Below are 144,179 nucleotides of genomic sequence, written 5' to 3' on the forward strand. Positions count from 1 at the left end.
CAGATTAACGTGTGTCACTGCATGTTGGCACACTTCTCCCGACTGTGTTATACAAGTAAGTTGGTTAAACCAAACCGCCCTCTACAGCAACTCAGATTAAAGTATTATGGTGGAAATATGTTTTGATTTGATTTGATTCACTCAGACGCCACGGTGCAGTCTTCACATTATACATGAAAGATTCCTTAATAGAATAGATAACTTAATAGATAACTCAAAAACGTGGTGACCCTGTGGGAGATACGGTAGCGACTGGAAGTGCTTTTGGATTTGATAAAAATAATACTGCTTTTTAATACTTTATTAGAGTCACCTTGAACCAGCCTTTGGACTGAGATAAGCTAGTTAGGCCTCACCAGTGCTGAACCAATAAAGACTTTAGTGTATCTCACACATCTGGATTAGACATTTATAGAAGTGTGCATTTGTATGGTTTGATCATGACCACACTTAAAAAGATAGTGAATATTGCTAAAGTGGAGCATCATTCATTTCAGAGCCAAATCATGACACCAGATGCCTAAAGGTACTTTGTATCATAAAGACCCTACAACAATAGAGAAAACCCCAACAATCAGACGACGTGTTCTGAGTAAACAAAGCAATATTAAGACCTTTTTTCCTTTTCCTAAATATTTGCTAACTTGACAGTCCTGTGCTGCAGCTCTATTTCTACCCACCCCCCCTAAAATTCTTCGACTTACCTTCAGCTCTTGCTAACCTGCACTGACTCTGAATTAAAATGTAAAGTGTCACACATATAAACAATCTCCCCCCAAAGGCCAGTTTTACAAACTGCAGTGTGTGAGCTGTAAATTTCTTCCACCTATTAGTTCATGTGAAGCAGCTCTCTGATCCAACGTACAGAGTGTTTGACATCTGTATGTAGAGCAAATACCATTGACCTTTCCTTCGCTCTTTCCTGCGTTTAAATGAGAGTAAATTAGGTGCCATAATGTTGCGGCTGTTTTTAGTGGCTGCTGAGAAAACACCCAGACAGACGCAGGCACAAAGACAAACACACATATTTGTACACATGTGTGCTATTACTATTAGTGCAGACAGTTTATTCAGCACTCCAACTGTTCATCAGTCAGTTCAAGGGGAAGCAGGCTATGCATGCGCACAACTACATGACTGCCTAACAACGTCACGTTTAGATATCTGGATTTTTTTTCTTTTGCCAAGTATGACTTTAACCTTTTAGCCAACTGCTGATGCTTGTGTCTGTTAGTTTCACACCTTTCCTAAATAACGTCATTTAAACGTGGTTATATTGCACAAACAAAGAGATGTATTTTAAATGGCTGACATGGGGGGGGGGGGTTGCACACAGAGGGGCATCCCACTGACAAATGATGCAATTTAACTCCATGTTGTGAAGGAAGGAAAAGATGACAAAAAGCCGAGGCATCTGATTTTGGGATCAGTCTTGAGGAATTACACTGCCGGGAAAACAAGGAACTGTCATTTAAATTGACTTTGTCTGCCTGAGTTGCATTTTCTTGGTGGGCTGTTTTGAAAAAATGGGGAGGGGGGTCATATCCAAAGAAACCATCATTATTTTTCACTTCATACGGAATAAATGAGCGCTGTCAGACTGACTAATGACTGGGTCTCTGCTGCGGTGGAATCAAGAGAAGATCTCATCGTACCGGTGTCAGTCATTCTGTGATCAAGTCCAGCACTGATGGATTGTAGGATCTGGCTCTGATTTTATGCTACACTGGCATCCACTCATCCCCTGATCCCTTTGTTATTTTGGAAACGGGTAATAAACACACATGGAAGTAGACACTGTGTGCCAACTCACACTCGTGCACTCGTTCCTGCTCTGCACTCTACATCATTTTTTTATATTTTCCTATGATCTCAGCCCAGTCAGACTCTTCGAAACTCAAAAACAATAAATAAATAATAACATCAAGAAGGGCTAAAAGGACATGAAGTATGAATGCATTTGTGCTCTGCCTCCTGAAATGGTCACTGTTCAGACCGAGCAGATGCTCTTTGTTGTGACTTTTATTTTGTGCGACTTGGCTATGATCACTTTTAATGGAAGGAAGATCTTCCATATGAGAGGAAGCAAATCCCATATGGGAAATGTGGCTATAATTCTGAGAAGCATTTATAAAAGCACTCGTGGGAGATTTGTTTTATTCAGCAGTGTCAACTATTTATTTATCAGTTGATTGATAAATACCAAATTCTGCTTTTTCATGGTTGAAAATTTCAAAAAATAAACACCTGATGTGGCAAATATTTTATTTTATTTTTCCTGCAAAATAAGGAGTAAAGATGTCCAAATAATAATAATAATAATGATGATGATGATGATGATGATGATAATAATAATAATGATAATAATGATAATAATAATAATAATAATAATAATAATAATAATAATAATAACAAGTACACTTGTAGTATTTGCCTCAAATCAGAAGTAGCAAGAAACTAAAATAAAGTATAGGTACCTCAACTTTTTTTTCTTTATTTTTTAATGGACACCTTATGCTCAATTTTTTCAACACAATTTTATCCATGGATATGACTGGAGTCACCTTGCATGATACACAATTAAGTATATTTTATCGCAAACTGAGCTTGAGCTGCTGTCTGAAACTAGATGTTTTCAGCCCCTGCCTCTTCTGACTGGATGCCCCTTTGCAATCACAAGGTTTGAGCTTTACAGCACAGAACTTTAAATGTATTTACTTTTCATCACTGTCTTACAGAGTTGTCTGTTTACAGAGTGTTGCTTTCAATATATTGCAGTTTATGTATACTCCAACACGTACTCTAAAATTTACAATTCAATAAGTAATTAACACTAACTCTATGTCAGCAAACGTTTACCATCAGCTTAGGTATAAGAGCAAATTAAAACTCACACATGAAAATGGTCAAGATTAGTTTCAGGTGTGATTCACTCAAGTGAAAGACTTGTTTAGGGTATTTAGATTTTGACAAACAAACAAAAAACTCTAAAAATACCTCTGATAATATTCAGATCATTGCCAGCCTTCCCCTCTGTCTTACTTGCGGACTTTACTGAGGCGCCCTTTGATCTCATTCAGTTCTGTGTTTCACCCTGTCTGCCCCCCTGCTCCTGTCCTGTCAGCACTACAATAGGCAGCGAGAAAAGGTGCTGAAACAGACTGCCTCCCTGTGGGACCTCGACACCCCTACTACTGACACACACACACACACACACACACACACACACACACACACACACACACACACACACCTAATTGTACAATTAACAAGGATGACAGTAAAATTATTCAACACATATATTTTGTCATTTATTTTGATGGTGATCCACAATTCCCTCATATGTGACTTAGTGGTTTCTCTGTACAGCTTTTAAGATAATAAATAAGATAGTAAATAGACAGACTTTTATCTCAGTCTCAGTCTCGGTGCATGTGAGTGATCAGAACATTTTATTCTGCTTTCTAGTTTATCGTGTGTGTTTTCTTCGTCTGTGGGATTTGCCAGTTTTTAAGTTTTGAAAAGTTCCTTATCTTTGCTTCTTCCCTTGCATCTCCTTTGCACTGACATCACGTGAGCATTTCGGACACCTGGACTCTTTCTCCACTGTGTGCTGTTATTCAAGAATGTTCAGAACAGGTTTTTTTTCCTTCGAACAAGCTGAATTAAATCAGGTCTGACAGTCAAAACTACTTTTTTATAGTGATTATGAAGGGTTACTATAAATACTTTTTTTTGAGTGACAAGATTGTGTTAAATAATCTTATCAACCACATGGAAAAGTGCTGATAGTTTACTGTCCACATTTTTTTCCAGGGGGAGGGTGGGTCACTGTATAGAGAAAGAGAAAGAAAATGCAAAGAGCTGACAAATGCTCCCTCTTTCTCATATGCACAGTCACACAGAATGGTAATGAAATCCAGATCCTCCTTAGGGAAGCAAACATTGCTTTACACAAAATACTTTGTCCTGAATGTTTATTATGCTTGCCGAGGCTTCCCACTCGGAGCCGGTGAGGGAAGGACGCTGCAGGCTGTGTGCGGTCAGGCCGACATTTCAATCACTGACACATTCTCTGTGCTTCTTATTATTGTGCTTAGTTATTATTATTATTATAATCCCTCCAGCCAAATTCTATCATTCCAGTGTTCAGCCAGTGCTGTAGCTGATTCTTTGCCTGCTCTTTTCTTCTTCTTTTTCTAAGTTTGTATTTCTGCCCAATAGTCATCTGTCCCTAAAGTGTCAGCCTGCTCAACTTCTGTTTGTCATTTTGTCTTCCATTTCTCTAGTTGTCTATCCATCCATCCATTCTTCCACCCACTTGGGTGGTGGACATCCTGTGGACTCTAAATACCTATAATGTCAGAGGGGAGATCCTGTCTTTCAGCATCAGGTTCACGAGCCCAAGGAACACACACACACACACACACACACACACACACACACACACACACATCTTGTGCTGCTCACTCAGCAGCCCACCACCCTCCAATCACGCCTTGCCCTGCTGTATTATTACAGGTGGAGTGTCGCCACCAGCTGGACTTTCCTACCGACATCTCTCCTCAGCTAAGGGTGGCTGCTGCTGAGAGGGAGTGTGTGTGTGTGTGATAGACATTGTACCATTTATGAGTGTTTACATGTTCAGTAATGAATAGATGCCGTATGTATCCCAAAGAGTCTCCTTACAAGCGTGGCCTTTCTTTAACGAGAGACGAGTATAAAAGATGGAGAATTCAAGAAGGTGAGGGGAGATAGGGAGCAAGAGGAGAAGGGATAGTGAGATAAAAAAAAGTGAAGAGGATGTGTGCACAACATTAACAAAAAAAAAAAAAGATTTAAGATGTGAAGTTAAGGTGGCAGAAGACCAGCAACAGTAGGAGGTGCAGAGAACCAGGCAAGAATGAAAAATGAATTGGGATGATTTGTGATGAAAGCACAAAGTCTTCACTCGTCACCTGGACAGCTTCCCTTCTGAAGATCAGACTGCAGATTTACGTCCCCCCCCCCCCTCCCCCTCTGCTTTGATGTAAGTACCACATACCAGAGGTGTGGACTCGAGTCACATGACTTGGACTCGAGTCAGACTCGAGTCATTAATTTTATGACTTTAGACTTGACTTGAAAAAATGTTCTAAGACTTGTGACTTGACTTGGACTTTTACACCAATGACTTGGGACTTGAATTGGACTTGAACCGGTTTACTTGAAAAGACTTGATATTTTACCCAAAATATAAAATTTAACATGCATATTATATAGAGATTGAAAATGTGACGTCATTCACGGGTAGAACCGCAAAGGATTCTGGGAACTCGTGGCAAGCGGTACTAGCGCACGCAGGCTTTCAATTGAAATCAGTCACACAGCGATAAAAAGAAACACAAAAATGTCAAGAAGCTGTTGTATTATTAACTGCAATAGCCGGTCGAATGACAGCCACGGGAAGCCGACGGGTAAAGAGATCGGTTGTTATCGGATTACGTCGTTGAAGAGAAATTGTTCGAGCCATGTTTCCGAAGTAACAAAGACGCGACTGGATTGCAGCCATTCAAAGACCAATTATAACGTCCCAGAACACTCCAGCTCACAGGTTAGTCTGCTCCAAGCATTTACACGAAGGTCAGTGTTTTTTAGTAGTTAATACGTCATTTTCATAACATAATTGGTGATATAGGTTACAAGCAAGTCTGGTGCTGAACAGAAATTGTTGCGCTATGCTCCTTTATTTATTGTGCATAAATAGTGAATTGTCCTGACACAATATTGCGTTTCGCTTCTGTTATTATGGTACATTGACAAAAACATACTTTTATTCACAGGATAAAACAGGTTTTTTGTATCACTAATTGCCCAGTACGATTACAGCATACAATATTATTGTCACTGCTACATTTCTGTGATGCTACCAGAAATTATTTCCACTACTAATTAATTACCGTTGAGCTCAAAGGTCCTATTAATAAACGGTTAAGGAATGTGTATTTATGACGACAATTTGTGAGACTGGTAAACTTATGATATGTACGATGGTCTTTACTTTCTACACGGTGCATTTCAAGGTCCTGCACCCATCCGTCGGTAAACTGTACCTGGGCTTGTTGCAGTGACCTGAAGTTACTAAACTTCATGAGTGTATGCACTCACTCCAAGAACCGTGTAATTATAAATATGCATATAAATATGCTACGATGAGATAGCTGACTTCATCTAACTAGCAAATGTTTTCCAGGCTACGTTGGTGATACAGTTTTTTTTAATATGTATGATATTTTTGTCATGCGATTTTAAAGCCGGTCCTACAACCGCATCCAAGAATAACATGCAGCTTATCTCAGAACTGTCGGTGAAAATTATTCTTGGAGCTAGGTTTAATTGAGCTGCATTTTAAAGAGGTGCAATTTCACAATTTGTGTATATTTTCTAAGTTCACTATTTTGTATGTGTTGAGAAAAACACAGATTTTAAAATTACATGGTCTAATATTTACATTTAGCATAACTGCAACATTATTTTTTCGTTGTTTTTTTTTTTTAAAGACTCGAAAGGACTTGAAATTCAAAGTTTCAGACTTGTGACTTGACTCGGACTTTTACACCAGTGACTTGAGACTCGACTCTGACTTGCCTGACATTACTTGAGACTTGCAAAACAATGACTTGGTCCCACCTCTGCCACATACACACTAAACACAGTATGAAGTGATTAATATTTATGGGTTGTGTGATTAATGCTCAAGCCTCAAAAAATGTGTTATTGTCAAACAAATGCTACAGATTCAGGTTGTCTGATACCAGGCTGAAGCAGTAACTCTAGCTGCAGGAACACAATGTGTCTCTAGCCTCTATTCACACAGTTTTTATTTTTTAAATATGAATACAAATAATTAAAAAGACAATATAAACAAAATTAGAAAATGAGAGATTATCTATAGGTTGAAAGTGCAGCTCACTCCGATCATTGCATTTCGTTTCAGGCAAAAACTATTTGCTAGAAAAAAAATGTAAACAACTGAATAAAAACCTAGAGTGGCTTTAAATTGTCATTTTACATTCATAAATATTTTTGTCTCACTTGTATGATGTTAATTTTTTAAAATTAAAATTACTTCCATAACTCCATTTGTTTTAATTTAAATCAGGGGTATCAAACATAAGGCCTGGGGGCCATTTTGGTCTGGCAAAGACTCCAATCTGTCCCACTAGGGGGCTTTGCGAAATGTGGTAGATGGCATAAATTTTGGACTAATTTCATGTGTTTTACAGCTTTTCCCCACTGATAAAGACCTCCCCTTTATCCATTCATACCACAACAAAGTAATTAAGTAAAGTAACAGGGTCATTTAATTGTTTATCTGTCTACAAGTGCAATTTCTTTATTTGCAGTAGCAAGGAGAAAGATATTTTCGATGAGTTAACAAAAACTTTCTGTTTTATAATTACAGGACAGTCTGGGTAATGATGCCAAGTGTCGTGCTGACAGATTTTTCTTGTCACTTACTGCTGTATAAAAACATTATTATGTAGAAAAACTGATTCTCACTGTAAATGTGTAGTTAAGCTGCTTCACACTGACAGAAATGAGAGATTTGCTGGTCTGGCCAAGTTAAGATCACGGTGGGCTGCATGTGCTGTAAAACTAGTTTGACATCCCTGATTTAAACTGTTGAATGAAATGTAATTCATATAATTAAATGCAATTTAGTTTTCGTCGTATTACACGTACAATGTCTTTGTGCTACAGAAAGCAACAGTTTATTAGTTGATGATTTAGTCCAAAGTGCAAAGCAGACCACAGATTGGCTACCTGAGTCAGCATGTGACCTGAGGAGGGTCTTAATGCACTGTCAGTCCAGCTTTAGTGTCCAGTCTGCACGCACTGTTGCTTTATCCAGTTTTATGACTTATGCTATTTCAATTTTCTACTTACATGCTAAACGATAAAATTAAAACACAGCAAATGTGGATCCATTTTTTTTCTTACCCCCAAGGGCCCCAGATTAGGCTAATCTGGCCTTCAAAGACTATGCTGCTAGGATTTATTATTATTGACTTCTGCAGGCATTAAATGTGTGTCAGTTTATCTCTGCCATGCTGATTAGAGCTACATGTGGTTTTACCCAGATAATTTATTTATGAGAGTCAAAGAAGCAAAAAAACCCCAAAAAACAGAGGAACTCCCTTTTAAAGAGAAAAAAGTGGAGGAGGCAGAGAGAAGGAAGAGAGGATAGACCTCTACTGGGTGGCCATGAAACAGGAGCTGAAGTTTTCTGCACAAATACACACACACACACACACACACACACACACACACACACACACACACACACACACACACACACACACACACACACACACACCAGCAGGCATGCAAACCCATCTCACTGTTTGCTGTAAAGATCTTCCATCGCCTAGGTATGAGAGAAAACAAAGACCCATGTCCGTAAATCTGATGCACCAAAGAGCTCGGCCTCAGCGCCTCGGGAAATAATAATGAATATGGAATGATAGTCTGTATTTTGTACTGCAAATGCAACCAGATGCAAAAGGTGGATGGGAAAAAAATCAAGAGCAGATGTTTGAGATATAAGAGGTCTCAGCGACTGTGAGCAGCCAGTGTGCCCTGCAAACATAATGTAACCTTAGCCAGCGTGCAGAATAATCACTTACAGTATGTGTATCACCACTTTGTAATGAGGGAAGCTATAGAGGAGTTCTGCAGCTGCTCCCTGCAGTTGTTAAAGAAGCAGGCAGACACAACAGCACCCAATTAACATAGAGATGTCAGACAATGAGGAAAGCACACATGTCTGTCACATTTCTATAGTCTACTGTATATGTGGTGGTGGGAAAGGGTGTAATTGCATATCTTTCTCTTCCATAAGCTGCACAGGCACAGACATGCATATACTGTAGCTCTGCACAGGCAGCTGGTGCACACGGGCAGGAAGGTCTTGTGTTGTTTTCAGTTGGAAGACTCAGTGATGAACTTTTCTCATATATTGTACAGTTTGGTGTTTTTTTTTTTTAATTTCCATTAGATCTCTGTTTTATTGGAGCTAAGAGCGAATTAGCTTTTTCATTCAAAAACCTGGCCTCAAGTGAAAAAGCATAAACTCTGATGATATGGTTATACCTCTCAGTGATACAGTCTTATTTCTGAAATGAAACGGGTTGATAGTAACAACAAAATTTGTTTTTTTTCTAAGGGAAGGAAAGACAAAAAAGTGAGCAGACTGAAACAAAACTGTAGGTTTTTTTTAATAAGTAAGAGATTCCTGATATGTTGAGTAACTGGATGCAGACTTACTCCCATCAAACCAACAGCTTATTACATGAAATTCTCTTTCGTTGCTTTGTTGGCTGTCAGACAAACATTTAGTAATGAGAAGTAGTGTTAAGAAATGAAAGTGTTTTTGAGAAAAAAAAAACAATATAAATTTAAAACAGATGGTGGAAAGATGATGCTTTAAAATTAAAAACTGCTGGAATTTAAATGAAAAGCATAAAAAAGGCAGCAAGAAATAACATCATAATGAACTGCACTTACATATTTCACTATTCTTTTTTAGGTAACACTTTAGAAAACAGCCTACATCTTGGGGCAGAGCTCCCCTGCAATTAAATCGAAGTTTATTTGAAGTTACAATTTAACTTTATTTACCTGCTCATAGTTAAAGGTAACTACACTAGAATAAGGGGTTAACCAACAAAGAAATAATTATACTGCAAGTATCTTTAAGTAGTGTGTAAATGATTTTAGGTAGTGCACTTTTAATTGTGTAATTTTAAATGTAAAAAAAAAATAATGTAAAGACTTCATAACATGGCCCACACTCCGAGAAGTACTCTATACATAAAATGCAAGATGGGAAATATTGTTTATGTTTCCACAAAATTACCACGAAATTTTGCATAATTAAAATGACTTGAGCAGTACTTGAAATGACTAACAGTATCATTTCTGTCTCGTCTCCTGTGAAATACCCAGAAGTTGGGCACTACGCAAATTACTTGTGCACTAGTTAAATTTACATACGCTGCTACTTAAAATGACTAATGCTATACCTAAAATTGCTTACAGAAAAATTAGTGTTACATTGCAGTTATTTCATTGTTATAATGGTTTCATTTTACCGACCTTTTTAGGTTCAATGAAACAGTACATAGTAATAAAAAATAATAATTAGGGGAATTACAACCTTAGATATCGGCCATATTATAACATGTTACCATTTATTTAATAGTGAAAATTTTGGATTCTACTAACTTGGCCACTGTTGTGTGTTGTGTGGCCAAGCAGTACTCAGTAATGGAAATATGCACATGCACTTTCCCCACTGGTATCACTGGACAAGAGTCTTATTTTCCTTAAAATGCCCAATATCACAGGATCAGACTATGGATGCAGTATAACCAGTGACTAAACTCAGTTGGGTACATTTGCTCAAGTAATTGGTAAAGTGTAGTTTAAATTTAGTATACTTTATTTGAGCATTTCTATGTTATGCTGGTTTCTTCTTCTATGCCCCTATGTATTATTTTTGTTTTTGCTGTTTTTACTTAATAAGGTATTATAAATATATTTTGATGATAAAACCTCTGCAAGCTTACTATTACTGAAGTAGTACAATTATGGCTTTTACCACAAATGCTTGCAGCAGATGGCTGCCCTCTCTGAACCTGGTTCTGTTGGAGGTTGCTTTTTGGTGAAATGACATTTTTCCTTCCCACTGTTGACAATTGCTTGCTCACAGGGGGGTGTGGGATTGTTGGGGTTTCTTTCTAATTTTTAGGGTCCTTACCTTACCATAGAAAGTGTCTTAAGGCAACTGTTGTGATTTGGCAACATACAAATTAAAGTAACACATCCTAAAACGTTGCTTGGTGCAAAATGAAGTTTAATTTCTTGCTGGTGCCACTTTTTGTATAATACAGTGAGGGCAAAGGATTGCATATAAACCTTAGGCTGTGTTGAGTGTTTGCCAAACCAGTTCTGATCTCTGTTTACTTCTGATTAAATATTAGATAAATATGGCTCCACCTCCCTCCGTAGGCCGCCCGTCCTGCCACCACATTTCAAAACGCTCTGACTCTGAATTGCCGCTGTCCTTTTTGTCCTTTCACAGCCGCCGTAGTTGGAAGCTATAATCAAAGATGGCGCTCCCCATGCGGAATAACTTGAAACATTTCCCCAGATTCATTCAGAAGTTAAACTCGCCTGTAAGGTTGCTTTGCGCAGGACTTCGTCCGGAAAACAAGGTATGCTTTGCAAGAAAGCTTTTGTAGTTATTCACGAGCTTCGTGGGTGAAAAATTCATACGCAATAAACGCTGTTCTGATAAGAGTTTCGTTGAAAGCGATGCTTTCGGTGTTTATTTCGTGTTGAGAACTCAAAGAAGGTCAGCTAATAAACGACCAATGCACATTAACAGGTGCATTACCCTTTGAAGCAGTTTAGATGGCTTCTAAGTGTTGTGTCCGTTTCTAATAAACTCACACTAAACATGCTCTGTGTGCTGCAGCAACACCTTGACGTGTAGTTCTTCTTTACAAGGAAGGTGGAAAAACTCAATAGAGGTGTATTATGGCAGGGGCGAGAATTTGCAGATTAGTCAGCCTCGCATATGTCCTATTTCGATCCAGTCCGTCTCATGCATGTGCACCATGAAGTGCTGTTTTGCAGACAAGGATGTATTCACAAATCTAACTGACATAATGTATCGAACAGGCGACACAACCTATGTTGGGTCACATTATCACCATATTTCCGTCATCACAGATATTTCTGTGACGTTAGTCAGGTGCTTGTTATTTCTTCTTTTACTCCCATTAAAAACACTTTCTCATTAGGTAAACTACCATAAGCTAATTAGAACCTAAACATCACTCTGACTCATTGTTTTTATTATTTTTTCCTGTAACCATGTGACTGATTTCTAAAAACTAAAAGAGAAGTATCAAAATCTGGCAATAAAACGCCAGATTCTTTATTGTGTTTACTTTATGATTTGATGTTTGCCTATATTAAGAATTTTCTTTAGACAGGGTTCTTTTCAGGGCTTGGCCAATTTATCTTTCTAAGAGTGGAGTTCTCAGAGACTGCTGATCATCCTGTGGTCAAAGCTTATTTCATAAGGAGCTGATGCCTGTGCTGTTGTTGCAGCAAAACTGAATAATAATCTCATAAGGGACCTGAGATCAGCCTCAGTGTGGTTGTTTTCAAATTTGAAATTAATTTGGGTTATTTCATGTAAACTGTGAGTGAATGTAGTGTCAGATTTTTGTTTATTCTGTTTTATATTAATGTAAAGCTCTTTGGCTTTAAATCTGGTTTAGGAATAAAAATTTCTTACTTATTTAAACAATTGAAAACAATGTGTTCAGCTACTGACAGAAGGTACAAAAAATTACCTGTAGATGAGTTACACCCACCTGATGTATTACCGAACAAAAGAAGGTGCAGCAGACTTGTGTAACAAAGCTAATGTCAGTAATTACATCATCTTCTAGGATGTTTAGAACTTCACTAGATGACAGGACATCAACCCATTTCTCTTTTTCACTCATCTCAATAATCTTCCTGTAGCCACTTTGATCTTTTGCTTATACCGAGGCTGCTGGCTTGCGGCTGGCTCTGAGCTCTGGTTAGCTTTAGCCACCTTTCCTTTGTTAGCTTTTTTAAAATATCCACGTTCAGCTGGGTCAGGGTGATATGAGTATATGGTTAGGTTTGTTGTTAGCAATGTTTTTGTGGTGGATAGGGTTGCCAACCGTCCCTTAAAATACGGAATCGTCCCGTATTTCGAAACAAAAGTACACGTCCCGTATTGAGCTAATAAGGGACGCACTTTGTCCCGTAATACAGTGAGAATCAAAAGTAGTCTATAAATGTTTATGGAATTAACGCTTTGTTTGAAAACATAATTCCCAGCCCCTCTCCTGCTTTGTGACCAATGAGCTGACAGCACACTTACGAGTATGACAATTCAGATTACCGCTCATCTCATTGGTCAAGGAAAGGTCGCTTACGGAGAAAATACCGGAAGACAACAGATGACCACAACAAGAAGCATGGCCAACAGGGAAACAAACGCCGACACTGCGGTGCAAGTCTCGGACGACAGTACACCTAAAGCTGGGCAAACACTGTGCGATTTTTTTCAGTCGCGTTATTCAGCTCCTGCTCAAACTGCACGATTGACTCGCAGTTGGTAGGTCACGATGCAGGGTCTCACACTATACCGCCCGATGCTCTGATGCGACCTGAGTGCTCACACTGTGCGTCCATAAAATGAAGGTTATAACAGAAAATCTGTCGCGCTCTCTCTCTCCGTCTTACACTCACACAGACACGCACACCACCACCATCAACTTTGCTAAATTGCTAATGAAAAACATTGATCAGGCAGCTGTGATTGAGCAGCAGTGTAGATCCAACTATTTTCACGGTTGTTGTGTCATGATAATTTCTGAGGCCACATCGAAAAGGCTCGGATGAGCTTTCCAAAGTTCTACAAGTTGTACCTCCATCGCTTGTGTCCAGATCACACGCTGCACAGCCGTGCTGCTCCGTCTTTTTCGCCGACATTTGTGTTTGTGCGTGAGCAGTGTGACAAACTGCGGTGACACCCTCACGGCCAAGCCATTGATGATCGGGAGCTGGTCGTGAGGTGTTAATCGCGTCTCGTTACCCCACGTATACTACACGATACACGATGCACGATGAAGGCCAAAATCGGGCCGATCGCCAAAACGGTCGCACGACTCAAAAATCGGCTCAAAATGGGCCAAAAATCGCACAGTGTAAGCCCAGCATTACACTCACACAGACACACACACCACCACCATCAACTTTGCTAAATTGCTAATGAAAAACATTGATCGGGCAGCTGTGACTGAGCAGCAATGTAAATCCCACTATTTTCACGGTTGTGTGCCTCCATCGCTTGTGTCCAGATCACACGCTGCACAGCCGTGCTGCGCCGTCTTTTACACCAACGTTTACGTGTTTGCGCGCGAGCAGTGTGAGCGGCTGTGGTGAGACCCTCACGAGCGATTGATGATCGGGAGCTGGTCGTGAGGTGTTAATCACTTCTCGTTACCCCACGTATACTACACGATGCACGATGAAGGCCAAAATCGGTCCGATCACTCAAAAATCGGCTCAAAATGGGCCTAAAACCGCACAGTGTGAGCCCAGCATTAGAGCAGCAATGTTTGTTCAGAGAAAGGGAAAAATGGGAAAAGGAAAACACCTGGCTGGAAAAAGTTAATATGGGCATGTGCAGTGAATATCAGTGCTATGTGGCCAGAAGTGTGATAATATAATTTATTTTGTGTAATAAACAACTGTAAGGATAGATGATTACAACAAATAGATGACTAATACATAAAAGTAATACATAGATGAATAATGATGATGAGTTAAGATCCGTAATCATGGGAACAAGCGGGTTTACAAACAGGAGCAGCTGATTAGCATTAAGCCAATTGTACTAAATGCACTAAATGTGCACTGTTACAAGAATGTTTTTCTTTCTATTGTTTTCTATTATTTTAAGTTAAGCAGGACAGAGTTCTTTTAAAGAAAGATTTACTTATATTCTCAAAAGTTAAGCATGACAGGCTTCTGTTTAAGAAAGAGACCTGTTTTATTGTGTTAATGTTGTCATTTTGAGCTAAAAATAAATGGCTAAATGATCATTTGTTTCACATGTGTTCATATCACAAAGAATACACATCTACTTAAATCAAATTCAAGTCAAATGGTTAAAAAAATAATTTCACACACAAAAAAAGAGCTACCACACTGGGAAGGGTGAAGACAACTGGGTCGCCCGGCCCTGGCCACGAGGTGTCCCTTATTTATTTTTCAGGGAGTTGGCAACCCTAGTGGTGGATTACTTTACCAACCTGTGTGTCTTTACTTACAGCGGAGAGCTTTCACGCTAATGACATGCTACTGTGTCACTGTACACAGTATGAAGTATGAAAAGTACTGACACTCCTTTTGGCGCAATGATTAAATTACACTCTTTAGTCGCAGCTGTTAGATTTCTTCTTGTTCAAAAGAAGAAAAAAAACTTGTACTTTTTGTTGCACTCTGGATGAAAATAAAGACAGATGATATTAAATTCAGGTTCCACATCCTGGAAATGAATATTCTCACTGAAACCTCATAAATACATTTTTTTAAAAAACTGTTCTTTAAATTGCTGAAATGTACTGAAACGTAATAAGTTTAGCATTATTATTGTTGTTGTTGTTGTGTTTTGTTTTTTTAAGTTTGATTAATTCAACTACGGGCAGCACGGTGGCACGGTGGTTAGCACTGTTGCCGCACAGCAAGAAGGTCCTGAGTTCAATTCCACCATCAGGCCGGGGTCTTTCTGTGTGGAGTTTGCATGTTCTCCCCGTGTTTGCGTGGGTTCTCTCCGGGTACTCCGGCTTCCTCCCACCGTCCAAAGACATGCAACTTGTGGGGATAGGTTAATTGGATAATCCAAATTGCCACTAGGTGTGAATGTGCGAGTGAATGTGAGTGCGAATGGTTGTCTGTCCCTGTGTGTTGGCCCTGCGACAGACTGGCGACCTGTCCAGGGTGTACCCCGCCTCTCGCCCTATGACAGCTGGGATAGGCTCCAGCGCCCCCCGCGACCCTGAAAAGGATAAGCGGAAGCGAATGGATGGATGGATGGATAATTCAACTACTTTTAGAATTTCCAAATTCATAATTAGACCCATTCTGGAAAAATTACAGGAATTCTGGAAATCAATCTAAAGTGATTAAAATGATGTGCAGTGTGGCTATAACTGGCTGGGATGAAGCTAAGTTGTGGATCTGGACAACTGCTGACAATTTGGGAAAATGTTCTGATCTGTTTTGAACCTGGAACGCCTCATTACACTTTATGTTTATTTTTATTCTGTGCAAGAATTCAATCATCCAATATTCTTCCTTTGGCTGGAGGAATATTGGAGGCTGGGGCCGTAGTTTGGACTAGAACAAAACATAGTTTCACCCAGTCCCTGTTGGAAAGGGATTCTGGGAAATGGAGGAAGTAAACTGAGATTGAATTAAGCAAGCAAGACATGGTTGTCTCAGTTATATAAACTAGTGGTGTCACAGTTCATTTTCTTTTTTCTTATCAAGAGTCATTTAGTGTGTTTTTGGTTTCTGCATGAGTTTGAAGATTTATTCCGTGATGTAACACGTTGTATTTGTTCACTATTTTAGTAGTTTTCATTTGCTCGTCTGGCTTGAGTTTGTTTTGTGGAGTTTATTTTCCTAGTCTGGCATGTGACATCACATCCTCAGTAGCACTCCTTAAGTGTACCTTTTTGACTTCAGTGGATTCGAGAAACACGCCTAATATAAGTCAGCTTAGGGCTTTTTATCATTGTGCAGCTGCCCTTGCGAAGCAAATGATGTGTTAAGGCAAACGATGAGTCCCTTGGCACACGTAAAAACAACCAGTTTGTTTCAGAGTAACAACAATCCTAAATATTGAGTTGTTCTGGCATGACTGTGCACCTCCAAACTTCACCCATCTGCTCAAAACTCCACTGCTGGTTGATGTACGAGCTGTAACACAGAATCCGCGTTCACTGCCATCTCGTCTGTATTTTGTTAAGCCAAAGTCTCTGGAGGGGCCGGAGAAGGTGTGCGACGAGAGGGGAGGAAGGGGTGGAAAGCTGGGGGGGACTCTGAAAGCATCACAGCGGTGCTTCATTACCAGCAATAACATCAGAAATGAAGTGTTGGTTTTCATTTGTTTTAATTTTCTCCAAATGTGGACGGCCGAGTGCAAACACGAGCGTGCTCACAATGCTCCGAGGTGTGATGTGCGTCAAACAAGATGCTCTTTTAGAGGTTTTTCTGCACTGTAAAAAGTCAGTGAGCCTCAACGGACTGACACAAAGATGAAGTGCGACCGTTTGTCAGATGCTTTTGATTTGGAGAGAAATGTTTGTCGGCTGTGGTTTGCTTTTAAATATTGGTCTCCTTGATGCCTGTTTGGGAAAGCAAATATCAGCGAGGAAACATCAACTTGCCAAGGCCTAAAATTAAAATGTGTTTTTGTTTTGCTTTGTTTTTTGCAGTCCTGGCTGGATGAACGGGTTAGAAACGCATGTTTTTCCCAGCTTTTTTTGGTGGTGAGAGACATTGCAGCTGAAAGGTATAAAATGTCTTAGAATGCAGTTGTGGTGCTGATTAGTGCATCAATTCCAAAATTATTTCAGGAATTATGCAGATGAACGTCTTTTTTTGTTTTAAGTCTTGAGATCAAAACTCTAGTTGTTGTCATTGCTTTGGAGGCCCGGAGCCTACACACCAGTCTTCAGAGGGAAGAGGAAACTACACAGCCTGTGTCTGGGACGGCATGGTGATGAATTGGATGCGCAACACAGAGGCTGCGTACAAAAAGGGGGAGAGCAGGCTGCAGTTTCTAAAGAAGTTGAGATCCTTCAGTATGTGCAACAGCCAGTACTAGGCTGCGGACTGCTGGCAGAGCAGCATTGGAGCTGTGCGATGACTGAACTGAATAAACTCATCGGGAAGGCTGGCCCTGTGATTGGCTGCAAATTGGACTCTTTGGGAGGTCACTTAACAAACTGTAATCCATCCATCCATCCATCCGCTTCTCCTTTTCAGGGTCGCGGCGGGCGCTGGAGCCTATCCCAGCTGACATAGGGCGAGAGGCGGGGTACACCCTGGACAGGTCACCAGTCTGTCGCAGGGCCAACACACAGGGACAGACGACCATTTGCACTCACATTCACTGCCGCATTCACACCTATGAGCAATTTGGATTAATCAATTAACCCAGTGGTTCCCAAACTTTCCCCCCTTTGTTTTACAAGAAAAATGTTCACGCCCCCCGCCCCACACACACACACACAACCTCCAACCACACACACACATATTTTGCTCCATTGCGGTTTATTTCACACCTCAAACATTTAGTAAACAATTAAGCAAATACAAGTAAACTGCAATAAATTACAGGTAGTAATAAAATAAACTACTAACTCTTTTACGCTGCGTCCGCACCTACACGGGTATTTTTGAAAACGCAGCTGTTTCGTCCACATGTAAACGGTGTTTACAACTGAAAACTGAGATTTTTAAAACTCCTTTTTTGCGTTTCCGTGTGGACGAGGAATACAGGGTTCGTCACGCAGCGTCAAAGGGATGTGCCTTTTTTCACGTCACGCTGTGCGCCACGTTATTGTTTACATGAGAGGAATTGCAGAAACAAAATACTGTTAATCTGACTATCTGCAGGTTTTACACGCTTACATACACACACAGTTACTGACCCTCCGTTTACAAAGGCAGAGGCATCACGGTGTGATTATTTTACATGTAGTTGTTTTTTCCTGTGTAATAATATTCAACATTGCTATCAATACATTTTTCAAAAAATGCCTCCCTGTGCAAAATGGGTTTAAAAACATAAACGGCTGTGGGATCCTGTTTGTCCGTGATTTAGACAGGGGGAATAAATCGTGGCAGGATCAGCCTGATATTATTTGTATCCCACTATAACTTTACTGTATAAAGAGCTAATATCTCCAAAGTATTTAGTCATTACAACAAGTGTTTGTGAACTAAAAATCAAGAATGTGGGATCCTGTTTGTCCATGATTTGAAGAGCCCAGCGCTGCTCCCTACGAAGGGGAAAACCAATTCTGTAGGGAAGATTTGCTTCACCATATTTTCTAGTCTTTGGCTTAGAATGAAGTTGGTTTGGAAACATATTCAGCGATGCTTCATCTCCTGCTTTGCGTTTGTGTGGGCGCCCGTGATAGCAGTGTCCAAGCGTTGTTGTTGTTGTTGTTTTTTTGTTTTGTTTTTTCCCCCCTTTTCATACCGAGCCTCCCCTGCAATGGCTCTGCGCCTCCCCAGTCCTCAACAGTCATAACATCAATAAATAGTTTTCGTCCTGTGTCTTTAGTTTTTAATTACATTTTTTCTGTTATAGGCTGTTTTAAAAATTCAATATCGTTAATATCGGATAGCTGGTACATCAGTGGAGCTCTGTCTAACTCGATATATTTACTGTTAAGTTTTTATGTGTCTAAATTAAATGAAAAAGAGGCATTAAGTAATTTTTAATACAGTATATATTGTCTTACACTAGCTTTTAGAGGTACTGTGATAGCTTTTTATTTTTTTTGTCCTCAACAAAAAAAAAACAGTTCTCAGTTAAAAATAAGCAAATCTTTATATATAAATCTTTGTATCTTTGCACTTGAGAAACTGCAGATTTGTTTGGATAGCACTGAAATATTTCTACTGTAACTCTACAGCAGGGGTCCCTAATCCCAGTCCGCGAGGGCCAGTGTCCCTGCAGGTTTTAACTCTCACCCTGGGTCAATACACCTGAATCACATGATTAGTTCATTACCAGGCGTCTGAAGAACTTCAAGACATGTTGAGGAGGTAGTTTATCCATTTAAATCAGCTGTGATGGATCAAGGACACATCTAAAACCTGCAGGGACACCGGCCCTCGTGGACTGGGATTGGGGACCCCTGCTCTACAGTGGAGTTACCTCCAGCCTCACATCACTTGTAAATATGTTCCTCCCCTGTCCAGGCATCCCCGGCCTGTGCTCCTGTTATTGGTTGATATCAGTCATGTCAGCCCCCAGCTCCAGGAAAGAGGAAGTGACTTCTAATTTTTCTCTCCGTTCTCCTTGACTCCACGTTCACTTACTCGAGTGTCAGTTAAAACCATTAGAGCTGTTCCCACACCACACGGGAGGGGCCTGCGAGAGCGCGGAAACACAGTCTCTCCTTTGAGGATGTTCATTAACTGCCCTATTTATTTTCAACTGTCAGAAAAGCCCGCTAATTCTCAGCAGTCCCTCCTGTGTAATTAGGTCTGTCGTAATCATTCTGCAGCCGGGGCCCTCACTCAGATGCCGCGCACATTACCCGTCTCTTAAAGCAATCCCATATGTCAGCGTATTCGTTTGGATAATTTCATATAGCTAAGTCGAATTACAGAGTCGCTCCACAGACGTGCCCACAGTGGTACCTGACAAATCTTACTAGTTCTTCCATGCTTCAGCTTGTGCTGTCTGCAGCACTTTTTCCCAAGCTTCTGACAGTTTTAATTAAAACCAAACGAGTATCTGATATTGTGTCTTTTGAGTCGCACTCAAATCGAGAGACACTGCCTTTGGAGACGGAAATGACTGCACTCTTCAGAGGTGGAGGTTCACCCTGAGTGTTACTTTAATTACATATTGTCAAATTTATGACGTGTGCGCTGGCTAGGTTTTTGCTGTCTTGTGACGCTTACTTGTTTTTCTTTTTGAGTTCCTGTCAGTCATTTGTTTCCAGCAAGTGAAATGAAATTAAACATATCCATTGTCAACATTGAAAGGGAAGGAAATGGTTTAATGAAGCTATTTCAAATGGCTTGAACAGAGCCAAAGCATGGAAGTAAGTAGCTCTGGTATAAATGTGTTTATGTAAGAGTGAAAAAATTGCAATATAAATGAAGTTTCCCAGCTGTGCACAGCTGCTGCTCATGGGATCGTTTTTGTAGGCAAACTGGTTTGGCTCTAGCAAAGCTGAACTTGAGCTGGGTTGTAGTCAGTGATCCTGCTTTTGGATTGATTCATCTTTTGTGAGAATGATAACCTTTATTATATTAAAATTAGGATGCTAAATAGTTTGCTGTGAATGGTTAGCGATCTTATTCTGTCTAGAAGCATTTAAAGTGAAAGGTGAGCTGAACTTCCCCCTCCAAAAAACTGCATTGGTGTGTTTGTCTGATGCTGCCATGCTACCTCATTATTTGATAAATACAAATGCAAAGCTGCTCTGCATTTTTAGTATTTGATTGGTCCATGAAGTTCATGCGCCCACTGTTTAGTCTGAAAGATTTGTGAACACTGTTGCATGAAAAACGGTGCTTTATGTCTTTACAACAGGTTCAATTTCATCTTACTCTGATCATAGTTTATTTAGTATATGTGTGTGTGTGTGTGTGTGTGTGCTTTCTCTTTAATTATGGGGTGAACAGTCTGAATGAAACTTTTTTTTTTTTCCAACATCATCACACATAAAATGATTATTAACGTCTATTTTTTTTTTTTTTTTTTTTTTTAGAAAAGATGTATTATAAATGATACATTTTTGATTTTTGTATATATTATGCTCATTTCCTCATCCACAGGCTTGGCTAGTTGAAATTACTATCTGCAGTGGAGATTTGGTTTCTAACCCAAGTTACCCCTTGGTCATATAGCTGTAGATGTTACATACATCCAAGAGATGGGAAGGTTGGCAATGCAGTGGTTAGCACCATCATGTCAGAGAAAGAAGTTCTTGGGTTCAGATTTAATGGCTAGCCAGTAAATTTTGAGTTTGCGTATTCTCCCAGCTGCTTCCCACAGTCCAAAGACATACACTTAAGGTTAATTGGTGTTAATAAATTGCGCCCCCTCCACGATCCTGAATTGTATAAACAGAAGGAACAGTTGCCCAATGACTAGTTTTCATCACAAATTATCATCCCTTCAATCTTAATTTCAATTACTGCTAATCAGCTATCCCCAACGCTTCCCATTTTTTTGAGTTTCAGTGAAGTAGACGTTGTTCTGCTCTAGGGCTGCCACAAACGATTATTTTGATAGTCGACTAGTCACCGATTATTTTTGCGATTAGTCGACTAATCAAATCCATTGGACGTAAAACGTACAGCTTATTGCACCAGCAGTATCTGCTCTTATATAACTATCATTAGCTTACAGCTTTAAGTGTTTACGGTCTGTGCTAACTAAAAATAAAGACAAGATGATAGTTTATTAAATTTTAATGAAATTTGCAGATTGTTTCGGTGAAGTTTAATAAACTCCTTGCTATCTAAAATATAACAGGACACCGGAGTAGATTCTCCAGCATCTCACACTTCTGATAATCAGCTGTCTGCTTGACGTTTATTCAGCTGTGTAAAAACTATAACTTTAATCTCAGCCAAACCGATTTACTCAGGAACAAATAAAATACTAAAAAAGCCAAACTATAACATTTTTAAGTTATCTAAGTGACTTATATATCATGTTTAACCTGAGTAGCGAAAGACGCGATTTGCCGGGAGTCCGGTGTTCTCACGGCTCTAGTGACCTTGCCCCCGGCTCGCTATCGAGCTAGTGGGTAACAGACGTCTCCGAAAACTTCGGAGCACTTTTGAAAATATGTGGTGTCTGGATAAACTGAGCAGATATTTGAGGTTTCCACAGCTACATTCTCACCTGAAAATATGTTAAACGTTTATTTTGTGACCCAGAAAGAATAATAAGAGTAATATTAAAACTAACTAGCTGCCGCCATTGTTGGAAACTAAGCTGGGCCGCGCTATGAATTCTGGGACACAGCTTCTTCTTCTTCTTCTTCGGGGTTTAACGGCAGCTGGCATCCTTGTACATGCAGTGCTGCCATCTTCTGTTTCAGTCCGTTATTACACTCTTAAATCCTACTACTTATTCCTGCGTCTTTTGTGATCTTACAAAGCTTCAAAACACGTGTCGACTATTAAATTAGTCGTCGACGATTTTGATAGTCGACGTAATCGTGACTAGTCGACTAATCGTGGCAGCCCTATTCTGCTCTGCAGATGTGCTGTGAACTGGAGGGGAATCTAAACAGGACCTGCAGCAGCTGCAGGACTGGTTTATGTGCCATTGGTTCAAGTTCAATGAGGCAACGAGAGCTATTCACATATCCTAGCTAATTTCTAACCAAAACTGTGGGTTGGGCATCTCAATAAAGAGGCAGCTGATCATTTCTGTGTTGTTTATTTGTCACAAAATATCTGTACTTACATTTGCGAAAGAAAACTGTTTAATTCTTTTATTAATTATTTTAAGGAAGTGTGATGGTGCGCAAAAGATGCATCCACCTGTGCATGTATCCTTCCCTGCCCTGCTGCCAGGAAATCAAATGGAGGTTTGTGGGAAACACTGAGATGTGGAATGTTGTTAAAAATTTCTAAAGTATTCAAAAGTAGTCTTTTAAATCTGTGTTAGGAAGATGTTTTATTATGGGCCTTAATGTTAAATGGTGTGAAGTTTCTGCTTCTTTGGATTAACCATCTTTTACACGTGTTATGTATAATAACATCAGCACCTAATAGGACACTGTCATTGATACACTATCGGCTGTCAGTGTTTGTCACTTCCCATAAACTAGAAAAGTCATTAAATGTTTAGTTTCTAATGAGCCAGATCCAAGTTTCCTGTCTTAAGTAGGCAGCGCTCCTCTTGATGATCTCCCCCCAGGCTATACTGAAGTCTGGTTTCTTCAGAAGCTGCAGACATTTAGGACTGGAGGCCGGAGCTGCCTCTGCTGCTTGGTTATTTTTGGAGCACTGTTGAGCCCTGTCTGCGGGGAGTGCTGTTTTTGAAGGGCCTCCAGTCCCATTAATCAGCCAAGGGACCCCACGGCGCGAGCGGGCCCTGAGCCCTGGCCTGCCACACTGCAGTGTTCTGTTCCTGTAGCCCCGCTCTCTGCACAGTGTGAAGCTCAGAGGAACCTCATCAATCTCACCTGTCCCACACGTCAACCACAGATTTAATCAATTGCTCCTTTTGGGCCTTCTCTTCTGCTGCCCCTGCAACCCACTCAATGGGGGGAAAAAAGGAAAAAAATGCCTTTGACTGGACAGTCTGATTTAAAAAAAAAAAAAAAAAAATCATATTGCTTCCTCCTTTAACATTTTTTCCTGTTCTTCTGTCCCCTGCTTTATCCAGCACTTCATTTACTTTTCTTCAGTTAAATTCATTAATACACCTTTCATGGTGTGTGCACATTTTCTCTGTGGTCATATGGACTTTGTTTCAAATTTGAGTGTAGCCTCACATTGGCTAAACACACACATGCTTTCAAGAAAAAAGCGGTGAGGATGGTGGGAGTACAGTAAGCCCTATTTCCTGTTTGATACCTGACTGAAGTGCAGCTCTGTCGGTCGCCTGCTTTAACAGGTCCCTAAGTGAGTGGTAGACAGAGATGAAGAAAGATATGTGGGTAAGGAGGGGAGGGGCTCTGTGTCAAAGTGTATTTCAGCATGTTGGCGTTAATGGGGTGCCTGCAGTGCCCAGGACAGAATAAGAACACTGGATCCAATGTGCAAGACACTCAGCAGGAGCGCAGCGAAAATCCTCCATTCTTGGCCCCATCTCTGTGCTCCACAGACATGGTTAGATCTGGGGCACTTTGCTTGCCCACAAAGAGCTGATGGTAATTCACAGCAGGGAAAGCAGCGATGCTCCCAGAGGTGTTTTTTCTTTTTTTTTCCCTTCAGACGTGCTGAAATTGGTGTAGTTAAAAGGCGGTGACTGTCGTACCTCCTCCTCGGCTCCACGGTGAGAGAGATATCAGTGGACCACTCCAGGACACTGAGGCTCTGATATGATGTATGAGCTCTGAAAAGCAGTCTGGAGGAGATCTGAGAAGAGAAATGAGGTGTTATGCAAGTTTTAGCTCAACCAAAACCATGGCTATGATTAATAACATAGCTAGTTCGAGACTGTCAGGTCACACTAGCTGGAAGCTACAAATGCTTGATAGCAGCAGTTGTAGTGATAATAATAATGATGATGATGATGAACCTGTGGTCTGTTTTGGCTTGCTTTTTTTTCAGATTACGTAGCAGCTTTAGTGAACAAAAGTAACAAAAGCATAAATTCTGCGCAGTTGGCCATTCTCACATGTAGCACAAAAGGAAATGGTCTGCGTGAATTTCTCGCTACTGGAAATTGGTTTAGAAATTGAAGTTTGCACTCTTATGTGCGTCTGCAATGATTAATGTCTAGATTAAATAAAGGAGTGCCGGGGATGTGTAAAAAGGAGAATTAGGAAAACCCTGCTTGACATGATGTGTAAAAGAATGGGTGCTTTTCTCCGAGACTTCAGATGAGGTGTACATTTATTCTACGTTTCGAAGGCAAACAAAGTGTGATAGTATCAGCTGGAAATGTAAAAAACAAAACAAAAAACAACGTTGCAGTGCTCTCTAAGTAGGCAGCCATGAAGGAGAGACGTGGGTACGGTTTTCCACAGTGAAAACTTTTCGATCACGCTTTGTCCAATTCAGCCTACATGTGAGTTGGAAGCATCCATATGTATGGCCTTTAATCTAGCAGAGGAAAATCATATATGATTGTAGATTCAAGCCCAGAGTCTGTGTATCCACTTTTATGCATCTGCTCCCACTGCTATCTGTCATTTTACACATTCCTCGTTAAGGGTGTAATTTCATTGTAGCTCGCACTCAGTCAAATGATGAATCCAATATTTGTCATTTCCCAATATGCAGTTGTTCCAGTGCTGCGGGATACTTTGGAGAGAAGACGGAAATTTTCCTGGAATGAGACTTTCTATTAAACTGTGGGAAACCAATCACTGATTTCTCCTCGTCTTCAAATGATTGGAATGAAGTGGCGCCTGTGACAGTTGTTTTCCATTTAATAACGCAGCTTGTGGATGGGATCGAAGTCATGTTACTGTTTTGGATAGACTGGCTGATAGTGTTCTTTCCACTTGATGTGAGCTGTCAAATTCACATGGACAGACACCTTCACAGCTTCACTGATGTTGATGTAGGCATAGACTACACGTGTGGACATATGTCTGTTTGCACATGATCGCTATCCCTACGGATAATACCACACACGCGGACAAATGAACACACATTCCCGGAAAGGTAGTGCAAGTGTGAAAGCATGGCCTTTTTAGTGTATGTAACCTTCTAGCTGTTGGCGTTAATGTCACACACACATGGTGCGTAATGCATTTAGCATATGGCAGACGTGGATGAAGAAAGCTTTCGTCGCCTTTGCGACGGTGCGGTCTGAAAGCACCGCGCTCCTGTCGGTGTAAAAATATGAGACGAGAATGGCCAGCGTTTTCCGTGTCTGCTCCGTGTCATCAGCAGGTATCCAGCAACTATGAGAATGAGGCAGAAGGAGACAGAAGAAGACAGATAACACTGCTCAACAGAGGTTTGCTTGTATAAAACAGCAACTGGACAAGAAGGAAGTGTTTCATTTGTTAACTAAGAATTAACGTCTGCTGTTACTCAGGCTTTTGTCTCAATTATTTTTCTTTTTGATTTTTGTTTTTTCTTGGATTGACAATATGTGAGCCAGACACCATCTGCCATACTCCAGGGACGGCAGTGTTGTAAGGCCAGCTGGCCAGAGTTCCTTCACTTTGGTGGCTGAAAGTGTTTTTTTTTTTTTTTTTAGTTTAGTTTAGTTTTTGGAATATTTCAACCCACAGAGTGTCTGTTCCATTTTCAAATAAAGGAATAAACACAACATTTGGTCCAAAATATTATTTCCCTCAGAAAGAAATGATCAAAGAACACAACAAGAAGCGCCTCAAGACTTCAAAACCTCTGCCAAGGCAGCTCGCTCTCTGGTCTTTTAAATGTACTTTGAGAAGTTTGTAGTGTAGTAAAAACAATTGCAAATTGCAGCTTTTATTATTTTCCCTGTTGAAATATATTTTAACATGCACAATTTTGAATATAAATATTTTCTTTTATAATTTTTATCTTTGTAGATATAGTACGTGTATCTATTTTCAGTGTTTAGTGCAGTTCCTTGAATTATTTAATAATAAATATGTGAATAAGTAAAAAAAAAAAGGTTTTGATCACAAGTTTCATTTAATTAAAAAATTATTCAGGGAAGGCACATTGCACATGTATTCAAATTGTTGTGTATTTAAATGATTAAGACCTGTTACTGTAATGTACATAACAAAATGTATATTATTATTACAATCATAAGAATCATATTCTCATGAGGTGGGTATGTATCATTGTAGGGTCCACCTTATGCTATAAAGCGCCTTGAGGTGACTGTTGTTGTGATTTGGCGCTGTATAAATAGAACTGAACTGAATGAGCTTCAGATCAATCTATTGACTTTGTTGGAGGGGTAAAATGTGACATCATATTGTAAGAATCATAGTTTCTGAGTTTTAAGGCTTTTTCCAGTTTAGACCAGTAAAATATTAAACTGACCTTGAAGGCCTTTGGTGGATGTAAGATTGTAAACACGATCCCGCTCTACACCCCTACAAAGTTTTATCATAATTCATTCAAAACTTTTCGAGCGCTATACAAATGGCCTGCATTTGTATAGCGCTTTTCTAGTCCCTAAGGACCCCAAAGCGCTTCACACTACATTCAGTCATTCACCCATTCACACACACATTCACACACTGGCGATGGCAAGCTACGTTGTAGCCACAGCTGCCCTGGGGCGCACTGACAGAGGCGAGGCTGCCGGACACTGGCGCCACCGGCCCTCTGACCACTGTGATTACAGACAAATACATGCTGGTAAATGCTATGAAACACATAAGCTCTGTGGCAGAGGTGATATTGTAAAATAGAATAACTTGTGATTTCTAGCATTTTGTAAATGGCCAAACTTTAGCACTGTTTTATGATGGTTTCAGGTCTTTATTAACATGTTTAAATCTGGTTTAGAGTAAGAAATATATCTGATTTATCTTACTGGAAATTGTCTAACATACCACTGGGAGTCATTTAAAGATGTAAGGTCAAGCACTATACAAGTATTTCACAAGTTATTGAATTTAATATCGTGCGTGGCAAAAGTGTGCTTGTTGATAATATTTTATTGCTGTTGGCTTTGCAGCGCAGTATTCATTACAAACATTAATTGCTTTACAGCGTTTGCTGTCGCCTCTGTCATCGTGCTCTAGTTGATTTACTTACTTGCGTAGGTTACTTTCTCCTCCAAGAGCTATAGTGGCATGTGTTTAAAGACACTTTCCTCAGACCAAAAGTAACACAGAGGTGTCTGGCAAAGTGGCTTAAAGCGCGATAGCCCACGATTGCCCAGTGGCTAGTTAGCTGTGGCGTTGACTCTCATTTGACACTCGATTGGCTCAAATGACACCATTACCATGTCTGCATGGCTAATGGCCTCCCCTGGGGGCCGGAGCAGAAGGGGAGGGAACATGCGTTTGGCATGTCAGCTCGAGGTGAGAACACACATGAGCCAGACTCTGGGTCCCGTCCGCACCCAAATCAATCCTGACACCTCTTAAGAGGCTCTCAGCATCAATGGCACTCCAGCGCAATTACCCTGTCGGTAATGACATAAGCACCCAGTTCCTTCCTGCCTCTCTCTCGCTGGGTGGAAAGCTGCTCCCTCAGGCCAGTAGATGGAGACTTTGTGGACCAACGCTGGCCTCCCAGCAGTTGTTATTCGATCCCTCAGGGTTTAAAGATGTAGAACCTCTGGGCTACGCCGGTGAGAGAGCAACTGTTATCTGATCTCAGATGCTGTGGTGAGCCTGTCCCTCAGTCAGATTGAATGTGATTTAGTTCAGCAAGCTGTCAAGATAACTGATTTCTGAGCGGTGACTGAAGAGGATATCCTCTGAAAACTTCAGGTTTTAATGATTAGTTATAATAACCTTGAAAAGTGCAGCTGGGGAACATATGATCGCCAGTCAGATTTTGAGGCGATAACGCGGAGATCCTGTGGGCTTTGTGGGGTTGGGGGGAGTTTTAAAATGGGCTCTTCAGTCAAACGTCCAGGTGTTGCTGTTTACAACCCATCAGTGCTATCTCATATAAAGCTTAACATATTTTCTTTGAAAACGACTGCAAGGTTATTACATAAAATCTGACAGTTTAGCACAAGTTTCATTTTCAGAGGTTTTGGATAGACATAACTTGGAGCATACGGAGGTAGTAATAAGTGGGGAGAATCCAATCCGCGGTCCAGTACTGAAAACTATAGCACCTTCTAAATGGATCTTGTGGTAAGATTGATTTGTCTGCTGCTGAATCTCTTCCTTTGCTTCTTGCCAGCATATTCAGATCATATTTGTAGGACAATTTTTATCCTGAACACAGAAGTACAGCCTCCACTTTCCATCCAATAAGACCCCTATGTGTTGGTATAGTGGGGGGATCCTACAACAAAAACAATGCAGGTTCTTCAGGCATTAACAGTTAAACAATTAGAGATCATCTAGCAACTTTAATGCACAGACTGTTCATTAAACACACATTCCTAATATATTGCAGTGGTACTGTTACTAGCTTACAGTTACCTACTATTGGTGGATTGAGGTGCTTGAGCCATACACATCACCTTGTGTAAAGTCCTGTAGATTAAATTCATGGATCCATGTAGTTATTTAAAACTAGACTTCCAGATTTGCATTCCATTGTATTTTGGTACACAGGTAATAACACACCTGTAACAATGCAGCCCATGAACCTTCCTTTTTTTCTAAAGCAGGCAATTGGCAGGTATTTCTGGCCACGGAGTCATCCTGCAGACCTCAAAGGTCTAGTCCTCAGGCATGAGGTGGTTCTTTTTATCTACCTTGAGCATTCATCCAAGCCACTTCTGCCGGGAACTGAATCCTTGTCTCCACTGTGGGCTGTTATGTGTATTACCAAAGCGCCAAAGATTTTGTCTTTCTGCCAGACCAACAAAAACAGTTCCAGTCTGTGTTCATGTGTCTTTCTGCTCTGTTGAAGCCCTAATCTACTGTGTAACGGCTTTGGTCAAAAAGCCCTAGTTTTGGATGCCAGCGTGGTTTCATGTGTCATAACAGGTGCCACTCTGCTTGCCCTCTAATTGTATCGTGTGGTGGCACAAGCAGAGGTTAAGACTCTTGCCTAGCAAGGCTAATTGAAAGCCAAGGTTCAGTGAAGCCGACTGATGCCAGGAGAAATGAGGTGTTTGGCCCCAGTCAGACTCTGCAGGAAGAGAAATATAGTTTTAGTCCAGTGGTACAACCACAAATACTGATCTCCCTGTTTCAATTGGTGAGTGTTGAGACCCTGCTGCTGTCTCTAAAATAAGGTCCTTGTTTTAATTATAGAAAAAACCCTTACTCTATGGTGGGCTGCTGTTGTTATATGTGATGTATTTATGCTGTTTTTGTTTTTTTATCCCCCCCTTTTTGTGCAGCTTTCTGTTATGGTAATGAAAGGCTTTGAAGCTGGTTGGATGGTTGTAAGTGATATTGTTGGCCAATGAGGTGATGCATTCTTTGTGCTGGATGTGTTTGGGAGAGAACAGAGGTGCTAGCCATGGAGTTAGCATCTTAGTAATACAAGCATGACTGCTAATGGTCCCCAACCTGCCAACTGACACTTCGGTCTCTACAGGCTTCTTTCTAGTGGTAACTTTCTCCCTTTTCAAGGATTTTTTGTCTTGGCCTTAGCTTTGACTTTTAAAGTCAACCAACCATTGTTGCGCTAATCTGGAGACATTGGTGTTATAGGCACTGTTTTAAGAACAGAAGTTAATGTGCTAAAAAGGGATGATATTTCTGATATTTCTGGCTCTATTCCTTCCCCTCACCCCTCACTGGTCTCAGCCTCCCCCTGAGCCTGGTTCTGCCGGAGATTACTTCCTGCGATAAGGGAGTTTTTCCTTCCCATTGTCACCAAGTACTTGCTCATAGGTGGTCGTCTGATTGTTGAGGTTTTTTGCACCTTGCGGCCACTGTTGTTGTGATTTGGCAAAACTAAAATAAGAGAGACTAGTGTTCAGAGGTGTGATGAAGACAGTGGAACATCTTTGATCGCTCATGTGATTATACATGACATCATTTGTAATTACATTTCCGTGATGTTATTTCATTATCAAATCCAAAGTGCTATAGAGCCAACTCGAGCAAATTCCTTCTTCTTTTTCCCAGGAGGCTCCAAGAAGTGGCCGTGTATTCTCAGGGATTCAGCCTACTGGAGTGCCCCACCTGGGAAATTACCTGGGTGCTCTGGAGAACTGGGTGTCCCTGCAGGACCAGTACCCCTCAGTCCTCTACAGCATTGTGGATCTGCACTCCATCACCCAGCCCCAGGATCCAACGCAGCTCAAGAGTAACATACTGGACATGGCAGCCAGCTTGTTGGCCTGCGGTATCAACCCAGAGAAAGCGATACTCTTCCAGCAGTCTCAGGTGAGTTGGGCATGTTTGATTGATGCCGTTTATAAATATATATGATGTGTTATATTTGCTGTGTAGTTCCCTACATAGTGTGTTGGATGCATATACACTTCTGTCTATAAATGAATACTCACAGGTGGAGAAAGTACTATTTATATGTGATAAGTAATGCAACCCAACATGCGCTTTGCATGTATATATAATTTAGATTTCACACTCATGTCTGCAGATTATTTTTCACATTTCATGTGGTTATCAAGTAGAGAGCACATCAGTGTTTGTTTAAGAAAAGAAGTGCCCTTTTTTGTCTTTTTTGTTGTTGTTTTTTAAAGCTGGGCAGCTTCTTCTCTCATTGCTGGTTTTTCAAAGAAGAAAAACGGTTTATTTTCGTGATGTCGACTCTCATATTTACCTTCCTACATGCTGACAGACCCCAAAATGTTTATTTCCTTGCTCCTGATTCTTATCTCCAATGTGTGCTCAACCAATTCACAGAGCCTGTAAAAACACAAACTGACACAAACCACCGTTAAGTCCTTCTTTAGCCCACGTGAAAGAAACTGAGAAGGATAACGACAAGTCTTAACATTTGCAGCACTTCAGCACATCATCCCCGAATTTAGGCTTGAGCTCACACTGACGATGGAGAGAGAGAAATCAGAACAGCTGTTTGCTTCTCCCCTGACACCACATGTGTATTTTTCTTTTCTTACTCACAAGTTAAGTTGGGTGGGTGGGTGTGTGTGTATGTGTGGATAGTTCAGTCCATCTGTGTTTCTTTGCCACCCACTCCTCACACACACACACACAAACACAGAGTCCTATTTTTATTCTTGTTTAGCTTCATGCCACATAACTTGGCAGCAAGGCGACCCCCGTGTTGAACACGCCCGCTCCACATGTAAAAATACGATGGCCGCCCAAAGAAAATACTGGGCTTAATTGAAAAAATGCAAAGAGTTGGTGACGAGCTAAACTCGGAGGATTTGCGGATCTGCTGATTCATTGACTTCATTTTTTAATACCACTGAGTTTTATAAGTATTGACCAGAAAAGTGGATTTACTGTGTTGAGACAACTGTTAGCTGTTCTCTAAAATCCCTTCTTTGCAGCCTTAGGAGCTGCTGCCATGGCTGTTACTGTCAGTCTAATGCTGATATGATCCGTAACATTAGCATATCTCTCGTTGCGGGGCTTTCTTACGATACAGCATGAATGGAGGCTGTGTTTTTACTAAGCCTTTTAAATATCAGCGTTTTATTGCACTGTTCAAACCATATCCTTGCCCTCTCTTTGTTGTCATCGACATCTGTCCCATCTCTTGTCTGTCTGCAGTGTGTAATGCATACCGGCCCCCTACATGCTAGCCTGAAATCCTGCTTTATGTCCCTGCTGTCTGCTGTTGACATCATGCTCCCCAGAATGCTTTTCAAGCTGCAAGAGGCAGAGAGGATGGCAATATAGTCAGTGTCCATAAACTTTAATTTGCTGAAGCACAAGGATATTTCCTGCATCCCCAAACACTGGCTGTTAGACACAGAAGCTTTTTTTTTTTTTCACATCGGGTTAATTTACTGCTACCAGATGCATCAGCTACACTGCATTAACATTGTGGTTTATTTGTCCACATGTAAAAACCATTTCCTTAATCCTCTAATTGAATAACCAACCCACCTCCACTGAGAGTGAACGGTTGTCTGTGTGTATGTGTTAGCCTGGCGAGCTGTGCAGGGTGTACCCTGCCTCTGGCCCTACGGCAGCTTTGATAGATTTTGAATTAAAAGATTTCAGTTATGAGCTTCTGAGAGGGCGCTACTTTCCATATATACAAAGTTCTTTTCCCAGTAGCTAATTTGCTGCCAGGATTATTAAAATAAATGATCGATAAAGGTATAGAAATCCAGCATCGGTGTATGAAGTTTAGGCTGGGTCAGCTTTTAGTCTGCCAGTATTTATTTGTTAGTATCCCACTTATTAAACACATTAAAAAAACTGATACAATGAGTATAAGCCTACAGGTGAGAGTGGGTGCACCTGTGTGACAGGCAGAGGTGTAAAAAGGCAGTATTCTTCTCTTCCACTTAGAAGCGCCAGGGAGTTACCCTCCTTTTCCTCCACCCCAGCTGTCCCGTGGATGACTTTTTATCCATCCGTCTGTGTTTGTTTAATCTGCCTGCGTAATTTACTTCTTCTGTTTATCTCTTTGGTGCCTCCCTGAGGTTAGGCTCTCTTCTTTAATTAACCGGACTAAGCGGTGCAGTGAGTTCAACGTGCTTGGGAGTTTGCATGTATACAGCAGCAGGAGGTTGGCTCTTGTACACATGTAAAAAACAGTGTTGGTTTCTGTTAGACTTCGTGTAAAGAAATCTCTTCATGACTTCAGCTTATAAGGTACCGACTGGTGAGCCAACAAGTTCGTAGATATTTGTGATTCAGCCATATTAATCTGTAGTGGTAATATTATTAATATTGCAGCCTGGTGATAGATTGAAAGGTGTATGCTGACATTTGGATGTGTCCCCACTCGTCACTGCAGGTGTCCGAGCATGCTGAGCTCTCCTGGATCCTCGGCTGTCTCACCAGTATGCCTCGGCTCCGCCACCTACCACAGTGGAAGGTGAGATCTTCTCCAGCAGACACTTGTGTATAAAATGATCACGCACAAGTCTTTATTTTTGTTGTTTGTATCAGTGCTCATTTTAAAATAACAATTATAATTAAAAGAATTACTGTGGTGCAGATTTCACTCATGTAGCACCAGCATGTGGACATGAGTAAAGAAAACTATGTCTGAAACCAAACCGCATCACTTGCTGGTAAATATACTTGTATATGTATCCTTCTCTACCCATCTGTACTTCTCTGAGCCTGGGCCTTCTTAAATGGTCTTCCTGTTAAAAGGGAGTTCTTCCTCCCCATTGTGGTTGCTTAGTATGTATATGTATATAAGTATATGGCAAATGGGTCAGCTACATGTTAAAGATGGCTTGCATGTATCCACAATCAACAAAATTTCATAAAACATTCAGAATGATTAAAAAATAATAAAATACAATGCAAATGCAATCAACCAGTTAGCCTATTGGAACCTTTAGAGAAAAGTTGTTACTATGAGACATTCATGTCATTGTTGTTTAAGGACTGAGTAATATTTATGATGCATTATATTTTTACCGGTATATGTTTTCATAATCTTGTCTCTTTTGTCTTTTACTGTGCAAACTGAATTGATTTATTTAAATGTGGCCTGTTAAAAATGCAGTAATGCTTTACAAGTCACTACGAGCATCTGTCAAAATTTAAAGCAATTCATTCAAACATTTAAATGTTGAACGGCTGAGAAGGAGCAAGTGCCGCGGCGGTCGGGCGAGCTTGTGAACAATGACAGAAGAGCGTCGGTGAGAAGAAAATAATAAAACATTTTCTGATAGTTTCATGCTACGCTTCTGAACACAATTAAACGCAACCACACCCCCGCACAATGCAGGAAAAGGGCTTCTCGGTTGGATTTTGCATGGCCTCTCTGCTCTCTGTGTGTGGGTGTGTGTGCTAGCACTGCTATCGGTCAAACAGACAAACATCTGCAGCTCTTTACACATCAGTGACAGACGGAGAGCCAGAGTTGTAACCTGGTCAGTGTGATTTTAGAGACTCAGGAGCTATGCACAGCCAGCATGTAAAGGACATACAGGCACCCACATACACTAATACAAACTGGAAGTTTCTGGCAAAGCGATGACTCGGAGATATAACTTCTGTATATATTTATACAATATCTACAATATCTTTTAAAGCAAAAAATGGTTTATTTGCAAGGGCGTATTTTCAGTTAATTAATAATGATAAATAAAAACAAAAAACACAGTTATAATTATAAAAGCTGCAAAAGGAGTTTGTAATGTTATAGCTATTTTGTAACTGAAGTAATATTTCAAACATGAATCCCACCATATCAGTTCTTACCTTCAGTGGAACACTTACAAATTAAATTAATTCCTCTGTTTTCTCTTAAGTTTCATCATGTCTGTGCGTTTTTATTTTGTTTCTCTGCAGCATTTGCCGCATTTTTAATTCATATAATTTTTCTTCACACCTGGGTGCAGTTTTAATACACGACGAGCGAGGATCAACAGAGCTCACGTCTCTCTGTTCTTGTTTCTGTTGCTCTTTAGAAAACACCTTTCGTTTACCCAACAGATGAGTTGATTTCAAAAATGGTGGAAAATGCCGTGCAAACTCATCCGTACCTCGTTTGTTTCAGTCGATGAGTCATGAAAGTGAAAATGGCTCTTTATGGGGAAAAGGAAAAAAGTCAGCTTGAGTCCATCTTTCTCCTGTCTGGCTCTATTTCTGGTTGCTTTTAGTGTTTCTGCCTCATCGTTGTTCTTTTTCTGCTTCAACTTCCTTCCCTCTGTCTTTTCCTCCAGATGAAGAGCAAAGTGAAGAACGAAGGCAGCGTTGGTCTCTACACATATCCTGTCCTCCAGGCTGCTGATATTCTTCTCTACAAGTGAGATTTCCATTCAAGTAGCGTACAAGTTATATTGTGTGTGTGTGTGTGTGTGTGTCAGTCAGATAACTCATATTTCTTAGGCTGTGTACCCTAAGCATTCACAGCTTTTCGAAAAACACTTCCAAAAGCCCTTCCTTCTGTGAATAACTGATTTTTATATTCCAAACTCTGTTAAAAAATTTAAATAACTAATTTTCCCCCTATCATTTACAACTTCTTCCTGTAAAGACTGACTGTTACAGTGCTTTCTGTCAGGGTTCCTTATTTTACTTGATGAAGATGAAGCTGAGAAACCATGAAGGGGGATACATCCCTGCTGAAAGCATGGCTTGCAGCCTTTTGCAGACATGTGCGACCATCCTGTGCTCAGAAGTGCATTTATCCTAGCAGCTGGAGGACAAAACAAACAAACAAAGGAGCTGCAACAGAGGTCTTGCTTAAGTATCGGGCCATAAATGACAATATACAGTGTCTCTCACTGAGGTATTACTTTAACAGCAGTTTCCTCTTAATGTTGTAGTTTCTTGTGACTGTTAAGTTTTATATTGTTACTTATTGTGCTGATAATTTATCGGGATGGCTGTGGATCAGCAGGTAGAGCAAGGCAAGGCAAGTTTATTTGTATAGCACAATTCAACAACAAGGTGATTCAAAGTGCTTTACAGAGACATTAGAAACAAAAACAAATAAAAGCATGATTTAAAATTGATTAAAACAAGCAAACAAACAAACAAACTAATTAACAAACAAACAAAACAGTATATAAAATCAAAGCAGATAAAATCAGAACAGTAGATAAAATTAGTAGTTAAATGTAAGTTTTGAAATGTAAGCTTAAAAGTGTGGATTTGGTGCTTTATTCAAATGCAGCTGAGAACAGGTGAGTCTTCAACCTGGATTTAAATAAACTGAGTGTTTCAGCTGATCTGAGGCTTTCTGGGAGTTTGTTCCAGATATAAGGAGTGAGCAGGTCATCTACAGATCGGAACGTTGGTGGTTTGATGCCTGGCTGCTCCAATCTACTCCAGACTGCAAGATACTGAACGCTGAGTTGCTCCCGTTGCGTTCATCTGAGTGTGAATGTGTGTGAATGTTTGCTAGAAAGCACTTGTATGTAGTAAAAGGTTGTTGCATAAATGCGCGTGTGAGACATGCAGAAAGTAGAATTAAAAAGTGCTATTTAAGAACCACTGCAGTTTACAAACCCCAAACAAAGTCCCAAACTTTAAACGGACCCTTTGTGTTTTGCCTCAGAGAGGTTTGTGTTTTTAGCGTCAAACCCTGATGTAGTTTGTGTAAATATCTGGGTCATTATGTATCTTCATCACTGGTTGTCCAGCAGCGCCGAGCAAAGTAGCAAAAGCTAAGCTAATCTTTTCCCCAGTGTTTTTATCTTTAAAGTAACCAGTTAAACTTCTGCTTCATCTTTGCATTCTTCTGCAGTGTTGGGACAACACTGGTGTTTTTACATTTATTCAAAGATAGTGAAGTTTCCATGTTTTCCATTCCAGTCCATAATGTGTGCTCAATAAGAACCTGGAAGCTAAAATCGCCTCCACTAACATAAGAAAGAACGAAATGCGTGAATTAAAAGAGGAACTGCAATGAAAAAGGAGCAGAGCCAGTAATCCACATAACAAATACCAAACACTGTGAGTCTACTAACTTAAACTGATTGCGAGCAGTGTCCTAATTTAAATATTTTTATTATTTGATTTATTTTTGCAAGCTCTAGTTTGGCATCACCTGCCTGCACAAAGCCTACAAAATACTGTTTAGCAGAGAGGTTTACCCGGAGTACAAAAGAACAGCAACATTTTTGGATACTTTTGGTTTTATTTTTGAGATCTCTGCCTCTAAATTTTATACTTTTTTCCCCCTCATTATTCACAACACAGAAAATCAATTCCACAGCATCTTTTTTTCATTTTTATTTATTTTTATTACAGAGGCCATTTTCCTTTTAATCCACAGCACATGCCACCTGCTCTCAGAGGCCATTTCTCCAGCAGAAAATAATTCCAGTGCAAAGTGTTCACAGTGCGATCTGTAATTTATCACGAGTAACGGGGACAGCATGTCTGGCAACGAAGACTGCTGGTGAAAATGTGTTATTTTTTAATATCTCACCTCTGCTGCGCGGGGGTGGAAAGAGAAACATAACGTGCAGATATCTCCAAATAAAACCTCAAAGTAGAGATTATAAAGAGGAAAAAAATGCAATCTCTAATTTCTTTGCCTCTGACGTGTTCGTATAAATATCCGCGTCACACATTTCTGGTGGAAATTTGTCTGAGACAAAGAGTTTTGTGTGTGATCTGTGAGGTGCAGCCTGCTGATGAGGCGTCAGTGGGTTTTCACGTGAGATAAGTTGGTTGGGTTATTGTCTCGTAGCGTTTCCAAATTCACATTTAGAAGGCATCTCTTCAGCTGTTTCTGGTTCAGCAGCCATATATCCAAAAGCTCATTTCCTGTGGAGAAACTGAGTCTCATCTCTAAAGAGAAAATTAATGAACTGCTTCCTCCTCCAGTTACAGAGTTGCCAAACACTGCTGAAAAAGTCTCCTGCAGTGACTCCAAGTGTCTCCAATTTGTCCTTGCGTCTCGCTCTGTATTTTAAACTCTGTGCTGTCACTGTGCACAGTGCTGCACGGATCACGTCTCTAATGTGCTGCTGTGGAATCATCTCTCTCAGGTCCACTCACGTCCCTGTCGGAGAAGATCAGGTCCAACATTTGGAGCTGGCTCAGGATCTTGCTCGCATCTTCAACAACCGCTACGGAGAGCTGTTCCCTGAACCCTGCGCCCTGCTCAGTAAGAATACGTGGCATGATGGCGTGTACACACTCATGATTTAGGCTTTCTACGGTCAGCTTCTTAAAATCACGTAGCCCTCTGGTAGCAGCAGCTTTATCTTCTTATGTAGAGAATGTCATCATGTGACATTAAAGTCGCCTGTTTTAGTCTCTTTAGGCTTTAGCTGTGTAAGTGAGGCCTCACTTGTGCGATGGCCTTATGCTGTATATACCAAGTCATTATATTTTCAAATGTGCTTGTTGCATTTTATCAAAAAGTTTTTTTTATTTGCGAAGGGTTGCAGATTTTAGTTGATTTTTATTAAATCTCCATCTTTATGAAGTTTTCTGCTTGAATATTTTTTTTATAAAAAGTCTTCTAACTGCCTGAAACAAGCTGAGTGCTATAAGTGAAGTGAATGTTTTTGGAAACTAGATTTTTTTTTTCCTGCATTAGAAGTAAAGCTTTCTTTCTGCCTTTCCATCCTTTTTTTGTCTTGAATTATTGTCTCCTCTGTCGGGAAAGTTTGTGATTGATTGGTTCAATTTCTCTTTTTATTTAATTATTTTTTTGTTGTTCCTGATCTAGAGCCAGGAATCTTTGGAAGTGTATTTTGCATCACATACAGAGCAAAACTGGAAAATGAAACTTAACTTAAATAGCTGAAGAAAAGTCAGTAATAAGATGCTTCTGGGCCTAAAGCCTTCCCTAAAAGACGGTCATGGCTGGTTAATCTTCGTGGAGGATTAACATGAACAGACAGGGTTTCCTCATTGTGACCTTACTTCTTTTTTTGGTTGTTTTTTGTTTATCTGCATAAATAGATATCACATTGAAATGAGAAAACTGGGAGAAAGTGTCTCGGTTTTATCAACAAAAAAAAAAAATATCAGGAACTAATCCAAATCCACGTGTCCGTCTGTATCCAGGGAATTTTCAGCCTCGGAGGATGTGTGCCGTCTCTGGCCGCTCGTGTTAAACAAAGTCCCAACGTTTGAATGGACCCTTTGTGTTTTGCTTCAAAGAGATTTATATCACTGAAGTCATTTTAGCCCTGATGTAGTTCGTGTAAATATCTGGGTCATAATGTATCTTCATCACCGGCTGCCCAGCGGCGCCGAGCAAAGTAGCACAAAGCTAAGCTAAACTTTTTTCCCAGTGTTTTTGGTGCATCTTTAAAGTAACCGGTTAAACTTCTGCTTCATGCCTGCATTCTTCTGCAGTGTTGGGGAAACACTGATGTTTTAAAATTCATTCAAAGATATATTGCCTTTTCCATGTTTTGTAAACTAAGTCGGAGTGGGACGTGCTGTTTAGCTAAAGCTAAAAACCACCAACTGCAGGGCAGCCAATCAGAAATTAGAGCGAGGTTCAGGGGATTAAAACTGACAAGATTTGAAATACAATATGACGCCGTTATTATTAATATTTTCTTTTGAAACGTTTCCCAAAATGTACCAACCAAATGTTTTTATACACGAGGCCAACATTTTGAAAGATCCCACCCTCCTTCTACGTTCATTCCTCATGATTAGCGGTATGGTGGAAGCACGGGATGGAGTCAGTCATGTGTGCATTAGAGCTTTGATTAAAGAAATATTGTCTTCCTCTTGTATAATAATTAGGGAGGTAGATTTGGAGTGCATGTCATCAAGATGAGTTTAGAGATGTGTGTATGCGTATATGTATGTGCCGAGTGTGTATGCACTCTTGCGTGTAATCAGTCGGCAGTATATAGCTCATACCAGTGGACCCCACCCTCGTTTCTTGTCTTTGGCATAGCAGAGTTGGCAGTCAGTGGTCTTTCCTTTGAAATGAACCAGAGTGTTTTAATTTGCTTTAGATAAAGACATCTTGGCGTTGATGAACAGCCCACATGTGGCCTGCTTGTACAGGACCAAACAAAGAACTGGAGCTGGGGATGATTTTAAGAGTGAAAGAAAGAATGAAAGGAAATACCGGCTCCCGTCATCTGCTGATCACTTCACACTCGCATGCGTCTGTTTCACACCGGGATATTTTTACAAGCGCACACAAATGTGTCAGGCAATCCTATTTCAGCCATCTGAACATAGAGGAATAAATAGAAAATTACACCTAGCACCTGAAATCTCCCCAAAATGCAGATATTTTAATAATTAGACGTTTAAGTCATATTTAAAGTGGCCTGACTGAAACGCCTTTTTGACCATTTAAAAAAATAAAGAAGAAACAAAGTCAGATTCTCTCAAAAGGCTGGGGCTCGCTTACATTGCTTTTAGCTGTCAGCTTGGACTGAAATCTGCACTCCGGACCTTTTTTGACTTGGTTTTTCATCGTTTGGCTGACCTGCAGTTTGATTAGCAGAGGCTGTTAAAGTTAAACAGCCTGAGACGAGAATGTGTCGACACTGCTCAGGCTTCTGCATCCACCTTTTGTCTCGGTGTAGATTTAGTACAAACAAGTCTCAAAAGGCGTTATTTTTAAAGCAATAGATTTCTCACGTGTTTGGATCTTTACTGGTGAACCGCTGTGGAATTAAAGCGCTTTGAAGTCAAAATATTCTTTTTGGTACTCACCGGTATTTCCAAACAAAGGAAAAAAATCAGAGTCAGGCTTTAGTAAATATGTATTTGTGTTTTTTCTCCCTATATATATGTATATATAATATATATATTTTGTTGTTTTGCAGGCAAACCTTTACCCGTATTCCTTGGAGGTTATGTTTTTTGGTAGTGTTTGCATGCATATTATTGTGTCTGTAAACATGATTGGTTGAAAAGTTTTGAATGAATTCTTGTGAAACGTTGTAGGGGTGTAGAGAGGGGTCATACTAACGATCCATTAAAATTTGGCTCTCATCCACCAGGGTCCACTTAATGATTTCTTGATTAAACAATGAGAAAAATCCTCATGACTTCGAAATTATGATTCTTACAAATGTCATGTGTATTGTCAGCATATAGAAAATGCATTAAAAGTGTGTTTAAAAGATGACAAAAAGATTCTATATACGAGTAGATAGATTATAAATTCCCTTAAAAGTAAATACTGCCCAAAGATTGAGCTGCTTTGGTGGACGTTTGCACTTTGGTGCTTCTTGTCTTCCTCTGGGACCGGTGATGCTCAGCGTTGCCTCAAACATAATAGAAAGCAAATGCTTTCTGATTTAATCAGAACCTAAATTTCTTGACCTAATAATTTTGAATTTTGCCAAATTCCTCCACTCTTACGTGTCTCATTTAGAAATAAAAGTGTTTATTACACTGAGAGGTTTTCCTGATCCCTCTCGTTTCTCTCCGCAGGCTCAACACGAAAAGTCAAATCTCTCCGCGACGCCTCAGCCAAAATGTCCAAGTCAGACCCCCAAACGATGGCAACCATTTCCGTCACAGACACTCCTGACGACATCGCTCTCAAGATCCGACGAGCCGTCACAGACTTCACCTCTGAAGTTACCTTTGACCCGGAGACGCGTCCTGGTGTTTCCAACCTGGTAAACATTCACGCTGCCGTGGCGATGATAAGCGTGCAGGAGGCTGTGTCTCAGGCGAGAGGATTGGACACCGGAGCCTACAAGAAGCTTGTAAGCGAGGCTGTGATCCAGAGGTTGACGCCCATCAGAGAGGAAATCGAGAGGCTGAGGTCGGACCGGGCTTACGTGGAGCGAGTGCTGGCTCAGGGGACGTGCAGGGCGCGGGAACTTGCTGCACCTGTGCTCGCAGAGGTCCGACAGAGAGTGGGCTTCTGCTGAGAGACAAGAAAATGACCCCACATTTATACTGTGAGCCTCTCGGTAAATTACTGCTGCTGGTGGAAAAAGACTCAGCAGAGTGATGCTGGTCAGACTTTACAAGGGTGACTTCTTATTTTGCTCCGTGTATGTCCTCAGTGAAATCAAAGTGGAAGCTCGTCTTTCGATGCAGTTGTTGCATCTTATTTGCTTTTGCTCATGTTTTACATAATCATTCGCAGCCTGTTTATTGGCCTTCTGATTCAGGCTGAATGGGTTTCCTCACAAGCCATCGTTTTATTTTTGTCATTCTTATTATTATTTTTTTTAGAACATTTTATCTTCTTGTTTCGAGCGTGTCCAAATAAAGATTTAAAAGTTGTGAAAAATGCTTCTCATTTAAACCGTCTTCACTTACAAAAGTGAGCCAAGTGTGCTTTCACAATTAACCTCCTAGGACCTGGCGTCCACATATGTGGACATCACATTTTGGGTTATTTAGACCAAAATACTCAATTTTGCTCTACAAGGGCCTGATATCCACTTACGAGGACATTATACTGCTACTGTTCTATGGAAATTTTAAACGAATATCCTCAAATGTGGCTCTGATTTTTCATAAAAACAAAAATAAGGTAAAAAAAAATAAATCTGGTAATTCTTTGTTTTTACATTCATCGGGCCCCAATATGCCCAAATATCAAAGAAATTAAAAATGCATGCCATGGAAGAGTTCGGGTCTTAGGAGGTTAAAGCTGCAGGATTAAATACTTAAAAAATAAACAGTGACATAATAAAAGGATCCATTCTAGGTTCAACATGTGGAAGAGGTCCTGCTTCCTGACATTGAAAAGTTCTGTGTTTAGTTGGGAGAAAAAAGCTGAGTGAAAAAGATTTTTGAAATGTAAATATATTTGTCAGTATCATTTAAACATTTGCAGCTCAGCCGTTGTTTGTTCTTTTGCCCTGGGTGTCTTATTGACAGTTGTTCGTGCATGTGTGTTTCAAGATGCAATGTGATTGAACAAAATGAATGAATCTATTGTAACATTCCTTTTTGATTAGCAGCCACATGTAACGTGCACGTAATTACACATTCCCCACGCACACACACTTGTTTGAAGTCCCTTTATTCATTCATTTATTTCTTTTCTGCACTTTCCCATAAAGTGTCTCCTTACACAAACAAACACTGAGTTAGTCACTCAGGTTTTACACGCGGTCCGTTAAACGCATTTATCCAGTTTACTGTTAACGAGGCTGTCCAATAGGAGGAACCGTTATAGTCTTGTAATACTTCAGCAGGGGTGTGAGATGTACCTTGAATATTTCAGTAGGAGCAGTGACTTTAAACATTTTCGCCCCACGTCTCTCCCTTCTTTTCTTTCTTCTGTTTTCTTTCCCGTGCTCCCTCTGCTTTTATTTCTCCTCTTTCCTGTTTTCTATTCTGTCTACGAGTGGTTATTTCATCAATTCTGCTCACTCCCGCTGTTATTATTCCTTCTTCCTACATTATACCCACTATTTTATTTTATTTTCTACTCTCTGTAATCAGCTTTCTGTTCCTCTGCAGGGGCATCCCCGGGGCCTGCACAAACACACACACGCACATTATGAAGCTGGACTGCGCTGTCGTTTTTCCATCCCGGTGTTTACCTGGGAACAGACCACATCCCTGCATGGTTTACTTCCCTTTTGCTGCCCCCCCCCCCCCCCCCCCCCAATGTTGGCATAAGGAGCTGATGGAATATAAATAATATATAGGCTGCATTTATACGGAGGAGCGGGCTGTAAATCCCGGCGACCTGCTATGGGACCGCAGCACTGTGACAAATACCTGTTTTTGTTTCAGAAGACACGGCGGCAGTGATATAGTTGCGCTGTAATAAGTAGTGCGTTTCAATGTGAAGGCGACACAGCAGCTCACCCGTTTTATGCGTGGGGGGTAAAAACTTTAACAGAGTCGTAGTAAATGCGCCTTTCTTTCTTTCTTTCTTTCTTTCTTTCTTGAAGAAATCACCGTAAATCGACCGGGATCCACGTGTCGCGTGGAAACAGCCACAGACCTGAAGAATATAAAAAACGAGACATTTTTACTGATGTTGACCCAACAGGGTGTCCACGCAGTGAGCAAAAGAGGAAGCTGGTAAACCTTAAACCTCGGACATTATTGCCCCCCCCCCCCCTCTTAAATTAAATATGTTGCTCAGTGTTGTGTGCTGACACGTGATTAATTACCAAATAAAACACGTGACACTGTTTCTCTTGCGCTTTTACCCAACGCGAGGGCAATTAATTTAGCATGCAGGCTTAATGTTACACGTTTTGATTCTAATTTGATGAAAATTTGGATATACGCATGCGCTGTTCAACAAAGTTTAAAAGCGTGTACCTGAGAGAGGCAGATAGAGAGCTATTAGAGCTTTGGGCTAATTGTTGGAAGAGAGGATAAAGTGTGAGAGTCCAAATGTGCGTGTACGCATGTGCGTGCGCGCGCTAGCGACTACAATTGTGTTTTTTTGACTTTCTGCTGATCGTGGCTACACCGCCTCTTCTGTAAAGGCTTCAAATTATTTAAAAACTTTTTTAAATTTAAAAACAGAACAGAGAATTTGTCCCGATGCTATTAATTTTATTTAGCTGCTGATTAAAGTATTTTATCTATGAAGGTATGAAACTATAATAACACACACAGCTCCATTCACTATTCACATAGCCTCGTTCACTCAGGCTATGTTTTTGCCATTCATAAGTGCTTTATATCTAACAATCATACTCCGTTGGATGCATCGAAGAGCAACTTGGGGTTAATATTTGACATGCAGACTGTATGCCAAATATCCACCAAGCCTGTGATTAGTAGATGACCTTCTTTACCTCCCGAGCTGCCCCCCCCCCCTCCCCCCAATTTATATAATCGGCATTAGCATCACACTGGGGAAGTATTCCGCTTCACCAGATACATTCAGATTATGGACTTTTTACATTGAACATTACTGTAAATGAGCCCCCGAATTTTTTAACTTTTTAAAAATTTTCAACTAGTGTCCAGTTTTAATTATGACCTATATATCTTTATCAAAATACACTAAAGGCCAAGGCTGTGGGACCTAGAGGTGCTGGGGGTCGAAAAAGGCAGACCTCGTAAATAAATAAAGGTTTAAACACTTAGTGCTAATTGTGTCATTTTTGGAATTGTCTTAAATTAGTTACACTCCCCCTCCGCCCCTGACAAAATGACGTTACATACTAGTGAGAGGTAGAAGTGGTGGATTAAAATGTCTGTGAGTTAAATGTCCTCACAGATATCACAGATACACTTCGGAACAGCAAGTCACATTTGGACCATTATGACCTGCACCCAGATGAAGGTAACGCTTTGGTTTATTATGATGCGCAGTTTGACTTTATAATTATTCAGTAATTTCACAGTCCTGTCTTTGTTGCAGAAGGGTAGGCTACTTCACAATCCGTATAAATTTTGCATTAGGGCCGAGTATGAAAATATCCATATTTGGAAAGGTTCTGGTCAGCTATGCCAAAATATGTTATTTTATATATATATCATGACTTGTACCTGACCGACTTGTATACTGCTGTTTGTGCCTGACTTGTGTGTACGCGCGCACGCACGCGCGCACTTGAGCATCTTCAGCTTCAAGTCTTTAGCTCTGCTAAAGACAATCACCAAAATTAACTACTGGGTGATTTCGTCATGTAGCTTATCCAGAGTGTAATGGTTTGCATATATTCGCCTTAAAAACGGAAGGTTTCCGGGACATAATTCCCTCTGGGGTTGTGCAGGGCATCCGGATCGTGCCAAAAACTGATTTCCGGTTTTCATTATTAAAAACAAAAACTTGTCAAACCTATGTCATTAATGATATAAATTAATTTTAAGCCAGAAACGACATTTCAGTTAGAGGGCAGAAACTGAAATCGGCTTTTGGTAAAATGCCTAGATCCTCCGTGATCCAGGCAAAGGAGCGTCGCTGACATTAAAAAAGGATTTCTTTAGAGTGGTCTGGCCAAAAGTGCAGCAGAAATTGTGACATTTATCCCATAATAGTTCTATAAAGATATTTTATTAAGTATCCAAAAATGACTGGATTGTTTCTAATATAGGTACAGTAACACAGAGTCATAAATGTGCTTGTATTTCTTTATTTTACATATAACAATATAATAATATTGACTATGTAAAAACAATAAAATTCGCAGTCAATTTTTGGCAGATGATCACTCTTTGGACAAAAAAAGGAAAAATTAAATTTAAAAAAATCTGCAAAAAAAAGTCCGAGCGTGTGTGTGTGTGTGTGTGTGTGTGTGTGTGTGTGTGTGTGTGTGTGTGTGTGTGTGTGTGTGAGAGAGAGAGAGAGAGAGAGAGTCGGGGGGAATTTTACAGCTCAGGCGGAAGGTGCTTACAGAATCCGAGAGTTGCTGTCAGATTGCACGCTCCATTGCTCTCTTCGTCCCTCGAGGTCAGGCGGGGTCAAACCCTTCTTTTAGTTATTGAATATTAACTGCACGTTTGACCGTTTCCGCCCACCACCCTCCACGTGTCGATCTCGCGGGGCCACGCCGGATTTAATCGAAAACCTCACTGTGGTCGACGAGGTATACCCTAACTCCGATTACTAAAGGAATCTAAAAGGGAAAAGAATTTTTAAGGAAACGGATTTATTAATACTGCCCACTCATTTCATTTATTGATTTATAAAGCACATTTAATAACAACAGGGAGTTGACCAAAGTGCTGTACAAAATAACAATTAAACAATGGCATTAACAACAACAACAGGTACGAAAATTAAAAGAAAATTAGGATAAAAGAATTGGTAACTCTCATACAGTTTCGAAAGCCAGAATAAAAAAATATGTTTTAAGATGCAATTTAAAAAGAGTAACAGTTGGGGCCTTTCTGATGTGGAGAGGTAGATCATTCCACAATTTCGGTGCCACAACCGCAAATGCCCGATCTCCTCCATCCTAGACTTATGTAAGGTAAGGAGCAGGTGATCGCTTGATCGAAGGGCTCTAGAGGGCGTATAAAGCTGCAATAGGTCAGACAAATAGTCCGGTGCCTGCCAATTAGCACTTTATAAGTCAAAAGTAAGATTTTGAATTTAATTCTAAAACGCACTGGAAGCCAATGAAGGGAAGCAAGCACCGGAGTAATATGCTGGTGTTTCTTCACACGAGTCAAAAGGCGAGCTGCAGCATTCTGTACAAGTTGGAGCCGGGCCAAGCTGGACTGACTGACACCCACACATAGTGAACTGCAGTAATCCAGCTGAGATAAAACAAACGCATGAATTGCTCGTTCCAAGTTTCTAAAGGATAAAAAAAAGATCTCCGTCGCTTGCTTCACTTTTTGGGTGAATGAGATGCCATCAGGGCTATAATTGGGATCTAAATGGCAAACAGTTGGTTTTAGTGTTTAACGAGTTTCCTCCCACGGGGGATTCAACGTCCCCCACCCCACACCAGTGCGCACACAATATTTACTTGTTTACTTTTGGAAGAATTTTACGCACAAACATTTTTCTTCTTTCTTTTACAAAACATAAAGAATAAATAAAAAGAACCCGTGATATAGAGTCACACAGACTGCCACAGTTTGTTATAATATTCTAACACAGAAGTCCGTATTCCTCTTTTATCCAAGTAATTAGTTCAAATATGTCCGCAAACGTTTTGCGCGCATATTACCATAAAGACCGTAGCGCAAGTAATGTCCTTTTAAGCCGCCACAAGTTCACATATTAGTATACCTGCTGCGTTGATCTCTGTACAGGATAATGAAACTACCCACCTCTATTTCTTTTTTGCAATGTGCTCACCGTTTTTCTTCAGTGTCCTGCGAGCCATCCTCGTGTGCGCGCAGTATTTATTTCAAGATGACAGATGCACAGCAATAACCTCTGGAAAGCTCCTTTTTCAAGAACGGCACTCTGACTTGGGGCCTGCCCGGTTCCCACAGACGCGTTTGTGTTGACTGATCACACAGGCAGCGATCATCCGCGGCTCTTCCCCACCCCTGACACTTTTCGACCCGCAGCTGATGAAAAATGTGTAAATTATTTCCCCCCGCAGGAACTGATCGTCCCCGAACTGAGCGTCAGGCCTGCAGACTGATCACGTGCAGCTCAGCAGCTCAAAACAGTCTCAACAAAGGGCCGCCGATTTTTTTAAAACAGGGATTTGATCCCAAGAAACCGATCACCTTCCCGCTGTATTATATTATAACGCTGAGCGTCATTTTTGTATCAATATTTAATTTTTAATATTTGGTTGCAAAGGTGGGGCTAGTCTTCTATAAAAGCTTTTCTACCTGCCGGTAAAAAATGTCTCTAAGCCCTGGACGCGTATGTTTCTTGCGACTCTGTTTTTCTTTTACTGACCTGCAGATCTGTTAAAAACGACCCCTCAACGAGCTGAGCAGAGCACAAGAATTTCACTTGCTAATCGTCTCGTTCCGTTTGCTGTGTCCTGAGCGCACAGCTCTGAGATCAGCCCACCTGTCCTGCTGAAGCTCTGTTCCGGTTCCTCAGCTGTCGGGCTGACACAATGGAGCTGTAATTGAGCTTTTCCTGCAACGACTTTTAATGATGGAATCAGGTTCAAGCACTTTGTGAAAGTGTAAAATATCAGAATAATATTTTGTGGTGGTCTCCGTGAGGCCGAAGGCCTCGCCTCGGCCTCTGCAGTTCCAAAGCTGATGATCAACAGTCAGATTAGGACTTAAAGTGAAGTTGCAGGATCTGGGTATCAAAGACTAAAATAGGTGTGTTGCTGAGGTCTTTTTTTTTATTTTTTATTTTTTATATATTATTAAGCCCATAAAGTTCGAACTGATAATGATCTGATTGGTGTATTTACATGAGGCCCTGCCTTTAATGTCGATAAAAGCACAGTAAAAACACATATGTGTCTCCATATGATTCATTATGGAGTAAGTTCGTTAGGCTGTTGAAGTCGGAGAGATGGCTCCTTTTCCCGGACGCGCTCCTTCCTGCTGCTGCCATTGGACAAAACACTTTGTCTAGCTCTGTGTTCTTACTTCTCATTGGACACGCGGCTTTGCCAGAGCGCAGGAGAGCCGCCCTCTGCGCCTTTGAGAGAGAGAAAAAAAGACTCCTCCAGAAGTGATTATCAATCAGAGAGAAGTGAGGGGGACAGAGAGAGAAAAAGACACGGAGTGGAAGCACGGAGAAACGCGTGAAGCAGCACACCGCATCAAAAACACCGAGTCCTGCCGCGCTGCCAGGATGACACAGTCCTCCAAAAGTTTGTCGCTGCGTTTCTAGTCACAGTTGGGATTACTTTGGACACTTGGTGAGTTTGCGATCCGCTGTAAACACTGACGTGTGCATTTTTTCTTCTTCTTCTTTTTATTTTTTTGATTGTTTTGCTTCGCTGCGTTGGACGGACGGAGTGGGTTTTTCGCCGCTTCCCCCCACTTAGGGTGGATTTTGTGAGAAATGAGTGAAAGGAGGCGATCTGCCGCAGCTCTGAGCTCTAGAGCCCACGCTTTTTCCGTGGAAGCCCTGATCGGCTCCAACAAGAAGAGGAAGCTCCGGGGCTGGGAGGAGAAGGAGCTGGAGTTGTCCATGGAGAGCCTCGCCACGGACGGAGAGGATCCGGCGCACTGTCTGGATATGGATCCCGGTCAGTGCGCAGACACGCACAACATCGCTCAAATGTCACTGCAGAGCACCGCAAATCCACAAGTCCCGAGTCAAAACGTGGCTCTGTGTTCAATGACCCAACCCCGTGCAGAGCACACAGAGTCCACGCTCCACATTGTTCAGATCTTTACATTAAACAGACTGAGATGCAAGCCTGTGGAGTTATGCGTTTTGGTCTACAGGGATATTGTCTCATATATTCAGCATATGCGTTGATTTTCATCAGTAACAACAATAATAATAATAATGTTAGGACTTAGTTGATATTTGGTAGGTTTTTTGTGGGTTGGCCAAGTTTTGACTCTGGACTGGCGGATTACAATGTGAAGCTGCACCAGAAACACATAAAAACACATTTGAATCAGCTGTTTGCTCCTTGAGCCATTTTAGCCCAGCAATAATCTGCTTGAACTGCAGGGAGGCCTCAGTTTACTGCAGGAAGGTGCACTGGTTGAAACTAACCACTCAGTCTAACACGTTTCATCCTCGAAGAGGAGCAGCCTTTAAATAGTCACAATTACACTGTCCTCTGATGAGAGTTTAAAAAATAAGTTTCTGTGGAGAATTGCATTTTGCGCTTAAGGCGCACAAATTCGCAGAGCAGCCCGTCCATTCTCCATTCACGAGTGCGCACAGAGAACGCTTAAAGAAAAAGAAAGAAATCAAATGTTGTCACGTCATCTGCTTAAAACGGGTAAGCGCTTTAAATGTGTTGTATGAAACTAACAGTCACACAAGATGATTATGAAATATTTGAGTTCATAACTGCACTCAAGTAGTGGAAAGGCGGGTTGTGTAAAAGCAAAGGAAAACTAAATAATAATAATAACAATAACAACGGAGTGAAATAAATATCACAGTTTAGAAAGCGTGGCAAAAAATAATTATATTTTATTGTAAGTAGTTTTATACGTATCCTTAAAACAAGCATGCGCGATGAAGCAATTAAGAAAAATAAGTTTATATAGTTTGTTCTTTTTTTATTTTAATTTTTAAATCATAGCTTTTTTGCAGCTCAAAACAAACTTCATTGTAAGTTTTTTGCGCCAAGTCAGCATTTCTATATTTTCATTGCGCAATATAATTATTTTAAATAAAACATAATCTGTTTTGTCTCAGCAATCTTAAGGCGTAATGCGTGGAGATTAAGTAACCCTGCAAAATAACCCTGACTGTTTTTTTTGTTTGTTTTTTGTTTTAAATACCTTGAGGCTTCCCTTTGAGTTCACAATGTTCGTTTTTCGCTTCACGGGTTTCAGCTGCAATTCAATTTAGTTTTATCTTTAAAATCATTCACGAAAAAAGATTTTTGTTAAGTCGGTCACTTGAAAAGTAAAATTAATATAGAGGACTAAATGAGCCGTGTAGATAATGTGCGCTATGCACATGTGAATTCACATTAGTTCGCCGCGTGGGCCTGTGTGAATCAAGTTCTATCATAACCGCATCACTGCTCATTAAATGTTTGTATGAATGCGCAGAAAGGTAGAAGCTGAGCTTTGAGCCTTGAGCTAGCTCAGACGGTCTCAGGCCAACACTACCTCGCCGCCTGCAGCAGTCTGACCTTTGGGGTCGCACGGCTACTCTCCGGTCTTCAAACGGATCCAAACGCAAACCTTAAAGAGTAAAAGCAATAATAATAAAAATAACAAAAGCGAATAAACAAAACCAAACTATAGTTTTCTCGAGGGTTTGCCTCCCAGGAGCTCTCTTGGGAAGTTTGTTGTTATTGAAGGCCGTCCGTGGTGAAATGAGGAAGGTGGAACTAAACGCTGATTACAAGCAGCTCGTTTCTGTATGTGTTTGAAAGGGTAAACGCATCAAGAAAAAATAAAGCTTGATAGTCACTGAAAAAAAACCTTCAAGTCATTTACTAAAATGTTGTTTTTGGCTGCAGCGGGGAGCAGAAAGGTCTCTAAGTTCATCTCCTCATAGTTTTTGTATAGTTTCAGAATTTGTGGCTGAGTGGACCAGTTCCTGGTCCCTCTGTCCCGCTCATTAGCAGGCGGATTCCTGGCAGGTTCCGCGGGCCCTGCTTGAGTCCGAAAGCCTCCACTTTGGCGCGTCGGGCGGAGGTGACCGAGAACAGCGAGTCTCTGTGGTCAGATTATGTGGTTTAGAGGAATCCTTAACGGAGTGATTTTATTTTTACTCAACTCCAGGCGATGCTGGAAGCCGGCTGGTCGTATAACACGTTTATTAGCCTCAAAGACAAGGGCAGGACCGAGACAAGCACAGAACTGAACCAGGCTCGGATTTAACAGCCTGCCTGGAAGAGCTCAGCAGCTCAGTTAGCTCTGAAAAAACGTTGTTTTGTTAGACCTCACAGAACTACTTCCACCACACACTCATAATATTTATCCATTAAAACATCGATTAACAAGTTAAACTACATCTACTGTGAATTCAGAATTATGCGATTTGTATGGCGGTAATTTATAATAATTACTTTTTAATATGCAGAACTGAAGCCATGCAACAAACTGACATTTTGCTAAAAATCGGGTATTTATAACCTATTAAGGTCAATGTAAAATTATATATTAATGTCACTACACCGCTCCTTCTGTTTGCCATTTCTCCAAAAGCTCCCTCTCTGTGTAAGCATGCAAGCTGATAGAGAGAGATGGGCTTGAAGTTTGCTTACTTCCAGTCTGCATCAGTGTAGGAAACAGGTGCTCTCACGGTGTGGATGGTGTTACTCACTGGTTTCATGCTGGGCAAACCGCCGCTGTCCACTTCAGATGGCGTTTTTCCAGTTTTGCAACCTAAGACATGACATCTTTTATCAGTGCACCCCAACATCAAACGGATATTTGCAGATCATTTCAAAGGGATATATTTGGCATCTATTTTCAATTTTTTAAAAAGTTGCATGATTTGTAATATTACCTACTTGTGGAATTGTTTTGAAGTGTTGCAGCCCAAATCAGGTTAAAAAGGTCAGTACTGTTCATTAGAAGGAAATTAATAAGACATCTATACTCGATAATTTAAACCAGTATTTTACACTGATGATATAGATCCGATCTTGAAGTTTTAATTGGTGATAAAATAAATTCAAATAACAATAATCTACTTCCTCATTACTTCCAGCATTTTCCTTATTAACATATTAATAACTATCTATTTACAGTTCAACCCCGCTTGAGTTCTGCTGACAGTGTAGTGACAAAATGTGAACTGCAACACAAGAGACCACTGTAATGTACAGCACAGACGATTCAGTTCTGGCCAATTAGTGGCTTAGCATCAGTGTTAGTCTCAATGTAATAAGGCCTGGCATGAGCTTAAAGAACCACAAGATGCTGGCCCTATGTGATATTCTGTTTGTGTGTGTGTGTGTGTGTGTGTGTGTGTGTGTGTGTGTGTGTGTGTGTGTGTGTGTGTGTAGCTAACCACAGCAGATGTCATGACAGAATTCTGCTGAGTGGGCAAATTTTTGTCTATCAATAAATGTCAGTTTTTATTTGTTCAGCATAAAGTGGGAACTTAAGCTCTGAAACAAAAACCCAGGTCTTATAATCTTGGCGCTGTGCGACTCTGGACTAAAGGTTTTATGCTGTGTTTCCTGTTTTGCTCGATTTTGACACATTTGCTCTGAGTTCTTAAACTGTGACCTGACCTCAGACGTGCCATTTAAATCTACACATGGACATAACGCACACATTGAGCTCTACCTGCTGCTAGGTATGTTTGCCTGTTTGTCATTTAGGTTTAGAGCTCTGCGTTCGTGTGTGTGTGCAGCCGCCGAGTGGCAGAGGACAGGTCCTTCAGCCTAGTGTCAGGGCGGCCCGGCTCCAGCTTGGTCCTTTGGTTCGCCCCCTCTGCATCTTGAAGACATTCATACCAAAATTATCTCATTTAATCGAGCTGCTCATGCTGTCTGGAATGCATCTGTTTCCTCTGAGCGCCTCTGCTTCACACACCATCAACTAGCTTGAGATGCCAATAGTGGATTGCACAGGGTAGCTTTTCAGCCCATGTTTACTGCAAATATTCCAATCGAGCTTAATTTTGATGGCACAGAAGTTCGCATTCTTTATTTGTTTGGAACCTCGTTACTGTTAGAGTGAACTAGCAAATGTGTTTAGATTATTAGAAGACCCCAATTCAACACTGAAACCTGACAAATGATATTCTTGTAGATTTATACCCTTATTTGAGCTTCTTATTTTAATTTGGTGACAGACTTACAGTTGTGCCACACAGCTTGAAACAGAGTTAATCAAACTTCACTGCGGACATTATTGAGACTGATGGTGGTGCAAGGCTGAAAACACTCAACCCTAGGCCAAAACATTATATGAAAATTATATACCAATAAAAAAAAAGAATAAAAGCAAATGTCTAAAGCAGGTTAACAATAGAAGTCTGTTTATCTTAATAAAATAAGGTGTTTAATTTTCATTGAAAGCCCTGAGTTTGCTTGATCTAACCTTACAGGCCCCTTTAAAAATTAATTAGAGCAATACAGACGTGATTTTTTCTTCATTTCACTTAAGCCCTCCATCCTGTCCTCTTCCTTTGGCACCAGGAGCATGTGTTTATAAAGTGTGAGGGGGCAGCTGAATGACTGTGTGCATGAGTGTGAACAGTTAAAGGGAATCATGTGTGACAGTCCTCACTGGCTGCAGTGACACTGGAAGGATCTCCCAAGAAGATGATAGAAAGACTTTCTCCGTCTCTCTGTGGTCACTGCACCCCTCGCCCCCTGCTCTTCCTATCTCTCCCCTTCACTCTCTTGTTTCCAGCAGGGTTGGCTCGGCCTGCGCCTCGGTGTTTTTTTCGCCTGGGACTCTGTCCAGTCTCTCAGCAGCTCTGCATTTACATAACCATATTTGTGTGCCCTTAGTCTGCCAAGTCAACCTCCTTGTGTCAGGGCCCTCAATAAATAATACATTATTAGATTCTTTTATTTTTTACTTTCTGGGTGGTGGTGGTGGTGGTAGTGGTGGTGGTGTTGGAAAGTGTGTAGGATATTCGGCTATAAACTATTTCTGAGAAAAGTGAAACGAGAGAAAGCATGTGGTGATCTTGTGAAGGTTTCTATCTGGATAAAGTGCAGGTTCAAAGATTTGAGCAGTGAAGTTTTTGGCAACCCAGCTGGAAAAAAAAGATGATCTTTTTTTTTTATATTTAAGCCCTAAAGGTTGAAATTTTAAATCTAAAAGACATCACATGTGTTAAATCACATTACAGATTCAAGCAGAGAAAAGGGGGCAGAGCAACTGCTGGTTGTGTAAGTCTACATTCCTCTTTCGGTGGAAGGGATTTGGGGGTTTTACAGCGTTTTTTAAAATTAATTCTATTATTATTACAAGAAAGTAGCTTTTTTAGTGTAGAATGCAAACTTAAGTAACAAGTGTTTCTGATGTAAATAACACAGCTACAGCTTGGGCGACGTATTTCAACGGAGTAAATTGAACTTCTCACAGAAAGCCACTCGAATTTCTTCGGTGTGCTTTTTATTTTGTCCGCTGTATAGTAGCCTGCTAGTTTAAAGCACACTGAAATAGGGCGACGTGAAATAAAGTGAGGTCACTCTGGTTGTTTTTTGGGGGAATTAGAAGCTCAGAAAGATGGAAAAGCTCTCCTGTAGGTCTGGATTTGCTTCAAGATCGGAGCAACGTTTTATCTGGTCTAACGCTGTGACTGCGCTGATGACTTTGAACGGTCAGTCTGTAAAACTTGGTCCAGGAGGAACACTTGAGGGGAAATTTCATTTGCTAAATGTTTCCCAGTAGAATTCTTCATTGTGTGGCCCGACTTAAAATTTAATATTTTCTAAGTCGCTTTTCAAAGGCCTTTACGCAGCATTTATTCTGCTTTTGACACCGACCCAGAACTCCATGACGAGCCTGAGCCAGTAAGCCAAACGCTTCTCTCCGGCTGTAGCCGGCAGGTGATTTGGAGTCAGCCGAGAGAACCGCGCTGTACTTTCTGGCCGTGCCAAGTTTCCTGCATAAAGCTTAAAGCGCTTAATTCCACTGTTTCAGAGCTGCCTTCTCATCTTCCTCATTCCCCCCTCAGACTCAGAGGCGAGTCCCGGCTCGGACGGAGAAGGTCTAGCCGAGAGGACGTCGTGTTCTTTCGGCTCATCTGCCGATCTGGCCCCGGGCCCCTGCGACCCGTCTCCCCCGGCCTCCATGGATGAGATTCAGGTGGAGCTGCAGTGCGCGGACCTGTGGAAGCGCTTCCACGACATCGGCACGGAGATGATCATCACCAAAGCCGGCAGGTAAGGTTCATATACACCCCCTGCTCCATCCAAACTTATCACACACATCCACCCATCTTTTTTTTCCCTTTATTTTATTTAATTAGAGGTAAGCGTATGAAAACAAGTCTCTCCCGCAGGCCTCTCTCTCTCTCACTCTCTCGCTCTCTCTCTCTCTCTCTCTCTCTCTCTCTCTCTCTCTCTCTCTCTCTCTCTCACACACACACACACACACACACACACACACACACACACACACACACCTCTGCGCTCTGTCTGGAGGGTGTTAATGTGTTGCACATGCAGGCCGCAGTGCTGCGTTCAGGCCCTCGTGACGCGGCAGGTTATTCCTGATGTCGGAAAAGAAGGAGACCTGCTTCTAATTAATCTCTGTAACATGTTCCGGCTTTTTTGTGCTCTCTCGGGCCAACAGTCCAAACACGGAGCGAGAACAGAAGTTGACCTGCGGATCCTGAAGGAAGTACCTTTATCCCTGCGCCCGCAGCGCCGTGCGTTTCCGACATTTCCCCGCTCGCTCCACAACAGTCGGCATGACTAACAACACCTCTGATAATGTTTCCACTTGAAGGCAAATAGCCCCCTTTAACACTGTATCTGTTATTCCATCTAATTACACTGATACTCTTTACACTTCCGTAGAACAATTTGCCTCTTTAAAATGTTTTAGGTCTATTGAATCAAAATGTTTAGGAAACACTGCGAAATGTTCATGTAAAAATCTCATTCATGTTTGTATTATTATTATTATTAAAATTATTATTAAAATTATTATTATTAAAAATATTATTATTATCAATACTACTACTACTAGCAGTATTGATAATTAAAAACACTTCCATTCCCTAACTATAGTAGAAATGTATGTAGGCCTGTGGGAGAACTGCTTTTTCCTTTCTGCAACACAGCTAAAAAAATAAATTCTAAAAATATCGCACACTACATTATTATCATTATTATTTCAGTTTAACAGGTGAGTTGTATTTGTTTTACATTTAGAAGAATTATTATGAGATCTGCTTTGGTCCATCCTATTGAGCTTTTTTCTTTTCCTGTTGCAACACTTTGGAAACCTGAGTTCAAATATACCCAAAGCTGTTTCTCAGCTCTTCCTCTCTTCAGATTGAAATACGGTCTCATGTCGCCCTCCTCCCGCCGTCACACACTACACTTGGCCGTTTTTATGAATTGGGTTTAAATTGGTAATCGGCTCATAAATAGAGCAGCAATCAGTTTGCGCCGAAGCAGAGTGAAGGCGGACGCGACCGTCGCCGAACGTATTTCACGGCCTGCTCATAATAAGCTCATAAATCCAGAAGAGAAGGGAAGCAAGAAAACAGCCCTCTTTTCTCATTAGGCAGGCCCCGATTTACGACCGTTAAACGCACAGCCGAACAACGCGGCGTTTGAAGTGCAAAATGAGGAATTAAGCTGAAATGTCTCCCTCTCCATATACAAACTTTTATTTAATATGGGTGCAGTTTTTCCCTTTAAATTGGACATTTTTCATGCGGTTTGCATCACTTCCAGTCTCAGGCTTTGCAGGCTATAGTTTCCAAATATGAAGAGCTGGTTGATAATATTTAGGCATAAAATCCAAATAAATCATCGATACAGGATAAAAGGCAGTTTCAACTGTTTTAAAATAAGGTAATACACCTGCACAGTATTGTTAAAAGCCAAAGGTCAGGGGTCACTGGCTTGGCAGAATGGATAATACAATGAGGATTCTTCTCCACTTCAATAATGGAAATGATACACACAGAAAAATCAACTATATATATATATATATATATATATATATATATATATATATATATATATATATAGCATAATAGCATTTTTCTTATAGATGCAAAGGGGATAATTAAAAAATATGTTCAAGAAACGTAAAAAAAATACATGTGATTTAAAATATTAAATAAATCTGGAGATAATATGTAAAGCTCAGAAGACTGTCAGCTGTACAAGGCAGAAGTTGTCCAGACTGGATTTATGGCTATTAAAGGAATAATCAGGGCTAATTGAAACTGTACACAGAAATCTGGGATCTTTGGAAAATCAAACGAAGTGAGATTCCAATGTCTTGAATAATTAGTCTACTTATCGCCTGTTTTAATGAGCATAAACAGCCTAAAATGTGCCTGCGTGCTGTCTCACATCCCTGCGTCAACAATAGCCGGACTGTTCAAATGAATGAATACACACTAATGTTTCCTCATTACAGAGAGGGAAGGCTGACAGAGCAAAAGCTGAAAAAAGTTTAATTAAATATTTTTAAATCAATGTTCTTGTATTGTTATCATTATTAATATAATTGTTATTGTTGTTGTTAGTGTAATTCACCATTTAATGTGGTGGTTATGATCATTAGTGTATTTTTTTCATGCTCCTAATACCAGTGTCTGCACAGTCGGCAGTGCTGCATCATGACAAACATCAGGAGCGTTTAGGGTGACAGATGTGCATACAGCAGCATTTCTTTGTTGTGTTCTTGTTTTTGTTCCCAATTTTTCTTCCTGTCTTTTCTTTTTTTTAAACTTTTTTTGTAAATATTTAAAGCCATAAATATGTTTTATACTCCACAGTAGGAGTAAAAAAGAGACCCCCTTTTCTTAGTAGCACAGTCACTTCATCTGAAGAATGAGCTAATGAAAATCACAAAACCATTACATTTTATATAAATTTTATATATTTATGTAGTATGTTGTTATTTTGAAATAAATTGCTCTCACATCTATTACCATATGTTGCTTTTTTCCCTCTAGGAGGATGTTTCCAGCCATGCGTGTAAAGATAGCAGGTCTGGACCCTCATCAGCAGTACTACATTGCCATGGACATAGTGCCTGTGGACAACAAGAGATACAGGTACCTCCTGTTTGCACAAACATTAATGGGCGTGAAGGTTGATGTAGCCTAGTCTAGTGAGTAGCATCTAAAACAGAGGTCCTTCGCTAACGAAAGTTTATTTATGTTCCCTTCCTGTTCTACTCCCTTTCAAATGCAGAAATGGACTTCTCCCTACCCAAATGCCATTAAATCAAAAATGATTTCGTTCTTTTGGGTTTTGGTGGGAAAGTTTAATGTCCCGTGATGGTCTAAATGTTCTTTCAGATGCTTTTCACCCACGTCAAGAATTAAACTGTGGCGAAAATACTAAGTAATTGTATTTTATCAAAGCCATTAAACATGGTCGACTATGCAGATGTTATCTATCAGCAACAGAAGGATACCTTTTGTTCGCTTCATTCTGAAAGTAGCAGTCTCTTTGCCCAATAACCCTGCACGGCTAAACATGCACAGTCACATCTCTGTGTGGGAACGCACGAGCGAGCCTGCACCCTGCTGCTGCTGTAGCTGGACGCAAAACTCTACTTTCCTGGATGATTCTCAAAACGCTGGATGGAGCGTAAACATTTTGACCTAGTTGGATTGTTCTCATCTTCCTACCATTTCTCATGTTGGTGTCGTACATAACAGGATTTGGATTAAACAAAGATATTGCAGCTTTTTTCCTGCTTCACATTTTTCAAAACGGCTACTTGAGGTGTTCTTGTCGTCTTCTTGGCCGAGCAGGAAAAAGTAGTTGCTCCCATCATTTGATTAAGGAGAGCATGTGTAGGAAGAAGGCTCGCATGTGATGAATCTCTCTGGATATGCAATAAGACTGATATCCAGGCAGACAGTATTGGCCCCTGAAGTCAGAGCCAGAGAGAGGAGATTGAAATGTATTCATCATCCCACTGGCCAAGCAGCAGAGCCAGAGTCTGCCTGCAAATAGGATAACACTCAGTATTCGAGTCTAATCAGGGAAACGGGTGGAAAAAATGAGGTCAAAATGGGAAAAATGCAACGCTGCACATCTACCTGCTGCTGCCGTAGCTGACTGTCCAAGTTTTCTAGGCTGGGGTTCACCTGCACATATTCTACACAGACCACGTCTGGTTTTATTCTTATTATTGCTAATACAGGCTGGAACTTTGTCCTGAAGCAATAATAAGGCAAATAACCCATGACCTACATACTTATCTCAATCACAAAGTTTTTTTCACAGATGCTGCTATTTGTGTTTCAAGTGATTTGGCAGTGGGTTCCCCTAAGCACTAAAAGCAATCACAGCAAAGCAGACAGAAAAATCTCATTTAGCAAAGGTGAGGTGTAATAACCTGAATGTCTAATCCTAAAGATAACACAAAATCCAACAATGACTTACTTTGTAGATGTTGCGTCTTCTCCCAGCACATTTGTTTCACTCGGTCTAACCATTGTTACGGAAAACTGAAAACTTAAGATCGAAACAAATGCAACCCTGTTCTAAAAAGGTTGGTGTGCTGTCATGTAATGTGAATAAAAACAGAATGCAAATCTTTATTTAAGTGAAACTAGCACCACAGCACCTATCAAATCTTTAAGATCTGAAGTTTTATACATTTTTTGGGGAAATGGGGAAAAACATGGATTAAATGATAGGTTATAGGTCCTGATTGCAGACAGGGCAGTTTAGAACCTGCACCCTTGTTTCCTGTGCTGTTGTCATATGTGCAGATTTAACTTCACCACTGACACTTCTTTAGATTCCGTGAAGTTGTTTAAAACTGAACTTCAGTTGCTGAACAATTGATCCAAACAGTCTGTCACAGAGTGGCGAAGCTTTTTTCTTACATTTTAACCTCTCTGCGATGCTCTTTTCATACTTAGTGATGTTTATAATGCAACTATTTAGCCGTGAGCTATACGATGAAGTGCTTTTAAGCATTAAACACATTTTCCATTTCTCTCCTGCTCTGTTGCTGCAGTTTTTTTTTATTGCGCTTGTTGCATCATCATAATCAATATTCAAAATTCAGAAGAAAAAATGGAACCTGTCTTATGTTTGATAATAATAATACTTTTCCTTCTTTAGCTATAGTTTAAGAAAATATTCATGTTAGTTCTTATAATCCAAAAGTTATGGTTGACATCTTCAGCTTAAATTGGAAGTGTGTTTTTAACTTGCAGCGTGGATTTAATTTCAGATGTTTAAACAATGTTTTTCAATGATGAGAAAACATAAACAGCTCTTTATTTTTTTTCTTTTGTCTGGATAGATAAATTGATATAGCGCTCAAGCACTTTAAAAACATATATGTATTAATAATGATCAAATTGACTGACTTAGTGGCAACATAATTGCGTGTGTGTGGTAGATCTGAGTGTATCGGCAGTGTTTTACAGGGCATATTTTTAAAGCAGATAGTTTTGTTGCACGAAAGATGATTGCAGCGAGCTAGTTTGTTTTCGTGTGAGAGTGACTATTTGTTCAAAAGCTGAGTGCACCACAAATAGATCCCCTCTCTTTCTGCAAAACAAAACCATGTCATTCCCTGCAGAGAATCTCCACTCCCCCCACGACCACTCAAACTCAATTAAAATTCATTCATCAGGAAGAAATAAAAGTCTGCATAAAAGACAAATTAGCAAATTAAAATAAAGTGACTTCTGCAATCAGTGCATTTTATTTGACCTCCCTGCACCCTTCATTTCATTTCATTGTTTAATAATGTAAAGTTTTCCACCAGAGCGTATAGCAGACGTTCTGCCCTGCCGCCTCTCCTTGCTCTCCCACCAGCGAACCAAGACATGGAGGATTTTTAGAGGCCAGAAGATCTTGTAAAATTAAATAGGATTTTCTTCCTGGCTGGGGAATTTACCACAGGGCTTTGCAAACTGAGCTGGGAGCTGTCACTGGTGTGTCTCAGAGTCCCAGGGAGTTTGGGGTCTGGAAATAAGGTCTTTATTGGAATCGACTTGCTTTACTTGGGCTCACTGCCCCTGCTTAGGAACGTCTCATTGGTACCACGCTCATTAAATCTCCATATATTACACTTCTTTTATGTGGACAGTCATTTGGTTCGTTCTGAGTTAAGGCCATTGAGCGTGGGGTCTGTCTGGCTCCTCAAGCATACCTCATTGCTTCGAGTGTGTGGCAGTGCACGTTGCAGTTTTGCTTTAACATGCGCAGGTTCCTGCACAGAAATGGGAAAATGGATCAAACAGCCACCAACATATTCACAGACATCTACAGGGATAAAAGACAGATGTATGCAAAAATAATTACGTTACTTTAGTCATGGGGTCAATCATAGTTTCCCAACCCTATAAACTAATCCCATCTTAATTTTAAAAATGCTGTAAATGTACGTTGACTGGAAAATTGACTGTCCTTAACTTTCTTTAAACAAATGTTTATTTGCTTCTATTAGCAAATATTCTGTTAGGATTGTGTTTGGTTCTTTTGTGTTGAAGCAGGAAAACACACACGTAGAAAAGGCACAGAAACAGCCAAAGATAGACAGTAATTCCTCCAACCAGGGTTCACCAACTATATCTTAAACATAGTCTCCATTGAAAAGTCAAGTTGTAAAAGTAAATCAACCTTCTTGACTGTTGTTTGATCTTCATAAGTATAGAAATAAAAGAACCCATATGATACTCAGAAACAATTAAAAGAGCAACAGCACACACACACACACACACACACACACACCCAAAGAGCCTTGTCAGATTTGCATGCACAGCCGCCGTTCATTCCTCAAAACTCATCTGATCGTTCAAAGCCAGATTCATGTAATCACATCAATTCCAGACATTCTTTTTCTTTATGGCAGTTTGTGAGGACCTTAGATCTTTGTATATAAATAGAAACACACATATAAAAATGAGTGAAGCCTAACATTAAGGAATGCGTACTCAAAGGGGAAACACGCCTCATTGGGCCTTCAGTCTGACATACTTATGAGGACCACTTTGACATCAGCCTTAACCGGTACCTCATCTGAACCCTAAGCCCACTTTCAGCTTTGAATAATCCCAGTATTTTTCTTATAAACAGTAACCCTGCTTCACGGGTCCTGTGAGAACTTACAAAATAACTTCGCAGGGCAGTTTGGGCCTCCCAAGCATAGAAAATCAAGAGCACACGTGTATGCATACGGAGAGCTGCTGGTCTTCTCTTACAAACTCAGAAGTCAACCCTGAATGGTAACTCAATAGCAATATTTACTCTGTCAGTACAGTAACTCAATATACTGTCCGGGCTTGGCAAGTGTGTAAATATGTGTTTTTATGTGCATGCCAGCCTCTGTAAGAGTATACGTGTGATGAGCTGGACAAACACACACACATGTGTATGCATACAGACACATACAGACTGACAACCATTTTTCCCTTCTTTTTTCTTGTGTGTTTTTCTATTTGTGTGTTTCAGTGTCCCAGTCTATATGACTGTGTTTGTGTGTCTGTGTGTGTGAGAGACAGAGAAAATTGAGAATTGGGCCAGGCGTTGCAGTTCAGTTTTGTCAGCTGTATGGTTTGGTGCTGGCTGAGGGACGAAGTTCCCCTCCCCTCACCCCCATCTGCCCAGTAAGAGTGTCACATAAAGTCCGGTCTTTATTGATCGTGCTGGTGCCAGATGGCAGATTTATGGAAGATGAAAGCGAGGGACTAATCAGATTTCCAGTCCTGTTTGGGGCTAAAGTTTCCTCCTTTCTTAACACGTTCTCTACTACGCTGAGCATAACCCTAAACAGCAGTCCAAACAGGAAATTACAGAAACGCCTGGCATCCTTTGTGGGTCTGCATATGCATGTGTGTTTGTGTTAAGGTCAAAAGTCAGGGCCATGTGTGGAGGTGATATTAGATAACACGGTAGTCAAATAGGGATTTCTGTTAACTGTACCAAATCTCTGCATTTAATAGCAAGCAAAGACATTTTAATAAATACCTTTTATACATGTTATATTTTAACTGATATTTACAATCGGGAAGAAGATGTATTTGTTATAAAGTTTCAGTGTGGGAGTATATATGTTATCATTCATGATAACAAACAACCAGAGAATTATTACCAACCGATATTTTATTCAATTTTGGTGGAGACCAAAAATGGAGCAAAAATAAGAGAAAAAAAGGAAGATACATATTATATTATTATTACACCTGTTCAGGTCAAAACACCAGGTAAAAACATGTCATAACAGTGATCAGGAGTGGGGAGAAATCTCATGTAAACTCCTGTTTTGGTGCGTGGGAAATCCACAAAGAACAAATCCATCATAGATTAATGAATGATGAAATGGATTGGAATAATGAGTGTAAAAACCCCCCAGAATCAAATTGGCTTAATATGGCATCTCATCATGTGGTTTCTGCAAACTGTGCAGAAACATTCAGCTTCGTCATGGTTTGCTGAAAACTGGATTCCTGTGATGATTACACTGTTTATGGTGTAACAAACAGGGGAGAGAGAGGAAGAAATACCAATGAAAACTTTGGCTTGTGTGGTTGTGGAGTGCATTAGACACGAGGCTGTTAACAAAGACCATTTGCAGATGCAGCCTGCAGTTCAGTCGGTGTCTGTGTGTGCGTATGCGTCTTCACTCCTCAAGTCCAAGCCACTTAAGAAAACATATTAAGTAAGCTGAATGACTTTTTACTAGTCCAGCATTGAAAACGTTCTTGTGAGGATTTTTAAGAGTTTGTTTGCTAAAAACGCACACATCAGTGTACCCAGCACACGGGCCTTCCCAGGCTTTTCAATGCTGTGATGTGTGCGAGCTGTTGGAGTGTCATAGGCATATGTAAGGGGTCATGGCTAAATGCTCCAGCTTGTAGCAATGCAAAAACGGGACTCTCAATCCTAACTTTCTTTGGACTTAATCTTACTGGCTAAGCTTCATTCTTTTTAAACATGCAAGGCTCCTAAAAGCAAAAGTTAAAAAACAACAATGCAGCGCAAAGTGAAAAACACAAAGCTCCCAAACAGAGCACGAACCACTCCTCCTGTCTGACAAACATTTACTTACAAATGTAATATAGCATACTGACTTTAGCTCCAATATGGTGGCCAGAGGGTGTGTTTGCCAGCATTCCCAAAAACACCCCCTATATGCTTTTTCAAATGCTCACAAAGAGGCCGAGTTGGTATATTCTTTTTATTTTTGGTCTTGGACATAAATGTGTGGTAAAACGGGGTGGTGCAGCCCTTCAAGGCAATAACAAAAGGACCAAATGAGAGTTTTGTCCATGTTTCAGGGGTGAGTGATGACTTTGGCAGAGACGCTGCAGATAAAACACTTTCAAGTGAGCGCAGGGCCAGAACTAAAAGCAAACAGCTGTGCTTCCCACTCTCTCTCCCGCACTCACTCTCAGCCTCTCTCGGCGCTTCACTCCTATCTCTCCTTCACCTTTCCGTCTGCTGATTTCATCTCCCTCATTGTGTCCGTCTCTCCCGAAGGCCGCCCGTCTCGTCTCCACGCATTTTAATTCCCCCTCATTGTTTCTTGCATTATTCCCTTGTTTTCCATCGCACTCATTCCTTTCTTTGTCCTTTCCTGTTTTTTTAATCAGCGCACACAGAGTTAACTTGTGGCTTGTCATTTCTTTTTAAAATGAGGGTAAAAGTCAGTTACTTTTGTCACATTTTTTTCTTTCTCTCTCGCTTTCTTCTCCCTCTCTCCCTGCTGTTTAATGGGTGGGTCGCCCCATTGTACCCAAACTCACACACAACATCGTCAAATATTACGGCTTTGCTTAATTGAAACTATGCAGCAGAGCGTGCGACTGCATATGGAATATTTTATGTTGCGCTTGTTAGAAATTTCAAGCGCAATGAAGAAACAGCAGATGAGTTTTTTAACAGCCGGTGTTGTGGCAACGTGGCCGAGTGTTTGGAGTTTGTTTTCCAGCGAAGCGAAAAAAGAAAATCACTCCAGCTTATTTGAAATCCAAACAGGCTTTATAATAACCCCTCTAACCCTCAAATAACCTCAAATGAGTTTTCAAAACAGTGAAGTGGGGAGGGAATACTAGTCATGGACTAACTTTCTGGGGAACATGATTAAGAAATCAAAGCAGAAGAAGTCTCAGTGAAGAGACATAGAAAAAAACAAGTTTACAATAACATTTAGAGTTACTCGATTTAAACATGCACAGGTCTTCTAGAACATGCAATGTCAAATGAAACCTTTGTATTTCTAGCATAAGCTCAGACTCATCCTCGTGTATCCGTTTGTGTGCGCCAGCGTTGCTTAAACCAGGTTTCCCACTGTGTTTTCTAGGTATGTGTACCACAGCTCCAAGTGGATGGTGGCGGGAAACGCAGACTCTCCGGTTCCTCCGCGGGTCTACATCCACCCAGATTCTTTGGCCTCAGGGGACACGTGGATGAGGCAGGTGGTCAGCTTTGACAAGCTCAAACTCACCAACAACGAGCTGGATGACCAGGGGCATGTAAGCACAAGACTTTTCTCTGCTACTAAGTTAACAACAACAAAACATCTGTTATGGCACTTTTGAGTCTGGATGTTTCATCACTTCCACTTTGATGTCTGGTCAAATCTACCCCCTCCACAATTGTAGTGTGAAATAAGCAAATTCTTCCTGTGTCTGGAATTTATAACAAAGCTGATCAACTGCACATTTCTTCATGGCTGACTGATTTGTAACTTTAAAAAATACAAGTTCTACAAGTTCTTTTAATAAGATGATTTTTTTGTATTGACTTAACAGTGAAGACACATGAAGAGTAGAACTTACTTACAAAACACTAGATCAGTCATGCTCACCTCCTCTCTTGCTAGTCCATGTGCAATAATTTCGATGTTTCCCAAATAATGTAAAGTAGTACAAGCATATTTACAACAATGCCATGAAATGAGAACTTTAAATCATGCAGTGTAAAATGTTAATGGTTTAATTTTAAGCTCACTTCCTTAAACTGCTGCTGAAGGGCCCATGTGCAACTTTAAGGCCACTGGACCCAAAGGCCAATCAAATGTGAGTAAATGGTACTACGCAGCTAAATAATCTGAATACGAAGCAGATTATTTGTCAACACTACGTTTTTAAAATTTGCAAATAAAAGTTTTGGAATCGTAGTTTATGTTCGTCGTTATATCTTAGAACAAAATCTAGAAATATTTTAAATAAAAGCTGAAGCAGCAGTGTGGATAAAACTTTGGACCACAATGACATACAAAAACAGAGTGACCTATCTGAGCTGCATTTGGTTTAAATGTTCAAGCTGTGATTTATACACATGCACTCGGTGCACTCCTGGAGCTGTGTGGCAGCTTGTGGATGGAAATGTTTTGAAGTGTTTTCTTGAAATGAAAGTTGACACGTTTCTTTGTAGAATTTGTGCTTTCGGGACTCACAGAGCCGTGAGACTTGTTCACAATCGAACCAGATATAGTGCATTCACGCTCAGGCCGCCCCCTTTTTCGAAGGATGGGCTGCTCTGAGTTCATTTAGAGGATTAAAGTGGAAAGATATTAAAAGTTTCCTTGTTTGAATATATCATTTTCCTTTCCTTGGGGGATTTTGTTAAGGTCATTTAAATGATTGAATTTGATTTGTAGTACGCTCCAGCAGCCACATCACTGTGCTAAATTTTAAGTCTGACCACAGTCTCTCTGATTTACTGCCCTGCTTGTATCCAGTCAGTAACAGAGGTAGTTAGCTATAGTGAGCCTCTTATTGCTTCTTGGCTGCTTAAAATATGTTATCCGGGCTTCATAGGTGAAATATTTAAAGCAAAAAAGCAAAAACTTTGACCATAATTTGTCTGATTTATTGCCCTCCTTATATATAATCAGCAAGTGGCCAGCAAGCTAAAATCAGTCCTGTATTTCCACTTGATTCCTCCTCTTATGGTAGAAATGAGTTTCATGTGAACGGAATTATAGTGAAAGCTGTTAGTTTAATTGTCCTCTTATGCTTAGCCCTAGCTTAAAAAAAATGGCCAAATATAATACAGATAATATGAAAACTACCTAAGGTTGTTTGTGTAGCAGCACTGCTACCTATGACGTCAGCAGTCGCCAGCAGCAGACGTTGCATAAACACTGAGTGGTTTGTTGGAGTAGAGTTCGAACGTTACTTTTTTCTTATCAACACTGATGGAGGAAACAAGTCAATCAAAAGTTAAGTTTATTCTAAATTCAGCAACCTGTTTGATGTATAAATATCAACCTGTTTGCTAACATGCTAGCCACAGCCGCCATAAAAGTCTGTCATCTCGAGTCTGCATGAACTCCATGTGCTTTTAGAAACTAAAGGAGAGCTGGTGCTAAGAGAGGAAGGATGACACAGTGTCTGTCTGAGAGATCAGAGTTTCTGTTGCTACAAATCAACTTTGTTACTGAGAAAAAAGATCATACAGTTTTTATAGAAGCCTTGTAGTGACACCGCCATGACAGAGATGTCTCCTGCTCTGTGACAAAATGGCGGGTTCCACATTTGTGCAGCGCACTGCGTGGGCACGGCAGGTTGCTGCTCTCCAGATGATCACATCAGCTCAGTGGTGACAAAAGTAACAACATCTGGGCGTCAGCGCGCGACGATTCGCTTGCAGGGCTTCTTCAGAGTGACGGGAGGTTGTCTTTCCTTTCCTGCTGCTCGGCTTTAGGGTCTTTGTTTCCCTGGAGGGTCTTTAGAGGCCAAAGAAAATTAATTTCGGAGCTTCCTGTGTGGGAAACCTCACCACGTCTCACTCATCCTCCTGACTTGTGGTGTCGTGAAATGTCTGCCTCATCACAAACAGAAACCATACGTGTCATGAATCATCAGGTGTCACAACAGAAGCAGTCTGTGAGCAAAATCAATATTTTTGCACGTCTCTCCGAGCGCATTATCAGAGCAGCGTTGCCATTTTACAATAAAAACTTGATCCATTCACAGCACTTGTCAGCAGATATGAGGTGATCTCACCTGTGTAAAGCTAAACAATCAAAAATCTGAATTAAAAATAAAGCGCAGACAGCGCTGGAAGTCCACCTCGAGATATTTAGAGACAGGGGTTAAATATGGAGCACATATACAAAACATTATCAGCTTAAACAACATGATTTATTGTTGACTGCATGACTTTAGATACTCTTTTAACCTGCAGCGCTCCATCATTCATTAAGGATAAAATTCATCCCATCATTCTGTTTTGGTCGAGTATGAAAGAAATGCCCAGGTTGCTCAATTCAAAATAACACAGCAATAATATAAAAACACATTAACTTAATCATGTCATTAACTTTATTGTTTTTCATATTATGTTGTTTATTTTTTGTAAATTATTATTTTACAATGAATTTCTTTATGTTAACATAACCGTAAAATAAATGACATGAAATAAAATGGACAAGAATTTCTTGTGGAATTTAAAATAATCTAAAGTGACATCAAATCCAGCAGGAACTTATACTCCACCAGTAACTGTGCTCCACTATATATACTTTAAATAATCTAAGCTTATAAAAGTTTATTTTATACATTCATACAGTTTCGTGCTATCTTGATGATGATTATGTTGAAAAATAAAGTTAAAAATAAATTCACAATATAATATTCTTATAATATAAATCATTTTACATAATAATGCTATTCTATAGAAAATCTGAACATAAAAATATTAGCAGTAATGATATCAACCAAATTACTGTAACTTTTTGTTTTACCTTTTTTTATTTGGCAAACTAATTACATTTTTTTAAAGTGTGTGTTGTTTGAGTTGGTAAGAGATTACAAACAAGTGCACTTTTTAAACTATGTTATTGTACGTGCATTACTAATGCATTCACATTTTATTTGTATTTTTAAACTGCAGTTATTATCAACATGCAATTAATTTGCAAGTATTTTTGCAAGACTGTTGAATGTTAGTCAAAGCAACAGTGTAACTGTTTTATATCAAGATTGCACTTTGCTTTTTTTGCTTTTATTTTTCAAATGCGGTGAAAACTCTCCGTCCAGCAGTTTTGTGTCATTTGCACACGGGGGAAACCGTGCCGCAAGCTAAAAGCTTCTCTTACCTCAGTGCCTGCATGGACTCATTACCCTCAGTCTGCATTCTTATAGCTTCAAATCTGCCTCATGCTGTCCCTCTCTCACTGTTCTATGGGAAAACCTAATAAAATGCTAAAGCAGACTCGACTAGCCAAAACATTTTTTGTTACTTCTGTTTTGTTCTTTGTTAATGATCCATTGCATGGTAACGTATCAATGCTGCTGTGTGAAACCGTTCAAAATGCCACAGAAGATGTTTCTACAGTCTGCTTTGAGGCCTTTGCCCCTTTTTCTTTTATACTGAGTAAAAGACCTTCCAGAGACACAGCTGACTCATATACAGTCAGTGAATCCTCGACCGTTTTCACAGCTGAAATCACAGGCTTGCTTTGATTACTAATTGTTTATGGTCATTAAAGTGTTTTAACTATGTTTTTAAAAAAATCAATTAAAGCCAAATGTGCCTTAGACATTGAACGGGATCTAACTTGGTGGACATGCACGCGACATCTGTTATGTGCATGTGTTGGTGTCCCTGGTGTGAATGTCCAGATTATTTTCAAAGGGGGTCCAAAGAACGTCATTACCTACCACGGAAATGAAAACACCACTTATTAAACAATTGTATTTGAGCGTGAACAACTGTCAGCTGATGTCCTCTGGCTGCTCCTTGAGTCATTTGTTCTGAGTTCAGCGAGTCAAAGTGTGACTTTGAACCACAAGATAGTTGTTTCATTATTTTAACTTTTTTTTTCTTTTTGATAATTTACATTTTATTTAAAGTCTGTAAATAACCTGAAAATACGACTGGATTTTGCTCGAGCGCTTATGGCTGGAGTGGCAGACAATACGAATTGAAACTTTAGAATTTCACATTCTGTCAAATTGATTTGATATCACTATATTTAAACATTAAAATCTCCAAGATCAATTTTTTTTTTCACAGCTCTGTTTTATCAATTGAAACAAACGTAGTCTGAAAACAACCCACAAAATGTGAAAGTATTTTTTCCATGGTGCAAAACTTATGCCTGGACGTGCTGCCTGGAGACCGTTCCTCTGACCACCCGGGTAAAGATACACCACAGCACCCGCCCACGCAGTTTGATTGGCAGGTCATCACTGGGCAGAGCATGCCAAAACACCACAAAAATGAATACCGAGCAACACAGATGGAGACATGTCTTTAAAATGAGGATTGCAGATCAGCACATGCGTCTCCACGCAGATGCCCAGTCATGATTCGTGTGCGTGTAGTGTGTGTGATTTGAGGTCTGGAACACTGAATGTAATGTTTTTGATATTCAGAGGTGTTTTCCCCCTGCGGCTCTAGTTTGAAATGACCCCCTCTGTTGTAACAGAGTGCTGAGGTGGTGGGGGGGTTGTGGGTGTTTGGCTCTGGGGAGGTTTTCTCACTCTCAGATTAATCAGGAGCAGACTGAAAGCCTGAGGCGAGGTTGGGGCCGACACTGTCTGACGCCTCCGCTCTGCAGTGAAATAATGTGAAATAATCCTCAAGCCAGCGTCACTGCAGTGAGAACTTTGTTTCCGCTTAATGTCACGTAGCTCTGGTCGGGAATCAGTGCAGCTAATTGATGTTTACAAGAAAGCGTTTTTTTAGGACGGAGGTTTTATGTTGTATTTTGAGTGTTTTGTACATTTCAAGGCACCTATAATGCATTCACACACAGATTTGTAACTACCGAGATCATCCTTCACAGATTACGCACCCCTGCGTACATTCACACAAAATGACTGACTGCACTTCACTCTCTTCTTTTCTCATATTTACAGATCATCCTCCACTCCATGCACAAGTATCAGCCTCGTGTTCATGTCATCAGGAAGGACTTCAGCAGTGAACTGTCTCCAAACAAACCAGTGCCCAGTGGGGAAGGAGTTAAGACCTTCAGCTTCCCTGAGACAGTCTTTACCACAGTCACTGCTTATCAGAACCAGCAGGTATTCAGCTCTGACTTTATCACCATAGTAAAAACTGATTACAGGATATTACTTTAAAACAAAAAAAGAAATCAGACGTAATTTCAGAAGTGCTCTGAAATTACTCATCTCTGAAAAGCTTTAAAAAATCCCTTTATATAATCTGCTTTCTTAAAAATCCTCACATTTTATAGCGATGGCATTTTCTACTCAAGCATTTTTGAAAGTTTATAAATAAAATGTCTCTTTCTATGTTGTCCTTTTCTGCAGATTACCAGACTAAAGATTGACCGCAACCCATTTGCCAAAGGTTTCAGAGACTCTGGAAGAAACAGGTACATTGTTACAACATCATCCAGGCAATACACCCTCCTTAGGTGTCTTCAGTGCTTTGTCTCTGTTATCAGCCAAAGCAGTTATACTGAGTCTTAGCTGACACATGCAAAGAGATAAATAACAACCACGTGATTCAGATTCTCCAATCAATCTAACCTCTGTGTTGTTAGACTCTATGGGGGGTAAACAAAGAACCCCATGCTAATTGTTGCACTGTGTGACCTTTATTGTGGAAATAATCCTCTGAAGATAGCACACATGCAGCTGTTGCCCAGATCTGCAGTACAGACAGACACACTGATGCACAAGCGAGAGAAAACAACGTTTGTTCTCTTTTGCTTTCATTGTTTCATTCCTCTGATTTTCAGGTCTTAAACTAATAACCTGTACGTGCATAAACAGGTTGAAACTGGAAATCAATGTCAAACGCTGTCAAAACACTGAACAGATACTGATGTATGTATTTATTATGTATTTATTTATTTCCACTTTTTGATTTTATTAAGACTTAAAGCTAGGAGTTGTTTCTGCTTTGAAAGGTGTTGTGACAAAGGGTTGTAGCTAATGCCCGGTTATATCAATACTGATTCAAGTAAAGGCCCACCTATGTTTGTGTTGTTGGTGCCTTTCCAACAAATAATATTACTTGCTGGGATGTATAGACTGTCCAAGAAGTTTGTACTTAATCTTTGAGTAAATTTGAGTATTTTACTAGTCTGTTGCTTGGAACTGATATATGGTACCTGTGCGGCTTATTAACTGAGCTTAGCGGTAAACCTGCCTCTCCATCACCTCGTCCAAATATTGTTACTTCTGGCTCAATCACTAGTGGGTGCATGTTGCTGTTCCTAGAATATGGTTTGCTGCACTGTGACTAGCTAATGAACAAGTATCCATACATCTTTAATCTTAACTGTAAATATTTGCTTGTCTCTGACATCTGCTGTGAGCTGATTATTAGTTTTTCCACATTTTGTCAAAGGTACCAAGTTTTCATCTCTCTCACGGTCACCTTTAGCTTCAAAGTGGGCTGATTGTTTTTATTTTAGACATTTAGCTCCATAAAACCCCTAAAATTTCATCACTCACTTAAGACCTGCTTCAGACTGAAATAAAGCCATAAAATGTGATTGGAACAACGGCTACATGTAACTAAATTTAGGCCAGTTTAACCTAGACGTCTAGACATGCTTTGACCTGAAAATCACCATATCCGTGCTTACGGAATATTAACACTGTCTGTACTCGTGTTTTCTTTCTTTTTTAATCATGCCCACATTCCCACACGACCTATAAAGCAGTGAAGCCGGCCATTTAGTCGCTATGAATTACAACCAGAATTCCGTGAGATATGTTTGCTCTCCTCTTCCTGACACAAATCCAAACAAAAGGCAAATGAAACACAATACAAAAATGGTTTGACTCTTATTGTCGCACGGTAAAAGGTTGCACTGGGACATGTTGTCATTACTGTCTTGTTACTGTGTGATGTTAGCCAGAGACAGCAGCCTGACTCTGCACTGTGGAATACTTACTTCTACTTACTTTTCAAGCTAACTAATAACATTATTGATTATGTTGGATTTTATCCTGATGCTTTCTTAGATGTTCTACATCACTGTTTACCTCTCCTTCTGCCTCTATCCCCCTCCTCTCGTCTCCTCCCCTCTTTTCTCTTGATTCGCCTTGTTGCACCCAGTCACTGAATCATCCTATATCTATAACATAGTGGAGGAGAGGAGGAAAGAGAAGGGGTCTCCACACATGAAAGCAGCCCCCTCATCTGGTCCGCATTATTGGCGCACAGATATTTGAGACATCTTTTTTCGTTTTTCAGACAATAGACCGTTTGATTTATGAACTGGCATTAGAATTTCATTGCAGAAAAGCTACAGATGAAAAGATAACAGAGCACAAGAGATTTGTCTTTAGAGAGAGAAAATGAATTGATCCTCACGTACTGCTCAGGATTCCTTCCCTTCACGCCCGTCTGGGATTTGTTTTGGTTCAGATTTGGCCAGGACACACTGAGATTTCAGACTGCTTCTGTTACCTTAAAAGCCCTCTCTCAGTCATTCTGAATTTCATGCTTTGTGTCGGAGCTGATTTCTTTTTTTTATTGCGTCATTCATGAATATTGTTAGCGAGCTGCAGCTCTGACCTTTGACCTTCATGCTGCTGTTTCAGAATAATTATGGTGATTTGGGAGTTTGGTCACACAGGATGAAGTTATTAGCTCAATATGAAATGTAACTGTAGATACGGCGTGTTTCCAGCTCACAGTCAGGTCTGATTTTTAATCAAGAAAAAAACTGCAAATATTCAGTTCAATCAAACATAAACGTCTGATTATAATTACACTTTGGCAAATCTTGAATTATGAAGGTCAACCCAGTATTAGGGCATAAATGCAATAAATGATCATATATCATCATCATGATGATGATTATTATTATTATTATTATTAACTGCAACATTGCTAATACAAGAGATAGGGCCAAGGGCAGATGCTTCTGCATCCCCTGAATTATTTTCACAAGATTTCTCAACATTTTGATGATCAAATGATGATAAACGAAACCACAATTAGCAAAAACTGGTTAAAAAAAATTTCATTAGCATGATAATCATGATTTTTCTCTTGGTCAAAAGTTTGTCTATCAAGGAAAAATCCTGCAACACGACCACCTCTGACTAACATTATCATCGATTTGGATGCAGTTTCCGATGTGGCAGTGATTGGATGCTGGCATCAGCATCAGGTGCAGCTTGTTAGGTTAGTGGCTCCTGTGAGCAGTCAGTGGATGTTGTCTGAAGCAAATGCCGATGTGTGTTGGCAAAGCCAAGAAATTCCAGCTGCACGGACAGATCAGGCGGAGTCGTTCGTAATTTTATTATGTGCACATGCATCCTTGGTGGCTAATCATCATCATCATCATCAACTTTATTTATAAAGCACTTTAAAACAACCACAGCTGACACAAAGTGCTGTACATTGGAACTGTAAAATAAAATTACATGAGATATAAATAAAAAACAAATAAAAGAAGAGTGAAATCATTAATTAAATAACTACTGCATTAAAAAAGAAACTAAGTCTCACTGAGGTTAAAAGCCAAGGAATAAAAGTGGGTTTTAAGACGTGATTTAAAAGTGGACAGTGAAGGGGCCTCTCTAACATGCATGGGCAAATTATTCCATAATTTTGGAGCCACAATAGAGAAGGCCCTGTCCCCTCTGAGCTTCCTCCTGGATCTCGGTACCTCCAGGAGCAGCTGGTCAGCTGACCTGAGAGACCGACAGGGTATGTGGGGATGAAGAAGCTCAGAGAGGTAAGGCGGGGCAAGACTGTGTAGACATTTAAAAACAAACATAAGAATTTTAAAATTAACTCTAAAAGACACAGGCAGCCAGTGCAGAGAGGCCAGCACGGGGGTTATATGCTCTCTTTTTCGAGTTCCTGTTAGGAGTCGTGCAGCCGCATTTTGAACCAGCTGCAGACGCGAGAGCAATGACTGACTGACCCCCACATAAAGTGAGTTACAGTAGTCCAGGCGGGAAGAAATAAAAGCATGGATCACTGTTTCAAGGTGCTGCCTCGAAAGAAAAGATTTTAGTCTTGCCAGTCGCCTTAAATGATAAAAACTGGACTTCACCACTGCTCTGATTTGGTTGTCCAATTTAAAATCACTGTCCAACTTAAAACCAAGGTCAGTAACAACAGATTTAAAATAGACTTCCAGGGATCCTAAATCAACACAGGAGGACTCACAGGGACCACTGGGTCCAAACACCAACACTTCTGTTTTCTTTTTATTAAAATTTAAAAAGTTTCGAGCCAACCAAGCTTTAATGTCATCTAGACATGTCAAGAGAGGTTTTATGGAGATGGCATCCTTGCGTTTTAGTGTCAAATAAATTTGGCAGTCATCGGCATAACAGTGAAATGAGATCCCATGCCTTCTAAGGATAGAACCCAGAGGCAATAGATACAGAGAAAAGAGCAGTGGCCCTAAAATTGAGCCCTGTGGGACACCACATGACAGAGGAGCAGAAGACGATTTGTAACCGAGAAGGCTGACAGAGAAAGTTCTATCTGACAAATAAGACCTAAACCAATTGAGTGCAGTGCCACCAATACCCACTACATCATGTAATCGAGAAATTAAAATATTGTGGTCTACTGTGTCAAAGGCAGCAGTTAGGTCAAGCAAGACAAGAACAACATGGTTACCAGAATCACATGCCACAAGGATGTCATTAAAAACCCTTAGTAATGCAGATTCTGTGCTGTGAAGGGTTTTAAAACCTGACTGAAAAACCTCAAAGATGCCATTTTCATCTAGAAAATCTTTCAGTTGACTAAAAACAATTTTCTCTAAAACCTTGGAGACTAAAGGCAGCTTGGAAATAGGCCTATAGTTCGCTAAAACTGTGTGATCAAGGCCAGGTTTCTTAAGCAGTGGCTGTACTACTTCATGTTTGAAATTTGCAGGAACCACACCAGAAGACAGACTGCTGTTAATAATGTCAAGGACATACTGTTGTATACTAGGAAAAATTTCTTTAAAGAATTGTGGAGGGACAGGATCCCGTGGGGAACCTAATGTGTCAGATTAGGGTTAGAAAGGTCAACAGGTGAGACAGACGAGATAAAAGCAATTAACATTTCCTGTGCTTAGCTTGAACAAGTCACAATTATCTGTAATGAGTAACGACAGTCGTTTAGTCCACATCTTTCTTGTCACCTTGTGGTAAACACTAGATAGGAAGGAAAATCAAGGTAATTTCCAGTGAAACCAAACCTTGCTCGCCCCCTAATAAAATACTAACCCTCTCTTGATTTGCCTTCTCTGCAGCCAGGTTGAGCAAAATGTAAAAGTGCTGCAGCTGCAACTGAAAGCAGTGGAAACAGGCAGCTGCGCACATAAAAGCAGGTGTGACATATTTTGTTATTATTGCCACGCGCGTCTTTTAAACGTTACTCAGCTTCTATTAGTATCGGATATGGGTGACATAAACAGTTATAAAAAATACCTAAGGTACTTTCTTTGGGTTTTTAAGCTGTAAAATGAACGTGCAGCTCATTTGCTGTGAAGCATTACCAACCGATTCCATATTCAGGGAAAATTCCAAATTAATAGAAAGGCCAAACTTGTACTGCTAATTCTCAAATTAAGCACCATCTTGTTTTCCTTTTTCTGAGTTTCTTGTTGAATCTTAATGCGGTCCTCTCTCAGCCTTACGGTTATGGGGGTGTCGTCAGTTGTCTGGTGACCAGGCTTTATGGCCCGGTGGAGGGATACAGCTCATTTGTTGGGTTTTGGTCCCGCGGCAGCAGTGCAACTGTATGAATGAGTGCAGTGATGATGAGGGCTGGGCTGATTAGCATGGCGCACTAACGAGCTGCCACAGCCAGGGAGCTGGTGGCCCTAAAATAACACAGGGAGCAGAGCGGACGCTGCTTTGCCTGGGCCAGAGCCGAGTGCCATGTGGGGAAGTAAATCAAGCAGGAAGGAGAACCATGTACAGATTCAGGATGAAATGTCACCTCAGATTTATATGCACACTAAAATTCTGCTCCTTTTTAATGGCCCCAGTTTCCTCCTAGCTGGACTCTGGTTTATCCCACCTCTCTCTCCATCTACATTATATATCTCAAACCCATCCCAGCTCCCGATGTTTCTAGCTGTCTCACTGACATGTAGAATATCACTGCCCATTTTTCTTCCATTGATGTTTTCAGTATATTTAGATTCTCCCTCTATGTACTCGTCAAGTCACAGTTTATTAATTCTATTAACAGAAACGAGTAAATTCCTTATTTAACTCTATTAAAAGTACAGTTTTAAAATAAAGTTAAGTATTAAAAAGGCTGATTTTGGTGCAAGAGTGAAGAAAGAAATATGAATACTTTCCCCAAACTTTGGTTATTGTTCTCATTAAGCGTTTCAGTGTTCATTTCAAACATTTAAATGTCTATAGTAACAATCAAAGCTCATAATTATCTAAAATCAGGCTTCTAGAACTTTAAATACAACGGTGAGCCTGATCGAGGCTTCAAGCTTTAGACTAAAAAAAAAGAGATACATGCTTAAAATCAGTGATTAATCTATGACTGATAATATTATTTTCTCTGTCCTAGCAGCAGCTTTTATTGTAAACTTCACTAAAAAAAAAAACTTGCCTCTTGTTTTCATTTCTTTTTTTGTGTTTGTGTGTGTGTCCTAAAATTGGTTTTGCATGTCTCTGTCAGGACTGGCCTTGAGGCGATCATGGAAACATATGCTTTCTGGAGACCTCCAGTGAGGACACTCACATTTGAAGACTTTACAAATATGCAGAAACAGCAAGGTATGTAAATAAATATATTTGTGCAGTCCTTCTCATCTGTCTTAAAGGAACAAATTTACCTTAACTTTGTGATATTAAAAAAAGTATTACAGTAGAATAAGGCAAAAAAAACCCAACCTACTAATAAACTACTGACTGTGAAACTGTATGATATTGCTTCCTTTTACAATATGCTATATTCAGTCGGTATTTTAAACCTTTAGATCTTCTTTTCTATGTGTTGAAAAACACGCCACACAATTATAAGTTTCCGTATTATAAAGCCTTTTCTCAGTTTTTGACCAATAAATCAGTAAGTAAACTTTGAAGACTTTGATGGGTATCAACCAGACTTTAATGGATTCTTAAAATGACCCCACTTTACACCCCTACAAATTTTGGCATAACTTTTTGAACTATTGTGTTTACAGACAGAATGACACGCGTGCAAACGCTAACAAACACATAACCTACTTGGCAGGGGTAATGAAATGCAAAATGATGTTAAAGTCACATTTATGGTTAAGAAACACACACACACACACACACACACACACACACACACACACACACACACACACACCATAATAAGTTTATGAATGACTGTCAGTACATCAAGGATCGCTGTATCATGATACCATCATTGTCACGGGCGACTTGCACGAGTATTGTAATTATGAATTAGTTTGTGTTTTCAGATAAAACCTGTAAACTGAAACCAAACATGAAACGATCACTGACTGGAACATTTTTACTTTCGTTTTTTTTTTTTTTGTGATTTTAAATGTATTTGGTTTAAAATTGGATTTTCATAACTGAAACGTCACATCATCTTTTTTTTTAGGGCTCATTACAGTGTAGTGTAATACATTACTGCACAGTTACCTAGAGTTGTGTGCAGTGGTACTTACCATGACCTTGGCGCATTGGTGTCCCAGTGTGAACTCTCCATGTGCATATTTTCCCTCCATATATCAGCTGTGGTTGTCCTTCATCTGAGCTTGGCCATACACTGCTCCTCTGGCAGGTCTGCCTGCGTCTGCTGAACTTTTCACATCACGCGTAGCCGTTGCAAATAAAATCGTTAAACAAACCCTGTGGCTTTTGGACGGCTCCACGACAAGAGTCAGCGTCACTTGGGCCACCTCCCTTTGTCTCAGCTCCAGAGTCGACAACCAGGAACGAGTCATGGCTCATATCAAGGGCCTCGCCGCTTTCAAGCAACTCTAAAGCAATGCTGACCTGATCCATGTTACCCTCGGAGGTCAGCATGACGTGATGCTCCATGTTTTGTCAGAGCGGGCTGACACGTGTTTGTTATCTTTAAACTTCTCCGCAGTGATTAAGATTTAATTAGAGTCCTTGCTCTGTCAGTGAACCCTGTATCATCTCATAAAGACTCTGTGTTGTGTGCATGTGCACTCTGTGGTAACTGTAAGGAACTGTGTAGCTTTGCTCTTATGGCACCAGACACCCTTTTCCCCTTCAAAGCAATCAAGCATTCTCCCTCGGCACTGAAGCCCCCCGAGCCCGTCTATCCAGAGGAAAACATGACATCACTTAACTATCGTTCTCTCTTTCCGAAATATATCTACCTTGCCCCCCTTTTCTTTTCTCTCCCTCCTCATAAGCTCCCCCCTTCATCTCCTTGAGCTGAGCAGAGCGCTGCGGCGATATTATCGAAGGCATATGGTGCAAAGAAGAGCCCGAGCCAAGCGAGTCCTGGATTATTTAGTTATGCGTCCTCCTCATTCCGGTTTCAAACTGAATTTTAGGACAGCAGCATGAACGTGAGCCAAGTTCTTATTAACACAAAAGTATGTGATTAATACCTCACAGCTTTCACATCTCTCTGAAAGGCTTGGCCTGAGGATCTTACTTGTGCCACCAAACTTATATGCATGTATTATATGTGGGGTGACACGAATCTCCTCAGAACAGAATATTTAATGCGGCGTGTTTTACAAAACAGTTCGTGATCGTGTATACAGAGTACGGCTGCAGTTGGTCTGAGAACAGGGGTTTGACAAAGCCCATTTGGATCAACTGACTGAGTTTGCATAACAACACACAATCTCATGGGAACTTCAGTTTGAAGCCTCTAGTTCTTCAGTCTAGTGCAGGGGTGGGCAATCTCAGTCCACGAGGGCCGGTGTCTCTGCAGGTTTTAGATGTGTCCTCGAACCAACACAGCTGATTTAAATGGCTAAATTACCTTCTCAACATGTCCTGAAGTTCTCCAGAGGCCTGGTAACGAACTAATCATGTGATTCAGGTGTGTTGACCCAAGGTGAGATCTAAAACCTGCAAAGAAACATAAGCAAAAGTTGAATGCAACAGAAACCGAGACATGTCAGTCACAGTGTGGTCATGCCCTAAGGGATACCCTGCTTTATCGCTTTTTAATGCAGGTTTAAGGCCATTTGGAGAAGCCTTTTGAGGCATTACAGTTTCTGGTACTCCCACATTGGCTTTTGTATAGTTCACTCATTCTCTCTGTATTTCTGTTTTGCAGGGGGCAGCACAGGCACTTCTCCTACCACCTCCAGCACAGGAACTCCATCTCCCTCTAGTGCAGCACACCTCCTTTCTCCCTCCTGCTCCCCTCCAACCTTTCACTTGGCCCCTAACACCTTCAATGTGGGCTGTAGGGAAAGTCAGCTTTGCAACCTGGGCCTGTCGGAGTACCCTGCCTGTGCTCGCAGCAACATGGCGGCCCTACAGGGATATGGCGGCCTGGCTGAAAGTTCATATGGACGCCTCCAGGCTGCAGGGAGTGCTGTGGCGTCTGGTCAGCCCTCTGAATCCTTTTTGCCACAGAGGACTTCCTCTTTGATTGCTGCCGGCATGCAGGGTAGCACTCACGCTTCCCTGACTGGCAGCGGCAGTGGCGGCGGCGGCGGGGGCAAAATGGATGGCTATAGCGGTCAGCTCGGCTCATTCCCAGCCTCTCAGCTTCAGTACGTGATGCAAACCGGGGGAAGCTCCAGCTCAGCCTCGTCCTCTTCATCCGGATCTGCCCCTTCCTCTGCCCACATGTTTGGTGGAAGCCACCACCACGTGCAGCAGGGCTCCTACAACGCTTTCTCCCTCCACAACCCTTACAATTTGTACGGATATAACTTCCCCACTTCTCCTCGCCTGGCCGCCAGCCCCGAGAAACCCCAGGGCGGTTTGCTCTGCTCCTCCACTCCTGCAGGGGCATTCGCCGAGCGCCAGTACTTGTCCAACGGAAGCATGGACACCATGCACATGATCGGCAACACCACCGGTGGCCAGCAAAGCAGCAGCTCTTGTGACGGACGTCAGTATGGCTCCTCGTCTCAGATGTCCATGCACATGGTGTAGGAACTCAGACCCAACCTTGCAGGGCGCCACGTTTTTAATGTCTTCAATATGAAAAGTAAATCTACGAACCTGGTTTGGTGTTAAGTTTGAACCAGTGTTTTCACATGAAGGATAGATATACTGAGGTACAAAGGAAGCTTTCAGAAAAAGGATGTCCTCTCAACATTTTGTTTTTAAAGATACTTACAGTGGAAGACAAAAATATTATTTAATTATCTTTGTATTAATGAAGGACGGCAACTTGACAGCAATGAAACAACAACCTCATTCAGATCAGTGTTATAAGAAGTGGCAGTGTACTTACTCTGGTACAGAGGGGATTATCAGTTGTGAGTGTCATTGTGCAATAGAAGCAACAGGTTCTTCAAAATGACTTGATTCTTTGGGGACTCAAATGTCATCTGCTCTTCCTGCCATTCTGTAACCAAAGAACCTTCTATGTGATACAGAGGGCTTTTACTTCACTCGGCACTTGTGCCATATTAGCTTGGGAATGCCAAAGTGTCAGTGGTTGCTGACAAAATCCACAGTTTTTGGCTGGAATGAAATAGACAACTGGACCGGATCACCGAATGACTCTCCATGCTCCACGTACATGCAGGAGAGAAACTGGTGCATGCTGTGGCAGATGGTGAAAACACACAAATCTGGTAATTGATGCAAGAGTTCACTGAGGAACTTTTGCTTCATCCTGAAAATGCCAGCATATATGCACATTAGAAATCAGGACTTCACCACGCAACTCAACCTTTTCTCCTCTAAGACTGGATTGGTTATTTTTTGAGTGGATTCTGTTTTAAATATATATATAAATATATGTATAAGATGGCGAATGCAATCAATAACATAAGCTTAAAAAGTTGTTGTGTGACAAAAAGTAAGCAATAGCAGCACAGAGTAAAGTATGTTGTGACGTGTATTACAGATGTGTATTTAAGTGCTGAACAGTATAGCAATTTTACAGGACAATCTGTTATTAAAATGTGTGAAAAAGGGGAAATAGCAACGTAATTCTTTTTTTGTGAAACATTTTAAAAAAATGTAAATACAAGTGCCAAGCACCTAAAAAACAAACAAACAAACAAAAAAAGAAACCCTCAATAAACGTTTTAATTCATTTACATGGGTTGGATTTCTTCCCTCTCTGTGAACAGTACAGGCAATTATTCTGGAAGATTAAGAACATACGACATTTTCTAATTCAGATGAAAAAAATGCATCTTTGTTAGTAACATATAGACTGTATATAAGGACTTGACAAGGTTCCTAGTTTGAATCCCAGCTGAACCCTTTCTGTGTGGAGTTTGCATGCTCTTTCTCTTCTCTGTGAGATTCCTGTGGATACTCCAGCTTTTCTCAAAAGTGCAAAGACGTGCATGTTTTAAAGAGACCACAGCTTTGAGGTAGATACAGTCCTGTAAATATATATAATAAAGCACTGTACAGTTAAAATGTAACTTAAACTTTAAGTGATCACTAAATGCAAGCGCGTTGCATTACATTAATTCACTTATTCGTTTGCGCGTTAAAGTCTTAATTTGAGCATTTTGGCTGTTGACAACTTGTGTTTTCAGTGCAGGATGTGAGAATATTTAAAGGAGAAGCAGAGTGTTAAATGATCATATTACGCTAACATGCTTGATTGTGAAGTGCTTCCAGAGACTGGACTGGATTTGACCGACACTGATACCTTTTAAACGGTTGAATGTGGTTCCACGGTGGTCCTACAGACAAGTGTCCTTTTTCATGAGGTGTTTTTGATCTTTCACATTTTTTTCTCATTAAATTTGCTGTAGTTAGTGCAGTAAGTGTTACGGGAGTGATGAGTAAGAGAACCCAGACGCGGATCGCTCGTTAAGATTGAACAGTGTCTTTATTTACAGTGAAGCAAATCCAAAGTAATCCATAGTGCTAAGTCCCTTCCGTGCTCCCCTCGTGTGTCCATACGACTTTCGTAAACAGTGACGTCTCTCCTCTCGTATCTCCGTCTCACTCGTAGCCTGGAAAAAAGGCAAACAGATGCGGTTAGCCTCCCTCCGCTATCAAACGTTTGTCTAACACTCGCTGAATTCGAGTCACTACCCGGCTTGGTGGAATACTCCAGCGCTGTCTGTCACTCAGCCACACCATTAAATAGTTCTGTCACAATGGTGGATGATTGGCAGCAGCTGGCGAGGAATCAGTTGCAGGTGGGACCACTCAGAGTGGCGGAACTTCCGGGTCGGACATCTTCCGTTGCTACGCAACCGCGTAACAACTACAACTGAGACAAAAACAGAGCGGGAGAACAAACACACACACACACACACACACACACACACACAGGTCGCCGGTCGGGGCACCGTCGAACCTGACAGTAAGTAACATCCTTATAAAGTACAACAATCTATCTCACTTCTTAGATAGAACAAATGTCTAAGACTGTGACTCTTGAGTACAAAGCACTGCATAGCAGGCCATACTATTTGTTAGATTACATAAAAAAGGCTTTAAAAGTCACCTACAGCACAAATGCAAATGAGAGGTCCAGTTTAGTGACCTGAATTAGCAGATGGTTGTAGTTATATGGACAAAAAGATGCATAATTTTAAGCCTTAATATAACTTCCCCCTTTCCACCCCAACTGACCCGCACACCCACCTTGCTGTTGTTATGAAGCAGGGAAGCTGGCTACAGACCAAGCGCCTGTTTTGTGCCAAGCTGTAAACATAGTTATTCTATAAAATGGAAATCTATCTGGATCGGCCTGTTTTACAGCCTCAAGTGGCCATTTGAACAACTGTAACTTTTAGCTCTTTCACAGCGTTTTGGCTTAATTTGGTGGTTCCCGCTTGGTCATACGCCTCAAACTCAGAGGAAACAGGAGTTGCGCATAAGCAAAACAAATTAGACTGTTTAAAGTAGGTAATCAACAGAATAATGATGCTTTTACTCACCACATGTTCTGTATTTCACAGCTATATACTGATTAACTCTTGGAAATGACTGATAAATATCATCTAAGAAGCATGCCATTTTGAATGGAGCTTGACATTCTATCTACGAGAGCTGATTTGCCAGTCGCAGCCTCTTGGCCACAATAGCAACAAATGGCGTGATTATTAATTACGCAAGAGAGTGTTCTCTGCTTATAAAACACACACATCTGCTCCGCTCCACATCACAGGCACGGGCTTCAAACGCTGACGCAATGCATCGATCATAAACCAAAACTGGGAGAAAAAGACCCCAAGAAAAAGACGATTTTTCTCCCTGCTGGTTCTGTTTATTATGAGAATGAAGAATAAAGCTCTTGTGCCAACTGCACTCAGCTGCACTACTCCTGTTGTGCTTGTTGCACAAAAATATGGCACCTGTTTAAAGAGACAGAAAAATCCCCTTGTAATCATTTGAACCTCCAAGCGAAGGAAAATATTCAGCTTTTAGGATCGTTCCTACTGCAGCCTTGTGGTTCTTCTCTTGTTATACAGACGCAGATTCCAGCGATTTAGCCGGGGCCAATCAGCATCTATTACACGGATGTCTTCTGAACGGCTCTCCCCAATCACTTCCTATCACGAGTACAGCTCCAGCCATGAAATATCATATCTGAACCATCATCGGAAAATGAAGGGGGTAAAGGACCGTGGAGACGGCGACCCACTATTGGAAACACCTGTTTTTCCAAGCATGACTTCAAATAATGAGCAGGGTGATGTACCGGAGAGAAGCGTATGATTTCATAATTTGGCATCGCTCCATCTATCTGGACATTATTTCCAATAATTATTCACATTATTTGTCTGATATGCGCCCCATCTCCTGTTCCAGCAACATTCAAAATCACCCTGTTACCCACCCCCCCACCCGTCTTCACCGCAAATCTACCTCAGGGCCTGTTAAATAGGAGATGTATTGGTAAAGAGGAGCAGTGCACATGGCTCTACAGAGAGGCGGCATGACATAATGCACAGCAGGTCTGTTTTTATACCGTAAACTATCCATCAGGTCCTTAAGTGGAAAAGAATGGCAAGAGGCTTGAGTAACAGCCACTCGCTGCCTTTCATCGTGGCGTCTTTCATTAGAAACAAAATATGCAAAAGGAACTCACTGATTGATTAATGGCGGAGCGTGGCCGACTCGCCGTAAAACATGAAACTGTAAGACTTGGAGATACGGAACTGGAGCTTTTTTAACGAGGTCCTCTGACAGGGATGCTGCTTTGAGCCTGCTTTGACTGACAGCACGCTGACTGAAAGATATTCCATAATCCCCACATCTCAGCCATTGATCTTTCCCTCCCGACACATTTCAGAAATTTTAAAAGACTCAGAAATTGCTCTCTGGGGATTTCTACTGGACGCGAGTCCAGTTGAGGGGGGAGCTGTGACCATGTGCCAAAGTGAGGAAAAACACTGCTTTAATTTCAGAGAACCCTGAGCCTGGTTTTGACATGACAGAGTGTGAGTTTATATCGGACACTTCAATCAGTAAATCCTGGTAAACTATTGCCCTCTTGTGTTTATTCCTCTCTTATGCTTGAGATTCCTTGGCCTGACTCATCTTCACAGTAAATTATTGCTGACAGGAGACGCAGACCCACTTTTCTGAGGTGTTACGGTGGGCCTGACATGTGTATTGGAACACTAAATCATTGTTCTTCTGCAAAGGGCTCTCACATACCTTGGGCCGTCTTACACCAGCATTCTTTTCTCCTTCAAGGAACATCTTGAAGCTATTTTAGGATTGATAAAGTCATGATGCAGATGTCAAGCGTTAAAAAAAGAAACATAACAGGTTCTGGCAATGAGGCTAAAGTCTGTACAGCCACAGGAGTACAGATCTCTGAAACAACCCTGTGCTTGTTTGTATGTCTGTCTATAGAATGAAACAAAGGGAACATGTAGAAGAGGAAGTAAATATAAAGTCTTCACATTTATTTCAGCACTGCTGGATGTCTCTGTAGCTTACAAAGATTAAATAACAGCCAACTGCACTTTACATCTGTGAAAAGTGCAATAAAAATACATTTTACTTACAAATTAGGAAAAGAGAGGGTTTAAGGAGCCATTTTCATAGTGAAAACTATGTGATGTGTTTGGATTTTGCCAAATGTCACACTTATGATTACTGGTTGCACCTATCCGAAGGACATTGTTCCTGAAGTCTTGTTTGTTCTAATGCAACTTTGCCAATCTAAGCTGTGTTGTTATGTTCTTTTTAGAGAGAAAAGGATTTCTCCTTTAAAACAGGCCGTACGTGTTGAGTCTTTTTCTAATTGTACTGTCATGAACTTTAACACATTTACACTGAGATGTAGCTCTTGGGGTTTTTGCAGTATCTCTGAGCATTGATCAGTCTGACCTTGGGTTGAGTTTTCTGGGATGTCCACTTCTGGGAAGTGTAAAATTGTCTTGTCTTATAACCCTTCCCAGAAAACGTTCTTTAAGAACCTTGCTGCTGTCTTTCCTCTTTGGCATCGTGTTAAGACGCACCTGAAAGTTTCAGATCAGGAAACTGCCAAAAACTCTGCTTTTATAAATGTCTTCACAATTGCCGATGATCACTTTATCAAGTGCATCATTTGATTATCAGCAGCTGGCTGGGACTTATCCTCGTGATTCCTGTGTAAGTAGTAAAGGTGTACTTAGGTTTTCATAGGACCTTATACATGTAAGATTAATGTCCAAAGCCAACACTGCAAAAATGAATGAATAAATACAAATTTAAAAGTAAAAGACAAACAAACAAATACTTAAAATCAATATCTAATATGTTTTTTCACAATTTCTTACTTTGTTTTTGTTTTTCTTTGTAATTTCTAATGATAATAATGGTGATCCTTGAGCTGTTTCAGTGATTTTTTTTTGTTTGTGTCTCACAGAACTGATGATTTAAAATAGGAAATGATCTACAATGAAAAGAAGATAACCTGATAACTGGCAGCAGGGTAAAATGTAATAACCCCGCAAATAAGCAAAAGTAACATTCTTTAGCAGCACTATTTTACCTTAAAGCCTGCTTTGTCCTAAACTGTAGTTCTAAACTTGGCGTTTAGAATTATATCCAAAGCAGAATCAAATTTCTCTTGGGCCAAATCCTTCAACACTGTTACGCTGTTAATGCTGTCAAATAAATACAACCACAACATTCTCTAAAATGGCATAAATTCGCATGAAAGAATAGCAAGAAGTCTGATATTCTCATTGTAGGAACTACACTGGAAACCAGGAATGCAAGTGAGATGACTGCCAATAACAGTACTTTTCAGGATGAAAGAAAGTGAGATAAAAAAAGTAAATGTAAAATGGATAGATCAGCAGAATATTGGAATAATGAGCCACTGAGTTGGAAACTTTATGTATCCCTCAGTCTCAAAACTGCACAACAGACGGTGGCTACCATATCAGATATTATACTGATTGAGACAATTTACCACAACTTATGTTTAAAAGAATTCTGCACAGTTAGAAACTTTGATGATATTAGGTAAAATATTCAGTCAACAACAGTCAAAGTTTGTGTAATGTTCTTTATAGCTGCAACATTTTGTTACTGTCATAAATATGCATTATTTCCTGGGCAAAGGAAGTTTAAACATGCCTATCAGCAGAACATCTTTGTAACACAGCTACAGTATTTGGTAGAAGACAATAAATTGAGATTTTCAAGCCTTGGATTTGATGTTCATTGTTCTTATGCTCAGTTTTACGCACAGAGATTAACTAAAACACAAATAAATATTCTCACACACTCAGAAAAGGGCCTCAGCCATGGCATGCGGGTCAACAGGAAAACAGTTGAAATGATTTTCCTTCTTCCTCTGGAGAGAAAAAAAAAGATGTTTGAGATATGGTTGACCCTCTCGGGCAGGTGGTTCTGATAAAGACCCCAGGCCCAGATGGAGACAGACCCGTCCGAGGCAGTCCCATGGTGCCATGCCTGCTGAGAACAAAGACGCCCCAGTGGAAAGCCCCCGTGTCTTAATGAGAGAGGTCCGGTGCTTTGTGGTGGCTTGCAGTCAGGTCCTCAAAGATTCAGAGGATCAGGTGACTGACCGGGCAGGTGACCCGGATATTGAAACCCCGTGGAGGGTTGATTTTTAGACTGTGAGAACCGGAGAGTTGGTGTGAGTTGAGTGTGAAGATGTAACAGTAGGCTCGGTGGAGCTGAAAGGCAAAAAAAAAAAAGAAGAAGAAAAGGAAAAATTGTTAAGAATGCTGGTAATACATTAAAAATCGAGTCTTTCTCGTGGTTATACCTGAAATTGGATTTTTAAAAACATTGACCTTTTAAATGCTACAGCTCGAACTATGAGAAGAACTTTTAATTCAGAAATGAAAAAACAGCACTGGCTTGATTTATTTTAAAGTACACTTTAAAGAAACATTTGTTTAAAGTAATGCACTAAGATGGATGTATGGATGAAACATTTGTAATAAATTAGAATGAAATTTAGAATAAAAAGAATATTGCCTTAAAGTGGTTTAAAATATGTTTGTGCACATGTGCACACTATGACAAGTGTGGGAGCTGAAGTTATAAGTTATTGCTGACATAGCAATAAAATAGGAGAGTCCTGAATTTTTCAGCATCCTACATTTTATTATAAGCCTTCCAACTTAAAATAAATAAATAAATAAAAAATTCAGTGATGTAAACAATGTTGAAAGGCATTTCAAATCCTCCATTCCAGCATCAGAATGTAAATGCATTGAGATTATCTTGAAAATTTCTGTTTTATTGTCTCCATGTAAGTTGTAGTTAGTCTTATAACCTTCACAACAATGGATTTAATCCTTTATTTTGTCTTTAATATCCCCAAAAAACAGCAGAAGCAATCACAGCCACTGAAAACAGGGATATCAAAACTAATTCAAATAATGAATGAGATGAATCCCTCATCTGAAATTATTCTTTTCTCTCCTCTGAATTTTATTTTGGAGTCTGGAGACTGAATCTTCAGGAAATTAAAGAGCGGGAGCAGAAACTGAAATTCATTTAATGAGTCGAGTGGGAACATTTATTGTTTTACTGCATATACAGTCTATACCTAAATTTCAGGCGGAGCAGTATGTTTGGCACCAGATGCAATGACATGTATTAAAACTACATAAGCTTTTCTATTAGTTAATACAGGTTCACACCTTACAAAGGCATAAAAGTTGCACTGTATTCAGAGGACGACAAACACTTAATAGTTAATGAAGTGAGCCACAGTTTGATTGTTAACTTAAACTGACCCCACCACCAACTGCACTCGACGAGATCTGTGGACATTTTACAGAAAAGCAATGGACTTGAGTGCACTATTGGCCCAGTTATGCTATAAACGAAAGCGTACAAAAGAGAAGAAGCCAGAGGTCGGTGCCATACAAAAAAGGCCGTCTCATAAAAGAGTCCTAATAAGTGTTTGCTTGAAACAGCATGCTTCCCTTTGAGAGGTTATTCAGAGTTTCCCATTTGCTATGCTCGTTACTTTCACAGGATGTTTGTTTAATGGTCAGTGTAGGGATGATGCAAACAAGCAGACAGATTTGAAAATGCAGACCTAATACACGGAGCTAAATATTCTGGAAAATATTAAACCCAACACATATGTGTTCTATAAATCACCTTTATAATGCTTGTCACATAAAATGTTACTATGACTGTGGGCTCGAGAGCGTGTCCGCCGTGTTAAAGCTGGCCTGATTTCAGGACTGCCAAGCAGCCCTTGGTTCCCCTCGCCACCATCAATCTATCTATGGGGGCCATACATGCCTGCCTGTGCGTGTCTGAATGCAAGTTTGAGAATGGCAGCTGTGCTCTCTCATGGATCTCACCTGCACTGGCTGGGCAGAGGCCAGGGACAGATTCTCAGAAATTTCACGGTGACATTTCTGAAGCCGTCAGTGAGCAAAGTGTCTGACTTAGTACTCTGATAAAACAACATTCTGTTGTGGTCTGGATAACACTGTTAAACAACGCTGGGGTAATCCCTGGTAACAGGCCTGTTGAAAGCGGAATCACACCCGTGCTCATTGTGCTGCCGAGCAACTTGGCCAGGGTCGCATTGCGACGTGCGCTGAGAGAGCAAAACATGAAGCCAGAGCGCTCTGTACTTTGGTGGAATTTGGAGTGGCTGCACATGTTTTCTCTAAACCTGTGTCAAAGACACTGAACAACTGTTTGGACTGTGCCAGACTTGACGACAAAGGCAAGCTGTGGGTTTTGTGTGGGTGGCTTCACAATTTGGTTACAATAGTCAAACATGCATGTGCCCATGGACACACAGAAGCAAGAACATTAGTGAGTGTATACAGGCGGACCTCTTTGGTTCCTTCATAATGATGATGTTCTCATGTGTGTGCTCTGGACTCTAGATATTCATGGACATTTGTCTCAAAACCACTGCCGATGTCTTCAACATCCTTTATGCGCTACTCCTTTTGGTTTTAAGTCTTTGCTGAATCACATTATTGTAGTTGTTGTTTCTGAAAGAGCTTAGAGAGAAATAAAGCACAGCAGACAAATAACCAATACTACTCCACTGACCAGCATCTTTATTTTTGCAATCTTGACACTGTAAAAGTTTTTGTTGCATTAAAGGTGATTATTTTACTTTTTATCCACTCTTTTTGTGCGATTTGAATTAAACAAAAATTCTTAAAAATCTATTAGAACTTGCTGTCTCAGTTTTGTCAAACTAAAGTTAAACTGACTAACAAAGTCAGTGTGTTTCCTAAGTAACACAGGCCTAGAAACAACCATCTAGCAACCACTATGAGGAAAAGCATTTGTATTCCCCAAGAGACTGTAATGGGTTTCTGAAGGTGGCCGGCAGCTGCTACAGTGAAATTGGTCACAGAGAGTTGTACGATGCTGCAGCAAAATCCTTTGAGATTGCCATAGTCACCAGTAGTTTGCATGAAAAAGGCAGACTGATCTAGGAAACTCTTTGAAGTTCAAGCCATTACTGAGTATTGCACCCACTAATTATTTAACTTATCTAAAAATTGTCCCAGCACAGCATGCAAGTGGATAAACCCATTCCTTCTTTGGATGGTTATTGGTTGATGTCAATTAACTTCTCATGGAAGCTCAGACAGGTGGATACCCTTCCTTCAAGGTTTCTCTGTGAATGTAATTTACAGCCTCTGGTCTCCATGCAGTCAATTCATGCGTGAAACTGTTTAGATATCTTACAGCGAGTATAGTTTGTGAATACCCCTGTCAGCCGAATCTCTCACACCTGCTACATAAACCAACAGCAAGTAGAAGTCATAATTGAAAGTAACAACCCAAGATCTTTATTGCAAATATGCTGCATGGACTGTATGAAGAAGTTATGCAAGTTTATTACTTTATTTAGTTCATTAATTTCTTTCACAATAGTGTGACTAAACTAGTTTCAAAATGATTATGAAGTCTCAAGTAAAGGCACTGTGACTCCCAGTGTTTTCTAGGAAAACATTTCTTAGAGCATCATGCTGTCCTCACAGGCTTTCCTTCCCAGCACACATCCACCCAGCCACCTACATCAAAAAGAAAATGTTATTTATCAGGCCATGTTCTTCTATTGTTTCCCTCTGACAGAGAGGGCGGAGCAGGGGCCACTGCCTGGGCTTCCTCAAAACAAATTTGAACAACTGCAAATATCTCATCTAAAACTTGTCTCTTATCAAAGTGATTTAGGTTCTTATGTATGTATTTCTTTGCTGCATCTTCTTTGTGTAGTTCTTAGTAGGTAAAAAGTGGTTGTTAAGTGAGGTCTGAGCGGTGGGTTGGGTTAAATGAGTTTCGTGGTCGGGTTCGTTGTTAACATTATTCAGCAAAGTCGGATGTGTCCCGTTCTTTCAGAAGGATAGATTGGAGCAATGTGTTTTATACTGAGCAGTGTTGGGGACACGCAGAGCAAGCGGTTGCTGTTCAGATTGAGACCTCATGCTCAGTCATGGCCTGGGCAACAGGTTGTGTTTGGACTGCGCACTACTAGCCAGAACTGCTTTGTGCTGCCTGGCACTTAATCCACTTAAAGCCAATTACACCTTCCTGAAAATGACAATGCAGCATGTGGTGGAGGGAACCAGAGAGGAGGGAGCTCTGGTCCTCTCTCTTTTTGTTTCTAACAGCTCTGGAGTTAATTCTTTCCTCCCATGTGAGTGTTATCACCATTAGTTGGAGCAGCAGTGATTGATAATGACTGTTTTGGCTAAAAGAGGCAGAAGGTGCTGAAGGATAAGTTCCTACTTTAACAAAGACAGTTTTACTTTTTTTCAGCAATAAATCTTTTCCTTGCTGTTCAGTCTATAGCACAGCTTAGTAAAGCTAAACATTTGTCTGTCAGCATATCTCATAAGCAGTGAAACATGACAACTTACAACTTTCATGAGCTACAGTATAAGCACATAAAAGATGAAATGAATTAGTAAAAATGAAAATAAAATCAGTGTCATATTTAACATATTTTAAATATTTTTACATTTAACAAAAACACAGCAAAGCTACAAATACAGCATGAAAACTAAACTTTCAACATGGCAGTACATTAATAGACATGTATACAAATGAGTATGAGCATGTCAGGGGCACAAGAGTGTGTAACAGAATACTGAATCCAGTTCATTTAACGCCTGTGGGTGTTATTAATTTATATCCTATTAAAATATATATTTTTATCTGGGGAAACGCTACACGTATGAAGGCTAATTTACATAACTGAGCCCTGCTCTCAAAAAACGACACAGATGTAACACTGTAAGTTTTAAAAACAGGATATTCTGTCAGCAGTGTTGGGGAGTAACGGAATACATGTGCCACCGTTACGTATTTAAAATGCAAAATATGAGTAACTGTATTCCGTTACAGTTGCCGTTTAAAAAGGTGGTATTTAGAATACAGTTACTTTGTTGAAATAAATGGATTACACGACGGTACTGTCAGGACTGTTTGGGTTTTGTTTGACAGCCAAGTTCTGTTGTTCCAGGCGGCAGCGTTACGGTTGCCATGGTGACGCGCACTCTCTGCGACTGCGTGTTTCCTGGGTGAGAGAGCGCCTTTTTTGTTGTTGTTGTTGTGCTAAGCTAATAGGCAGAATGCTACAGGCATAGCCCTAAAGAATGTAGCATTATAGGCAGTGTAGTCCGTGCTGCAGGGAGAATGGACTGCCATACACGTTATGTGTCTGTGAGCGAGGGAGGGAGAAAAAGGAAAAGTACGAGCTGTCATCGAGCAGAAACGGGAGCTGGAAGCATGTAAATATAATAATAACCACTGCAGCCAAGAAGAGTGCCTGACGAGCCCAGTTGTAAGTAAGCTATTAAGACTCGACTGTACACTGTGTTCGTGTTTTCCACCGAAACAATAAGTTCCGTTGCAGCAGCCTTTCAACGCCTCTCTCTGTCTCTCGCTAGCAAAGTTGACCCAGACAACAAAGTAAAGCTATTTTTCAGCTATGATTCCGACACGAAACCCGACGTATTAGTCAGAGGTCCTTTACTACGGTTCGGAGCCGCGGACCTTCAGTAACAGTAATAAATCACACAGCAATAGTACATTCATGTAGTTGTAAAAAGCATGATAATATATTAAGTAATCCAAAGTATTCAGAATACGTTACTGTCATTGAGTAACGTAATACATTTTGGGGCATGTATTCTGTAGTCTGTAGTGGAATACATTTTAAAAGTAACCTTCCCAACACTGTCTGTCAGTACAGAAGTTGACATCATGTGGTTGGTTAAAGCTAATAGACTTACATTAGTTTGTGTTAGCAAACTCAAGACAAAATCGATAACTCAGAGGAAAATAACAACACTAAAGCTAAAAATCAATTTAAGGGAATCACATTTGTCCATCTCGTGGCTGTAACAATGGGTTTTATGTTAAGAAACTGAGGACATACTGTCCACTTCCACTGTCTGTCAGCTTCATGCAATAAAATAATAATCTTTCTCTTCCCAAGCAAATCCAGAGTAGTGATGGGATTTCCGGCTCTTTTTAGAGATCCGGCTCTTTCGGTTCGGCTCACTAAAAAGAGCCGGCTCTTTCGGCTCCGAACCGGCTCTTCAGGTTGTTTTGTTGCTTTAATTAATTTATTATTAACAATAATATAAGATTATGCACAAAAGGAATTACTAACGTAAAAACAAGTGGTTTTATTTATATATGTTTATATATAAATATATGCGGTGGCCCCTAGAGACAAAACACGTACAAACAACAAAACACATTTCTAGCATGAACTGAACTTCCAAAGCAGAGCTACTAGATCACTTAAATTACACAATTGAAAGCATGTGTGTATTGTTTGTGTATTTATACACAGGCACTCATATATATATTCAAATAATTTAAAAAAAAGTTCATTTACCTGTTATTACCACACACCAAATCCGGTCGTTGGTACTTGCTGGCTTGTGTAGCCACAAGATAACAAAGGCTCAACACTGCGCCCAGCATCCTGGAGCACTTCTGTTGTCTTTTGTACGTGTTTTGAGTTTTTATGTGCTTCTGAGTTTTTACGTGCTTCGGAGTTTGTACGTGTTTTTACGTGTTTTGGAGTTTTTACGTGTTTTGGAGTTTGTACGTGTTTTTACGTGTTTTGGAGTTTGTACATGCTTCAGAGTTCGTACGTGATTTGAAGTTTGTATGTGCTTTGTCTCTAGGGGCCACCGTAAATATACTTTTATTTATTCACTCCACATAAAATGTAATAAATAAATCATATAATACAAAAATCAACTATTCACATTTCAAGTTTTAACTATTTAAATTTTCAGCTTTTTCCTTTCACAAATTTAAAGTGAAAAGAACACAAAACACTGCAAACCACAACACAATTAAATATAAATTATAATATGAAAACTAAAAGAACATGCATATTCTCTGTCATATGGACCTGCATGAATAAACTTTCTCAATCCTTTATCATCTGCAACCGAAAATAGTTGTGGATGATTACTATACCTTTCTAATGTTGTTGTCCCTGCCTCTCTTTCTCTCTCTCTGGCTCTGTTCCTGTGCTACTGAGTGTAACTACCGCCCCTCCCCCCTCTGCCCAGCGTAAAGCACAAGGCTCGCGTGCAGAGTGAAGCGGAAAAAAAGTGCGAGAGAGGCTGAGAGAAAGAAAAAAAAAAAAACCCACGTGACGGCTCGCGATAAGGAGCCGGCTCGCGTCGTTCACGTCAAAGAGCCGGCTCTAAGAGCCATTTCGTTCGCGAACGACCCATCACTAATCCAGAGAGTTTACAGTCGTGTCCAAATTCATGAGTTGCATCCTCCTGAGGCCGCATTTGTAGACCGATTACGTCACAGCGACGCGCCGAAGGCTGTCCAAATTCATATACTGCTCCGAATGCAGCCGACAAACGAGTCCTCCTTTTCCCCGAATTTGAAGGATGGGTCGGGTGTGTCCTTCGTGGCCCACCATATCCCAGAATTCATAGCGCAGCCCAGCCAAGCTCCAGTTTCCGGCTAATGGCGGCCGCTACTAAGTTTTAAAATTACTCTTATTAATCTTTCTGGGTCACAAAATAAACTTTTAACATATTTTCAGGCGAGAATGTGGGTGCGTAAACTTCAAATATCTGCTTTGTTTGTCAAGATATCGCATATTTGCAAAAGTGCTTCGACGTTTTCGGTGACGTCTGTCACCCACCAGCTCAACAGCTTGCCAGCCCAGAATTCATTGCACAGAACTTCATTCACGTAACGATGGCGGCACAAAAGGATAAACCGGGAGACGAATACACTTTTAAATGTAAGTATGTGAAAATCTGGTGGTACAAAAGTTAAATTTTTATAGCGGTTATGTTGTTAGGGTTGTGAATTTGCATAGACTTGTAATATTTATTTAAACAATCTTCATAAAAAGTGGACGTAAACTAGCTTGTATGGTGGGTTCCACGGTTTTCCATTGGCGCTTACATTTTTCCCAATCGTTTTTGTGATATGTTTATAGGGACCAAAGAGCAAACGGCAGACTTTATTAAAACTAGAGGAGAAAATGATCACCTCTTCACCGGGGTAAAAAATTCAGCGACTGTGGGATGGAGGTACACGAATAAATCAATTTACACATCATATTCATCTGAGTACGGTTTCAGTAACCCTCATTCTGTACAGAACCTGTGATGTCCAGACGATATTCCTCTTGTGTTCTGCTGTGAAAACTTTTGGATTTAGGGATTATCATAGTTGTCATGGTTTTCTCTCTTCTCTTATTTTTTTGTGTGCGATCAGGACTATTCTTGAGAAGATGGGCCTACAAGGGAAAGTCACCACCTTGCAGGCCAAAAAGAAGTGGGACAACTTAAAGAAAAGATAAAAAGTATGTGTGCTGTCAAGAAGATAATTTAAGAGAGAGATAAGATAGAACTTTATTAATCCCTCGGGTGGGTTCCTCTGGGAAATTCTATTTCCAAAAAGCACAGCACCGACAGAAGTACAAGTGAATTGCACATTTCAGGTATTGAGGTCTATTGCACTGTTGACTATTTACAAAAGTATTGCACAAGGTATTGTACAGTGAGGTGAAGAGGCACTACAGCTTAGTTGTTCCCCCCTCCTTTGTCCTCCTGTTTCCCCTCCCTCTCCCCTCCAGAGAGGAGTTAAACAGTCTGATGGCGTGTGGGACAAAGGAGTTTTTAAGTCTGTTAGTTCTTGTCTTGGGGAGAAGCAACCTGTCACTGAACAGACTCGTCTGGTTTTTAATGGCCGTGTGCAGAGGATGCCCAGCATTGTTCATAATGTCCAGCAGTTTCTTTAGTGTCCTTCTCTCTGCCACTGTCACCAGAGTGTCCAGCTTCATGCCGACCACAGAGCTAGCCTTCCTGATCAGTTTCTCTAGCCTGCATTAAGAATGAAATTTAATAAATGCACATTTACTAAAAGTTGTATTGTTTACATTTGTCTGTCATTTCTGATTTCCTCTGCCATTAGGATTGCAAGTGTCCAGGGTCAGGTGAGGGAGTCAGTGGGAAGCCCACTGCTGCTACTTGGCCCTGGTTTGGCCTCATGGATGAGGTGATGGGACAGAGGCCTTCCATTAGGCCCCCTGTCCTTATTTCCTCTCTCCCTGAGGACACTCCAGGGCCAAGTACAGCAGTGGGTGACCAAAGTGAGATGGAAGAGGAGACAGATGAGGAAGGAGGTCAGCCAGCAGCAACGGGAAGGAAGAGGAGAAGGGAAAGACAGGATGAGCTCCTTGAGCTCATCAAAGAGGACATGCAGTACCAAAGGGAGGCTGAGGAGAGAACAGGAGAGCAGGGACAGGATGGACAGACTTTTTTCCATTCTAGAAAGATTAGTTCCTAAATAAGTTAAAAATATATTCAGATATGTTCTTACTTTGTTCTATTTGTTATGTCATACTAAAAGTTTTTGATTAATGAAAATTAGTTCCCAAATTGGTTGTGCCTTCAGATATTCTTTTTTTTTTAATACATTTCTTACCTTTTTCTACGTGTTATTTTAAGTTTTCCACTATGAATAAATTGATGAAAACAGATTTCGCTGAACTCATTTTATTTAGTTGTTTTTAACATGTATGAACATAAACTTTAAATGTCAATTTAAAACTCTTCAAAGGTAAATAATAATAAAACAAGAATATTTCTAAAAAATGAATTTTAGTCAGAGAAGGAAAAATATATACAAATATTTACAAATTTTCACACAGGATTAACCAAAGTGACCTGTTCCTGGACCGTTTTTTTTTTTTTTCAAATATACTTTAAAGATCACACAAACAGAAAATCTCTGGCAGTGTTGCTGGATTTGCCGAAAGAAGATCAGACATGGATGGGGTGCTGCGACTGTGACCCGTGGTTTGTCTTTTCTGGTCAGAAAGTGGAGAATCGCACAGGGTGGTCTGCAAAGAGTTTTAGGATGCTTCCTCCCTCTGTCCACTGCATCGTCCATCCACGGGTTTGCAGGGCTGACTCAATCGACGGCTGCCACACCACTAAGAGGTTTTTCAGAAATATGCAAACCAGAGAAAGTGGATTCACTACTAGTATAATACTTGTGACTCTGTAGCAGACAACAGTTTGAAAAAATGGTATTAAAAAAGATGCTTAGATAAATGTTTACTTGCCTGTTAACAGTAGTCATGGTCTGGTGGTACCTCCTCCAGGGCAGACACCTCGGCAGACAGCTGGTCCCGCCACAGAGCACCACTGACTGCCTCCAATCCAGCCTCCCCCTCATCCTCTGCTCCATCTTCCTCAGGTTCATCCTCAGGAGCCACAATGTCACCAGCACTGAGGCAAATGTTGTGGAGGATGGCACATGCTGTTACTACCTGTAGTGATATACATATAGACATTATTCTTTCATACACACACACACACACACACACACACACACACACATATATATATGTATACGCACACACAATTAATTTGACATTGGGTGGTCACTTACATGAGGTACAAAGGTGTGGTGCACCTCCAGCGCTTGCAGGAAGATGGCCCTGAACCTGTTCTTCATCATCCCAAAAGCACGCTCTATTATGGAGCGTGCCCTGGAATGATGGCTGTTAAAGCGCTGGGCTCCCACACCTTGGACTGGCCTCTTGTAGGGTGTGATGAGGGGGAGTGGACGCTGGAGGCATGGGTACCCTCCATCTGCGAGGATGAAATGCCCTGGAGGAGGGTAGACTGACTGTCTGTACAGTGGGCTGTGGCGGAGCACCCTGGAATCATGCACCGACCCAGGCCAGCCCACGTATGTGTCGATGAAGCGGCCCCGATGGTCACAAACCGCCTGCAAGATGATTGATGGAAACTGTTTTCTGTTCCTATAGCACTGACCATCAGGGCCACTTGGACACTTGATGCGTATGTGGCAGCCGTCAATTGCACCCACCGCTTTCATAAAGGCTCTGTGGCGTGCCAGCCCTGCAAACCCACGGGACACTACCTCCAGGTCCTCTGGGGTTGTTGGGAGGTGGATGACCTGGTAGCGAATGGCCAACACCTCTTACGTGACTTGGTGGACGATGTAGTGGACAGTAGAACGCGGCATCCCAAACACTCTTGAGACCACCCTGTAGGATGCTCCACTTGCCAACCAGAAAAGTAACACCAGTATCTCAATTGTGGCACCCCATCCATGCCGCCGATCCTGGTTCAGGAGATTTAACAACACTGCCAGAGACTCCCTGCTTAGCCGAAAATCAGGCCTTGGATCCTCCTGGCTAAAAAAACGGTCCAGGACTGGTACACTTTGGTTAATCCTGCAGTACAACGGCCTTGTCTGGTTAAGGAAAAGGTGGAGAACAGCATAATCAGTTTTAATAGAAAGGTATGACTTCATTTATTTTATGACATCAAAGCATTATTCTGATTACTAAGCTTGAGTAAAATATACTAACACTGAGAAATAACATTTTATACATTTCATCTGTGTAGCTAAGCTTTTTTGTGAACTCAAAAATAACCCTGTTTTTGGCTTTCTGACAATTTTACTGCAATTTTATGTACAAAAATAAGTAACAGATCATATGAATAACTGAAAATAAATGTAAACTTATAGAAGAACATTTTCTAAGGGATTTTGTTCATATATTTTGAATGACCGCCGTCATTCAGTCACTGAAATTATCCATAAAACTAGCTAAGTAATTCCTAAATGCGTCTAGATTAATAGTTTTACCTGGATATGATTTTCTCTGATGAGCCTGGAGTACAAAACATGCCGGCGATGACGACCGCGAGACAGTTTTTTTAGATCGTTGATAATTAAAAATGAACACAAAAAACGGAGAAAGATTTCGGGGTCCATTTTCGATTTTCGTGCCGTGGCGCTGACGGCCGGAAATACTCTGATTTAAGGGCGGGAGTAGATCGAGAAGGCTAGACCGTCCAATTCCACAGCCGTTTACTTCCGGCTTACCCGACTTCCTGAGGACCCGGCCCACGTAGACCGCGAAGGCCGGGTCCTCAGGATGCAGCAGCTCATGAATTTGGACACGACAAGTGAAAATGGACAGTATACCATCAGTTTCTTAACATAAACTCATTGTTGCAGGCAGCGACAGCACAAATGTGATCCCCTTAAACTTTTAGTGTTGTTATTTCCTCTGAGTTATAGATTCTGTCACTAGTTAGCGAATGTTTATGTTAGCTATTAGCCACAACTAGGGATGGGTGTCGTTTAGGTTTTATCCGATACCAGTACCAAACCGGTACTTTTGAAACGGTGCCGGTGCTTAAACGGTGCTCGAACCGGTGCTCGAACCTGTGCTTAAAGAATGGAGAACACAAAATTGGTCCAAAAAACTCTCATGTTCAGCTGTTTTTTTGTAAAAGGATAACAATGTTAGCCTTTTCTGCAGCTATAGGGGATTTATGGCATCGCTCTTGGCTGGAAGCAGTGCTTAAACAATGGAAAAAACAAACTTTGTCCAAAAACCTGTTTAGCTGTTTTCCACTTTTTCTTTGGTCATTTTAGCCTTTTTGGCCAGCGTGAAGGGAGTATCTGCCATCAAACAAGAAGACAGCCGCATGTAACTACGACGGTGTTTGCTAGTTCACCTTACATGCATTAATGTAATAACGTGGTTAGCCTACTCAACGTAAATTACACACAAACAACATTAAGCTACTCGCGCAGAGAAGAGCGGCTGCTGCTGCCATCATCATCCGTATCAGTATCAGCATAATAGCACTTGTTGCAGGTTGCTGAGTTTGCATCTTTTGCTGTGAAGTACAGCCAGACTTTTGACCGCTTCGCTTTGGGCATTTTTAATCTGTAGCTCTGCTCTAAAAGAACGTACATGCCTGGGCCCGCCGACTACGCTCGCAAAGGTAAAATGATTGGCTGGAATCCAAAGTGTATGACATCTCAGGAAAAAAAAAGCACCGAAATAAAGCACCGAAATGTGCGCTGCTTTTCGGTCTGGTTACTACCGTTTATGTCAGAACCGGTGCTACCGGTACCCATCCCTAGCCACAACAATCAATCACAGAATGTCACGTTCCGTACTGACAGAAGATGGTGCTGAACCTGTTTTTAAAACTTTAACTTTGAACACTTGTTTCTTAAACCCAGCTTCACAGATAGTGTTACATCTGTTTCAGTTTGTGAGAGCAGGGCACAGTGGTGTAAATTAGCCTTTATATGTAAAGCATTTCATGTCGCCTTTAATCGATTGCATTTTATTATAATACACAAACTGTCTGTCTGTTTGCTTGTTTGTGTGTCCACAAATTCCTTCTATATGATCAGAATTTGAGGAACCAAAATATTCACACAGTTTCATCTTAGGCCACTGAAGGTTATTTTCCATATCAGATAACACAATGTTATCATGTTGCCTAGCATTGTATCATTTGTGTGCACCTTATGGTCCGAAAAATACGTACTGCACACTGCAGTTTAATGTTGCAAAGCACCTCTTTTTAACTTCAGTGGATATTATACATGGTTATGCTCAGGATATGTCAGCCCATTTCTACTGGAAATGCCTTTTGGTTAAACTTTCAGCAAGGAATTAGCATTTGCACTGTTACATTTTTATAAAGCTTTAATGTACATAAAAACCAGCTTCTTGTTTAAGTGAAAATAAATGGAAGGTTGTCTTTTTGCGCTAGTAATGTTGTGGAGTTGTATTTTGACTCGCATCAATTATATCATCAGTTATATCGTTATCGCAAATTTTCAAATATATATCGTGATAAATATTTTTGGCCATATCGCCCTGCTCTAATTGTAGCACCAAAATTTTAGAATTTACAACAGTGCAGAGTATCACATCAGTGAATCAATGACAAGAAAAGGGATGATACATAGTGAGCTGGAATCTCTAACCATGATTTAAACCACTAGCTGTAATTTCCAGAAACACTTAATACATGTGGAAAAAAACCCCCCAACAACAAAAAAACAGCACTTCTTGTAAGACGCAATAAATGCCTAGTCAGCTAGTGTTCATCTTTGTCAGTCTTGACGAATGCCTTAGCCTCTTTTAAAACTAAAACCAAAAACAAACAGCTACAGAGGGTCTTCCCAAAATTGCTCCTGGGGGTTCAATAAACCCAGCAGCTGGATGCAAACCTTCAGAGGTCTTCATTAAGAGATACAGAAACAGTTCAATGTGCAGTCATACAACACATTCACGTGTGTGTGAGTGTTTGTGAGAAAGCAAGTAGACAGATAAAGACAGAATGTGTGGGTATCATCTCACATATGGTGAACACACATGAAGGCATTCTCTAGCATCACATATAGTACAACATGTTGATTTAATTACACAGGAAGTAGGGCCTGCGACAGTCTTCTTATTTATGATGTGTTGTGGCCATTTACATCTAAGCCATGTGAGAGGGAAAAATCCAGGACAGCAGTTAGTCAGGAATTTCGACCACTTGTGTCGGGAAAATACGCTGTTACAGCAATGACTCATAAAAAATGCTTTGAAAATCAGCACATTTTGGGTTTTTGACACAGTGCAAACGGATTATTTGTTTTTATCTAAAGATCAGTGATGCAATTTTCCTGCTCTGTAGAATCATCAGAATTGATGACCTGAAAGTAATTTCCATCATTTTATTTTTAATTAATGAGACGTTACAGTTTTAAAAGTCACAGACAAATGACACTGTCGCTGGGACATCAGATCGGTCATGCATGAGGACAAAAATGAGAATTTGTTCTCTAATCTGCTTTATGTTAAATGGAGTGTTGCTTGAATAATGAAAAATGAATTGCATGCCTTTCTGTTTGTGTCCAGAACGAATAGAATTGTTTGACAGTCAAACCATTGCCTGTACATCATGGGTTTCATCTTGCTTTAGGTTAAAGGTAATGAAGCTGTTTTGGAACAGTGAGATGTGCTCCCCAGATTCCTGGATGTCTGAGTGCAATTTTATGTCTTTTTAAAAAAACCTTTAGTGAGTGAGTTACCAGCTTTGGTTGTATAGGTTACAGAGTGGGCTCACTGGGAGCTATCTAGTTACCGCTGCCTGTGGCGTGTGCGTGGTGGGGAGAACGGGCAACGGGAGGCAGGCAAAGCGTCTGTTGAGTGGAAAATGGCCTCTAAAGCTCGCCTACTCACCTTTCGCAGTGACAACATTTAGCACCGCGTGCCCACCCCGTTCCCCTTTCTCACCCACTCACCACCCTCTCTCTCTCCTCTCCCCGCCTTTAGCCCTCACCCTTACGCTATTACGGTTTTTAACGCTTTACAAACTGTTTTCGGAGTGATAGATAAATAAATTGATTTTGGGGGAGCCAATGCCCTTCAACAGATGGTCAGACGTGACAGGGAATAGTGGGTGGTGGTGGCAGCGTTGGTGAAGTTCTGCTCAAGCCCCCACTATGGCCGAATGTGACAAAATGCAAAGTGGAATTCGACGGCCCCCGCAGTCCAGAATTGGCCCACGGAACGAGCATGTGAGAGGAACGATGGCATGTCCTTCGCAGTCCAGGCGCGTTTGGGTGACAGCTGCGATGTTTATAGGCCAGCTTCGATGACAGTCGAAGGGGGGAGCAGCTCGGCCCTTTTCAGACAGGAATTAGGTTTGTCATCAGATTCTAAAATCCTTCTGATTTATGATGTTTCCACCCCTGTTTTCTCCTCTACCCTCTTGACCTCCGCTGACAAACACCCAGCGGGAAGATGATGACATTCGGCAAAATTGTTTGTTTATCTATTACTTTCACCACAAAGGATCGTTTTCCCCAGACCATCATGCACCTAGCTACAACATTCACACCAAGTCCTCCTGCTGTGCACTTCTTTACTGGGAAAGTGTGGTACAAATAATAAGCACTGTTTGATTTATTACATTGTAATTACGCATATTTTTGTGCAATTTTGTCTGATTGGTAAAGTTTCCTGCTTTTGCTCAGTCAGTGAAAAGGTTCCACTTACAACTAGATGCACACCTCAAGTTAGAGGTTGTGCATAGGCTGCCATGAGTAGCTGTTGCAACTTCCTCGTGATTATGTGATGAAATCTGCGTATTAAACAACTATATTGTAATCACTTTTGTTGCAGGTTTATGGCACTTAGAACTCTCCCACTGCTAAAAACTATCATCACAAAAACAGCATAGGGTTATACCACTGCTCAAGCAGACAACCTCAGTATCTTTTTTCATCCCTTTAAATAGCAAAGCACTTCATTTACACTCACAGCCTCTGTTAACACAAATGTCTGATCAGCCATTTACATTGCATGTAGACATAGTCAGTATGACCTACTGAAGTTCACAGCGACCATCAGAATGGGGAGGAATGGTGATTTAAATAAATTTGAATGTGGCATGGTTGTTGGTGCCAGACGGTCTGCTGTATTTCAGAAACCCTTGGTCTATTGGGAGTTTTCCACACAACTATTTCCAGGGTTTAAAGGGAATGGGATGAGAGAAGGGAAAGTATCCTGTGAGCAGCAAGCCTCTGGGCGATAATGCCTTTTTGATGTCAGAGGTTAGAGGTGAACAGTCAGACTGCTTTGAGCCAAGAGGAAGGTAACAATAACTCAAATGACCACTCGTAACAACGCTGAACACACAAGTCATGCGACTTTGAAACACATGGGTTATACCGGCAGAGACCACACCGGTTGCCACTCCTGTCATCTAAGAACAGGAAACTGAAGCTACAGTTTCCACAGGCTCACTAAAATAGTTCATTAGAAGTTTGGAGAATTGTTGCTTGCTCTAATGAGTCTTGAATTGTGCTGTATCATGGTGTGAGGGATATTTTCTTGACTTACCGGTACTTTAAGTGCACCGATCATCTGATGGAAACTTGAAGTAGGTTAACTAAGATCAGGTAAAATTGCTTTTTACCAGAGGAGCCTGTCATTGTAACTTGCTATGATTCAAAAAAAGTTCTTGTAATCTCTCTGATCCACTCACTACCCCTAGCTGTTGAATTAATACTGATATGTAAACATAAGAAAACCTCAGTTGATAAATTGCCTGATTTAGCAATTATAAATTAAGCAGTATCTCGACTGACCATAGAATTAAATTTAATAATCTTGTCTGACCAGCAATTAATGAGGAGATTATGTGTGGAGCATCCCTTTTAATAGGAGAGTCATCACAGGGTTGTGTGCCAGGAGGCTTTCAGACAGGTCACTGAGGGGACTGAGGGGATGCGCTATTTTAGGAAGCACATATTGGGAAACAACTGAAAGTTTTAATTTAAAAATACAAAGTCCAGGCTGGTAGAGGCTATGCAGTTTACCATGCTTTTCATTGTGTTAACTCAACAACATTTGTGAGTAATCCAGAGTTTATATAATTCTAATATTTTCATGTGTTTGTTGTTCGAGGGTATGTTTGTGCTGAACTCACAGATAGTCTCTCGTTTCACTTTAGTGTAAAAGAGAACTGTAGCCTTTTCACATTTGTTTTATTTTGTGGATCGTTAAAGCAAAGCTTATAAAGCCAGATCCACTGCCACCTGAATCACAGACTGTAAATAAAAGATAGATATAGCTACTCGTTAAACAGGTTGTGAAACCTCAAGCTAAGCATTTTACATGCATGCTACAAGCCAGGGGTGCTCAGCTTCAGAATCTGAAGGACAGTATGTTCTCATATGGTAGCAAGTTATCAAACATAAGGTAGGTCTGCTCCTGCATGCTCGAGTTTACTGCTTTTTATTCTAATGAGGAATGATATTCACAAAATGGTATAATTTGACTTTCCTTCAGTTGGTGGCCAGAATACAAAAAAGGCACATTAGCACTGGCAACAAGTGGGAGAGCAGTGACTGTCACTCGGTGCTGGGTTTTTTTTCTGTGACTTTTACAATAAGCAAGCATAGAATTGAATAAAGTGGCTTAGGCACTGTGTGATATTCTTATCTGTTAACACCTACATGGGATTAAAAAAGTCTGCCTCTCCGTGTTAGCCCTGCGTCAGATTGGCAACCTGGCCAGGTTGCACCCTACCTTTCGCCCTATGGCAGTTGGGATAGGCTCCAGCCTCCCACGACCCCGATAAGGACAACCGGAAAAGAATGGATGGATGGATTAAAATATTAATGAAAAATAAGAGTGGTGTTAGTAAAACAGCTGGTTAAACTTGTATCATATTTGATACATGGGTTTTTGAGATCTCTGCATCATTAGTGTGATAGTATGATTTTGTTTCTGAAAAACCTGATGCATAAAATCACACAATCAGGCTGTTTTTGTCCAATAATTGCACAAAAATGCCAAATGTAGTAAAAATTATACAAATCATAACTCATGCAAATTAATACTTTGTTTAATTTGCATGTATGAATTGTTTTATCCTATTGTAAAGTGTCCTTGGGCGCTCATAAATAAAATTTATTATTATTATTATTATTATTATTATTAACTTATTTTCTATTCACTTCAATTTTTTGAAAAATTTGGAAATGATTTCATGGTTCAGGCTTTACAGGATTCATTGATCTCTGTTTTGTTTTTTTCAGTGGACAAACATTGCTTGCCTTGCTTGCACTGCGGTAAACTTTTATATACATTCAATGATCTTAACCCATTGCTCAGTGGGCTAAACAGTTTTCTACATGGGTTTTCTTTCCTTCAGTTAGAATAACACTACTGTGAATTTGGAAGATATATTCATCAGGTACACACAAACACTATGACTAATACACTGTGTCTGCTGGCTATCAGCAACCTTTGAGACAAGGGTTATAATGAATGATTAGATGTCTTAATGAGACTGATAGTTGCTAAATATTCCACTGTTTTCACTTTTTAGCTAGATTGTCAAGATTATAGAACATAGGAAATTTAGAACTATTTTCAGAATTGCTGTATTTGAAAAGGAAATCAAGCTGGGTGGCATTTCCTCACATCTTAAAAAAATGACACCCTGCTATGTGACACTTCCCCTCTCCTTATCATTGGAATTTATAAGCTCTCATTCACGCCAGGTGCTTAGACGGGGGAATGCACATATAACCCCCCCAACACGCACACACAAAAACACACACACCTATGTATCTATACACAGCAAATTCAAAAGTGTTAAATGTTTTGGTGTTAATAGTCTTCTTGCAAAAGTAGAGTTAATTTTACTCTAAGTAGAGTCACATTCTTTTAATGTAACTCTGAGGTGTAAAATGATAGTAGTTAAAATCGAGTGTTAAAAATGAGTGTTTCTAGGTCAAATCTGGAGGTGTTACAATGGAAACATTAACTCTTGACCTCTTAACTCTGAACTCCCACAGGGGCTATGACACCAATAGAGCAAATTCACAGACTCCGCCCCCAGCACGGCTCCAATCGAAGCTGAAGTGAAGCCGTTTCAGAACATTTTGCTCTACATATTTGAGTTGTTTGCCATGCTTGGTAAGTCATTTTTTCAAAGATTGTTTCAATTATTATTATGAGCTTTTACTTCTGTGGTTCTTTGGAGTTGAGACAAAGCTGTGTGAAAGGCATTAGCCATGTTGCTCGCTGATAGCATAATATTCTGTTTTAGCTAGCTGAAAGGTATTGTTTGCGGGCAAATACCACAGCCTTGAAAAAAAGCTTGCATGTGAATTTTCAGTCAAATCTTTGGTCAAATACACCTAAAACAATGTCTAGAATGTGAAATGTTGGTATAATGGTGCTACTTGAAGCCTGAAACCGATCGCCCATAAAAAAAACCCAAAAAAACGAGCAAACAGCAGTAGCAGGCGTCCTGACTGGGTTCTACGTTAGCATTTAGATCCCTCCAGAGTTTTGTGCACACGGTTTAGGTAAAAATGAAAAAGGTTGAGGTTTTACATTTAGTTCAGTATTACCTGTTGCCTGTGTCTTTGTCTTTTGGGAAAATACTTTACACAAGTAATGGCTCAAAGAGGATTCCTTTTTTTTTTTACTGTGCTGCAATTGTTTACTGGATTATTTGTGCCATTAATTAGTGTCAACTAATTTTTTATTCAATCTCCACAGAGGATATGCTTGTGAAGATGGAGTATGGGGGAGAGCAGAAGTGCGTTGAAGTTCCACAAAGGGATGAATGAAGGACATGCATATTGTATTGAAGAAATAAGTGTTGAGAATGCTGTTATTTGCATTTACCAGCTCACCTATGTCAGACCTTTTGATAAACACAATTCTAATGAAAGTGAGAATATGTACACTGTTACATCTTTCAGAAAATGTTTTGAAATTGTGGTGCACAGTTCAGAATAAATGTTTTTCAAAAACCATTGCATCTTTTTAGTAAATGTTTATTTCCAAAAGAAATTTCTAGAAGTTCAGAACAGTAAAATTCCCGCTTTTTAGAATGAATTAGAAGATAACTCTTACGTAGTTAAACTAAAATACTCTTTGAGAGTTAATATATAAACTCTTAACACCAAGTGTTAAATTATCAACTCCAGACAGATTTGGTGTTTAACACTAAATCAGAGTTAACGTACCAACTAGGGCTGGGCGATATGACCCAAAATTCATATCTCGATATTTTTTAGCTGGATGGCGATATAAGATATATATCTCGATTTTTTTTTAAGCCATAAAGTAAGAACAAAAAGAGAGTTCTTAGTCAAAGCTGTGTCCCAGATGTCACACAGGCACTTTTATTAACATACAGCACAGATGTACATGAAAAATTACTCAAAATTAAATTATGAGCATTCATTAAATAATAATGCTCCATAAATAAAAGAAAACAAGGTTGTTTTTGTGCTAAACAAAGAGCTCACAATTGTGCAGTCAAAATGTAAACTAAAAGACGCTGAGCGTAATAACAAAGACAGACAGATTTCACAGCTGCTCTGTTCCCAAGTTTTACTGTGTGACTGACAGCCTGGAGTTTGAAATCCACTTCATAACCACGTCTCTTACAGGTGCCATTTATGGTCCTTATACACACACAATACGGTAATATTACGTTGATGCACAGTACGTATCACTCCGCGAAGCTCCTCGGTAGCCGTAATGCGCCGACAATCTATCAAGCGGTGCAGCTCCGTAGCTTACCAAAGTCGTACTAAAACATTTTTTGACAGATTGCTGAGCGCCGTGTACCACATAAAATCGGTTCGCGGCCATCAAGCACAACCAGAATTCATACATAAGGCGCGCTATCAACTTTTGAGAGAATGAAAGGATTTTAGGGTTAGCGCTGTTAGCTCGTTAGCGCGGTTAGCTCGTTAGCATGTTTAGCTCGTTAGCACGTTGACGCCGTCCAGCCCCACGCATGGGGCGATGCGCAGTAACTCGTTAACGGAGATTTGCCGTGTCCGTCTTGTCGCTGCCTGCACGTGAAGCGATGGGGTAGGAGGGGGAGTTGTCTTCAGTGAAGGCGAGGCGGAGTAACGTTGCGTAGAGACAAAAGTGGACGAAAGAGAGGCAAACTTGCGGCTCCACAACTATAATTATAACGTAACATAGACTATATCGATATAAAGGATATTGTCACATCTTATATCTCGTATAAAAATATATCGATATGTTTTAAAAACTCGATATATCGCCCAGCTCTAGTACCAACTCTCCAAAAAGAGTTAAATTAACGCTCTCTGGTGTGGACCCATATAGACACTTTAATAGTGTTGAAATCAAATCTGACAGTGTTAATTTGGACATGCTGGATTTGCTGTGTAGATACATTTCGGATTATTATATTATATTAATAGATTTTGTATAAGTCACCTTAACATTCCAGCATCTCATTAAGCAGTTAATTCGCAGACAGGGACATCCCCAACCATAAAAGCCATGCTTTTGAGGGACCCCTTGGAGAGGAGAATCAAGGTGTTAAAATAGGGAACAGATTTATTAACCTCTAATTGTTGGTGTGGATGTCTCCTCATCATACAGGGGTGAGTTACTGACAGACTGCAGAGTGCTAACTTTTGTCAGTTGGCAGATTCACGATACTCATTGATGAAACATCTTGCTGGGAAAGAATATTTCCTAAAAGTTGCAAAGTTGCTGGCACCATGTGGAAATGATCCCTTATGTCCTTAAAGGTGTATTGTCTTGTATTCTTTCACCAGGCAAATAATTAATAGCATGATGGGACGATAGAATAGGGAGAGATGCAAGACTGGAGAAATAGTAGAAGGAGAGAGGAGGACAGAAAGAGAGAGCAGGGGGTTATGGGCCTAAAATATCTTGGCGTGGGGGTTCGGCGAGGACAGCCACAGGGTTTGTCATGCTTGCAGATTCAGTGTGTTCACAGACCAACACACATAACGCATGACTAACTGTAGATAGCAGGAGATTGCAGAGGCTCAAAAAAGTGAGGCTTGTCTGGCTGGGCTATTTGTGGAGCAGAAATTCAGCTATGGGCACTACTGTCATCTGATGATGGATCAGTGGGAGAAGAGCAGATCAGATGGAAGGTGAGGAGGACAGGGCATCTTGTTGCAACACAGGTTTTGGGAAAAACAAATCTCTTCCACCAAGCCATGTGCCCGGGCATCAAGCGTTAAACAATCTCAGTCTCTGCATGGTCACAGCTAGAATTTCTTTCCTTTGGTCTGAACTGCTGATGGAGAGTTTAATCTCCACCTCCATGTGTTCACAAAGCTCTGCAGAGCTGTAGTTAAATGTGAAACTTTATCTACATGTAAATTCTCTTTCTGCTCCCCTTTCCAAAGTTAATGTTCAAACCATACTAACACAACTTTTACACTGATGCCGACAACTGCCTATTTATTTTAGCAGGTATTTACTTGTGTCTAGACCTAGATTGGTGATTTTTAAGCGTCTTTAATACTTTTTACTTTTTACTTGGTGGAAACCAAAAGACAAATAATAGGAGCGGACATGAGTTGATATGTTAGACCATTATTCAGCCTGTATAGCTGCATATACAGTACTATACTATCCATAAATGACTTGCTTCCTAGTAATTTGCTTCACGATTATGACATTTGCATTCAGCAAATACAGACTTGATTTTCTGGTCCTAAGTTTTCAGTTGCAGGAGGTATTACTATAAAAGGTGGAGTTTTCCATTTTCCAGCCCTGATACCTGTTTATTGCAGATTTGCAGATTTCCTTGTTATTACACAGAAACTACCACATTTTTTCCAGGTGATAAGCCACAGCATCAAACATCACATTTATATTGTTACCTCCAAATAAAGGAGAATGCTAAGGACATAAGGTAGGATTTATTTCAGCATCGACAAAGAATCAACCAATATTTCCTCATGTATGAAGTAATACAATCGCTATTGTTTTATCCACTGTGGTGGCTCTGTTTTGGTCCACCAACAGTGTCGTGACACCTTCCTGCCCCTCCTATTCCATACCCTTCTCCTCTTTCCCCTGGTGGTTGAGCTTTACTGGGTTTGGATAGCACCGGTGACCCAAGGGGCAAAAGTCTGCAGATCCCTTCACAGCTCTCAGCCCACTGTGTGATCTTTGATTTATGTATTCGTTCTGAATTACAGTTTATGAATGACTGTCCTTTAACAGCAGGAAACGAGAGAATAGAGAACCGAACTCATAGAATAAGGGTCTTGGATTGGTGTGTGCATGTGAGCGCGTATATGTGTGTGGCTGAAAGCAGGGAGGGGGTAAGTTCGAAGAGCACCTGTGCAACAGGCAATCTGTCTTTGTCTAAAGAATGTAACAGTGACCTCTACATGAAGGTGTGTGTGTGTGTGTGTGTGTGTGTGTGTGTGTGTGTGTGTGTGTGTGTGTGTGTGTGTGTGTGTCAATCATCTGTGCGTAAGAGCAGGTGCTGAAATCTGTTCACAACAATGACAGAAAGTGCCTGTATGTTCATGTAACAATGTAACAAATGATACTGCATATTAAGTGAGAGTTGCAATTTTAGTTACTGTTAACTACAAGCAAGTTGTAATTTGTTGCATTAACTTCTCAGCTCTCACTAAAGAATTTTAATCTAGGCAACACTTTACATCATAAAAACAAATAAAGCAGCATTAAGCATGTTCATGCTTTCAGGCCTGTTCCATTAATATTAAAACAACATTTTTTACATCAGTTGGCTATCTTGGCCAACGTCACTACCCATCTAATTTTTTATTAGCTTAAATGTTTTGTTGACTGCTTTGACATTAGAAGGTCTAGTGAAACTTAAGCCCCCTCCCAAACATTACCTCTCGTTCTCACTTGGTATGCTCTGGATGGTCAAGTGGAACATTCCTGCAGACTGCATTTCACTCTGTTGGCTCAGATCTACTTTAATCACCTCAGCAATGGCTGAGCTGCAGATATAGAGTGTCAGTACCAGGGAAAGACAGAGAGAAAAAGAGAGTAAGAGAGTGGACCACAGAATTACTTTACCATCAGTGGGCCAAGCCAAGTTTTATAGGGTCAGAATGTATTCATATCAACTGGCACAGGTTTCACGTTTTTAAAGTGAGGTCCTTCACATTTCTATGGTCCTGTCTGGTAAATTTAGCTCCCAGTCAGACTTTTAACACAAACATAGTAAGTACCATAAAACAAATGCACCAAACAACAAAGGCTGTTTGTCATTGTCTTAAAATGCAACTGATATGGGTCTTATTTTAAGTCCATTATCCACTGTTGTCCATGTCTGTCTCCGCCACACACTCCAAAGGGAAACATCTGGCTCTTCACCTACCATATTTAATGGCCAGTTACAAGTTAGAAAAAGAAAGAACTTAGGGTAATGGTAAGGGTAGTAAGGATAATCAGAAAATAAGCTAACATTACCAGCTGGCTTTAATTCTAGCCTGCTGGGAATACTGGCCACAGTTTATGTCTTAATTGAGACACAAACTACAGTCTACATGTGTCATAAGCACATGATATATTGGCCCAAACCCAAAGGATTATGTTGTGTTTTTCAGAGACTTACTGACAGCCACTGTATAAACATAAACATGTGGAGTATTCGAGTAAATGATTAAGATCATCATATTTCTGGTACTGACAATTGTGACACATTCACTCTGCCAGTTGGCTCACCATTGAAACTGATTATCAAAAAACTTGTATTAGAATGCGTAGTAGACATGAACATAGTGTGTTCTGTTTAACCTTAAGCCAAACTATGGCAGTTGCCCCATCAGATCTGAGGACAGATCTCATCCTTCTATAGTAGATCGTGTGCTGCTTGTCCTGGAAAACCAGTCGTCCGTGCATAAAATGTAATATTATACACTGTGCCTCTCTCTCCCTCTTTCTCTCTCCACTGCACCTCCGTCTTCACCCTCCTGTCATGGTGCCATGGACCAGATCATTTACACTGCTCATACTGTGTGTCAGCAGGTCGTTACATTTATTTCAGATGACCACCAATTAGCTGGCTTCTAATTAATCAGCACTTTGCCTGATTGCCACACAAGTTGAGTCCGTCACCAGAGTGGACGTGGACCAATAGTTTTATGATTGTCAACTAAGAAGAGTGTGATCCATCTTTGCTCATTTGGACAGTGCACCAATGAGATTGGCTGCATAGTACTGTTCTTTCTGTTTCTCTGCTGAAAATGTTCTACTTTTAATATAATTGTCATTTTATTTTGATCTAACTGTTGAACAGTTGACAGTCTTGGCATTACAAACACTTTGTAACGTCACATTTAATTTTACTGTATGCCATCACAAAAGCTGGTCTTTAGCATTGCTTCAGTTCGCTGAGATTTGTCAGCATTCATTTGTCCACAGCTCTTTTAAGGTCTCACCACAGCATTTCAATCAGGTTGAGGTCTGGACTTGACTCTTTTCATTTTCACCCATTCTATTTCTAGATTTTCTGGGTATGCATGGGATCATTGTCCTGTTGCGTGACCCAATACTCACTAAGCTTTAACTAATGGACAGATGGCTTCACATTTGACTCTAGAATACTTTCACATAAAAAGAAGTTCATGGTCAACTCAACGATTGTAAGGTGCTCAAGTCTTGTGCACAAGTCATCACACCTCCACCACTGTGCTTGACAAGAGGTATCTGTGCTTTGTGATTCGTGCTGTGCATTGTGGCTAAACGTCACTAAGTTGGTCTCATCTGTGCAAAGACATTGTTCCAGAAGTCCTGTGGGGTCTATCAAATCTAAGCTCAATTGCCACACTTGCATTTTTTTTTTACAGAGAAAAGGAATTCTCCCCCAAACAAGCCATACTCGTGCACCCTCACAAACATTAACATTTATCATGCTAACTTGTGTTTTTGAGCATTGCATGGTCTGACTTTGGGGTGAACTTCAATCCAGGAAGATAGTGGCACTATGTTCACAAACACAAGACCATCAAATTCCCAAAACATCTGCTTTTATGCAGGTGCTCACACCTAACCAAGTGCATTCAATTACTATTCCCCATGTTTGTACCTGGCAACAAATTCTTAAAATTAAATGATGGGCATTTTACCCAATGTAGCTTAGGTGTGCTACAATGTTACTGTTTAGGATAAATTCCAAATTAAGCAAATCAGTAAATCAGACCGAATGATGCATCGAGAATAAATACGATTCGAACATCAAGCAAAAAGATAAGCCAACTGTTCATAAACTGAGCCAACTGATTAGTTTTATCTTAAAAAAATCTTGCACCAAATTAAAGCATTTATTTGGGCATTAGAACATTTCATTTCTAATCCATCTTGTATAAGTGTCATCCAAATGTCAGTGCTCGGCTATACACAATGCATTATATGCATTAACACACAGGAGCCTACATAATAATACATTCTATATGCAATTGCATGGCTTCTCATTCCAAGGTACAAATGTCTGAAGGTACATTAGATGAAAGAGAAGACCACGATTTGATCACTCCATCAGTGAAAATAGCTTGCTATGATAATCATTTCAGACGACATGATATGAGCCCATGCTGACTGATGAATAGTGTTGTCTGTAATTATATCTAAATTGATTTATGGGGATACATTTCCAGAACGCTTTGACTGCATATAAGGTTGCACCTGTTCAGCCAGATGGAGATATAGATAGTCCACAAGGTACAGAGCATATATACAATACACACAGAATATAAATAGAAAGCCAGCATAGTAATACATCTTGAAGTTGTTTTTTTATGTATTTATATGTATTTATTTTTTAAATGCTGTTTTCAGAATGGGGCAGCCCATGTGAGGTCAGTAATCTAAGGCACCGTTTTCTTTTTTTCTGTTGTCAACAATACATCAAATATATTATATTTATATATGTGTATTATATCTCAATATACGCTGATGAAAGATTAAGTGTACCGAGCTTCCACATTGCTGGATGGGAACACTTGCGGTTGCAATAAAGTTTATATTACTCCATTCTCCATCAGTTGCATTTTAATGCTGTGCTGCTGGGACAGCACAGCATTCACAGGGTCAGTGTAACCTTGCCAGTCATTGAGTCACTTCTCAGTTTTAGAGGAGCGCAAATTACAGCAGGGTAGGCTTTACACATTAAAGGCCAGTGGAAAGCTAAAAGGAGGCTAGTGAGCGCACCCCGGGCATGCGAGTGGGCAGCCGTCGCATGTTCCAGATATCGTCACATCACATGAAGATTCCTCACTACACACATTAATCTCTCACCATGATGCTTTACTGGGACTCAGACTACCGGTATGAGCTCCTGCATATTGTACAGCGTATCTCAGCAGGAGTGTGCGTGTGTGTGGTTGTTTCTGATATGTAGCCATGCTTCGCGATACACAGCTTAATTGTATCCTGATGACACCACAAAAGAATAACAACTGTCCTTTGTCCCCTACTCTTTAAGTTGGACTAGATAAACATTACAGCACTGAGGCGGCGTGGAGCTATCCAGATGATGTGAAACTGAATTAAACCTACTAGCCTCTTATTTTTCCTCTCTCCTTTATTTAACTTCATCCAGTTTTGCCACAGATTCTGTTTTGTACATGTTTAATGCATTGCTCACTTTTTGGCGTTGAGAACTGCTCCTGCCCTCCTCACAAATACACACATTACTGCTTAAGACGTGCACAGAACGGCTGCAGAATTTTTTTTTCTACATGTTTATTCATTTTCCCCATCCTGCTGTTATCCTCCCAAAATGTGATCACAAGCCAGCTTCTTTAACCTTTAGGCTACCAGCGTTGCCCCCCACCCCCCAACTTTTCAATCCAAGCGAGCCATAGAGTAGGAATGTGAAAATTAAATAAAAGCGTTGAGGATTGAGAGCACTGGACTGCGGGAGTCAGGGGTGCGTAAAAATGTACACCCTGTTTTGGCCAAAGATACACTAAAAGATATCCAGGGCCAGAGATTACATCTTTTTTCAAAGTAAATAAATGGAATTATGATGTTTTTCTTGGCTGCCCACATTGTTTATAAAAAAGCAGAGAGAGCAGTCAATTCACACTTTAGGTGATAACTACAGTGGGTCTTTGTGAAGCCCAAGAGCTGGACCCGGGATGATGGTTTACCTTGGAGGCTAATATTGGGCTCAACTTTGTGTGCAAAGTTGTCAGGATTTGTACCTTGTTTGCAGAGCATAACCCGTTTGTGAACCGGTCTCTGTGTATGTGTGTGTGCATACAGTAGTATATAGAGGGCATGTTTGTGTGTTTGCACTTGAACTTGTGAGTAGAAATTTTGTTGATTTTAAAGTGCGTCCTTTTTTTTCAACATTTCCATGAAAAAAAATCTAAGATGAACTGACACAATTATTAAAAGATTGCTGTAAATAATTTGGTAATGATTCCCACAGCTGTGTATATTTACTCTGAATTTATTCTCAATGATCTGACTCTCATTTGAGGTAACTAAAACTCTACTTGTGACAGCAGCTTGTGTTTTCAAATCCAGAATCAAAATGGGGCTCTCTGCGCCAACGATCACACGCTGTCACCTTGCAGGCCCGCTCATCTTTCCAGGGTCTCAACGTGCCAACATGGCTGTTCACGGTGAAAGTCTCTGATAAGAACTGACAGGTCAATAAAAGCAAAAAATATCAGCTTCATTATTAACCATGGCTCTAGGCAGCTGTCAAAATATCCCCGACCATCATGCTGGCAGGCTCCTCTCCAAACATCACCCTCCGTCTTTTTAGAAAGGTGCTAATTTTATGACACCAGAATGTTTGAACCCACAGATACGCCAGCGAGTTCAGTGCCAGTGTACCCAATTTGAAAACCGGGTTGCTTGTCCTTCCCCTGCTTGTGGCAGTTCTGGTCCCAGTGATGCTGACATTGGGTGCCTGAGAAGCTGCCCACATATCACCATGTTACTGACTGGTAACTGAGTGTCCAGACCACCTCGCTACTATCTCTCAACACCCTGATACGTTGAGGTGTTTACTGACAGTCTTCACACGTGTATTACAGTGGGCAAAACTGCTGTCGCAGCTCACTCTAGCAGCAGTCTTACTATAAGCACACACTAACTTTTACTACTGCTAATCTTCAGACGTGTAGGCACCCAACTTTATTTACCTGTAGTACCAGACATTCGAAGCAACGAGCTTCATGCGAGCGAAGAATATTCATTCTATTGTGACCACAACCACGTCTCTTCTAACACCTTGGCCATTACATTATAACTTCTAAAAATCCTGATGTAAAAAACAAACAAACATTGGACACATTTGCTTTTATCACATTTATAAAGTGAATTGTTAAAGGAATATCACAAGACTCTATTAACTTGCATATCTTACTATTGTTGTGACGTGCAAAAGGTGTTTTTAAACCAATACCAACCAAAGTTGAGGTGAAAGACTGGACAGTACCTTGGGCTTCTGCACATTGAAGTTAAAACTAAATATCCATCCACAAAACCACTATAACTAAATTTAGCTGCATGATAAATAAAATGACACCATCACAATCATAGTCATAATCAGACAGGCTGCCAGGCATCATTCAAACTATTAGTATCTATTACTCAAAAAAGGGACACTACTGGTAAGAACATTTCTTGGGTGTAATCAAAAGTTGTGGGACTCCTTGTGTCCTCCAGTGTGACAGGGCACTAGGCAAATTCTCCTGTTATATGAGGGAGGCCAGCGTTTGCTGTTGTCCAAACCGTTTGATGTTCTATTTCGGTGCACACTTGAAAGACCTCTCTGTCACATTAATCAGAGCTGTAGTGAATGCCGGACAATGTTTTCTGTCAATCCAAAGGCCTCTGCATGCACCAGCAACGATTTATTGGGAAAAAAAAAGCTTCTATATTTGTAGCAGCAACCTTTCGCTGGACCTCACCAGCTGATGTCAGTTAATTATTTGTCCTCTGAATCTAATACTTTTTCCCTGTGCCAAAACTCTGGGCACGGAGAACCAAGGTCCTTACACTTACATATGGTCATATGGGCAGGCACTCGCAGGCACATAAGCTCAGATGCAAGCACACACACAAATAAACACACTAGCAGATGCTCGCTTACTGTGGGTCAGTGCGGAAAATCAGACCGTCCATCCATCTGCTTGTGTTATTCCTAGCAACCAAAGTTACGTTGCTATGGTAAAGATTTCCCACATGAACTTGTCAATCAAGCTGCAGCACCTTTTATGTTTTTGTTGTTTTGCCCCACTGCACACACACACACACACACACACACACACACACACACACACACACACACACACACACACACACACACACACACACACACACACACACACACACACACACTTTTTTTCAAACTTTCTTTGAGTTCTGCTTCATTTCCAGTATTGTAATTATAAATCGTATATTCTCTTATAATATTCTTCAGCTAAATTTAGCTGCCTCTGCATTCATTACACTGTGGCTGTGAGACAGTTCTGAGTAAACCAAAGCAAAAGGAAAAGAGTTTTATTTTTTTTAGCCCCAAAGGCCAAACACATTTCTGGGTTTTGAACGAATTACAGCTTTTTTTAAAAAAAAAAAGACAGATTATGGATGTGCACTTCCCGTGGATGCCGGGAAATATCGTCCCAGTGCTGAATCAATCACACGTTTGCGTGTAACAAAACGTGAAAAGGTGCTCAGTACAATTCGTACGTCACGGTGGGTAAAACCCACATCTGTTTAGACAAATGTGTGATTTAGTGTCATGGCTTCAAGGGAGAAAAGCCAGGAAAACTTGATAAACCACACAAATCCTCCATAACCACAGAAAGCCTCTGTAAACGAGAGTAATGCCCAAATGAAGTGTGAGAAAAAGGGGGAAAAGAATGACTTTGTAATACCTTTAACGACACGGTTTACACTAGGATGAGTGTCGTGTTTCCTCGGAAATATTGCTGCGTCCGAAATATGGGCTGGCATTTGTCTCATTTTGCACGCTGACTTATGCTTTGGTATTACACTGGAAATAGTTATGCTTGGATTTCAGGCTGGTGTGATATTGCACCGACCTTCTTCCACTTCCATTAAAAATATACTGTTCTCCCATGGTATGAGTTTATTGGTGAGGGAGGACTTTTGAATAGGAGTAGTATTTTCATGAAAGACATTTTCCCCCCCAAAATTAGTTTTTTTTCTCAATAACAATAACAAAAAAGAAAAAGATTTTTTATGTGCTCACACGTTAAACGTATTAAACACTATGAACTGACATTAATTAAACTACAGTGCAACATAGTTAAAGATGATGATTTTGCAGTACTGGAATATACTGGAAAGCATTTTGCATTTTATTTAAGCACATTTATTTTATAACTATAGTTACCAGTTACAGGTGTTATATTAAAACAGATATTATGCTATGCATCTGTTTTAATGTTTTAAAGTTTTAATAACAGGATGAACTATTTATAGTCTCTGCCATACAGCCTGGCCGGTAATTATTAGGAAAACCTTGGCTGAGATTAACATGGGGTCAGGAGTAACAGGAAACGCTACGAAGTAATTTTTTAAAAGGAACTTAATTTCTTAGATGTTATAACTGATATAATGAGATAAATGTACTTAAATACGTTGATTATTTGACACGTGATATGCAGTATCGATATGTTTCCTGGCTTACGAGGCGCAATTGTAACAGGTTACAGGTTACAAAATTAGAATGACTCTTCTTATTGATTTCTTGGAAAGCCCAGTGACTGAACTACACATCCCAGTCACAGCAGCAGGACACATATCTCAATTCATCATTGACTGACTGCCGACCTATAACAGCACGACCTTGCTCTTTGATTACACAACTGCAGCTTGACACGGATGGGCTCAGATGGGATGTAATGGAAAAGGTCTTATAGTTTCCTGCCACCCTTTTCCCAGTGAAAGCATAGGGAGTGAACACTTGGTGGGCTCTGCTTTCCCTTTGTAACTTCACAGGCCCCGAATCTTAGCCGGTTCTATAAAACCGGTCTTTAAATGCGATGCGGGCAGCAGGTGGGGGCTTCATGCCACGACAGGAATGCCGAGCAGTGGGAAGGACTGTGTGGGAGCTTAAAGATGCCCCTTGGCACTGTCGAGGAGACCTCAGTGGGGTTGCCCTTTAAGGCTGCACAGTCAGTGAGTCCGAAGTTCAGCTTTAAGTCTCTACATGTGAACCTGTCACTCTTGCAATCTGGAGGCTTGATGGGGAGGAGGGTGTGTGTGTGTATGGTGGGTGGATTTAGACCATTAGTTCTGGGCTGCCTGGGCACACACTCGCATATGTGTGGAGAGTCACTGGGGTCTTTCTGCTAATTATAGGCTAAATTCTGACAGAAAAATTAGAGGGAAAAGGGACAGCTGCAAGGTCCTGGGGATGACAGAGGGAAGAAGAGGAGGGGGTTTGATTTCTTGCTAAATCCTCAGACCCCCTCCTTGAACCAAAAAAAAACAAAATTCAATCATCGTGGTGTCGTTCTTACTCTCTTATCCCCCTTCTCAATCCAGCCCCACTGCCTCCATGGTCCTCTCAGACATGTCAGAGGTCATCCCCAGATAGGATAACCACGGGTTTTAAGGAACGTTGCATCTTTTCCCTGAACTAATGCCATTTCCTTAAGGAAGCTTAGCCAGCAGCTAGAAAAGAACTGAGGCCTCCCCAGAGTGAATCAACCGCTATCTCGTCACACACATACTGACACCTGTGTGCACAAACCAAAAGAGAATAGGATAGAGCCTTTATCATAAGTCTAGATAAAATTATACTTTTTTAAAGAAGAATTGAAAGAAGAAGACCACAAGTCTCAGATTGTTCTGTCACACATGAAGAGTTTATAAAGTCTTATATAAAGGCAGAGTAACTGGTACAGATACAAGATTAATTTAATTCCAGAACGGAAAGAATTACTCACTAACAAACACTGCACGTTTGGTTTAACTACCAAAGAAGACAACTGCTCAGGGTCTCTAAATTCCCAGGGGTCCCAAAGATCCCACATTAATTCTGCTTTCACACATAAACACTGGACAGCATTGGCAAAATCCAGTGCCAGTGAGATCAGTGTTGGATATAGTCACGACCTCTAATCTGCTGACTCGTGTTGCTGGAGAAAAAAAGTTCATATCAAGTGTCTGATTTTAGCTAATTATTCAACATATGTTTGAATTTGCATCTGCACCACAGGAGGCAAAATGTTTCTAGGGAGCAGATTTCTGACTAAGTAGGTGTGCCAGGTGTTTTTAAACAGGCCTGTAGCTCAGCTTGGATCATTAAGCTTTGTTAGGAATTCCACGCAGTAGCTCTGCAGAGCTTCCAAAATGAAGAATGAGGAAAAGAGCTATGGACCTTCAGGCTTTGTCTACTTTGCTCTGTCCTTTGTGGCTCCCTCAAAATGGTGCAATGAACCCAGCAGCAAGCCATTGTGTAGAACTCTCAATTTAGGACAACATGCAGGATGGTTCACATAACAGCCACTACTGATCATATGATGGAAATATACACATTTGCACACTCAGATCTGATTCGATTTGCCTACAATGTTTCTAGGATTCAAATAAAATCAGAAAATTCTGGGTGTTGCTGTGCTTTGTTAAAGCTCAGAATCTTTACAGATAATCAAAAGCCCCTTTACCGCTTGGGAGTCTGTTACATATTACGCCCTTCATAATGTGCTAGTGTCCAAAATGATGCGTGATATTGGTGTGATATTGTAAGCTCGTTATCTTGTTACAGGGTTTTCCGTGAGAATGCCGTGAGACCGCCTTGGATCAGCTTAACTGTCTAACAGCAGAGACACAGCAGCCTTGTCCAGATTGTTTCCCTCACCATCCTGATTGACAGGTGTCCAACAATCTCACTGGCTTTGCACCGGAGATCCAAAGAGTCTGAGAGGCCCTGATGTGTTTCGAGCTGACCTTCATTGATAGCAGTTATCACTTACAGGCTGTGTGTGACAGGTGCTCACATCCAAACCTCTGCCCTGGCCCCCGACTCTAAATCCTGCTCATTTTCATTGGTCCTTTTCCCTCATCCCTATTTTTTCTCCAGGGACCCTTTCAGGGCAAGACTCTAGCCTCGACTGGGTCATAGTAATTGCATGTGGTTAATTAGCTGTGGTTGCTATTACCAGGAGAAATGGAAGCTCTTCTTAAAGTATTCATGCCTGGAAAACACTGGGCTTTGTGTGGCCTCTTCTTCCAAAACAAGACAGCATTTGTGTTTTCTGAGTCTAGCTCAAATTTTAAACATTCCTGACTCAAGCACATCAGCAGCTCCTGCAAGGAATTCAGACTGAAAACTCACAGCTCCCCCCTGGTGGCTGCCACTGTGCATGCATCTCCAGAGACAGTACAAATATCCTTCATGTTAACAATTGCAAGTTCATGTTTTCATCTCAATATGCCTACAGTGCTATTTAATCACCGCTGAAAACAAAATAAACAACAAAACAAATGTAGTTCATAAAACGTTGCGCTTTGTGCTTTGATGATTATGTATTCATAATTTAATACATGTATTTTACAGCTCATCACTGCATCATTGATATGAAATACATATTCACTGATTGCCAACAAATGTTCATTTAAAAGGCAGAATTTTTGTGTCTTTGATTCTTCAAGATTCTGACCAAGAGCTCCTTTGCAGCTCAGAAGTAAGTCCCTGGAGATGTCCTCAGCTTCTTTCATTGCATCATTATTATCTGGTTGCTGTCAGGCTCTCAAATTTTTCTGCCTTTTGTCTATTTCTTTGTATTTACATTTCTGGATGGTGAAAGTATGCTTTTCAGTTTAGCCTGGAAACACCATTATATCCACCACCGGAGAGGGGAGTCTGCAATTAGATGAAAAGATTTGTAAATGTCTGCATGTATGCACAGAGTGAAGACAACTGCTGCATAACCTAAAATAGAGAGTCTGAATTTAAACATCAAATTTCTTTTACCACAGCCAAAAGAGATGTATTTTTAGCCTGGTCTATCAAGGGGGAAATGAAAATTGTTGGAAAGTTGGCCACGGGCAAAGAAACAAACTGGAGTGGATAGAGGGGGTCCAGAGGAAGGAACAAAAGCAAGCAACCAGGAGCTGAAGACAAGAGGTTTCAAGATGAGGGAAGTTAATGTCTACTTGAGCATTTTTTCAGTTTGTACTGTTATATTCTGAAAAAAAAACATTGATGTGTGGACATACAGCCAGAGGATTATGGCTAACAGATTATCACAATTATTGTTGATCAACACTGAGACCACAAGTGTTTGTCCCAATTAGTCAGTGACTTTAGAGACAGGCAAACATAATGCTGCGTTCACATCTGTATAGTGCGACGTTCCTGTTACTGTACAAATCTTTGCAAAAGTGATAAAAAGTGAAACTGGCCCATCTTAAACAACTTGTTTGGAAACGCACGCTAACTATGATATAAGACTGTGCAAGACTGTGATATAAACTGCAATGAGAGAAAGGTCAAAATTAGGGATGGGTACCGGTATCTGGTGCCGTGATGGCAACGGTTCTGACATAAACGGTAGTAACCAGACCGAAAAGCAGCGCACATTTCGGTGCTTTATTTCGGTGCTTTTTTTTTTTTTCGGTGCTTTTTTCCCTGAGATGTGATACACTTTGGATTCCAGCCAATCATTTTACCTTTGCAAGCGTAGAAGACGGGCCCAGGTACGTCCGTTCTTTTAGAGCAGAGCTACAGATTAAAAATGCCCAAAGCGAAGCGGTCAAAGTCTGGCTGTACTTCACAGCAAAATATGCAAACTCAGCAGCCTGCAACATGTGCTTTAAGGTGATACTGTGCAAAGGAGGTAACACCTCGAATCTGATGAAACACCTGGCGACGTATAGCATTTTGTTAAAAGCCGAGAAATGCGCCGTATTTAATAGCTTGCTGCGAGACCTCACACCGAGCACATCTACTGCGGGTGTGGTGCCTGTTATCAGACCCGGAGTTAGCAACATCCCCAAAAACACGAAGAGTAGAGTCCTGCCCCGTAGCCCCACCAGTGTAGCACAAATGATTATGGATGATGATGCAGCAGCAGCCGTTCTTCTCTGCCTGAGTAGCTTAATGTTGTGCGTGTGTAATTTACGTTGAGTAGGCTAACCACATTATTACATTAACGCATGTAAGGTGACCTAGCAAACACCGTCGTAGTTACATGCGGCTGTCTTCTTGTTTGATGGCAGATACTCCCTGCACGCTGGCCAAAAAGGCTAAAATGACCAAAGAAAAAGTGGAAAACAGCTAAACAGGTTTTTGGACAAAGTTTGTTCCATTGTTCCATTGTTTAAGCACTGCTTCCAGCCAAGAGCGATGCCATAAATCCCCTATAGCTGCAGAAAAGGCTAACATTGTTATCTTTTTTACAAAAAAAACAGCTAAACATGAAAGATTTTTGGACAAAGTTTGTGTTCTTGATTCTTTAAGCACCGGTTTGAGCACCGTTTAAGCACCGGCACCGTTTCAAAAGTACCGGTTTACTGGTATCGGATAAAACCTAAACGATACCCATCCCTAGTCAAAATTGCACCTTTTGAAAGATGTTGGGTGCAACGGTGAAACACAACTTTTTCTCAGTTTATGTTGACTTTGAGTTTTACCACTGTTGGCTAGTAGTCAGCAAGGTTTTGCAAAACAAGTTAGCATCTGATAGCAACCAAAGCAACTGCAAGAAGCTTCTTGGTGCAGCACAGTATTTGTGTGTTTCACTTAGCGACAACCTCCATGAACCGCTCACCAAATGGTCAAGGACTACAATTTTTTTAACTTTGTGGTTAGTGGTTGCCAGGCGGTTGCTTACTGGCCTCTAGGCCTGACTGGTCTCTAGGTCAGTACGCACCCAGCAGAATCCAAAAAAACAAAATAAATTCCCAATTTTTCAGAATTTGTTGTGCAACATATATGTACACCGCTTGATGTTAACTTAATTTCTTCAGTGTGTTTTTTATGAATAATTTGTCCTAAAAAAAACGCACAGTAAAAAAACATGAAATCGACATCAAGTGACGATGAGCGGGTCCTGATGTTCCTGAACAAGAAAAGGAGGAAACAGAGATTCTGAGTTCATTAAACACTCAAGAGAAGGCGGCAGCAGGGAGAATTTTGTGAATTTGTGACCACTTTTGTACATATTTCATGATGTCAGTGGGGCAGTTAAAGTCTTGTTTGCACAGTTGAGTCCACAGAAAGACAGATTAATAATCTCTGAGAGCTCATTGTCCTGGAACAGTGTCTGGGGTAAAACAGTATTATTTTGCTATTTCCACATTATTTTGTACTTAATACTGGTGCATGTTTGGAGCTGTGAGTGCACTTCCTGTCAAATGCAATGGTCTGATAAGTCATATATGTTTGTAAACATACAAAAAATAGGGGAAAAAAAGAACAAAACATCGCATAAATTTTACACACCTGGTGTGCAAAGGCCTTTAGATCTAAATTAAACAATAAAAACACAGAAAAACACAAAGAAGGCAATAAACAAACTACAAAAACCCCTAACTTAAATTTAAAAACAAAGCAAACAATGCTTCGTTTGAGGGATCATTCCAATGCTAAATGTTGTTGATGGATTGTAATATTTAGTGTGAGGGTGATATAATATTCTTCAGACACACAGTTGCTGCAGTTGTCACCGGGCTGTTCTGCATTTATAAAATAAAATATTTCAAAAATGCAGGTCGAGGTCCCTCTAAGTGGAGTCCTGGGAAACTTTACAATATGGGTAAACTTGCCCTTTCATGTGTCACAACACAGTACGCTTCAGGTTTGTTTTCCTTCTCCATCTCCCTTGTTGTGTGCAGCTAATGCTGCTGTATGGCTGTGCTGTGTGAGAAGTTGTTAACACTGTTATTCCTAACCCAGATGAAGGCCGCGGGGCTGGTTGCTCATAGCCCTGAAGCTTCTGGGGCATCCTGAGGGACCAAAGCCAAGCAACCATCACATGACCGGCAGCATTAACTCCTAACACCTGTGGGAAGGAAGAAAATAGCCTCACAGCGGTTAAATATGAGGGGCGATAAGCCTTGTGACTTTGTGCTGATCAGTGACATTCCCCTCTTCTTACATGTGTTTTGTGTTGTGTAATGTTAGACCTTAAACCATGATGAAAATCACCCGTACTGAGTAATTCTGTCAAGCTGAGCCTAATGCAGGTAAAGGAAATAATGTAGATAAGGAATAGCACTTGCAAGTCCAGTGTGCCTTCCCCTCTCTCGTGCAGGCTGTGCAAAGCCACAAACTGATGCAGACCTGGCCAAGTCACAGCAGAAATTTAAAGCACACCAGTAAACAAGCTCAATGTGCAGTTTGTTCCTAGCATCGGTATTAAGTTGTTTGTTTATTATGTGTTAATTCCAAAGAGATGCAGTCTAGTGGATTTGTCTAGAGCTGCAGAAAAATGTGTGAGAGCAATAATGCATCTCTAATGTGTTAAAGATGTTCAAAGGGTTAGTTCACTCAAACACCCCAAGTTCTATTTCCTCAGTGAAATCCTGTGATATCTCGTCATGTTGTTTTTTACAACACTTACTCCACCTCATAACAAAGGACTTGAATGGAATTTGGCTTGTGCTATACTGAAACACATCTTTAAAGGCTATATTGAATGATACTGATGAAGTACCTCAGTAGAAAGTAGTCATGGATTTATAATATGGGAAGCTGATAAGTATCATTAGTTAACTTTAAGTCAAATCCTGGTAGAGATAAATAAAATGAGGTATATTCATTTTATTTGCTGCAACAACATCTTGTACTAAGAATTACAGAACCGCCATAGAGGAGAAGATGAAACTACTGCACAAGTGCTTTTATTATGTGTGATGCCAGGGTTATTCCAGTTTGGTTTGCGAAACTACAAATGTCAAATGCACATACAAATGTACAAAATGAGGACAGATTTTTTAAATTGTAAGTCCAATTAAAGCAGCATTGTGGAAAACATAGTGTTTTTGTAGGTTGAATTTTAATTTTAAAAATCGCAACAATGTGTCTTCTGCTGATAACCTTAAAAAAAATATCCCTTTAAAATCGAACTGGCTGGGTTCACCCTCAGAGGTGGGGGGTGGAGCTGCTACTCCTGATCAAAAGGAGCCTTTTGAGCTAGACTAACCAATTTTAATCTTATATACAGAAAATACAGGATTACAGAAATGAAATGAAAACCACAGAGTGTATATAAAGTGCAGTTGCAGTCTAGCAGTGTGAACCAGTGTGACAGTTCAACTGTTTGGGAGGGAGATGGTGAGGCGTAAGAAACTGTTCCTGTGTCGGGTGGTCCTGGTCTGCTGGCTTCTATACTGTTTGTCAGAGGCAGATAAACTGTAGGGTCATCAAAAAGATTGCGTACACTTTGTCTGGCACTTCATATTACTTTGCTATAGCCTTTTTTTAAAAACTTCACTGCTGTTATTAGAGCCTATACTGTACCCCTTGCTGTTGATTAGATTACTGAGAACTACTTCAGTATATTTTATCAAAAGAAGGTGAAATCTGTTTCCCTTCACCTAACATGTTTTCACTTTCCACCTTGCAAAATCCCACACCAGTTAGGTTATGCGTGTTAGTCCAAAGGCATTGCTAATGTGTGTGCATTGTGTGTTTCACTTGTAAATGTGGTACTGTGAACTGTATATGAGTAGTGAAGGTCATTAGGGACTCTCAGGGGAGTTAGGGACTCATTGAACTATATTGTGCATGCAAGAAGGCCTTCATCCAAAAACCACTTGGTCTCACCCAGGCTGCTTCAAGTAGAAGCACATGTCAGTTGGCTGTATGTGTTTTAGTGTGTGCACATTTGTGTACAGACTAATTCACATAGCAGTGCTGCTCTGAATAAACAGAGGAAAAAATGCTAGGTGAGATTTGATTTAAATCTGACATATGGCCCCCTTTCCCAACAGAAAAGTCCAACTCTGATAACAGTACGGAATTCATTAGTCATATTACTGGTCACTTTTCCTAAAATTAATGCTGTATATTATGTAATTACTCGTTGAAGAAATAAATTTGTTATGCTACTCTTTACATTACTTTCTTGTTATGCCGTAAATAAACCTGAAATGCATTATAACATAATTACTAGTAGAACAAGATAAAGCTGAGGCTAAAGTCCCTCACACCAACACAAATCCCTATCCTAATGAGGACACACAGGATCTTTCTTTTAGTTTTTACATATGAACGCAGAGGAAACATGGAAAACCAGCCCAGAGAGACTGAGGCTGCAAGCCTGACTGCTAATCAATGCCTTTGTTACCTGTTGAAATACAGGTTTATGGGCCAGGGTCACCACTCAGTCAGCTCTCACAACACTTGGGGTTTTTGGCTAGCATGGTGTTAGCATGCTGTCGGTGTAGATGCTTGCAAAAAATCAGTTGTTTCTGTCCTTAATTCATTTTGCACTTTTCCATGATGATGTCCACTCTTTGCACAATAAAAATCAAATTAATTTCCATATCTCCAGGCTGCTCCACCATTTTCCTCCTCCCACACACGAACTGAAATGAGCTGATTGTAGCAAGAAAAAAGCTCTTCTGATGTTTTTTTCTTTTTCTATCCACCCGCAGATAACCGAGCACTGATCATGACTGGTAACGCCATATGGGTAGTGGTCACATTTCTGTAAATCCTCAATAGCGAGCATTCAAGAAATGCATCTTATTTCACTTATTTGGATATCGATACTTATACTTGCTATTATTACGCATCTCTCTTATTTAAACAGTCTTGAATATCAACAGTTTGTCCTCAACATATTCATGTTTCCTGTAGTTTTATCGAAGTTTTATCTGAATGCATGGATTTATGGATTCATGTGTTTGTTGAGCATTTGTATGCATGTGTGTGTATGTGTGTGCATGTGTGTGTGCACTCAGCAGCAGTGAAGAATGAAATGTGACGGGTCCATCCACAGCAGCCTAAATGCAAACTCCATCTGCCTTTGTGGCCTCTGTGCACCCGCACTTCTCTCACCAGCCCCCCTTTAAGATACTCATTTCTCACATTTCCACACTGTGTACAGTCTGATAGTCTGCTTTACTTGCTCAGGTTTCTCTGGTATTTTGTTTTGTCACCAGCGCAGCTAATAAACTGTGTGCACAACCTGTCTCTCTGCATGTCTTGCACCAACCTTTCTTAAACTGTTGCCATTTGCCAATATATCACAAATTGCAGGGATACGCAGGATTATCTTGCAGTACGTAAATGTGTTTTCATTTGAAAAAAAACTAAAGTGGAAAATTGGTGAACTGGTAAGAAAGGCCTCTTCCCATTGGCTGCCATTGCCAAGACAGAAAGAGCAGAGGATTTCTTTTTTTCAGCTTGCAGGGATTAGTAGGTACTAGTTACGCCAATAATCACACACTCACTCACTCTAACACGTTCTCTCACATACCCGCATTTGCTGCTAAGCATCCCGTGCACTTGCACATTCTCTTAAACACAAGGGCAAACATATGCTGTCACACAAACACATACAAACTTGAGAACTTTGAGAGGCAGCCAGGCTGTGAGTGCTGTGAGGCCACATGATGGTTGGAGGGAGATTTGAGAAGGCTTATCTGAGGATAGATAGAGCGGCAGACTGCAGCTGTGCAGAAATGATTTATATCAGCAGAAACACACACTTGCTTTTTTGAAGCCTCGGACATTTGCGAGTGTGTGTGTGAAACACAAGTGCATGTTATTGCAGCGGAATTGCACACGATACCAATTCTTACCTGTAAAATCAATTTGCACTCTAGTGTGTGACGAAAAGCCTAATGTAAGTACATTACTAGCTGGCTTTAGTCACACTATACAACAGCAGCATTTACAATATTCTCTTTATCTGCAGATGTTTATACTGCTCAACATTTCAAAGACCAGTCTGAGCTGAGTGAAAACTAAACATTAAAGTTCTGTGTTACTGAATGCATTACGTGCTTAAAATATGTTGTCTGGATGTTTGCATGTATTCAGCATAAGCAACTGAAAAAAATGCTCCAACAACATGCAGTGTACTTATTCAGTGTACTTACTCATTTTATGGCAAAGCTTGTGTGTTCCTGTTCTGCTTGGATATGACAGTCCTCCCATCTCCTAGCTTGGTAGTAAAACAATTCATTTTCCCACTATAGTGCGGAAGAACTTGAATGGCCTGACTAAATCATTGTGTTTGGGGTGAACTGGATTGGCATCTGGAAACCTCAACTACAATCATGAGTGGTAGTTATATGAGAAAAATCACTAAAGCCAACTTTTACATTCTGGTAAAAAGCCAAGGGGATGCCGTGCATACTTGTGACACTGCCCAGGGGCTGAAATACAAATTATAAAGTTGTGGTCCAAAAACATCGATCACTGAGGTACCACAGTGGCAATCCCAGTGTTTGTGGGAATGGTGTGTTAATGCTAAAAAAGCCCTCCTAAAACAGAATAACATACTTACCTATCCTCTGTACGGGACCAGATAATGCACAGTATGAGATAAAGCAATCAGTTTCCCTATAGAAAGTGTTTTTGTATGTTTTTACCATATTATAATGTAATAATATAATACACTCCTTTACTTAATAGACCATACCCATAAATTCTAAAAAATCAAATACGAGTTAGGAAATGAAACCTGATTACAAGTTGTCACTTCAGAAGGTTTTTTTTCTGTAGCCTTTGCATGACAGGTGTGAAATGTAAGTCATCTTCCTGTGTACACAATCTGGACACACAGTATCCAGATACAAGTCTGAACAGCAGTCTGTCAGTCAGTCTGATGTCCTCCTGGCAAAAGGAGACTGAGTGAAGCCACAGGTGGATCTCTGGTGATGCTGTCAGCACACTGAGATCCGTCGCATTCACAACACTTTCACACTGCATCCACACTTTCTCAGATACCCGAACGAGCCGTCGCAGCAGCCTGCACACTCTTTCAGCAGTCCAATTTCACCATGTAACACACTGAAAGCAAAAAAAATGTTCTCAGAGAAGGTTGGTAGGCTGGAAGAAAGGAAAGGAGAGGATTCATTTCTTTAATAAAGCTCTGATCTGTTATAGTAACACTGAGCCACTTCACACACTGACTCCAAACAACCTAGCAAAAAGAAAAACTTGATATTGCACAAACAGGGATATTATAATAGCAATGAACCATGTTTGCAAGTCAATTTAAGAATATTACAGTAGGTTAATTTTTCTTTTGTTTTTGGACATTCTGTGATATCTCTGACCGAGCACTGGTGGGCAGAGATAGAGTCAATCTGATCATACCAGACAGCCTGAGAAACGCCAAAACATTCACTGTGCTGATTTGCTAACGATGTGGTTGCTGATAAGTACTCAAACTAAAACACTGCGCTGGTTGTCTGTTCCTAAAAGTCCTAAAATCACATGTAGAAGTGTTTTCACTTTAAATGAACATATGAAATGAAATTACATTTTGGGGCCTGTATCAGATATTAAAAGTATAATAATGTATAGTAACAATAGTGGCTGAAAACTATAAACAATAGAAATATTTTTGGCATTTGTCATCATTTGTGACACTGATATATTTACTATATGGTTAGTTTTGCGCCGCTTATTGTCAAATAGGTGACAACCTGACTGTGTTGCATTTATTAGCAAGAACACAGCATCCCTGTTATCTGCTGTAAAGACTTTATCTTCGTGGCTTTGTTCTGAGCCAGTGTTTTATCCATTTAAGGTGTGCTAATCTAAGTGTGTACTCACACTAAGCCATCTATACAATGCCAAAGCACGTTTGACCCTCAAAGTCCAGTTTGTTTGAGTCGTATGATCACTGTGTACCGTGCCTGGGCATGGATATGTGCTCTGTGCTGCTTGACAATGTCGACCTACGACAATATGCATGTAGTGTGACAGCTGCCTCCATGGAAATAACTATATTAAGTAATTAACAGATCTATAAGGCCTGTGAGAGGAACGTGTGTCACATGCCTAATTGCTCCAACTGAGCAATGTTTTATGCTGAAAATGCCTCGTTGACCCTCCTAAAGCATTTTGGAAAAGCTTGTGCGCATGAAAGACAGAGAGGGGAGTTGCCAGGACAACTCGACAATACTTGTGAAATGTATCATTAACTGCAGGGTGACTGCAGACCAGTCAGGGAGTGGTGATAATCATGCGCAGGCATGGGATTAGGCAAGCATACCTAGCGTGAGTACACCTGTGAGGTAGTCAGACTCGAACGTCAAGGAAGGTGGTAGGGAAGCAGACTACGCAGACATTTCAGGTTTCCAGAGGTGAGCAATTTATTTACGGTGAACTTAATTTAACGTATAACTTAACAAAACTCCTCCCCCCCAAAATCAGCTCACTTAACAAACCTCAACAGCCAATGGATCTGGTAACACAGCTCACCTCTCCTCTGAATCTGGCAAAGACTGGCTTTAAGTAGGGCCATCAATTTCCCTTCAATTAGCCCAGCCAGTACCACTCACTTGAACTGAGGGAACTAAAACTCTACACAGATGATTTAAAAGACACAAAACCTCACACTTCTAACTGGCACATTTACACAACTAAATGGCTGTATTAACAAAAAGAAAAAGATTCAACAAATCCCTTTAAACCTTGACACAAACCAAAGGAAGCATTTATATTGACAAAGAAACCCCTCCACTTGGTTCAACCTGCTGATGTCACGTGTGACATCAGCAGGACTTTAAAATGAGGAAACGCTAGGCGGGCGTTTCCCCACACCTGACCCTCGTGAAGACTGAAAACACAGAGCAAAGTAAGTATGAACAAATGACCTAAGGAGTAACATAAGAAAATATAAAGAAACATGTAACTGAGTATTTGCCTTATTTTGCAGAATGTTTGATTTGCCGGCAACAGAACGCTTACACAAACAAACCCGGGGTAGTGAGTGCAGCGATGTTACTTGACAAATAGCAAATAAATAGAAACAGAAGAATGTGTATAAAAAAAGGTCAACACATATGGGACAAATGGAGACCATTGCAACTGCTCATCCACTTTGTCACAACACCCTGAGGTATCATCTATTGTCTCTGTGCACTGCCAAACAAGAAATGATGTAAAGTGTCATATTTTATTCCTTTAAAATGCATGCCTTCATTTCAGTGTAATGATGCTTCATTTGGAGATTAACTTAACAAAGATTAACTTCACAAGATCTTCAGAGTTTTATGTGGTCTGTATATGTGCTTCATTCTTTTTTTTTAAACTAAAGGATTCACATGCTGCTTATAGCAGCTGTTTTGCTGTTGATCTCAGTCAGGAAAGCTCCTGTATAGTGTGATGGAGTTACAGCTTGCTGTGTGGTGTGCTCTCTCAGCAGTTGTAAAGGTGAGTGTTAGATATAGGGAGAGAGAGCGATATTAGTCTTGAGGTCCTTCTGGGCCTGCATGGCTTGCAGTTGGCTGGGGTTTGTGTTACGAGGGGCTTAAAGAGTAAGTTAATAGAAAGTGCACAGTGGCCCACAGACGAGCTGACACGATGCACTTTTCTATTTTCACTTCCCAAAGCCCCCCTCATCCCTCTCAGATGGAGCAAGGGTTTTTGCTCTGATGCTGTTAGCAGATGCAAGTGTGTTATTGCGGAGAGGGGAATTGCACATTCTCCATATACTGTGCTATAAATATCCCTGTGACGTTTATTGTACTCACCAGGGTTCAGGTGCTAAAACTGCTTGGATCTGATTCAATCCTTTTGTCTTCATTCATTGTTGATGTCTAAGTCCAGTCAGGTCTGAGGTGGAGTTTTGATCAAATGTTTACCAATGTTGTGGACAGCTTAAAGATGGAAAGGATTCGCAAGTTAAAGTTAAAATAAACTATGCCTCTTGTTTCTCACCCTATGGCAGCTGGGATAGGCTCCAGCAGTGAAATGAGAGAGTAACAACAAAGCAAGTATTTGACATGAACTACATGCTACACTCACTGAAATTCATCTTGCTGCACTAAGAGTTTAAATCATATAATCTATAAAGAAAAAGTTTTATGCTAAATTTATTGAGTGATTGACACTAATCTTGAAAAACAGAAGAAGATGACAACAGAGGTCTCACAGACACACACACACACTCATAAAAGACCCCCTCCAAAAGCGAGGTTAAAGTATCTCCTAGCATTTCACTAAGCATGCACATATTCGCTACAAGTCCTTTTCCAAGAATATCCACTGGCCGATCATTAGGAAATTGAATGTGACTCTGGGCTTTGGTGAGGGATATTCTATATGAGGTTCACTGATAGACTCTGAGATCAAGTGAACATGAGTACGTGTGTCTCTTTCCTCTCTCTGTCTGTGTGTGTGTGCACGTATGTGTGTGAGTAGGTACTGAGATATGTTTTCTCAAAACTTTTAGGACTTCACAAGTCATAAAATCATAGAGCCTTTACATTGCAAAGCTTTAGCAGGGTGACTTGCTGACATTTTGATTAAATGAATTTGAAATCTAAAAATTTGAGGAAATTGGAGAAGTGGGGGACAAAAAAGAAACCAAAAAATCTATCCACAGCAGACACAACAGCAAATACCTGACACAGGACCGAAGATATGCATCTGGCTGTCAGCTGATCCATTAGAAACGATCTCAGAGGAAGAGTGGCTGTCAAGAAGCCATTCTTAAGGAAGGGGAACGTGGAGAAAAAGGCCCATGTACGGCACATTGCAAAAGAACTGGACTGAAAATCAGTGGCAACAGGTTTGACGGCGTGATGAGTTGGAATTGGATTGGTTTAAATCTGTGTCTCAGTCGAGGCTCTGTCATGGTTTGGGGCTGCAGTTCAGCTGGTGGTGTTGGGAATCACCGTGTAATACTATCTGTAAAGTGTCTGATTGACTTTTATTTCATTTTCCAGCATGACAGTCATCCCAAACTGCCAATGAAAAAACGCATAGCTCAATAGAAAAACACAATGAATCACTATCAGTCTTGAGGATTGGCCTCCTCAATCCAATCAACTTGAATGAAGTAGTGTGTGATCATCTTGGCACCATCCAGAAGAGCTTTGTCCTTCAGTTCAACAAGCTTGTTAGAACTGTACAGAATTGGTTATATATGGTATTTCCATATATGTTTGCAAGTTTCAATAAACAACTACAGCTATTTCCCATTGTTCTTGTAAAATATAAAGAAATAAGGGGTGGCTTAAGACTTTTGCACAGTACTCTATTCCTGCAAACACTCCGTCAGGTTCTTATACACTGGTGTCCTCTGTACAGACTATCTCACTGACTTATTCACTGTACTTACAGGTACTGACAAAGAAAAGTAATAATTTCATTTAAAAAAAAAAACCTAATTGTGATAAAAAGGACCCGACACACACAGGCTTGAAGTGCATGTGTAAGTTTATTTCCAGCTGCCTTTTCACGCTGTAGTTTGGGCAGCTTACACACCTCTCAGGTCCTGGCATCCCACACAGAATAGAAGAGGCCTGATTAGATGGTGGAGATCAGCTGTTCTAATCAGCCTACCCTGACACCACAGCCTGAACCCACAGGTCCACCCCTCCCCTGCAGCTGAGCCACAAACCACACCCTGTCAGAGTCCTCAACATTTGTTTTCATAGGAAACAAGACACTGACAAGAAAATTGGTTCATATAGAGAGAATACTGAAATCAATACCACATTGATTTTGAATTCTTGTTATGAGTTTTTCACTATTTTGTCTTTAGTTGTTCTTGTGTACAGTAAGAAGGACAAGAAATGCAAATACAGTTATATTTAACAATAATAAACTACTAATGGGGCTTAAAGTTAAATTATGCAGAGGAGAGATACTGGGTATGATGGTCAAAATGTGTCGAAGCTGCCAGGCAGGTCGAACAGAGGAAAACCACAGAGAAGGCACATGGATGTAAAGGTGACATGTAGAGGCACGAAGACAAGAGAGGATGCATGGGATAGGGTGCATCATCTGCAATGGAGGCAGATGATGCATTGTGGGGACTCCTAAATAAAGAAGAAAGAAGATAAGAATACAATACAAACAAAGTTTTAACAGTAAACTAGTATTATGCTGTTTTTAAATACTGGTATCTCCATTGAGATTCTCTCTGGATGTTCCAGTTTCTTCTTTCTGCTGATGAAATAATCTCTGGTGCTATATTAGAAAGACGTCCCTCCAGTTCTGGTTTACCGTGCTCTGCTAAAATGCAGGGCCCCCATTTCAGCATGATCTCCCTGCAGATGGTCTGAATTACATCCATGTAAGTCTTAGGGTTCCCCTGAGATTCAGAGAAAGCACGTGTTGTACACAGGTTTTGTGTGGTCCTAGCCTTTTCCCGTTGTTTCTTTCAATCTCTTCACTCAGATATCATGTATTAGAAAACGAGTAGTGTAAGGCTTTGCTCATCTTCCTTTTTTCTGTTGCCCACATTTTCTTTCTTTCCCTGCCATCTTCCTCATTTCTTGATTTTTGTCCAACCTTCATTTTATTTCCTTTCTAACTTAGCTCTTGTTTGATATAACCTAGACATGGACATGTTTACAATATTCAACTTGACAGATTGTACTTTCAAAGAGGATACGGGGTATAAACGTCCATTAAGCAGAACTTCCTTTGTCCTCTTCACCACCCAGATTTTTCCTGTTACAAAAGGCGCTGCAAGTCTTTTGATGAAAGAGTTTTACTGTATAAAAAAGAAGAAGGCTATATGAAGCAGGTGTCCGCCACCTGTTCTCTGTAACTAACCCAACCTGAAATCTCAAAGACTTTTTCAAAAGGTCCCTGTCAGACATGACAGATAGAGCAGACGTTGTGTAACCCAATCTCATCCTAAGCTGTTTAACACATGAAATCTCAATTCAGCCTTCAATTAATAACATGTTTAACTGGTGTAGAGTGTCTGCTATTAATGCCAATGTACCAGCGAGCAGTAAGAGGGAATGAGTAGGCAGGGAAAGAGCTAAAGACATTGGGGTTTAAATATCACATGAAGCCAAAGGTTCTGCATTGATTTGATCACATATGATGCATGCACATATGCCCATGCTTTTGAAAGGGAGGGGACAGATGCATGAAGCTAATTAACATCCTTATTTTTAAAAGTATTCCAACTCTAAGTGCATAAAATAGGTGAAGTCCAGCTGCCAGAAAGTTCAGATTCAATGGCCACAAGTAGAAAGCTGCGTTTTTATTTAACTTTTGCAAACAGCAACAGGAAGTGTGAAATAGTCTTAACGTATGGTAACTGTTAAGAAAATCTTGAATGGAATCTGCAATCAGTCACCCCTTTCTTTCACTGGAGAATTCAGCGGGCACTCCACCATTCTGACTCATCTCACAGCTGCAGTCATTCTGTGAACTTGGGCTAACAGCATGTGGCGGAGGTATTGTCTGTGACTCTGCTGCAGAGGAGGTGGTGGTGCAGCGGGCTCAAAGGGGCAGTGCCAGGGAGGCTGGCAGAGCAGCTGGAAGCAATTCAACAATTACACTCTCCCTTTTTCAGTGACTCTGGGACGTGGAGGAGGGAGGAACAGGTGGAGACAGCTGGAAAGCTGACGGGATGAGAAAAAAAAAAAATCTTGCACGTAACTGTGAATAAAAACCATCACAAGCACATTGAGTGTCTTGGGTCCTTACTGGGGTAACAAGTGGTGCCAAAACCCCATTGACAATATTGGATCCGCAGCCCGCACAGCCAGTCCAGCTGCTGGGCCAGATGCTGGCTGAGATTGTGGCAATACAAAAAAGGCAGGAGGTGACGCAGGGAGCACAACTTGACAAACTACAGGACCAGGCCAAGCACCAGACCCAGTTACTAGGTCTCCCTGCCCCACCGTTATCAGTGACGCTGCATTGCACGGGGCAAGTAACAATCCCCCTGAGACATTCTAGGCCACAGCAGAGGTGAGTGCAGAAGTGATGTCAACACATATTGACGGCTGAGGTAAGCAGCAGACTGACAGCTTACACTCACTAAAGATGAATAGCAGCTTGAGTTGTTTTTCCTGCAGAAGTCACCATGGATAGGATTATGCACTTGAATTGGGAGTGGTAAAAAAAGCTGAATTCAGTTGACTGCAATCTGGAATCTACTGACATCTAGTGGTTAAATTTTACACACTGTACCTTTAAATGACACGCTTTTATTTACCTTTATCCCAGACTGTTTTTACACAAGTCATTTTACATTTAGGCAGGTGATTTTACTATAAAATTAAAGTACTTTTACTTCAATAAATTTACCCGGCTAGATTTAACAAACATCCCAAAATATCCTGAAGATAGAATTGACAGTTTACACTTAACTTGAGATGCTTTCATAAAACATTATCTCCTGGTCTTAAAACAAGTCAAGAGCAGCAGTCACAGAAAAACTTTTTGCTTTATTAAAATGTTGGGAAATACATATGGTACAGCCATTTCCATGTAAAACAGCCAAAATGTAACAGAGCCCATCTTTAGAGCCTTGCAGTGGGATTCACTGTGTGTGAGCTCTCACATTGGCTGGATACAAACCTGGAAGATTACTTTGTTACATAAAAAACACCTTACAAATAGAAGGACTGTGAGTTTTTATTCACCAAAAAGAGTGGTTGTTTATAACACTGTTGATTTCACATATTTGGCGTCTAAGTGAAGACTGGCCTTAGCTTGTATTATGCATGGTTTTATATTTTGTGGGATTAATGAAAACAGTGTGGGACCTTTTATAGTTTGTGGAAATGCCTCTTCTTAAACAGGCATGAATAAGTATTAACAGGTGTACAGTTACCTGTGTGTGGCTGTGTTTTTATGGATGTGTGTGGACTTGCTTTCCCTAACCTAACGGAGTCATTGTTCTCTTCTGAGAAAATACCTCTGTATGTGTGTTTATCTACATATCTACACGTGTATTGTAAACTATGGAGATCACAGGGTGTCAACTGGTTGTCTCCTCTAGAATATATTTGAATCTGAAACGCCAAGGTCAGGACTAATGTTTTCCTCTTTGTCCGTGTCCCTGAGGGGGACAGAGAGATTAGGTTGTCATATTTCACCTGTCAAGCACTTAAAAAGAACCAGTGCGAGCCAGTGGGTCTCCTGAGGTCGCAGCTGCCCATCTACAACAATCATGACAGAGGCCCCAGAAAAGGCATGTTGATCTAAGTTGAACACCACCTGATATTAACCAATTAATAAGAAATGTCAGTGCCATAATGGACTCAGTTTTTTACTTGTGATGCTTCAGTTTTTATTTACTCCTTTATTTAGTGCATTTTAATCTTTTTTTTAATATGTTACCATCCACTATTAGTTAAAAGGTTCTAAATCAGTTCCTCCCAAATACAGTAAGACTCCTGAGACGTGAGCAGTTCACTGACATCAGATTGTTTAATATCAACGTCCGATTTTGCCACATTTTATGAAATATGAGAAAATAACAGCAATGTTTCTTGTTCTGAAGGCTCTCTGTGAGTCATCTTCACTTCCCGGAAGTGTACAAAAGTAAACTTCAGGAAAATGAATGTTGTTAAGTGCAATCAAACTTTTATTAATATTATTTTTGCAATCACATGCATGGTCCAAACTTTAAAACATAACTACAAAAAGCTCCAAATTGCAATGACTAGATTTTTGTTGGGTTGTTGTCACTTTGATGGGAATAAAGAAGACTGTTGCTATTACACTGAAATGTTGATGTGCATTGGGATACATACCCTCTGGACAATACAACCAAGATGCAAGGAACTGTAATGGAGGGTTGAATTTTGGTAAAAGTACTCAAAGGTATATACAGGTTTCAGAGCAGCATATAGTCCCACCTAGATGACAGCTTTTTCTGCGAAGCTCTTGCATATTTGAGCAAGACAATGCTCAACTGCATACTGGAGCTATTACAGTAGCATGGCTTCATAGTAGAAGAGTCTGAGTGTACATATCCTGAGAAGACAATCCAGATATAGAAAAAAACAGGAAGTAACGAATGAGAGAGGTAAAGTAGGAGGATGTGAAGCAGATTATTAAGAAGACAGAAAAAGAAAGTGGAAGAAAGCAACGGTGAGGCTAAAAAGAAACCAAGATATAATGTTAAGTGTCTACACAGAAAACCTGACGTAATGACTTCTACAGATACATTCCCCACAGCTTCATCACTCCCCCATCTTTCTGTATTCTACATAAGCACCCACCCTACTACAACCTCTCACCCCTCTGTGCCCTTGATGATGTCAGATCCAGTATTTCACAGCCAGAAGCGGGCGATGACATGGACAATTTGTCCTGTGAGTTCTCTCCAGCCTTGGACATGGTGTTACGATTACACGCTCCACTGCAGGTCCGACATGCCAAGATGTAGGGTGATAGTGTGTATGTGTGAGTATGGGAACTAAGGGTGTAGACCTTTTAAATACCTTTCATGGAGTACAGCTCTATCTTCCTCTATCCTTGTAAAATACAGCAACACTGATAGCTGTGCCACAGGTATAATATGGCAAAAGCACTGGAAAAATGCTCATTTCATTTTCATGGCAGTGGAGTCCAGTGCGCTGTCTTCATTTCCGGTACAATGGCCTCCCACTCATGAATACTGGAGAGAGTTGAGTGTGTTTTAAAGCAAACAGTGCGTCGCTCTAAAGCAGCAAATAACTCGCTCTCCAAGCAGGAAGAGACTAAGGACAAAGTCATTTTTTTCTCGTGTTCTTTTTTGGTTTGTTTTTGGCTTTTACAGCCAGTTTGGGTTTCATGGCCACAGTAGGTGAAAACCTGAGACAGTTTACAATTGCTTAGAAAAACTGTCAGTAAGAGAACAGGACTGAAGCCTCGGGGCCGGCCTTCGGGGGGCTGCACAGGAATTCTGTCTCTGCTCAGCAGAGCCAAAGAACCCCAGGAAGCCCAGAAGCGACAGGCTAAGTTGGATTTCATGTTTGATGAGAGAAAACATCTTTCTGGATGTGACACAAACCGAAGCAGGGAGGAAACTCTAGCAAGTCTCATGACATTAAGGCTACGTCCACACGTACCCGGGTATTTTTGAAAACGCAGATTTACGTCCACACGTAAATGGCGTTTTTGGTCACTGAAAACGGAGATCTTTAAAAACTCCGGCCAGGGTGGATATTTTTGAAAACTCAGTTTTTGCATTTACGTGTGGACGAGAAAAACGCAGAAAATGCAGCGTCAAAGGTGTGCGCCTTTTTTGACTTCACACTGTGCGCCACGTTATTGTTTCGGTGAAATGAATTTCTACAATACTGTTGCTGTTAATTGTAGTCTCTGCAGTGTTTAAATGTTTACATATACACAAACAGTTACTGTCCCTCCACACATACGACTCGGTTCGGCTTCTATGCCCCAGCTTGTGTCTGTGAAGCTTCTCAGTCATCCAGGTCATCGTAGTCAAAGGAGCTTGCAAAGAAAAGCTTCTGGACTTCTTTAAGTTACTTGAAGACGTTTCACCTCTCATCCGAGAAGGTTCTTCAGTTCTAAGGTCAAATGGTGGAGAGTCCCAGATATAAACCTAGTGGGAGTAACCCCCCACAGAGGGACCAAAGGACCCCCTGATGATCCTCTAATCGCCTGAGCCAAGGTGTGAAACTGGGTGTGGGTCCCAATCAGCCAGAGTTTCGGGTGAGTTCATTGTGAAACCTGGCCCCACCTTATCATGCGAATTCCTGAGATCAGATGGCCCAGGATGTGAGTGGGCGTTAAGGCGTCTGGGAAGGGATCTCAAAACTGGATTATAGATGGCAGAGAGTTGGTGTCGTAAGCCCCCGCCTCTGTTCAAAGATGGTCGCTCACAGTGGACATAGATGGCTTCTTTCACTCCTCTTTCAAACCATCTGTCCTCTCTGTCCAAAATGTGAACATTGGCATCCTCGAAAGAGTGTCCTTTATCCTTAAGATGCAGATGGACAGCTGAGTCTTGTCCTGTGGAGGTGGCTCTTCTGTGTTGTGCCATGCGCTTGTGAAGTGGCTGTTTGGTCTCTCCAATGTAGAGGTCTGAGCATTCCTCGCTGCACTGTACAGCATACACCACATTGTTAAGTCTGTGTTTTGGCGTTTTGTCTTTCGGGTGAACCAGTTTTTGTCTGAGCGTGTTGCTGGGTCTGAAATACACTGGGATGTCATGCTTGGAGAAAACCCTCCTGAGTTTTTCTGATACACCGGCTACATAGGGGATGACAATGTTGTTGCGTCTGTCTTTCTTATCCTCCCTCGCTGGTGTCTGGTCTTCTTTTCTGTGCCTCTTTGCTGACTTTAAGAACACCCATTTAGGATAGCCGCACGTTTTGAGTGCTTCCTTTACATGTGTGTGTTCCTTTTTTTCCCCTTCAGGCTTAGAGGGAACATGTTCTGCCCGGTGGTGTAGGGTCCTAATTACTCCAAGTTTGTGTTCCAGAGGGTGATGGGGGTCAAACAGGAGGTACTGGTCCGTGTGTGTGGGCTTCCGGTAAACTTCGATGTTGAGGTTGCCGTTCTCTTCAATGTGCACAGCGCAGTCCAGGAAAGGCAAACAGTTATCCTTTGTGTCTTCACTGGTGAACTTGATGTTTTTATCCACAGCATTAATGTGCGCAGTGAAGGATTCCACTTCTTGTGTCTTGATTTTGACCCAGGTGTCGTCCACATATCTGTACCAGTGGCTGGGTACTCTTCCTTTGAAAGAGCCAAGAGCCTTCCTTTCCACTTCCTCCATGTAAAGGTTGGCTACAATAGGTGACACGGGGGAGCCCATGGCACAGCCATGTTGTGAGATCTTAAGTATAAAGGACACTCTTTCGAGGATGCCAATGTTCACATTTTGGACAGAGAGGACAGATGGTTTGAAAGAGGAGTGAAAGAAGCCATCTATGTCCACTGTGAGCGACCATCTTTGAACAGAGGCGGGGGTTTACGACACCAACTCTCTGCCATCTATAATCCAGTTTAGAGATCTCTTCCCAGACGCCTTAACGCCCACTCACATCCTGGGCCATCTGATCTCAGGAATTCGCATGATAAGGTGGGGCCAGGTTTCACAATGAACTCACCCGAAACTCTGGCTGATTGGGACCCACACCTAGTTTCACACCTTGGCTCAGGCGATTAGAGGATCATCAGGGGGTCCTTTGGTCCCTCTGTGGGGGGTTACTCCCACTAGGTTTATATCTGGGACTCTCCATCATTTGACCGTAGAACTGAAGAAGCTTCTCAGATGAGAGGTGAAACATCTTCAAGTAACTTAAAGAAGTCCAGACGCTTTTCTTTGCAAGCTCCTTTGACTATGCCCCAGCTTTGTTTACTTTTTCCCACCGAGGCTTCTAGACTTCTGATTGGCCAACATTTCTGCACGGTTAGGAATATATTGCCACCTTTTACTTTGGCATGTTCCTAGCAGCGTTTTCCTTCATTTCTGCCTTTACG

The 144,179-nt window shown here is 40.6% G+C and overlaps 2 protein-coding genes and 1 pseudogene across 3 annotated transcripts; all 3 read left to right on the forward strand.

Moving 5' to 3' along the window:
- Window positions 1-11,106: 11,106 nt before the first annotated feature.
- On the forward strand, window positions 11,107-43,263 carry wars2 (tryptophanyl tRNA synthetase 2, mitochondrial). The gene is made up of 6 exons (XM_085250316.1): window positions 11,107-11,261; window positions 30,741-31,001; window positions 33,526-33,606; window positions 35,417-35,499; window positions 38,198-38,316; window positions 41,583-43,263. The coding sequence occupies exons 1-6, from the start codon at window positions 11,157-11,159 to the stop codon at window positions 42,029-42,031; spliced, it is 1,098 nt and encodes a 365-aa protein (XP_085106442.1). The 5' UTR covers window positions 11,107-11,156; the 3' UTR covers window positions 42,032-43,263.
- Window positions 43,264-49,180: 5,917 nt separating this feature from the next.
- tbx15 (T-box transcription factor 15) lies at window positions 49,181-82,853 on the forward strand. The gene is made up of 8 exons (XM_085249827.1): window positions 49,181-49,681; window positions 55,735-55,942; window positions 58,708-58,809; window positions 66,039-66,210; window positions 71,554-71,721; window positions 71,971-72,035; window positions 78,293-78,390; window positions 80,885-82,853. Exons 1-8 carry the CDS (start codon window positions 49,495-49,497, stop codon window positions 81,715-81,717), a joined length of 1,833 nt encoding a protein of 610 aa, XP_085105953.1. The 5' UTR covers window positions 49,181-49,494; the 3' UTR covers window positions 81,718-82,853.
- Window positions 82,854-96,212: 13,359 nt separating this feature from the next.
- Window positions 96,213-99,095, forward strand: LOC146556257 (uncharacterized; annotated as a pseudogene). The gene is made up of 4 exons (XR_014889006.1): window positions 96,213-96,439; window positions 96,641-96,734; window positions 96,922-97,009; window positions 97,621-99,095. The product of XR_014889006.1 is annotated as an uncharacterized LOC146556257 (transcript).
- The last annotated feature ends 45,084 nt before the right edge of the window (window positions 99,096-144,179 follow it).

This window comes from Mchenga conophoros, linkage group LG16, assembly GCF_057382185.1.
Source record: "Mchenga conophoros isolate Kocher_MC1m ecotype Shallow Benthic linkage group LG16, M_conophoros_male_GT1.1, whole genome shotgun sequence".
Classification (NCBI taxonomy): Eukaryota; Metazoa; Chordata; class Actinopteri; order Cichliformes; family Cichlidae; genus Mchenga; species Mchenga conophoros.

What these genes read in the sequence shown, in the direction of transcription:
- wars2 (XM_085250316.1), top strand. Translation starts at nt 11,157, where the DNA reads ATGGCGCTCCCCATGCGGAATAACTTGAAACATTTCCCCAGATTCATT. An exon ending in GACTTCGTCCGGAAAACAAG is followed by an intron (nt 11,262 to 30,740) that starts GTATGCTTTGCA and finishes TCTTTTTCCCAG; the next exon opens with GAGGCTCCAAGAAGTGGCCG. An exon ending in GCCACCTACCACAGTGGAAG is followed by an intron (nt 33,607 to 35,416) that starts GTGAGATCTTCT and finishes CTTTTCCTCCAG; the next exon opens with ATGAAGAGCAAAGTGAAGAA.
- tbx15 (XM_085249827.1), top strand. Translation starts at nt 49,495, where the DNA reads ATGAGTGAAAGGAGGCGATCTGCCGCAGCTCTGAGCTCTAGAGCCCAC. An exon ending in AGAGACTCTGGAAGAAACAG is followed by an intron (nt 72,036 to 78,292) that starts GTACATTGTTAC and finishes TGTCTCTGTCAG; the next exon opens with GACTGGCCTTGAGGCGATCA. An exon ending in AAATATGCAGAAACAGCAAG is followed by an intron (nt 78,391 to 80,884) that starts GTATGTAAATAA and finishes TCTGTTTTGCAG; the next exon opens with GGGGCAGCACAGGCACTTCT.